This window comes from Antechinus flavipes, chromosome X (genome assembly GCF_016432865.1).
Source record: "Antechinus flavipes isolate AdamAnt ecotype Samford, QLD, Australia chromosome X, AdamAnt_v2, whole genome shotgun sequence".
In the NCBI taxonomy this organism is placed as follows: domain Eukaryota; kingdom Metazoa; phylum Chordata; class Mammalia; order Dasyuromorphia; family Dasyuridae; genus Antechinus; species Antechinus flavipes.
Window position 1 is genome coordinate 59,079,094 of NC_067404.1, and position 144,179 is coordinate 59,223,272.

The 144,179-nt window shown below is 41.3% G+C and overlaps 2 protein-coding genes across 6 annotated transcripts; both read right to left on the reverse strand.

The window, feature by feature from the left end:
- Positions 1–1,194: 1,194 nt before the first annotated feature.
- LOC127542403 (fibronectin type-III domain-containing protein 3A-like) lies at positions 1,195–78,941 on the reverse strand. Of its 5 annotated transcripts, none has more exons than XM_051967959.1 (26): positions 78,736–78,941; positions 51,777–51,904; positions 48,206–48,281; positions 46,458–46,534; positions 43,172–43,433; positions 42,340–42,624; positions 33,594–33,649; positions 30,715–30,866; positions 29,624–29,683; positions 29,125–29,263; positions 26,096–26,149; positions 24,945–25,066; positions 24,681–24,858; positions 24,357–24,443; positions 23,262–23,400; positions 22,380–22,448; positions 22,066–22,184; positions 21,836–21,941; positions 20,321–20,496; positions 20,118–20,231; positions 13,293–13,442; positions 11,860–12,134; positions 9,106–9,318; positions 5,468–5,634; positions 3,986–4,107; positions 1,195–3,603 (listed from the first exon to the last, which is right to left on the reverse strand). In XM_051967959.1, the coding sequence occupies exons 2-26, from the start codon at positions 51,867–51,869 to the stop codon at positions 3,289–3,291; spliced, it is 3,606 nt and encodes a 1,201-aa protein (XP_051823919.1). In that variant the 5' UTR covers positions 51,870–51,904; positions 78,736–78,941; the 3' UTR covers positions 1,195–3,288. The 5 variants fall into 5 exon arrangements, with proteins under 5 accessions (XP_051823919.1, XP_051823921.1, XP_051823920.1 ...); XM_051967961.1 differs by lacking the exon at positions 78,736–78,941 and adding an exon at positions 78,253–78,401; XM_051967960.1 differs by lacking the exon at positions 78,736–78,941 and adding an exon at positions 77,726–78,014.
- A 28,818-nt stretch (positions 78,942–107,759) lies between these two features.
- On the reverse strand, positions 107,760–137,035 carry CYSLTR1 (cysteinyl leukotriene receptor 1). The gene is made up of 2 exons (XM_051968361.1): positions 136,545–137,035; positions 107,760–108,930 (listed from the first exon to the last, which is right to left on the reverse strand). The coding sequence occupies exon 2, from the start codon at positions 108,901–108,903 to the stop codon at positions 107,884–107,886; it is 1,020 nt and encodes a 339-aa protein (XP_051824321.1). The 5' UTR covers positions 108,904–108,930; positions 136,545–137,035; the 3' UTR covers positions 107,760–107,883.
- Positions 137,036–144,179: the final 7,144 nt, after the last annotated feature.

Genomic DNA, 144,179 nt, shown 5'->3' on the forward strand with positions numbered 1-144,179 from the left:
ATTGCCAAACATCTGTCATATCTAACTTTCCTAAAATTTTCTTAAGGTCCTTGACTTCTTTCTTATTTCTGGGTTAGGTTTATTTCTACAAGGGGTACACTGAGGTCCCCTACAATTATAATCTTATCTATTTCTCCCTGTAACTTTTTCCTTTTTATTTAGGATTTTAAATAGCACTTGGTGCATATATGGTTGAATACTGATATTAATCCATGGTGTGTGTGTGTGTCTGTCTCTCTCTCTCTTTCTCTCCCTCTCTTCCCCAGCTTCTCTCCTCTCTTCTCAACCTCCCCAGTTCTGTCAGAGGCACCACCATGCTTCCAGTGTCTCCATCTCGGTTTTATCCCGGCCTCTCTCCTCTCCCCTAACCCACACAGTCAGTTGTCAGCTCTTGCCATTTCTATCCTCACCACATCTCTGGCAACCCCCCCAGGCTCCCCTGGCCTCCAGTCTGTCTTATCAGAACAGTCTCCTCATTGGTGCGGTCCCCCCTACACACTGTGCCTGAGAAATTTCCCTTAAGTGCACATGTGACCATGTGAGTCCCCTGTGTGATCAGCTTCCTGTTGCCTCGAGGATAAAATACACACTCCTCTGTTCAGCACTTAAAGTTCTCCACAAGCGGCTCCAATCTTTCTTTCCCGTCTCCTCACTGGCCCTCCTGGACTGTGTGGTCTGGCCAACCCCAGGTTCTCCCCCGCGGGCCTTTGTGTCGGCTGTCCCCTCTGCCTGGGATCCCCTCCCTCCTTACCTCTGGCTCCTATAGACGCGGCTCAGTACCATGTTCTTCCTGGAGCCTTTTCCGACTCCCTCTCCCTGCCCTGTCTCCAGCTGCTAATGCCCCATCCCTCCCAGACCAGTTTCCACTGAAGACCGTATGGTAGAGGCTTGATTTTTTATTAACTTTATGCTCATTCTGAATTTCTTTTTATATGTACTTGCTGTATCCCCCGTTAGAATGTAAGCTAAAGGAGAAGTTGGGATTGTTTTCTTCTTTGTATTCATATCCCCAGAGACCTGATACCTGGGACATAGTAGGGACTTAATACTTGTGGACTGAAAGGGAGGGAAGGTCATGTATGATTCAATGTATTGAGTTGGGTAGACTTGAGGAGAGCAAGTTCAGAACAGCCGCTCCAAGGATTTAAAAGAAGATCAGTCTTCAGCATAAAAGGCGTCACAAACACACCCGGATCATTTTTATAATTTTTATTGGCCATTTAAAATATATTATCTATTTCATAGTTACAATTTACTTCACGCGTTTGGCAGTGTTGACATAAGTTTGAGATACTTTAAACCAATTACAATATGAGGGGAATTAAAGACAAGCAGGAGAGATCTCATGTGTCAATTTGGAACGTCTGTCATTGCAAAATCTACTCAACTTTTTTTCTGCAGTTCTGAGAGATGTACTTCTAGAGACAATTCTAAAACATCTCAGTTTTCTAGGAAGTGAGAATTTTGCTTAGGATGTACTCAGCCAAATTTCGAATCTATAAAATCTCTTCCTTCTGCCCCCCCCCCCTGCCATTTCTCTAAGCAGGTTCTTGTTTTCATTGCAGTTTTTTTTTTTCATTTTTCTTTTAGGGCAATTTAGATACTTGCTGAAGGCAGATCATTGTATAATTTTTAAGGAAAAAAAAAGGTAGGACAAATTCTTCAAATATCCTAAATAGCTGTGTAAAACTGAGTATGGGGAAAAGGCCGTCGATGGTATAATAAACGGTTCGGTTCTGTTGCTAATACACTCAAACGTTCATTTTCCAGGACTTAAAAATAAATACAATACACAATGAATGTATTTTGGAAAATGTTAATTCGGGCGGCACCATACTCTCTTTTCACAGGAAACTTTAGGCATGTTTTCCACACTTTGCTTATAATCTCAAACCTTAATTGTTTTGAACAGCTGCCATCTTAGCAACATTCTGAAAATGTTGAATTCTATCTTTTAAAAGATTTAAAGTTCTGCACACTACTTCTATAAAACATGCTACAAACCAGTGCGATTCTCGATGCACACAGAAAGATACAAAATGTCACAGAATATGGAAATATTTGCAACATGTAATCTCGTTGTCAAGTTAATTGAAACATAAAACATTCAAAATTTGTGGCTTTCGGCTTTCAGATTCACAAACTAATCCTTGAAGTAGACAATTTAAAAACATTTGCGTTAAAAGGCTTGAAAAGGACCAGTCAGTCATATGAAGTACATAGTGTCTTCTCTGCAGACTCCTCAAAGTAATTTAATAATGACAAACTGTAACAGATTAAGATGCAAATCTATTTATTTTGAAGAGCAGATCTTTAAAAAATTCTTTATAAATGCTAGCTAAAAACATAAGTTATTCCACGAAAACCATTTGATCATTCTAATTACCTTCGAGGGGCATACACAGATGGTGAATTCTGTTCAGGCCAAGACCGGTACGAAATCATTTGCTCAACTTTTGAGTCAAAAGGGTGAATTTATCATTAATATACTCCTAAAAAGACTGCACCCATTCTCTTACCCGCCCCCCCACCCCCCCCAGCCCCCAAAGGAGAAGGCGCTGCAGACATTTTGTCAGAAGCACTGGGCCAAGGCCGATTAGCAAATGCCGCAAACGTTACTCTGAAAAATCACAGTACTGAGGGTTATAAGACACATGTGACAATATTTCAGAAGAATACAAGTAGTCTGAGGTGTACAGTACATTTCTGTCTGTCTCATGAAGAAAGTTTGAAAATGATTGGTACCCTCGCATAGTACTTTAAATGGTATTAATTTCCACATTAAAACAAAATTGTAAAGTTTTTCATTTCACAAAACCACAAATCAAAGCAGGCAATATTTTCAGTAAAAGATTTAGAAGTGTTCTGTGTAACAATACTATGCTCAAAAGAAACACTTGTCATTGAAAAGTCACAAATTCTAAACTATATCAAATCTTTTTTAAGAAACCAAAAACTCCTACCACTTTCTCCAATGTACTTAAAAGGACTCCGACATAAATCTATTTGTCTAGCACGTTGGATGTTCCGGGCCTAGCAGTTACAGATCAAGGCAGTACTTCTTCTGCTTTTCTCGTACTATAAAATCTGGTTAAAAGATCCAGGACTACTTTAAAGCCAATTACGTAGCCAAGACAAGGCTTCGGCCATATAACCTCTAGCTTTTAAGTGACATTTGAGAAAGAGATCTACACATGAATCTCACACAACCATCTCCAGCTATGATCTGAGGCAGAATTTGCCAAATAACCAGAAATGTACAGACTCTACTACCTATTTTTACCTAATTTATTTGATGAGAAAGTACTGAATGGCAACGGCACACAAAACGGCGATGACCGCAAAAGCCACGACCAGGATGAAAGCAAACTGGTCGTCGGTTAAACACCTTTTGTTGTTTTTAATTTCGGCTGTCGTGTCATCCTGGGGCGGGTCTATCTCTTTCTTCTCGGATGCGAATACCGTACTGGGACTGTAAGCTCCCAGTAGTTCCTGGAGCGCTCCGTTTTGTTGATATTGTCGGCCGGCACATACCCGGAATCGATATTCACAGTTGGTTTGGAAATTTGTGAAACAGAAGGAGGTGTCTGGCCCCTTGTATACCTAAAAAAAAAAAGGAGTTTGGAGATAAGAAGGGTCCATTTTCCCAGGGAAGAACCACAATCTCTAATGTCCAGAGTGTATTTACTGTATTTACAGTAAGCAATTCTGCTTACTGACCCAAATATATCTGTGAAAAACTTAATTTCCATTTGTTTGGAGAACGAGCTTTCATAGAGAGGCATATTGTAAACGACAGACCAGAGAGTTAGGAGACGGATTCCCCGGAAGCCTGGGTAACTCTGTGAGGGCTTGATCTCTTGGGGAAAGGAAGAGCTGAGATAAAATTAGGCAAGATGAATTTCCCAGCAGAGTATGTCATATACCAACAAACCCCTTCACCGGGACAAATCTCCCAAATGAGATTTGGCCCAAAGTCAGTTACCTGATCGGCTCCTCTCCCACTGAGGAGCTGGAGAATGTAAACGATGCTGTCTCCTTTTATAGGGGGTAGAGGATCCCACGTAACCTCGCAAAGATTCTCACCCAGCTGAGATATTTTGGGTGCTGGAAAAAAAGGGAGATTCTGTCTAAATTTAAAGGTTCCGCTTTTCTTTCTCTGTTGGAGGGAATCTTCTCGCTAACGAGAACAGGGCTCTCCTATATTCCATTTCCATCCTTTCCAAAGCATTCACATAGAGTTTGTAAGGATCAAAGGAGATCGTATTTGCCATTATTATTCCCGAGAACTACTAGATTTTAAACCAAGGACCTATAGCTTTGAGTCCTGCCTCTGACACACAATGCTTGTGTGACCCTATGTAAGGCATTCATCCCCTAGTGCTCTAGGCAACTTGATAAAACTATGTTGCAGAGAAGGTGCTAATCTGTATTGGGGGAGGAAGGGTTCATACCTGGTATCTTAGAGAACACCAATGAGGCTGCAGGTCCAGCCTGCACGTATTTTCTTCCTATTAGTATCTATATATCTGTTGGGCATTAGAATTACTGCCTAGTTAGAGCCAGGAGCCGACACGAGCAGGGGCTGCTACTGGCATGAAGCACTTGGCTTTGGCTAGCAGAACTCAGGACCAATTTAATACCCTGGTCAGAAATTGGGACAGCACTGGGACGAGCGGGAAAACTGTGTCTAAAGCAATTCGACTAAATTCGTGACTGGGAAAAACCCTTCAAAGCTCATATCCTGCTGGTATTTTCATCTGTTAAGGAATAGTACATTCTGAAAGAAAATATCTTCAAATACTTTGGTGATTTGTGATCTTGTCAATGCGGGTGCTCCCTCCAACAACGCAGAGAGGAACGCCACCCTCTGTGGTTAACAGATTGGCGTTAGCCAAGTTTTTGACCTTTTAGATACCGCGGGCATTTGTTCGGAAAGGATCTGTCTGTTTTCTATACTCCAAAGGGAGCTTTGAAGAAGTCTTACAGATTTAAGCCACTGATACTGACTGACAGCGAGATGACCCTCTGAACCCCAAATCATATGGCACCTTGACACTTACTTGGGGCTGTGCCATCATTGGTGTGGGTACCCTCGCCAGTGACACACAATGTAACCTTTCTATTATTTATAAATGGTGTTCAAGAATCGGACAACAGACTGCCGTTGCACCCATATTTGAAGCCATTTCCTCGTGATAAGCGAGCTCTCCTGGAGCTTGCTGCTGGCTGAGCTTCGGAAAACCCAATCACTTTTCACATCCCTGGTAGTCTCTGGAAGAGGCCTTTTGTCCCACTAGATACATGCCTATTTGAAGGCGCCACATAGAATTATGCTACTCAGTCTTACTGGTGGTTACATTGCCTTGATATCGTTCAAGATTTAAATCTCGGCTGCTAATTTGTATATATTAGGTATGGAAGAACAAACGAAGGTAAGGTTTAAGTCCAAAGTTAAAATACTTACCTTTGAGCGGGGCTGGTGGAGATTTGGTTGTAGTGAAGGTATAGATTTCAGAAAATGGTCCTTCACCAGATTCATTATATGCCTGTATTTTAAAGTTATAAGTAGTACATTCACTCAGTCTTTGAACTTTGTATGTATGACAAGGCCCGTTGAGAAGTGTAACAAATCTGAGAGAAAAACAAAGCAGCGTTATTGAACATTTTAAACTCATCCAGTTCTGCTCACACAAACTCATGGAGATCAATTATTGGGGTAGTTTTCGTCGAAAGGTTTGTATAGTAGAATTCTGTCTTGAAATACATAACTTTGTGTTTCAACTTCTCACACAAATGACATTTTCCCAGAAACTCAGTCACGGTATTTAGCAAGTCGACATCATTTTTGACTCGTTAGCTTTTCAGGTGTTTTGGTTAGCTTTCATTCAAACAGAAGGCAGGGTTTACTCGGTAGAGATATCAACCGACTTAGTTTAGTTTTAAGGTCACATGATACATAAACAGGCCTATAAGTGGTTCTGGCTGTAAATGTCAAGGTATCGGACTTGGTGGTGGAAAAGGATATTTGATATTTATTTGAACCCTGATTACACACTGGACTAATCACCACTAAAGAGAAATTCACAGACTGGGAGGAAAGGAGAGAACAGAACCACAGGGGAGCATTTGTTAGATTTCTCTGGAGTATAAACTTGGAACCTTTCACCTGCTCCTTCTCAGCTGGTGACTTCAGCTCCATCTCCTGAGAGCTCCCTCAAGACTGATCTTTTTCCTCATCTCCAGCTATGTCCTCACCTAGCTGGGGTTCTTTCCCGGTGTCCTGCTGGAAGATGAGGTGGTCCTTCTTGTCAAAGCTAATGCCCCTTCCACCTGTGCCTTTGAATCGCCTCCCCCTTTCTGTTATATCCAGGCCCATCTTCTACCACATCCTCCCTTTGTCTTTGAATCTCCCTCTCTCCTAGTTCCTTCCCCTCTGCCTACAAACAGATTGTCCAAAACCCCATCTCAAGGAAAACTTTCTCTGGAATCCATCTCCTTAGGCCATTATTCTTTCTTCCCCTTCCTAGACCAGTTTTCTGAAAGAGTAGTTTGCACCTCCACCCTAAATCCTTGCTTTCCTTACATTGTTTTTCTCCAAGTTTGCTTAGGAACGCGCCTTTGCAAGTTCTAGTTTTCCTGGTCCCTCCCGGAGCGTTTGACCCCACTTGCTGTTCCCTTCCCTTTCCCGGCTTAATGGGGCTCTCCTAGCTCTTGGAGTTGTCCTCTGCCTCCTCCAATGTGGGTGTCTCTCCCATCTCCTGCCTCCCATCCTTTTCAATGCAAAGTCTTCTCTTCCTCAGTTTGCCAAGAGGACGGAAAAAGAGATGCGAAAGCCAGAGACTTGGTGGTGGGTGGAGATGAGGGTTGTCTTCAAGTGTAGGTGAGGAAACAAGCTGAATGAAACGTCTTCCTCGTGGCCCAGAAGGACAAAACTAGGGGCACTGGGGGGATGTTGAAAAGAGGCAGATTTGGGCTTGATTTGGGGGTGGGGAAACCTGCCAACAGTTCGAGCCATCCCACAGTGCAGCAGGCTGGGTGAGTACCTGTCAGGTTTGGCAGAGGGACAAGATCTCTTTGAGGTCTCACCTTTGAAACCCAGGTAGATGGGAAGTTCTTGAAAGGCAGTTCTAGCACTCCATCCTCTTCCATCTTTGTACTCTCAAGTTCTGAATGCAAAGCAGGAGCTTAAAAGCTGGTTTGAGGTGGGGGGAGGCTTGAGCTTAGAATTTATGAGCTTTTTACTGCTCTCTAACATAATTCATTTAACAGCCAGCCCCCTTCAAGACTCAGCTCAAATGTCACCTCCTCCAAGGAGCTTTTCTGATTCTATCTGTTGTTCATTTGGGGGTAGGGGGATGGGAGAATAGATGTTTATATTTCTAGGCTACTTGGTCTACTATTCGCTCCATTCACATATCACCTTCCTACTTCTAGTGGTTTCTCACATTCACTCAGACTTACACTTTCCCTTTCCTATCCACTTCCTAATTTCCTTGACCTCCTTCAAGTCATAGCTTAAGTCTAAGAATCCTTTCCCAGGTCTCCTTAATCTTAGTACTTCCTTTGGGTGACTAGCCCGAATTTATTCTGTCTCTGCCTCCTTTGTTCATACATGTTTTCAGGTTTTCTCCTCTTTGGACTCCCTTTTTCTCTGTATCCCCAACACCTGCTATACTGCAGGTTTTTAATACATGCTTGTTATTTAGCAACTCACTCCACATTGTATCCATTTGGCCCCCAATGGAATCTCAACTCTGGGTAGGGATGGTTTGGGGGGTGTGTGTGCTTGTAACAGCTATCTCTTGATGCCCTTTCACATGCAGAGCACTACAGGAAATAGGTAAAGAAACATCACAAAATGTCCTTCAAGAGCTTCTACGGTTGAGTGCCAAATTGGGTAATAGAGAACGTATGTAATAGAAGCTCAGAAAATGATGAAATCTTTGTAGGCTGCAATGATCCGAGGGGAAGATTTCAGAGAAGAGATGGGACATGAAGTGGTCTTAAATGATGGGCAGGATTTGTGTGTGTGAGGTGGGGTACAGATAGGCGGTAAAAAGGGTAGGTAAGGTACAGCATATCTGAGGGACAATATGGGATATGAGGGGGAGGATAATGGTTGAGGAGGACTTGAAATTCTAAGCTGAAGAATCCAGACCCTGTCCTATGGCCAATCCAGAACCCTTCAAGGTTCTTCTAATGGCAGTGGGATGATACGATGACAGAGATAAATATGGTTATGAGGCATCGTAGAGGAAAGAAGCCAGGCACAAAGTCATAACAGGGGGAGGCGGGGGATGGAAACACAACAATGGAGGAAACAGACATGATTGTGAAGAATGAATGGGACCAGAGGACTGACTGGTATGAGGGGGTGAGGGGAGCACTCAGATGATTCCAGGTTTTCCAGATTCCGTGACTGGAGCAACGAGATGGCAGGTACGTGAGCTGGGAGCTCTCCCCGTCGTTGTGGAGGCGGTACGATGGCAACACGAGCCGCCCCGTGACATACGAAGGCGGCCCGTGTTGCCTCTCGGTGTTTGTCTCATCGAGGGTCTGCTTCCACTCTAGTCCACCTCAGCTTCGTCTATGCTTACAGGGAGTTAGCTTCACATTCCCTCTTCAGCCTCCCCATACCTCGCTTTCATGCAGTTCTCCTTACGATGACGTTAATGTTCAGTTTCTTTATAAAACTAGTGTCCGGTAGAGCACCGCCTACTATTTGTCTGGAAGCAGGCAGTGAGGTTTCCTTGTGAACTGAAGATGAAACCCCCGGAACACAGGTGGCTCAGAAATGAACACTAAGGACCGATTTACTTATTTTGTTTTACTTCCTGTTCTTCCCCAAGGGACCCCATCCCCATGGCATCACTGATACCAAAAGGGAACTCGGGTTGGAAACCCTAAGGGGGAAAGGATGGAAGTATATATAGGCGGTGGCTAGAAGCCATTGCAAAAAGTAGAAGAATATCAAAGCCCGTACATCTACAAGAAAAATGAACTGAGGGGGTGACAGAACCAACCCCGGGAGCCAGAAAAGCAACGAGGAAACTTTAATCTAGGAATAGCTTTTTCACATATATTAAATAACAAAGGGCTCACCTGCCAGTCTTATCTTCCATTTGCAAGTTGAAGTGTATGGTGTTGGAGAGTGAAATTCTGTTGGGCCCATCACCCCATTTCAGTTTGAGACTCTGGTAGCTGAAGCACACGCATTCAAGGACTGGAGGATCTGGAGGTAGTGGCTTTGTTTTGGCTTTAATCGATTGGCTAAAAGGACTCTGTCCCAAACTATTGAAAGCTTGAATTCTAATTCTAGGTAGGGAAGGAGAGAGAAAATGTTAGTGTATCTTTCTAGGAAGAGAATTACTTTCTCTGTGTGAATGTGACAATTCTGCTGGATATACACCAGTCCCAAAGATTTATAATCCACTTATCTTTCTGAAATTGAGGTCAATTTTTATGAAGGAAAATATGAAGTTTATCATCCTTGGTGAACATACTCAGCCTATATTTCTTTTCCTATCTTCTCAAGATAATTTTGTATCTCAATTCCAGAGTCATTTTCTATGCTCTATCATTAAGCTAGACTTAAATTTGTTTATATGAATTCCGATTCATAAAAAACATAGAAATATAAGAATTTCTTTCATTTGGCTAATATCTAGTCCACTCTCCGTGGACTCAGAAACATATGTTGTGGAGAAAAGAGGCCCTGGTAGGTTCAAATTTCTCTAAAGAAGAATCATTTTTGCTGCTATCATGGACAACAGAGGTGTAAGTCAAAGTGCGGAGAGGAAAAAAAAAACAGCTCAGATTGTGCCTTCACTTCTTCCAATTCTGACCGAAACCAGTCCCACCTACCTTTGGAAGTAAAAATGAGGATTTCCCCCATGTTTCTAAAATTAACACCTAGGTACTGGTTTTTATGATCCTCAAATCTCTGTCAGGATAAATGTGTATAATGACTAAAGGGGCTTTTTGTGGTAGTCACTTACACACGTTACAATTAAAACTCTGTCATAATTTAGGTGATAATGTTCTATAGAATTAACCACCTCCTGAAATATCTACCCTGAAATCATGCCTTTTCAGGACCAATGAATGACATAGGTAGGGTATGCTTGTGTTGGTTTTGTGATCACAGGGTGACACTGGCACAGGACTGGCACAGGGCCGGCCTGGTGTGTGGGCCCTCATCAGAGAGGGAGCTGTGCTCTAAGAGCAAAGAGGAACTGCATTAGCTTTGAAGAAACACGAGATGCACAAAGGTAGAGGGCAAACCAGAGGTTCACAGGGACTCTTTGTGTCCAAACTGTGACAGAGTATTCCGAGCTCGGATTGGTCCGATCAGCCACGGTCGGACACACCGTGACTCGACTGTAACGTAACGGTGTCATTTTGGTCCTCTTCCACTAAGAAGGACAATAACCAACCAATGTGGTATCTAGGGCTTTGAGAAAGCAAGCGAAATAAAACAGGCGAGACCGGTCCTCTCTTTTCTTCAGAGGTATACATGGCAAGTGGACCGAATCTTGGCCAAATGAAAGAAATTCTTGTATTTCTGTGTTTGTTATGAATCTAAATTCATATCAACAGATTTATAGTTGAATGAGAGAGAGTAGAAAGTGACTCTCCAGAATTGAGATACAAAATTATCTTGAGGAGATAGGAAAATAGGACCGAGGGAAAGAAGAATATGCTGGGTAGGGAGAGAGGCCGCGGGGTACGTGGGAAAGGGCATCGGACCAGGATTCAAATCCTGCCCCTGCCCACGTGACATTGGGGAATCTTTTCACTGTTTTGGACATTGTATATAAAATGAAATGGGAGGGGGCCGAGGTTCTTTTCGGCTTGGAATCCATTATCCTGCGATCAATGGAAAATCCTCAGCTTAGCTATATCAATTTCTTAAGTATAAAATGGGGGAGTGGCAGTCAGAAGTATCTTTGAAAAAGACCTGGTGTCAACCCCAAAGCAGCTTAGGAATTGTGAATATGGTTTGTGTTCAAAAGCAAGGGAGATATCGGGAAGGTAGAATGAATGAAATTGAGTAACCGACTGGGGGAAGAGAGAGGGAAGGGTTGAAGGAAGGTTAGTGGTGCCCTTAGTTCCAAGTGCCACATTTTAAGGAAGGTCATAAATAAAGGGGTTACATTCAGAAGACAACCGGTAGGGTCACGGAGCTGGAAAGGGTCATAGAAGTCATCTGGTTGAGGCCCAAGGAAATCACGTGATTTTTCTAAGGTCTCCAAATCATGGTACGTGAGGGTTGGCCATAGGACTGCTAGGGTTAAGGTGACTGTGGATAGCCGAGGTAACTGCTGCACGGTTGTAGTGTGGCCACTGTGAGCTCATCTTCTACATCTGAACAGTTGACACCAGGTTTAGTACTTGACCGTTTGCCACGTTTTACATACATTATCTCATTCGACCTTCCCAGTGCTCCAATGAGGTGGGTGGTATATTCTCCTCATTTTCCAGATGAGGAAACCGAGCTCCGAGATGTGAAATGAGGGGCCCGGAGTCACGGAGTTAGGAAGTGACAAGCCCGGGCCTCTCTGGACTCCAAGTCCTCTTTCTACCATTCAGTGCCGCAGTCACATAATGAGTCTAGCCCCCCTCGCCCCCTGCTGTGAACTTCCTTTTCCCTCAATAGATGCTAAATGGGGAGAAGAAAACAAAGAATACAGAAGCCCAGCCAGATGGCGTTCCACAATAGAGGGGACTAATAAGTTGTTCGTGACAGCAGGTGTCCAATGTACTTCACATTATTGAAATACAAATGTACAACAGAACCAGGCAGTCCCGAGGCATCTGTAAATAGAAAGGCCCCAAGTAACACGAGAGACTTACCTATACACAGTGTCTGGCTGCAGGTTTTCTAAGGTATAGCTGGTGACTCTATCAACAGTTACAATCTGTCTGTCTCCATATTCTATGTTATATCCGGTGATCTCTGATCCGTGGCAGTTGGGTTCATCCCACTGCAGAGCAAGGCAAGTGGATGCCAAAGGAAGCGGGATCTTGCCTTCCAGTAGTCGCGGCAGTGCCATTGCTCCTGGCACTGAGGCCGGTGTTGTTACTATGCCCGTTCCCCCAAACATGCCAATTCCAGCCATATTCACAGCCTGAAAAGGAGTTGCTTTTTAAAATCCACCAGGAGCTTACTGGGTTTTGTTCCTAAATCTTCCAACGTTAAAAAAAAATTATCTCGCTGTGAACCCAAACTCTTAATCCCCAGTGCTCAATAGAATACATAAGAGAGCTGACAAGCTGTTTACAGATTGAATAGCTCGATCAGTGAAGCACATACACATGGGTAATTAAGGCTGAAAAACTTCCTTTTCAGTCTTATTTTGGAACTTCTGATCTATTCTCCAGCCACCATCATATTCCCAAGCTAAGCATAATAAGCTAAGCTCTTCTTTCCTATAAAATCCTCCCCATTATGAAATGATGGGTGGCTGTTTCGATGTCTGACAGAGAGAAGAATGCCCAGGAAATGGTTTTTCTCTTAATTAGGGTCCCAGGGCCCTAGCAGACCTCCTGAGAAACGTAGACATGTGGGAGCAGGAATGAAGGAGTAATGAGTTGGCCTTTGGGACCTTTGATCTTCCAATCAAGTAGAAAAAAATCTTTCTGTGTTTATACTCTTAATGCATTCATGTCTTACACATATAGGAAATGCCCCAACTGAAACGACTACCTAATCTCACATGGCTTTCTTCACTTCTGAGGTTGGAACGGCGTGGCTTCGTGCCTTCTAGGGGAAGCCCTGCTCTGCTTTATTTCCCGGTGCTTCGAGTCGCGAGGCACCTCTGGGCCGCAGTTTGGCTGGAATGGAGGAGTGTGTGTAGGAGACAGAGCTGGAACGGCAGGCTGGGGCCAGCTGGTGGAGGCCAGACTCAGGAAGAGCTTAGACGAAACTAATGAGGGATTCTGAACACGGGAGGGATCTTTATCTCCTTACTTCCTGAGCAGCTACTTGGGAAAGACACTAAGGGGAATATAATGATTAGTTCAAGGCCCACTGGGAAAAATTCTGCTGTGGAACCTGAGAAGGGAGACTAAAGGGCAGGAACAAACATCTCTAGTGCCTTGAGGTTATTGGGGATGGGTCCTCAGCTCTCTCTTCTCTGCTTCTCCATACCTCAGCAAGTCTGCTGCCCTCAATGGTAATTCCAGTAGATCACTCTAGCAGTGGGCAGAGGAGGGCTATAGACAGGTTAGCACTGGGATCAAGTGAATTCTAATTCTGGAGGGAAACGTCACTTGGTTGTAGTTACCTGTACTCTGCAAAAATAGGTAGTTGCCGGAGTAAGACCTTTTACTTCATAGTTCAAACAAGGGCCGGTGTAGATTACGTGCATCGCTCCTTCTAGTTTGCCCCACTCCAGTCTGTAATCACAGATTTCGGCACCATTGCACATAGGAACCTGAAAGACAGACCAAACACAAAACGTGAGAGCCTCAGCAGGGTGCTAGAGAGATGCTTCCCTCTAGAGACTTACTACGGCCTTATAATCACCAGAAATGCAAATCGACCCAAGGGGCCAGACCGACTGGTGGGCCTATAAGATGGCAGCCTGGCCCTTGTACTCAGAGCTTATACTCGGCAGGAATGGGAGAGATGAGAAAATGAGGGTAGGAGTTTGGAGGTTTTAGATTCTATGAAAGCCTTTAGAATTAAGTCTTAAAGGAAAGGAGAAAGAGATGTGGTTTGCGAGGCAGGAGACAGCATTTTAGCCCAAGGAAAAACACCCTGGCTGATGGCTGAGGCACAAAGCTGCGGAGCATTTCAAGGAAGAGCCTGCCTGAGGACGGGTAGGCCAAGGCAAAGGCCAGCAGAGAAACATTGGGGAATAGGGCCAGGATTCTTCCCTAAGTTGGGAAATGAGGGGGGGTAGGGTGCTGCACTAATCTTTGCTCATTTTCTATAAGCTGCTCCAAGAATCTCAAAGTGATGCCTGAACTTGGAGGAAGCAGGGCACTAGTAGGAACAGTCTTAGAATCAGACTCCGAAAAGTCTGGTACTCTGGGTCTTTACTCAGTCGCTGTCTGGGTGATGGTGGCCAAGTCATTTTGTTCTTCCCAGTCTCAATTTTCTCATCTCTATATGGATGGAGGAGATGGGGGTAATAAGATTTTTTTCTGTTGCCCACTCCTTTTTCAGTTGTGTGGTCAATTCTTCGCAATCCCATTTGGGATTTTCTGGGCAGAGACCCTGGAGTGGTTTGCTATTTCCTCTTCCAACTCATTTTATAGAGGAGGAAACTGAGGCAAACTGGGTGAAGTGATTTGCCCACCAGAGTCACAGAGATAGGAAGTGTCTGAGGCTGGATTTGAAACTCCGGAAGAAGAGGCTTCCCATCTCCAGACCGGGCAGTCTATCCCCTGTACCCCCTAGCTGCCCTTTTGTAATAAACCAAAACTATAATTCTGTTAGCCATACATCGCGAAGAAGCCAGTGACCAAAAACGGGGCACTTGGTGGAGTAGCAAAGAATTGGAAATAAGAGTCTCACTGTTTGGGAAATGGATAAACTAATTGTGGTACATGATGATATTGAAGTATTACTGTGCAGTCAGAAAGCTAAAGACAAAGATTTCAGACACACAGGGCAAGACAAATGAAGTGATGCAGAGGGAAGAAAGCAGAACTAGTGGTCAGCACCCACCAGGGTCCGAACGATACAAACAGAAGGTCACTGCTGAAAAAGCTGTTACTGCATGCTCTGTCACTTGCACGACCAACCTGGGACCCAAAGAAGGGCTGAGCAAATGCTTTTGAGACCATGGGTGGGGGGGTTATATCCTGCTCTATCCCTGACTATGGGCACACTTACTTGCTGTGTTGGTTAATTTAACCTGAATTTTTGAGCTCAAAAGTTTTTTTCAACTTCTTTTTTCGTTTCCAAGGGAAGCTTCCTAGAAGGCCATGTTGAGCAATAAAGGTGACATAAAAACAACCAAAAAACTATCTATCAAGAGAAATGAAAACGAGGAGCTCCCTAGCAGAGCAAAATCTCATGATCTCATGAAGCTTGGGCACATTGTTGCATAGAGAACCAAAGAGAGTTAAAATATTTTGATGTAGCAACTCGGGAATCTCTTCTGGTCTCGATTTTGCCAAAGGCAAGAGCCTTCTTTGGGTCTCAGTTTCTCTTTCTGAAGAAGGAAGGGCCTTTCCAGCTCTCACCTGCTCTGGGAGGGACACAGAGGCCATTCTAGCAGTAATAAGGAGAGGTGCTTAGAGTGTGTTAAAAGAAGGGTGAGAATGAAGAAAGAGGTGATGCTTGAGAAATAACATGCAGACAGAACCGGGACCGGCTGTTAATCAGCCAGAGACATGGGGAGCCAAGAGGGGCAGGGGGCAAAGACTGACTTAAGTTGCCTGATTATTCTATCGGCTGACATGAACTGTCATCACCGAATTCAGGGCCACTATCCCTATTGATTCCCTGACCCTAATTGAAGAGCAGTCATTTGGCACAAATCATTCTCTTAAAGTAACGGGCTAATCAAGTCCTGGGAGACAGAAAGCTTTCCATTTAAAAAGAAACCCGACTCTAGGAAGTACAGTTAATGAGTTAATTAGTGAACCTTTGGAAATCTTCCGAGTATAGATAAGTCACTTTGTGTTCTCTAAATAGGGTTGAAAATTGATTTACAGAATTATTTTCTCCTTTAGACCCAAGAAATCATTTTGTCTAATTTCCGCAAACCTGGGAGGATTAAATGATTTGGTCCAAGTCTCACAGTTCTAAAGGTGGGCCTCACACCCAGGTGGCAACTTCCAGGCCCTGCTTCTTTCTATTCACCACATCACTACCTGTCTATAATTAGTCTGGCCCCAGGATTACACCAAATCCCCACCTTGACAATCAGGCAGGAGCCAAGCAGTGAACACCAAGCTTGCCTCGTGTGGCTTTTTTTTTTTTGTTTTTTTAATCAAATCAGTATTACCTTGGCTGCTGCGAAAGGTGGGGCCGATTCACTACCCTACTCCCCACAGGCCACTAGATGGCGCTGCAGTGGACAGAAGAGGGGCTTGCAGTTTCAACCTGGCCTCAAACACTTACTGGCTTGTGGGATCCTGGCCTTAAGCTCTGTTTGCTGCTGTTTCTTAACCATGAAGTAGGGGTGATGATAAGGTCTGATTTAAAAGATAGTTGGGAGAATTGTAGGAGAGATTTTGTAAAAGTGCTTGATGTGGAGCCTAGTACACAGTAGGCACTCAATCAATGTTGGTTTCCTCCCTGAGGCTCCCAGAGTCCTGGAGCTTCCGAGTTGGAGGCTGCTCCCCTGTGCCCATTAGTTTCAGGGCCCATCCTTCCAGCCCCTCTTGACTGTTCCTCCTTCCCGTCACATTACGCCATCAGCAATTTCTAGTTTATTGTTGAGTCTTTCAAATGAAAGCCACCCCCCCCCCCCACTCCTGCTGGAAGTGACTTTGGCTCTATTTTCTATCTGTATGTGTACATGCTATTTCTCCCCGATGGAACACAGGCTTCTTGAGCAGAGGGAATGTTTCATTTTGTCTTTGTATCTCCTAGCATGGTGCCTGGCAACTAATAAATGCTCGTTAAATTGGATTGTTAAGCTTGGAGCAGAGGGGATTTAATTTTTTCCCTGCTATTCAGTAAAGCCTCCATTAACGTCCTACTTAAAGGTAACCCTGGGGTCTTTTTAAAGGGCTACATAAATGTCAGTTATTCCTCCTCTCGGAGGCTGTACCAAGTTCAAATCGGGGCCTGGTGTCGGACCGTACGAAGGTCATCTGGGAAGTAGACCAGCTAAGTCCGACCGAGTCGGCTGCAGCACAGTGTATTTTGCACCCATGACATCTTTTTGAAGTCATCACCTAAAATGCGAAGGGGGTGCTCTAACCAAATTCACGAACTGGGAAGTAATTATTGCAGCAAGAAAGCAGGCTGTGAGTCACAAAGGGACACTGGAGCCCATCGAATCCAATCTTTATCTCAACAAGGATCTCTTCTAGAAAATCCTGGGTCTTAGGGCAGCCCATTCTTTTTTGGGCTACCTCAAATCATCAGGCCCCTTTTTTGTTGTTGAACCTTAAGCCTCAATTGGGATTTTTACATTTTCTACCTCTTACTCTTACTTTAGTCCCTTGGGGCCAAGAAGACCCAGTCTAGTCTTTTTCAGGTGACATCCCTTCAAATACCTGAGGACATCTATCAGTTCTCCTGACTTTTTTCCTCAGGTGGCATGGCCCAGGCTTTTTCTACTGTAGATCCCCTCCCAGAGTCCTTCCTAAAATATGGCTCAGAGAAGGGGGCCCATTACCTCCTCATCCCTGGAAGCAGCCCGATGTCACCGTCGCATTCTGAGGCAGCCGTGTCCCACGGCTGCCTCCTGTGGAGCTCTCGCACCATCAGAGTTCCTAGATCTTGTCGTCTGTTCCTCTCCTTTCCCTTCCCACCCGGTGGTACCTGTGAGTCTGAGTTTTTGAACTCATCGATTGGCCTCTATTATACTTATCTTTCTGAAGTATCATCTTAACAGACAGGACTTATTGTTCTAACTTGCCCAGACCTTTTTGCAGCCCATCAGCATCAGTGTCTTAACCAGCCCGCCGAGCTGCATAACCAGCAGATGAGGCCCGCGTACGTGCAATGCTTGTGAGGGTTGAATTAAAGAATGCTACCTTTCCTCATCCCTATAAGAAGCATTCGAGAAACCTAATGAATTCTTAGGAGGATCAACTCCGCAGTGGAACCCCTGAACAATTCATTTGGAGGGTATTTCCTTTCTCCGGTTTGAGGGCTGACTTAGCTGCAGCTAAAGTCCTTCTTCATGATTTTTCTTTTGGTCCAGATCAGTGATTGGCTAGCAGTCTCCTCCACATTCAACTTGAAAACTCCTGTGTGATCTCTTCTGGAAGAGAAGTGCTCACAGGCACTGGGAGCTTAAAGGGGCTTGGCCCTGGTCAGGTCCAATCAGAGATAGAACTTGAATTCGGCTCTTCTTGACTGCAAGACTGGCTCTAACCAGGGTGCCCCTAAAGTCTCTATACTTTTAAGTTTTAATGACTAGAGCAGTAGAAATGCTACCAACTGACAAAAAGTTTGAAAAGTTATTTGCATTTGGAAAATGTTGCCATTTCTTATGAAAAGTCAACACATTCGCCATCTGGGGCTATCCCTTTCTTTCTCAGTCAGTTTTCACACGCTTTTGTCAGCTGCTGCTCAGTGATTGCATTTCTAATCCTAGCCTTAAGGTCACCTGAAGAACAAGGATTTGATGGATAGGTGAGAGTTTTGACATGACTCCACAAGAAAAAGACTAATCAAGCCGGGATTAGGAGAGGATGTCCTCTCACCCGGCTACCTCAATCACCTGATGGAGCGACATTGGACTCAGGAGAGGACATCCTCTCCTAATCCCGGGTTTATTAAAGTGTCAGAACATATCCCACACATAATGCATAATGACAGCACATCCTGAAAAATGGAGCATCCAGATTTCCCCAAACTAAATCACCCAAAGTAAAAGACATCTAAATGATTAAACTTTCCCATTTTGGAAAGTGTAGCATTTATACTTTGGAAACTATTAAAGTTGAAAACTGCACTAAGAGTGGGCATAACCTAAGTAAACAAATACATGTTAATGTTTTGGTTGAGATCTTCATTCGACACACACTTATTCAGTGCCTAATAGGTACCAAGCAGTATGTGCTGGTAGCTGTGGGGCATATAATAATGGCCAAGTCATTCTCTACCTTCCAGGTGTGAGAGAGGACAATCCTCGAGGGTTTTTTTTTTGGCTTTAAATCCTACCATCTTACAAGTGCTTTAAGAAAGTTAGGAACAGAGCGAGAGGGGACTAGCATGATTTTTTTTTAAACAAAAGGGTTATCGGTCCCAAACATCTCCTGAAGTTCTATTCTCTGTCATAACGAATGAATAAAAAAAGCACTTGTGGAGGGCTTATGATGGACAAAGCACTGGGGATGCACAGGACTTTCAAATAAGCCAAGAGGACAAAACTCTCCAATCCAAACATCCTTTCATGGATCTGTGACCTGGTATTCTGCCCACTGCTGTAATAGAGCATGACCCTTTAATGCCTCGCTCTCCTTTGTGATTCTTGTCCGTAGCCTACACGAGGGATCCACCTAAAATGCCTCTCTCTAGCTCTCTTGCCAAGGAATGGCCGCCAGAGGGGCGATGAATTTTCTCCTTGGTTTTCCCTTGTTCTCTCTAGGTTCCTGACTCAGCTTTTTCTAAGCATAAGCTTTTCAAGATTACCGGTCATCATCAGCTAATACTTGCCATTTACTATTAAATTAAGGTACTCTGTCTTTGCTGTGAACCCTCCGCTAAAGTCTGGAGAGAAAGAATCACATCTAATTTAGTTGAACAAAAACCCCCCAAAGCCAAACAACTGCTCCCTAATCTGATTACTTCCACAGTCTTCCCCTGGCTGTTGCTAGCCAGCCACATTCTTCCTACAAAATTAAATAGCTTTGAAGGCAACTCCAAGAGAGGAATTTAAAGAATGTTTTGAGTATTGTTAGAATAAGTATCCAGGATGCATTCTGGTATGTTTGTTAGAAACAACAAAACAAATGCCACCCAAACAAAACAAAACAAAAAGCAAATAAATTCCCCCCCCCCCAAGACCCGAAGACAAAAACACACACAAATCTCATTACTTTATAACCCATCCCTTAGTCATCTTAGGTCGAAATTAGAATTACGTGTCTTTTGGGGACAATGCTAATTCTTCCCACCGTGAGATTCTGCAGCGATCTGGCTTTGGCATCTCAGCTGGAGGACTCGAATATTTTAATCGGTTTATTTACTGATACAACCGAGTCCATTTCCCAAATTTATTACCCAGCTCAAACCTGAACTGGAAGGCGGGGTGAGTGCCAAGGCTTTGGCATCCTTAATTCCATGGCTTCCTTGTCTGGCGGGGGGTGGGGCGGGGGAGAAGTTCGAGGAAGAAGAGTCTGGACCCTGAAATCCAAACCTTGACTTTTGGGCCTTAGAGAAAGCCCCAGACCTCAAGGGGATCTTCTAAGAGGACCACTTGGCTCTTCCTGGAGCCACACACAGAGAAGAAAGCTCGACAACCTACCTCCCAGCTGACGGCCACACTGGTAGCAGTCTTACAGGTTAACAGAGGGATGCCGCACTGATCGGGAGGTCCTGGGGCTGTGGAGATCTGAGATTTGGCCGAGTAGGGTCCAAACTACAAAAAGGAGGAAGAGCGGCATAAAAGAAAGTTCATGCCACTTAAAGGAGAAATCCAAATGGGTCGGAATGGAGCGGAGCACTTACCCCTGTCTTGTTGGCTGCTTTAATCCAGAAATTGTAGGTCCTCCCAGGAAGCAGATTGCTCACTGTGCACCTCAAGCCTGGGCCTTGGTAGACCCTTCTGCACTCTGCTTGGTCAGACTCGGCCATGTCTACTACATAGTCAATTATTTCAGCTCCCCCATTCACAACGGGAGGAGCTAGGAAATGACAGAGTAAGTATTTAAAAAACACTTTTAATACTTTGTTTTTTAAAATAGTTTTTAGGGCTCTCTGAGAAATCATGATGAAGAATTCTAAGTGATTCTAGCTCATTAAAAGGTCAGCTAATGCCATGGGAAATTTCAGATTGGGTTCAGTTGAATTTCACAGAGAGGCAGCTTGATGTATCTGCAGGAAGACCTGGCTCCCTCGATGCCTGCCTGCTGTGGAGAAATGGCCAAACCTCTCTCTGGGACCCAGGCAACTCTCAAAGACTATGGATCTCAAGAATGGGTATGCATGCATTGCCAGAGTCACTTTTTCAATGGAGAGGGAGCTTCCAACAACTGATGAAATGGATTACCACAAAGCTGCACATATTTTTATACCCTTTCCAGGCATTCTCCCTCCCTCCCCCCCGCCCCCCCACAAGAACAATTGCTGAAGACATGAGAGCTTTTTAAAAAAATCTATAGAAAAGGCCTCTCATTTAAGAAAATGAAGATACTTTGGCCTAAGTTGACATCACTGGATCACCGGTTAGTAGGCCAGCTGGGCTCAAGAGCTCCATCCCCCTAACTCCTGGCTGAGGTTGCCAGCACTGTCCACTATAAGTCGCCTAACTCATAATTCTTAGCAACAGAACTATTTGCTAAGGTCATATAAAGTATATTCATTACTGCAAAAGGGCAGGCGATGAGCCCTTTCCTTAGTGCTTAAGGACAGACCTGCTATTATAATTGAAAGTACAATCACCCAGGTATGCTTTTATTTTGAACAAATCCCATAGACAAACATCAGCATTTACCAAGTGGATAAAGCGGGAGCGGTGGTTCACATCACAAAAGGAACCCTCTCTTTCAGTTTAACCCTAGTTAACTGAAGTGCTCGCTTTTAGATTAGAAGGGCAGAAGAGAAAAATGGCCGAGTGAATACCACAAGAAAGCTCCGGTGTTATGATGGGACTCGGTTCAAAGAATACGATTGAGTTTACATAAAACTTTTTGGTAGGAAAAGGTACACCTCTCAAAGGAAAGAAATCCAAGGAAATCCTCAAAATATTACTGCTTTCGTTACCCGACAAAAATGGGAATCACAGAAACGATCACTGGGTCAAAAAACTTGTTCGTTTCCTAAATACCACAATATGTAACTATACTATGGTTTGCATTTGTATTTTAACTATACTCAGTTTACCTCTCTATCCAAAGTTGTAGCCTAATGCAGTGATTCATGTTTTTCTGTACAGCTCTGAGATAATTTTCTTTTCTCCCTCTTTTCTCCCACTTACTTTCTCATTTAAATTAAAAAATACTGGGTCACAAAATGGTATCTTACCCCAATGCAGGCTGATTTCTCTGGGCTTAGCCCTGTTAGCCAAGTATGGAGACCGGCAAGGTCCAGGAGGGACAGCGGATGTGTGAATGGATAGGATATCTGAGGCCTGACAGAAGGACACAATACATTATATTTACAATGAAATGCAAGTCCAGTTTCTTTCAGGATTGTATCATTATGCAGTTTACTCTAATACTTGAATTTGAAAATATTTGCATTTTTCTCCTCACCTGGCTTTGTCCTGCGATTCCAACGCAATATACTCTCAACTTATATGAAGTTCCAGGTCTGAGATGGTCACATACATGTTCTCTCAAAGTGCCATCATATATTACATTCCATATACTTCCTAGGGGAAAGATGGAAAACATCCAATTCACTTACAAATTACTTAATAAAATTCTGGGACTCTATGATTTGTGGGTGTTATTTAGAAATGATCCCTTAGACAATGAATGGAACACATATTCCAAGTGTGTGGAACAGAATAACTCCAGAGCAGAACGGAGCTTACAATCAAAACCAGATTGTAAAGAATCCTTACCATTAGGTGCTTCAGAAAGTTCTAAAACGTACTTAGAAATTTCTGCTCCCCCATTATCTTTAGGTGGATCTGAAATGACATTTTTCATGTAAGTTATTCTTAAATAAACAGGAAAGTCTTTATCATTTCACTATATTAGTTAATGCCATACATTTTTGGTCAAATGCCAGTGTGGAATTCTGTTCAGGACCTTCACTACTTAGAAATGACTAGTGATTATCCAACACAGTATTAGGCCTTCCCTCTGCTGAGAGAGCCCAGTGGAGAGGAAGGAGCTAGGTTAGGGAGCAGAGCAACTGGGTTCAAACCCTAGAAAATGAGGAGGGGGTTGGACTAGCACAAGATCTAGAATTCTATCAGATTATCTAGAGGCACAGAGAGTTGAAGCGACTTGTCCGCAGAACCAAAGGCAGAACTCAAACTCGACTTTCTCTGACTCCGAAGCCAGCCATTCCCTACCTCTCCCCCCTCCAGAACATTTCCAATAAAATATTTAAATAACACCTTTAAGCTCTCTCAAAAGGGCGATATATGACCAGGAATACACACTGAAAATGCTGAGCTGATTTGATCCCATGTATAGAAAGAAACCAGTCTGGATGATGGCAGCCTGAGAATCGCCACTCACTAAATGTCCCTTCTTGCTCGTGCCTTTTCTACGGTCCACCATGAAGGCCAACAATTTCATGATTTGAATTAGACAACTAACTGCCACTTCTGTTGCCTCCATATAAGAGAGAATGGCAATGCCATTTAAACTGCAGGAACCATTTTACATAAGAGAAGCAAATCTAAAACAAACAATTCCACTAAGCATTTCTCAATACATTCATGTTACTGTTTAGGGAAATGAGGGTAGATTTTTAAATACAGAAATATTACCCCATGCGACTTTCACATTGTATGCTCGGATCTTCCCCTTTGTGTATGGTTTACTTGGGGGCCCTGGCTTATCAGGGTATGTGGTATATTCTACTTCTTCACTTGGGTTACTTTTTCCTTCACTGTTGTGGGCAAAGAGCTGTTTGAGTAGAGAGAATACATTGGTTGATCACTGGAAACATTCATCATATGCCTCAAATACCTGAATAGATTCTGTAAAATTTACAAAGCAGGTTACTTTGGAAAACTGGATGTAATTAGAAATGTGAATTTTCATCACTATAGAAAATAATGAAAACAACATACTTAAAATAGGAAGCACAAGAATTATTAATCATTTGAAAAGGTTTGACCTCATTAATAAAGAGATACAAATTAAAACAACTTTGGAAATACCACTTCACATCCATCAAATTGCCAGGCACAATTAAAAACAATAAAACTCAATACTGGAGGGGCTACAGAGAAATAGGAGGTCTATTAGGCCACTGCTGGCAGAATTGGGGATTAGTAGAATTTTTTGGGGAAAGTGAAATCTGGCTGTACAGAGTAAAGGTCACATAATAGTTCCCTATGGCCCAGCAATTCTACCCAGTAATTATCAAGACTCAACCTCCCCCCTTCCCCCCCCCCCAAAAAAAATGTGCCTTCATAGGTTTTTATAAAAGCAGTGCCTCCTGTGAGGCTAAAATGGGAGGCAGCTAGAATGTCTAATACTATAGTAATTGTGAAACCACTTGTGTTACTTTAAAGCAATACAATCATAACAAATCATATTCCCTTCAAGTCTGACAAATATAAAGAGCCGTGGCCAGAGCTTTATGAAATGATACAAAGCAAAACAAAACAAACAAAAAAGAACACGCAAAAGTGAGTGGGAGTCAATGGGCAAACCGATTCCTGATAAAGACATTAGAGAAAGTGACAGAAAACTTAGGACATTTTATGCATTTGTTTAAATGCAGATCTTCAGAAAAAAACCATTTAATTGGCTATTGTTGATGTTCATAATATTTTTTGGTAAACGCTTTAAAATATACTTAGGTTAAAAGGAATGATCCCAAAACACAGAAACCTACAACTGCAGACACATACCCTAAATTTATAGGAAGTGCTCCTCCGAAGATTTTTTAAAGTGCATGAGGGATCTTCTCCATTATATTTAGCCTTGAAACCATGACCCTAGAAAGGAGAAAAATGGGTACTATCAGTAACTAACCAGTTCCAGCTGATCATTAAAAATGGATTTAAAGTTCATACTAGAATGAAGGGGAGCTCCCTCGTGCTTTATGGGCAGGTGAAGAGGCTGACATCTCAGAGTTCTAGTGACTAGCTTAGGGTAGGTCCAGAGCGTCTCTCACATTTGTCAGCGTGTCAATCTTATTGAGCAAAATCATGTCATATAGAAAGGTGACTCACAGATCCTTCTTCCTCCATCTCCAGTGTGTAAGTCAAGTGAGATTCCCCAGTAGCTGCTGCAGCAGGAGGACTCCATTCTAGTGACAGAGTAGTAATTCCTGCTTGATTTAGCTGAGGGGGAGGAGGTGCTGGAGGGACACTTCCTGTTGTGTTGAAGGCAACAGTTTCACTAAATTCACTGAAAAAAGATAGATGGATGAATATAATTAGTCTTCCCCCCCCCAGTATGAACTTGAAATTTTTTTTCAAAGTAATAAAATTTACCTTATTCCCAAGTTATTTTTAGCAGCTAATCTAAATGAATATCTTGTGGAAGGGGACAGCTTGGTTAGCTTGTACTGTTTAAGATGACCAAAATAGCATTCTTTGAAGGTACCAGGCTTCCCCTAAAACACACAAACATGATAGATGAGTTGCTACGTTAAAGCATCCCGTTAAGGACAATGTTTCCCAATTTCAATTGTTCTGTGGGCTATTTACTTGAAGAAAAGTAAGAGTGAATACTGGAAGATATTGGAGAAAGAAAGGTGGGGCCTAAAGAAAAAGAAACAGAAGAGAAAGAGGTTAAGTGAGGAGGAAGAATTGGTTAAAATGTACAAGTCTTACCAAATAAGGACCTTGGGTAGTAAAAGTTTCATGGGTCAGTGAAAATTTGCCATCCATTCATAGTTGGGCAATAGTCATCCAGGTTACAAGGCAAAATACTTTATGCTACTGAAACTGGGGTGGTTTTTTTTTTTTTGAGTCAAAATAATAAAGAAACCAAAGGAAAATAGGAAATAAAAACTGTTAGGGAATGTTAACTGAAAAGTCTATTTTACCTCTATTAGTTAACATACTCTAATAATCAAATTTCCCAGCAGTGAATGATCGATTTTCTGTGCTGGTGGGGATGAGGGTGGCAGAGGGCAATGACGATGCCTAAATTTAAGTGAAGTCAAACAACCCAGCACATTGGAGTATTTGGATTTTTACGAGTGCTCGGGTATCTGTGCTGTGCTAAAATTTAGATAGTGGATCAGTCACTTGTAAGTTATCTGATGCTCTATCAGTCATAAGAATCCCAAGAGATTCTTTACCAAGGATCTCAAATCGATGATCAGAAGTCCAGTCGTGGGAATTCTTGCCAATTGTATCAAGGACTTCAGAATAGCGCTCGGTCCAAAGGATCACGCGCTCTACCAGGATTGAGGGCCAGAATTTAAACAGTACAGGCTCACTTCTCTGTTCTTGACTGGGAGCTGAAGGCATGTATCATCATCCTTTTAGTTCATATGCTGAACGCAGAACTGTTTGCTTTGACTAAACTTTAACTGCACTTGGCTACAGCTTTATTTTTCTCTGATATTCCATTGAACCTTGTAAAATTTTAGTGACATTTTATCATTTATAAAACACATGCAGGAAATGCTTACCTCATCCCATTCTAAAAGAAAGCTGATTATTTTGGAGCCATTGTCATTAGTTCCCTAAAATAATACATAAAAGTAAAATTAGAGTTATGGCTTTCTTCTTTCACTATACCAACATAGACCGTAATGAATATTTTATATACTAAACCAAAGAATCCTTCACATAGAGCTACAGGCTGTGCCGAGGAATGCCCGTCAAGCCCTTCTCTGCAGTTTACTGTCTCGGAGTGTTGAGAGGTTAAGGGACTTGCCCGGCCAGTACCTGGCTGGGATGAGACTTGAACGACCCACATTTCCCTGGCTCTGAGGCTAGCTCTCTATGCAGTAGGCCAAAAGAGATGGAATAGTTCATCTCTTTAAAGCTGTGTTCTTTTTTTTAAAAGCAAAATTCTATAAAGGTAAAATACCTTCTCTACTTTTGTTTACTGTCATTCTAATTAGAGGATCTTTCTGTCCATCACCCCAAAAGTGATGTCAAAATTACTAGTTAGGCTGAAGAAAAAGCGGCAAGCTGGTGGCCTTCCCTGATCTTCCTACTTAGTAATCACTCTCATTTTCAGTTGTCATAGAGCACATTGAGTGTTTTTTAATTCTTATTTAATGTTTTCGTATGTAAGATTATAGGTAATAGTGCCTACTGGATTGTTGGAGTTCATGGGTCGTATTTCGTATGTAAGATTATAGGTAATAGTGCCTACTGGATTGTAAAAGCCAGGAGGGGCAGGGTTATATCTCATCTAAGTTTTGCAATTCTTCTAGCACTTAGCACAATGCTCTCATTATTATTATACTTAATAAATAAATTAGGCAGATATATTAATTTATTTAAACAATTCAGTTGAGAGCAAGAAGGAAAGGTTGTTATCCCATCCTGAGGTGATGTGAACTTACGGTTTTCCTTGAATAGATTTGAAAGGGAACAAGTGTTTGTTTTATACCAGCCTGTAGTTTTTCCAATGTTAACATCTCTCAGCCCACTCACATCCATTTTAAAAAGCCCACTGCTGCTGTCTTTGAGAAGGTGAATAGGGAAAGATGGTGATATTGTTTCCCCTCCTATTTTGTTTTTCAAGAGGGAAAAATGATAGAAAAGCAAAATGCAGGGCGACAGGTGAGCGAGAAGAATAAGCAGTTCACATCCCAGCTAATGAGCCCTTAATAACTTCCTTCTTCCTCCAACATCTCTTTATTGTGTCAGCACATGGCAGCACTTAACTAAAGTCGGAGAAATGAGCCTTTGACATAGCACAGAATTTTTCAAAAAGGGTCAGTCATCCAATAAATTTAATTTTATCATCTGTTAAAGACGAAGATTAACATTTTAGCTTGAGCTACTGGTAAAACCCATGTTGTATAAAACTTGTGTAACTGAAAATAATCAAATTAGGTAGAAAGCCTTCAGTAAATTGAATTCATTGAAAGGGCTCTTGTGATTGATTAGTCTGCTGAGACAAGGCAGCTTAAACATTCCAAAGGCAAACAAGGTGGATTTGGGCTAAGAATTGGAACAATGGGATGCTTTGCCATTACTGTGGTTAGCAAGAATGCACTAGTCTTCCAGATGGTTCTGTTTGTGGATAATATTATGCTGACTGCATCAAGCTCCAGAATATTTGTAGGGTTTCCACAATGAAATCTAGTAGAGGACGGGCCTAACAATCTATAAGGGAAAAAATATTGTATGACAAATTTCTGTAGTCTAATCTGTGACAGAAAATTAGACTAACTCAGTGGAATGGGCATCCATCGGCACATTTATTTGGGATAGGCGATAAGCCGACACTGGAGCCGATTTGGGGGAGAGGAATCCAAGTAGAGAGCAACCCAAAAAGGATTGGGAAGAGATGCATGGTGGGGAGAAATAGGCCGTGGCACATTTCCAATCTGACCTATGCCCAAGAAGTTGCATGAGGGATATTAGGAGGAAAAGTGGGATCAGAAAAAGAAAAAAGCTACACACATTTCCTCATATGGCACAATATCAAAGGGCCCGAGTGCTCCACTGCTCCCCATAAAGTATAAAAAACAAAACTACCACAACTTAGAGGGGGAGGTCTGGCACACGGGATGCTCATATGTGTTATATGAGCATAGACCAAAGTCTCACAGGGATGGCTAGGTTGTGATCTGCACTGATGGAGGAGACACCCATATTACTGAATTTGGAGATGCATTGAAAGATCCACAAAGTACAATAACATGTGAATAAAGATTCAGATATTTGTACATTTCATCAAGAAACAGACATGGTTTTATACACTGGTAAGGCTTTCACTTCATGTCTTAGTTTATATAACCCATACTGGGGGATGGAAGACACAGAGAAGTGGGAAATGGTAAGGAGGAAGAGGAAAGAGAGAATGATTATAGAGACTGGAACTTCCCAGAAGAGCTAGAGAAAAGCATTTCTTTGCATATGAAGGCATATGAAAAGTGAGCTTCCATGATTGAAACTTGTACCTGGCATATATCTACCAGTATTTCTGAACCATCTTCATAACATATGTTACTCATTTTATCATAAAATAAATTAAAGTGACTTATAAATTGTGAAGATCTATAGAAATGCCATTTATTCTTACTTTTATGAAAAGGATGTTATAAAGGCTTTCTTGTGCCTCTCGCATGTCTACTTTGTCTCCATATATATATATATATACACACAAAATTCTATCGGCTACATTTAAAATACTTTTTAATTTTGAATTTAAATACCAAATAAAGTGCTATTTCCAAACACATACTATAACAAGGTTATACGTGAAATGGTTGGTCTCTATAAACCACGCACACAGACAGCTTGCTTTTCTTTTAAATATATAATAAATTCAATGTGTAACTTTCAAAGCCATCCAACTTGTCTGTGATTTTCTAAAAGTCTTCCATTCTCTTTTTTATTGCATTAAAAAATTCTTAACTGACCTAGAAAGAGGCTTCAGTAACCAGCCCCTAAATTTCAAATTCAAGCTACATTGAGGTCATTTTTAGTTCAACAAAATATTGAAACCTCTTTCATGATGCATGTATCTTACCTTCCATTGCAGAATCAGGCTGTTCTTAGTTCGGTTGACTAGCTTAGGTACAGCAGGACGGTCTGGTTCACAACTCTCTGTTGTAAAACTAATCACTTCAGAAGTAGATTCTTCTATAGAGCTGTATGTTGCTGAAACTCTGAAATATATATAAAATAAACTTTTAAAACATTTTAATTTTCATTATTGAATTTCAGACCTATCCAAATCCAGAGCTTGAAAGGAATTGTAAAAAACAAACAAAAACCAAACACTCATGTTTTCAGACAGAATTTTTAAGAATTAACTTTAGGAAGTTGGCACTAATACAGCCATCTGGTTTCACCAGATGAAAGTTCCTCCTCTTCCCCTTCATATGTCTACCCCAGATGAAACTAGTCATCATGCCATAGCATTACTTGGAGCAAGAGTATGGCTGAGCTTAGAGAAAATGTCCAGTACTCATCTATGGCGGCCAAAGAAGCAAAGTTTATCAGGCCGGGAAGGAACATATACCTACCTCACATGATAATCAGTCGCTGGCTGGAGATCAGGCAGGCTGACTGTGACTTCATCCCCACTGTGAAAATGAAAATTATTTATGAGACTGCCAATAGATTCCAAAAAGCCAAACAGCAGATCCTAACTGTTTATATTAACCTCATTCCTAGAAAGTACACCTCCCCATGATGTTATTTAGAGCAATTAACCCAAACTGTAAATTTACATGTGAAGAAAATAATTTTAGCAATAATGCAAAATACCTCATTTACATAATACAGCTTTACAAAACTAAAATTTTATACTTTTGGGTTGAAATGTGAAACCTTCTCAAAACATTACATTTATATTTACTTAGTTTATTAAAAATAACTTGGAAATGGAACTTCAAAAAATAAATATAGTTTAAAGAAGTAACACAATTCCTTGAATATAGCCCAGAATGGTTTTTCTGGGGAATAGGCTTCTCTATTACAGTCAATGCAATGGCTCTTGCAGTTGAGCCTCTTTTCCAATAGAATCAGGTGCCCAGAGGTGCCTATCATTGTGCTCTGATCCAGTCCCTGATCTTGGTGCCCACAGCCTGCTCAGCACATTGTTTTCTAGGTAGGAAGGGGAATGAGAAGATTGCTCCAATTGCTCTTGCTTCCACTGAGCTGAATTAGGAGGGCAATTAGAAGTAGTTAAATACTGCTTAAACTATAAGTCTGCTGTGGTCGTGAATCAGTATATTTGGATAAGTTTGGTTTTATAAAAAAGTATCATGGGGAAAAAAATCATGGGACTTAAAAAATATACTATATAAATGTGTAAGATTTATTTTCTAAAAATAAATCTAATTTTAAATTTTCTCACCTCCTTTCCCCTCAGAAATCTCTATTTGTGATTTTTTGAAGTTCTAAAATGTCAGCCACTAATTATAAGATAATAGACCAACTAAATGCAGAACTCTATTCAAATGTTCTTGTTCAGTCAGTTTGAGTCTCAGACTAGACGTGACAAATTTGACTCAATTTTTAGATGGCCTCATGAAATCGTTAACTGCTTTAATGGCTGTGTAAAATTTTTGTGCCCTTGGAATGAGACAAATTTCAAAAAGAACAGACTTACATGTAAATGGTTTTAAATTTTCCACTTTTACCACAGTTGGATAGTGCCACTTCAAATGTAAACGATACTGGCCGATTAGCATTTTCTTCATTCTGGGAATTTACCAGATGACTCCACGAGAGGACAGCTGATCTTGCTTGAATATTAGAAACCTAAGAGAAATCATGATAATTGGGAATGAAAATTCAGGGTTCTGTTTCTTAAATAAAAATATGAGAAACCTTTCTTCTTCAGTTTTCCTCTATTTTCCAACCTATTTCTTCAGCGCTTTGTATGTACCATCTGTGGTGCTGGGCTAAATGCTAGGGATTAAAAGAGCAGAAGAAATACAACTCCTGCCCTCAAGGACCCTCCACTGGGGAAGAGAAGAGAGAGAGGGACAATATGAAAAAAAGAAAGAAGTTCATTTAGTCCCATGTCCTCCATCTGTGAGATTATTAGAAAGTCAAAGCCCTTATCTCCAGTTGAAGCGAGCAGAGAGAGAGCCTCATACCGTATTATTCATTTTTCCTAATTGCATGGGCAGTTCCGCCGAGGGGCCGGAAGGCTGGGGATACACCCAGCAGCCCAGCCTTGTGGGGAGATGCCAGGGACTCGCACCATCTATTCCAACTGACCTGAACCCTTCCTTCAAATCCCAAGATTTCTAAACTGCCTCGACTCTAACATGCTTCCTCGAGACAACCAAGAAATCGTGTTGGCTGTACTATTTAGAAAAGTCTTGAGCATATATGAGAATATGAAATCCTCATTTGTGTTCTTCACACTGGTGTTCTTACAAAGTCTACTGTTGTATAAATTTCAAAGTTAACTTGATTAAAAAAAAAACAAACAACTGCCCACTTCCCTGTCTGGCCAGTCCTTCTTGGCCTTCTTTGCTGGCTCATCATCTACCCTCCATCACCAATTGTGGATGCTCTCTCAAGTTCTCTCCTTTCCCTCTGTACTCCTCTAGTCTCTCCCTTGAGCTTCATAACCGTATCTCCAGTTGCCCATTGGCAACTGGAAACCCCAGAGCCCTGCCTAATATGTCTGCAACCAAGCACGCTCTCTCTCTTACCTCTCTACTTCTGTCAGAGGCACTACCATGCTTCCAGTGTCTCCATCTCGGTTTTATCCCGGCCTCTCTCCTCTCCCCTAACCCACACAGTCAGTTGTCAGCTCTTGCCATTTCTATCCTCACCACATCTCTGGCAACCCCCCCCCCCTCCCAAGCTCCCCTGGCCTCCAGTCTGTCTTATCAGAACAGTCTCCTCATTGGTGCGGTCCCCCCTACACACTGTGCCCGAGGAATTTCCCTCAAGTGCACATGTGACCAGGTGAGTCCCCTGTGTGATCAGCTTCCTGTTGCCTCGAGGATAAAACGCACACTCCTTTGTTCAGCACTTAAAGTTCTCCACAAGCGGCTCCAATCTTTCTTTCCCGTCTCCTCACTGGCCCTCCTGGACTGTGTGGTCCGGCCAACCCCGGGTTCTCCCCCGTGACACGGGCCTTTGTGTAGGCTGTCCCCTCCGCCTGGGATCCCCTCCCTCCTTACCTCTGGCTCCTACAGATGCGGCTCAGTACCTTGTTCTTCCTGGAGCCTTTTCCGACTCCCTCTCCCTGCCCTGTCTCCAGCTGCTAATGCCCCATCCCTCCCAGACCAGTTTCCACTGAAGACCGTGTGGTAGAAGCTTGTTTTTTTTATTCACTTTATGCTCATTCTGAATATATATGGATTTGTTTTTAAACGTACTTGTTTGTGCTCCTATTAGAATCTAAGTTAAAGGAACAGGGACTGTTTCCTCCTTTGTATTCACATCCCCAGCATCAAGGAGAGACGACTAGAAAACTCTCCTACTATATAATTAAAGGAAGAAGCAAAATACTCTAGTCAAAAGCAAAGCATGCATCCCTGCTGACAAGAAAAGATGTTTTTTCCTAGATTAATTTGGGCACTAATTTAAAGACATTATCCATTTAATTTGGAGCATTGTACTTCATCACTTTAGATAATTTTTACCAAGGCATTAGTATGATTACTATTTAGCATTTAAATAGTGCTTTGAAAATTGTTCACAGAATACTTTAAGTGTAGTTTTTTTTTTTTTTTAAGGAAAGTAGGTCATTAGGAGTAAATTAAGGCAATTTCAAGTGATTGGTTCTAAGTTGCAATAAATATACAATGTCTGGTTCCAATATAGCCACACATTTGGGGATCTGTTAGGATTGGGGCAGCTCCTTCCCATAGGTGGAAAGTCAATCCTCTTCTAATGCATGCAACCCATAGCATAAAATATGAGGGAAAATATTTAAAATTCAATTGTCTGGTCAGGAAAACCTCAGTGTTGTTTTTTTTTTAAATCGATAATTAACATTAATTCGCAACAATTTTTGTTTTCTCACTCTTGATCCAAGTCAATTTTTTCCCCTGTCTATTCTTTGAAATGCAGAGAGGCAGTGAGATGATTAGGGGCAGAAGCTCTGTGTTATCCAGTTCTTGGTGTTAACATTTCATTTCTAATGTACAAATACCATAAACCTGCGAGGGAGATATGGCAATTTTTGACATTTGAGGAATTGAAGTTTGGGGAAGGTGCATGACTTGGGGAAGGGCCAAAGTAGAGCATCAAAGCCGGAAGCTTCTGTCCCCAAGGCAGAATTTTTTATACTATAGCAATGCTGACTCTCTATATGGTAGACGCAAAACATTTTCATTAAATAAGAAACAACTGTCCCTTTCTTTAACACATGCTGACTTTATAGCTTTATGTATTTCACTGACGAAGAAAAAGCACGATCAGATTTCATGTTTGTCACTCTGCTCCCGGAAAAAAGAAACTAATTATTTAAAAAACCAAGAAAAAGTAAGTCTGGAGAGACTGTTTAGCATTACTTACTATAGGTTTTCCCGTGCTAAAGAGGTCCTGTAATTCTTTAATTTCTTTTTGAGGTTCTAGGGGAAAAAAAAAACACAGAGAAACAGAAACAGATCATTAGAAGGAAAAAAGCAGCAGATGGTAGTGTATTACCTAATTATAACCACAAGATGGAATCAGATTCATTAGGAACTCCTCTTCACCAAAGGGCTTTTATTAATCATCTCATTGTTAGTCACACTGCTAGCCCGAAGTATAGTAGCACAAAGTTTAAGAACTAAAAACAACCCTAAAGGAATAATAGTATGGAAATCATTTTTAGTACAGAGGGACATGGTTTTCCTAATATGAGCATCTCTTCTAATTAAGTTCAGCTAAGCAAAAAACTTTACATGAAGATAAAGTGTCAAATTAAAACACGTCTGTTTCTTATTACCCTTCATTATGCCTGGTTCATTTCCAATAGTGAGTGGAGTGGGATTAGTATTGGTAGTGTACTCAACCCAGGTTCACTTTTAAGAGAGATCGTATAAAAATAAATGTAAATCAGAGGATTTGAGGTTTATGGATTGTAAACACCCCAAACAAAATCCAGAAGAAAAAAACCCTTAAGTCTCTAAAGTTCCTTTTTTAGGCTCCGTGAATGTCGCCATTCAGTTCTCCAATAGCACTTTCTTTCACATAAAACTAACCAAGCACATACCAAACCCACCATGTTGGAGATAAAAATCCTGAAACGTAGAAGCCGTACGCAACAGGGGCAGGTTTGTTTTTGTGGGTGGCATTGGTGGTTTGCTTTTTAAAGCCAAGGCAACACACCTGTATCCTCCTAATTACCTGTTTCTATTAGGATTATTTCAGGAGGGACTTCTTACACTATCAAAATAGTCATCCAATTTGCACATATGAAATTAAAGGCCCCGACTGGTTAAGAGCAAATGAAAATTGACACCAATGAGGTTAATTCCCCCCCACCCCAATTTCAGAAAGCACTGGAAAACCTCCAGTGTAGACCATGTTGAAAAAGTTTGATGAACTTTTCAAAGGGTTACCAAGGGAGTCTTCATGTTCTCTATAATAAGACAACAGAGGAATGAAATTGAAATGAAAAGTACTTCTCCATGGAACCCTCTGAGCCGCTTAGGTGCAACGCATGCTATTCCAAAAGGGGCAGAGGGGCTGAAAAATGGTCCTCTGATTTGATATGAGGATTTGTATTTTCTGTCTCCTAAATGAAACGTTTCCACTTTTATCATGAGAAGACAGAGATACAGTTGTAGAGGATGTAAAATGTTTTGACACTGACTCTGTAAATGAATATTTTGGACTCCTATCTGGAAGCTAAAGAAAATTTCCACGCAGACCACAGGTTATCCTTTTGGCTCGGTAACAATGGACAAAACAGATCTTAGTAGTGTGTTACACTTATGGTGGCTGTGCTGGTGTTCTCTTTATCACATCAACTTTCTTTTCTCCCCTCCCCAAACAAACCCCAACAAGAAAAAGAAAATACTCCACATACTGGTCAATAGTGGCAACTTTTTGCTGTCAAAGTATTAAAACTGGACATCCAACATCTTTTGTGATGCATACCAAACTAGCAAAGCACTAAGATGGATTCCTAGGCTGAGCCAGAGGAATGCAGAGGTTAGAGGCTACAGGGGGCACCACCTCTATGTCATTGTGCCTCTTGCTCCTGAAAATCCCTTCTGGGCCTGCATGCCATGACTTGAAGTCCTGATCTGACAAGTATGGCATGTTGCTTGCTGACATGACACTTTCTCTATGATCCCAATCTTAGGCCTGCCGCCTCTACAACACACTGCACCTTAGTTCCTGCTTTCTGTAGTTAATACTGGCCGAGTGGCCTGAAAGGTCAGGTGCTCCATTTTCAAAGTATTGGCGATGGCAATGAACTCTGTTCTTTGCTTCCCACTGTACCATTATTAGAAAAGCACCCCTGCCCTATATTTTAAGAGCACCTTGTCTAACTCTTGTAGGGCTAGAGTAGCTGCAAGGGAGGAGCTGCTGCTCACTGGGTTTCTGCAATGTGAAGGCTGCTCCTCTACCACTTTTCAGCTGAACTAGGAGGCCACTTTTTCTAGTGTTAGCTCTTCTACCTGAAAGCAGCATCTGTCTGCTCCTCCATCAGGAGTTAGCAAAGGACACCGATCTCTGAGGAATTCATTGTTTTATTGGACTTCTATTTTTCATTTCTCCTTTCAGCAATCATTTGTCCTTCGGAGCAAGAATAAGCTTTAGGCAAATAACACTTTGCTTTTGTGTAACATAATATTAGCATATCCACTATGTTATGTCATTTCAAACATTAGAATTTTTTTACAGCAAGCTTTATAATAACATTGCTTCTAAAATAACAGTTCTATCTCTTCTATTAGACCCTTCCTGCTTTGACCTTTTCCACATTCTGCAATTAAATCCAGGCTTCCTCACTCCTCAGTCATAACTCTCCAATGTTTACATTTTGCCAAGGCCTCTGCTGAGAATGTTTCTATCCCAAGACCCTTCCTCTCTCTGCTCCTTATAAGATGGTCTTGAGCATCACTGGAGTGCAGGGAGCTGAGGATTCACAGCCCACTAACACGCTCTCCCAAAAGAAGGCTTGAGCACCACTGCATTACTCTTAAGTCAAATAAGCAGGAGTGACAAACACAGTGCAGAGAGCAGATTTGAACAGCAGCTGCTGTGCAATCCTTGCCACCAGTATTCCTACCACCAGCCTCATCCCCTCAACGTGAGAGAAAAGCGCAGCAAGTTCACATCACAACGATAGCATGAGCTTTTAGTGACCGCAAAGAGACTTCAAGTTCTCTTACTTTACCTATGACCAACTTCTACCCCAAAGAGGGTCAATCACTGGTATAACATTACTCAAACCAAATTAAAATTGAGCTCTCTGTACTCAGAGGCGAGTAATGACCTCTTCAATAAATGATACTAGATTGCTCACTGAGGCTATTTATCAAACATTTTCAACAAAATACCAAAGATATAGAAAAGGATCACCTGCACTGTCTGAGGTACACAGCAATAAATACATTATGTGTTTTGGGCGAGGCTGTCTCATTCACACACACACACACACCTTTTTTTTTCTTTTTTAATATTTTGTTTCTTCTGTTGTTGAAAATAGAGTGTTTGAACCTTGCCACACCAGTCTGTGGTTCTCAGGTGCTGGAATGGGCTTATCAGTTCTACTGAAAGCAGGAGGAAGGCAGGGCTCTTCTAGGATGATATCATTAAACCTATATTCTCTGAGAGCTTTTAGAGGGACGTTCTTGAGGAGGGACATGACATTAGTCACCACGGGTTACCATCCTAGTCTAGTCTCCAAACAATGCAAAAATCTTTCAAGAAGTGTTGGAAGTATAGTCCTATGTGGCCCTAAGTATCCCCTTACAAAATGAGATCTGCTTCCCTACATTGCTTTGCCTTTTGAAAAAGAACACTTGTAAGATTAGTAGTAAATTTTCCTATCTGATTATATAGTAAAACTTTAATTAACTAGGATGCTTAGGGGAGAAGGTTAACCAAGTTAAACAGAAAATCGTTTCTCTTTGAATTCTAGTTAAAACTATTTCACAGCTTTAGTAATAAGCTTTCTTCTCCTTTCTTATTGTGTGTGTATGTATGTGTGTATTAATGTACCTTAAAATACTGTCCTGGGAACAGCAGTAATAATCTACAATATGGTAGAAAGGTATAAAATTAGACTGAATGTAGATGAATCCTAGAAAATGGCTTTTCTGAAACAATTCTTTGCAACTAGTTTCTCTTAGAATCATTCCAATCTTTTAAACATTGGGTAGATAAGAAGAGTCACTTAACATTCCTCTTAATGAAAAATTATTGTACTATAATAAATCTAATGACTATTAATGACACTTCTGGAAGCAAGCTATAACAAGATTCAGGGAGTCTCTATGTAAAGAAAGTCTGTTTATTTTGTAGCGAAGGATCCTTTTATAAAATGAATTGCCACATCCTCATTTGTTTTGCAAATTCATACTTCTACAGATACATATGTATGTTTATACATATATAATGAATTTTTGATCTCATCAACATGAGCAGTTTCTTTTATTTGGGCACAGAACAACCACACCTTCTTTCCCTGTGACATTCCCATTCATCTGCTCCATATTTACCTATTGTGCTGAGGGCCTTCTTTTGGTTCTATGAATATTTGGTGGCTTTCTGGGAAGCACCTGCTTTCCTTATGTTATCTCATTTGATCCTTACAATAACCTGGGATGTAGGCGTTATTTAAGTCCATTGAACAAATGAGAAAACTGAGACAGAGAGGTTATGATTTTCACAGGCCATACAGCTGGCTAAGATGTTTGATGTGGGATTTGAATATGGGTTTTCTGACCTCAGGTCTAGCATTCTCTAGACTGTACCAAATAGCAGTCTCATCTCCTTGGGTAGCCTGTCCAATCTGGTTGGGTTTTTCCTATCTAGATTACTAGGCTAACCTCTTAAGTAACTATGAAGCTCACTTGTCATTTTCCAGATTTGATCCCGTGACTAATTTATCAACCCTAAAGGACACTGGACGAATGTCACCATCTAAAGAGAAATCTTTTAGTTTTTGCACGTGACATTGTCAGTGACAACCAAGAACACTGTTGTTGAAATACATCTGTCTTCTCATTTTAAACTTTGCTTAAGGGTGACACCTTTTTTGGAGTCAAATCCTTGCTGTGAGTGCTATAAATGGATAGAATCCTCTAGTCAGAAGACTACTGTTCAAGTCTGGTCTCTAATGCATACTAGCTTTCTGACCCTAGGAAGTCATTTACCTCTCTCTGCCTCAGTTTCTTTTAGAAAATTAGGAACTTGCATTCAATGGCCTCCTAATGTCCATTCCAGGGTAAGAAAAATATGAATTGGTGTCAGGCAATGGAAGAGCTCAAAATGATTTTGAAAATCAAGTATGAGAGGTAAAGGAAAAGTTGGGAAGAGAAATAAGAGCAATGCAAGAAAAACATTTTTAAAAAAATCAACAGCTTGATATAGGAGACACAAAAAATACTGAAGAAAATAACACCTTAAAAAAACCAGAATAGGCCAAATGTTAAAAGAGGCCAAAAGAAAGTCAATGAGAAGAATGACTTGAAAATGACAAAGGGAAAAGGAGATACAAAAGCTCATTGAAGAAATCCTTGAAAATTAGAATCGAGGAAATGGAAGCTAATGTTTTTATGAAAAATCAAGAAACAATAAAACAAAACCAAAAGGATGAAAAAATAGAAGACAATGTAAAATATCTCATTAGAGAAACAATTGACCTGGAAAATACATTCAAGAAAGATAATTTAAAAATTACTAGCCTACCTGAAAGCACTTATCAAAAAAAAAAATCACCTTTCAAGAAAATTAAATGACTTGCCCAGAGGCTATAGAGCCAGTGTGGAAGAGGGGCAGGGCTTGAATCCAAGTCTTCATGGACCTAAGGCCAGCTCTCTGTCCATTGTCTAGCCACGTACTAAGGCCAGGTCAAAACTGCTTCCTTATGACCCTTTTGTTATCCACTCTTGACCTGAAAGTCTTGTCTAGCAAATTCTACCTAAGTTGGTTTTTAAAAAAATAAATGGTTTATATGCTCTATCGGAACATCTCGTTTCTGACATTTTTTTTCTCTGCCCTTTTCTAAATTGCTCTGATACACAATTTTACAGACAAGGCCATTAACCTATGTGTCTGTACAAATTCTCAGTCCAACCAGCCTAATTATGGTCTTCTACTATCATATATTAAGTGGAAGCTGTGACCTGTTTCCAGCTGCCTGTTTGAAATGGAAAATTTTCAAACCACTTAGTGGAAATGGTTAGGTTGTCAATTTAAAAAGAACACAAAAGGAGAAGGGGACCATTTAATTATGGTGATGTACATTAAGTGCCTCTCATGTACTGTATGTCACAGCTTGTCCATTCTGGCTATGTGCAATATTCCTCATTTGTGTAATGAAGACAGATTTTTACTAAGGACAAAAAGGGTGTTCACTGTAGAAAATATACCCACAAATACTGAGCTGAAGGCTAAAAGTCTAACAGATCTTTGCCCTAGATGAATCGAGAATTCAAAACACATAAGATCATCTCTTTTCCTCATTCATTATTTTCTTCTCCCCAGAACAATTATGTACATCCTAGCTTGTGATGTCCTGGAAACATATTCCCACAATTTGCCTTTGGTTTAGACTTTATTGGATGAGCTCTATAAGACACAAGACTTTTTACAAGGCTACAAAACTTGGCACTAGCACTTCCCACAGTTACCAGTGTTGTGGCAATAATGCATAATGAATTACTGGGGTTTCTTTCAGGCACTAAGCCTCTGGGTCTATGCTAATTGGTGAGAGTTGCCTTAATGTGGAAAAGGTTAAAAAGATGAAAAAAAAGAAAATGATGGAACTAGACATGGTTTGGGTGCAAAGAATAATAAATAGGACCATAGTTCATCCTCAGAAGGAAAGATGCAGCTGACTCCAAATAGCATGATTTAAATATCTATGCTACAATATATAAAGAGTATAACAAAAAATAATAACACTGTGGGGACTGACATGGGGGATGATGCTACTGACCCACTGGCAGCACTAATGATAGATTTATACTGACTGCCTGTTGCCCTTTGTACACATTTGTGAGACAGCTGGCATTGTTAGGTTAGACCGTGGCTGTGGAAAATCACAACTGGTGTGTACACAAATCCAGCTTCTGAGCAGGCCTCCTAACACCACACGCTAACTAAACAGGCCAACTAGTCATAGCCGATGAGAAACATAGTTCTTACCAACATCAAAATGAGATGCTTATTTGGGCTTCTTATTCCTCAGAGAACCATTGGTTTCAATAAAAAACATTTGATTCAACAAGCACTCAGAAGACTCTGAATAGTTTGCTTAGAGAAAGTGATAGAAGTTCTTTTATCTGGCCTAATCAATCTTGCTCACTACGGAAGGGGAACTTTGAAATGGAGAATGGAAAACCACTGATTGTTTGTCCACCTGTATCAGGGTCATAGCCCTTATCTCTAAAAGAGAGTCCCCTTTCATGGACTTGGGCTGAATAGCTCCTGAGGAGGACGGAACTGTGAGAGAACAGGAAAAGAGTAGGTGGCTCGAGGTTGGAAACAAAATGTCATTACAAAGAATACTCCAAACTCACCTCAGACTGGGAAAGCAATGAAGTGAAAGCAGTGGTGATTACCAAAGCATCTCATTTGGGAGGTTCCTGGGAGTCAGAGACTTGGTTGGGAAGACGCAAAAATAGTTGGGCTGCTGCCCAATCCTACCATGAGAAGCTTTTATGCTAGATGGAGAATTCATGCCAATGGTACATAATGAAATAGGTTTTCTGTTTGTGTGTGTTATTTAGACCAGGCTGAGTGGGGCAGGGAGACAGTGAGGGGAAGGGTCCATGATTTTGCACGAGGCATTCTCCTGGCCCCCTATTTTCTATAAAACCATAGCAGATCCTGGGATAGTGACTAGGGATCCTGTAGCAGATACATGTTCCCTTTCCCTGACAATCTCTCTCTCTCTCTCTTTCCCTCCCTCCCCTTCTCCCCCTCTCCTCCTCTCCCCTCTCTCTCTTCTTCTTGCCCCCCCTCTATGTCTCTCTGTCTCTCTGTCTCTCTCTCTCTCAGACACACACACACACACACACACACACACCATCTACAATTATAACCATAAACCTTAATGCTGGAGAGCAGTTTTCCCTTTGCAATATAAATTCAGCATGTGGGCAGTAAACAGCAAATTGTTTATTTTTCAAACTCATAAGGTCTTTTTTCTCTTTTTCTTAAAAGTTCATTTTCCATACAGTTTGTCTTTGTTGTGTTTGGAGAACATTCTTAGGTTTTAAAATTCTCCTTGGAAAACTAAGTGGCTTCTATTTGTACCACCTGGGTGTGACATTCCAATCCTGCTGACTATCATTACACAGCTTTTGTCCTTCCCTGGAGCACGAAGCACTCTAGCACTGACAACTTGCTGAACTGGATAATGTGTTAAGGCTTTGGGAAAGGGTAGTTATAAATCAAAAATCAAATCATTAGCAAATCTACAAAAGCTTAGGCCTAACACTAGCAAATTAATGGAAATTCCTAAATGAACTAGATCGTTTTATGGATTGGTTAGGATCTCGGATTAAATAGGAACTGATTTTATTGGATGACATTTTTTTAAAAAGAACAACTTGCTGAAGGACATTTGGCAAAATTTTACATGGAGATACAATAAATTTTCGATATTTTCCAAACACCTTTTCAACGAAAGGAAAAGCCAAGTGTCACGTAGATCTCAGTTTTGCAAAATGACCCTATTTCTTTCTTCCTTGCCAGTGTGAGATTAAATAGTAATCACGTAATGAATGTATTCCCATAACAAACTAGCTTTGGGTCTTCCATTAAGCCAAACCTATTTGTATTATCATATGGCTCTACTTCAGTAAATCAATAACAGAAGACAAGCAGCAGAAACCATGTGTACTCATTGCTGGCATTTGCTGCCACATCAAGTTGGGGCTAATTAGTGTGAAACAGTAAGTTCCCCATGCTTTTTAAAAAGCAGGTGAATTGTGGCTCTGTGTTTCTAATACAGCTCAAATGGTTCATCTCAGAAAAACCATTTAGAATCAGAGTAAAAAGGACTGAAAGGAAAATGTTTTAAGATGCATTGTGGTTTTCAGTTTGTTTTTTTTCCTTTGAAATAAGGAAAAAAGGCTGATCTTACCTTCAGCTTTTGCACCTTCTGCTGGGCTGTCCTTTGCTTTCCCACTTTGTTTCTGCTTAACAGGTTCTTCTACAACATAATGTCCCTTTCCATATCCATTCTCAACATTAGCATTGTAAGAACTGTGAACTTTAGATAGCGAAGAAGGCGGGATGCCAGATTTGTTGTTGTTATTGTTATGTCCAATAGCATGTCTGTCTTTTATTCTCTTCTTCAAGTGCTCTTGCATTTTACCCGTTCTTTCATCACGAGGAATATAATGCGTTCTTCCATGGGAACGGGATTCTAAAACAGAGCAGGGTCATACTGTTCAATCAGTGTTTGAGACCCCTTGTTTACATAACCAAATAAGGACCAAGGCTGATAGAAGGGACACTTTAACTTCTAGAATGGTTCTCACTGTTTCAATTTTGATCCCATGCTGGGATTACAGAGGGGAAGGAAAAATGTCTACAGGAACATCAAGATGTGACCTCACTTGTGAAAAGAAAGGCCTAATGATGACAGGGAATATGGCTTCCGAGAGCTTTTATCACTATACATCCCTAAGAAATACATTTTTTTTTTTTGTGATTGTCCATCATGGTTTTGTAGAGCCATAAAGTCAAAAAAAGTAGTACCAAGTAGAACTTTCAGTGAGGTACATAATCAATGGGAATCCTCACTCAAGACACATACAGCAGCATATAAACATTTTTTCATTTATGTACAACACAATAATTATTTGTTGAAGTCTTACCTCTCTCTTTACTTTTTGGAACAAGTATCCAAGCTAAAAGGGACCGATTGCAACAAATCGAAACTATTTCATACTAAGAACAAACAATCTTACCATATTCATGGTAAATGCGTGGTTGTGGCAGTGGTGGTGGTGGTGGTGGCGGTGGTGGCATTGCATGTTGGTGCATATACTGGGGTGGATGCAATTCTGATCCTGGAACTGGGGGATACATTGGATGAGGAGGATGGGCAAGCATAGGAGGAGGATGTGGATGCATGTAATGTTGCAGATGTGGAGGAGGATGCATGGAAGGGTGGTATTCGGTAGAATGTGGCAAAATTACAATTTTTCGAACTCCATTTTCTTCCACCACCTGAGACAAAACACAAGATTATATTGTTACAAGAGAATAACAAAACATGCTTTCACATTATTTTTCTTATTAATCTTTAGATTTATCATTATATATAATTATATATAATGATACTAAAGACTATATATATAGCCTTTACTTCTGAGAAAACTTGCTTAATGAGAAGTTCACATACAGGAACTTGTTTTCTTCCCTTTGAGAGTTCAGGTATTAAAGAAGTAGATCTCAGGCCCACACCACAATTCAGTGCTTGACAAAAGGGAATTCTTTAATGAAAGCAAAATATACTACACAGTGACTTAATTGGAGATATTCCTAATTCACTAGGCAGAAGGTATGACTAGGTCATTAAGGCAGAATCAGGATGCTGGGAAGCAGAGCCAATTCAGTCAAATGAGCAATGCCCATTCAAGCAACCACAAAGCTTCCCTACTAGATGCCAGAGTCCTTGAGGGAAGGGGCTTCTTGTCTAGCTCTGCATTCCTCCTTCCACAGGACCTAGGGACAATACTGCTTTATTAAGGAAAGAATAAGATAAAAATAATGCTCTCTAATTAGTCTGACAGCAAAGGAACACAGCTTTTTGATTGAGTTGTCTGCTTTAAAAAATACAGCAGTCGTTTCTGGTGGCCATTAAAAATGGATTAAATTTCCTTTGGTTCCCTAAAATTACACAGAATTAAAATGAATTAAAGTACTTTCCATTTCTGACAAATTAAATTTACTAGTGGAAAAAAATAAGGAAAATGGTGTTTATATTTCCAGACATCAAAAGTAATGGTTATATTATTGCCAATAAACCTGTTGAATCTGAAGAACTGGCTAGAAATGATTTTATAAATAAGTCACTGAACCTCATAGTGATCTAGGCCAAGGCTGCTGGGATTGGGGAAGGGGGAGAGAGGGAGAAGGAAAGAAAGAGATGGGAGGGGAGGTAGGGGAAAAAAAGGAAATCTGGATATAAGGATTCTTGTGTGTCTGCATAGCAACTAATGTAGTCTATGTCTTATTAGATATTTTACTGTGTTAAATCCTTCCCAATGACATTTTAATCGATTCTAACTGACTTTGGGCTCACACTAGGGCCTGTATTTAATGCCTCAGCTTTAGGCATCTCTTACTGTAAGATTCTAAGTGGCATAGAAGGAGTACTAAGGTACTCATTTGCCTTGGTAAAAGGACTTTCCTTACCTGTCTGTTTCCTGGGCTGCAGATCTAGCCCTACTACTGTGACCATTTTACAGTATTTTTTCTCAGCCTCATCAAATTAGGCTTTTCTGATTAACTAGAAACGAAGCATACTACCCTCAGGGAAATGTTCTTTTATTATTAAGCTATGAATATGACTATATCGTGATTTATAAATAAATTTCCAACAGTCACATATAGAAATACCATTTGTTCGGTTTTCCAAGTTGCTGTAAGATCCTCTGCTACAAGCATATTTAGTCTGTCTTTAGTAAAGTAAAACAAGATTCACAGCATTTCCTGTTCAACTAAACAGCAATTACAGATGTGGAAACTGTAGTTACACCAAAATGAAGTCTCACATTTTTTGTGACAACGATAAAGTGACGATCCCAGAGAAAGTTTAGTAAAAAGAAATGTCTCTGACCATTTTATGTGAAAATGGTTAGAGATCTTCCAGACACTTCATATTTATTAATATACTTTTGTGCCATCGCACGTGCACATACACATACACACACACACAAAATTTCTATACACATTTGAAAAAAAACTTTCAACCTGTTTGTTCTAGATGTTTCAAGAAACTAATTTCCTCCAGCCATATGGTGACATGGCTCAGAGTTCAACAGTACTGCCCTGATTTCTGAATGCAAAGGCCAGGCTAAATTCTTGGAGGACTCCCCCCCCCCCTTCCCCTGGCCCCACTGGCTCACACAGCACACATTGGCACACTCTCCCCTCCTCACTTCTAACAAGACTTTCCGCAGGAATATTCTCTCTACAAATAAGAAGCACAGGCCTTCCTTTAAGACACATGCAGCTTCTGACTGCTCTGCAAAGCTTACTGCAAGGAGCAAACTTGTGGAAACATTTGTCTCCAATTTGAGAGGTTTTTAATCTGAACTCGGATTTCTCACTTTACTTGGATTTCTTCTTCCTGGAAGATCGCATAAATGTCTGCCTCCAACAGTCTTAGTGGCAATCTAAGCCCCATTGCTCACTGAGGCAGCCACTATGAACCCTATTCTTCCACCTGCTTGTGCTTTCCTGGGAATCTCCCCAATCTCTTTAGACATCTTCCTCTCTCTGGCTAATGTTAAAACTTGGAAAAGGCATTTAATATATGAAAAAATAGTTATCATCATAGAGCGATAAGACCATGTATCCAGTAATACCTTAAATCAAGGATGGGGAAGCTTTTTTCTTCCAAGGGCCATTTGGATATTTCTAATATCATTCTCGGGCCATACAAAATTATCAACTTAGAGAACTCAAGCAGTAGGAGGTGGTTGTTTTGAGCTTTCAGCTCATCACCATCTGCAGTTGCCTTAGCAAACTCTTTCACAGGCCTTACATGGCCCTGGGATCAGATGGTCCCCATCCCTACTTTAAATGAAGACTCCAAGTATAAAATAAAATCTGACTTCAGATAGGAAACCTTTCACTGGGCAGATGGGAAAAAAACAAAACGTGATCTTTAAGCATAATAAAAATATTAGCATATCGAGTATTAGAGAGCTTGGACCACTACCCTCAAGGGCATATTGAGATTATCTTTCCTTTTTTTTCTCCCATGGTTAGCTATTTAATAGAATAGAATAGAATATTAGAATATAGACTAGAGTAGAAAGAATATTAAATATTTTACATAATTGGTCTTTTAAAAAATTAAATTGAGATGATAAATTCCCCTTGGGGGCAAGGTCTGATTTTCATTACTGTATACTCCACAAAGGCCTACCACAGTGTCTTAGCAATCAGTATTTTTCGAATGAATGAATAATCAACCCTAATTTCTTGACACAAAGTACCAAATAAAATCTTATGACATACCTGAGACATATAACCAGGAGGAACAAATATGGGTGGCATAGAGCCATTTAGTGACATCATTGGGACATGAGCTGGTCCTAAAACAGGATGATTAAAACTGTCAATATCAACTCAACACAGGATCATATCATTATAACATCCTTACACATTATTTTTTCTAATTAAACTACAAATATATTCCCTAACTAAAGGCCAGGATTGTGCTAACAGAAAATAGGGTGCTGTTTAGTTCCAAAATCTTAAAGGACTTTAAATTCTAGGTCATTTCATTGCTAGCACCAGAGTCCTCTTTATAACTTAATATGTAATTATTTATAAATAGCATATTAATAAATAAAAGATCCAATGCTAGTCATGGAACAAGTGCCAGAATTCAACTGTACTTAGCCTTCCTTTATGAGTGGTAGTGAAATGGAAAGAACACTGTGCTTGGAAGTCAGAACACTTGGTTGGGAGTCCAGAATCGGGACCTATTTCTTTAATTAGCCATTTGAGCATGGACAAGTCACTTAAAGTTCTTTAAGTCTCACTCTCACCTTTACAACAGGGATGGTAATACTTGTATTGTCTACACACAGGGTTGGTGGGAAGAGAGCATTTTGTAAACTATAAAGCTCTTTGAATAATAAAAGATCCAATTTTCAATGATGAAAAATACACATATTCCTATAACATCTAGGAGAAAATGACTGAAAATGTTACAAAACACGGAGACTTAAACATACCATTAGCCTCATCTTCAACAAAAATAGTGCGTAAACTAGTGGTTAAGTATAAGAATATGAACTCTATCTTTGTTTGGAAATGCTAAAATGGTAACATATCCATAACCATTTTTTAAAATTACCTAGAGTACTTATAATCAAAATCAAAAACTTATATACACATAGGAACACTATATGAGGTTTTTAGTGGAGTCACTGTAGTGACATGGTATCCAAGAAAGCAAATGTGATCTTAGGTTCCATTAAGAGAGGCCAAGCATCTGGGGATACGAAGGAAAGAGTTCCAATGTCCTGCTCTGAGCACACCCCAGCTACAATGATGGGTTCAGTGGAGGGCACCAATAAGCTGAAAGATTTTCAAAAGAAAAGGGTGTGGGATCAAGAAAGACCTCCAATTCCTTCTATATGGGGATCACTTGAGGGAAATGAAGAGGTTACCCTGAGGGGTGGGGAAGAACATGAATATGAGGCTGTCTTCAAATATCTGAAATGAAAAGGAAATACTCTCCTTTAGAAGAGAGAGTAGATTTGATCCGATTGCCACCAAAGGACAGGAATAAGCAATAAGCAGAGGTTATGGAGAGACCACTTCCTAACAATGAGAGTTGTTTCAATGTGGAGAATGGACTGCTTGTGGAAGGAGTGAGATCCCCATCATGGAGGTCTTCAAACAAAGATGGATGATTACTTATGGAGGGGTAGCAGAGGAAAAACATTTGAATTTGACCTTGGAAATAATGACTTCTGAATTCGTTTATTTCAACTGTCTTAAGTGCTTGGCACATGGGGGCTAAGTAAAAAACACTTGCTGACTAACTGACCTTAAGTACCTTAATCTATCAGGGCCATAAACCCTGGATATTCTGCTACTGCTAATAAACCTCTAACTAAGGTATATATGTTAACCCCATATTGATTCAACAGGTCTGAGAACAGTTACTGAAAACATAAATGTTTCTAAAATCTTTTTGAGCTATTAGATTCACTACATTTGGTTTCATTCAAATACCCCACTTCATTTACCTTGAATACACTGAACGTGTCCATCCTCAGTTCTGATGGTGAAGGTTTCTCCAGGATTGACCTGTACCAATATAACCTACAAAAAAAGAGCTACATAGTTAAATGCATTGTCCTTAATGACTGGAAAAGAGTTGATCTTTATTTTTTTGAGGTTCTCAGGAATGTCGAGGAGGTCCACTGGAAGCAATCCAGATCTCTAGGGAAGAAGTCAGGCAAGTCAAATTAGCCTGAAGAAGAAATTAAATAGATCAATTCCTTTCAATACATACAGTTTCTCCCCCTTCCTCATCCCACCCTTGTTGACTGTACCTCTCCAGCTCAAACCTGGAATCATAATAATTCAGGATACACGCATAAGAATTTCTCATCAAAAAACAAGTGCTGAAAGATGTAAAGGCCAAATGTCAATCCATTTTGGGCTACAGAGCCCCCAGAATACTTAATGACCAGTATACTGAAGACTATACCGTCACCTTGTATATTTCCTGTACTGGGTCAGCAGCTGTGACGAATGACTAACAAAATGGACACTTATCAGCACCCTCCATATGTAAATTGGTACAGCTGGTGACCAAAGAAAATGCAGTTGGATGATGATTTTAACAGTCATTTTTTCTATTGCCTTCTCCTTAATGAGCTGATATCAAAATTAAAATCTTGAATGGACCCTTTCTAGATTTCACTGAAGTTTCAGTTGTTAAAACACATTTTATTGGTGCCTTTTGTCTGTAACAACAGAGTCCCTTCTCACTCATTTCATTCTCATTCCAATGGCAACTTCCCTTGTGCCAATGAAAAATCAGTTCAACAAAAGCATTCAATACAGAAAATTTGAGCTGGAAATGTATCCAATATCTTGTCCTAGTAGGCCCCCCCCCCCAATCTTTCTGCTGTGAGTAGATTTCATTTCATTGTAGATAAGAAGTAAGGGCCTTTCAATCTATGTATGAAGTTGGATTTTACTTGAATGGTTTCAAACTCAAATAGAAATAGGGGCCATTCATTTGTGTATGAGGAATCCTGCAGGCTGATACTGACTTTGTTTTAAATGTAGTATTACTGTGTTTTTATTTATTTTGTTAAATGTTATTTTTATTGTGTTTTTTTTTTTTTGTTTTGTTTTGTTTTGTTAAATATTTCCCAACAACATTTGCATCTGGTTCGGGCAGCACTGGAGGCATGTTTGAGACTTCTGATGAGCTTCATGGTGGGTCACTACAATCATCAGTTAATCAAACCAACAAAAGTAAAGTCTAAGGTATTTTGGTTTTGTAAAATTATTACAATTGGAAAGTACCAGTTGCTAAAATCACTGTAGTTGAAAATGGCACTTTAAACATAAAAACTTTCAATTTAATAACTATGAAATTGTCTGAAGAAGAAAGTCAGCTATGTTTCTACACAGGTACTTTGGTGGCATAGCAGACAGAGTCTTGAATGTAAACTGAAGACCTGGGTTCAAATCCCATATCACATACTTCCAAGCTTCATGACTCCAGGCGAGTCAGTTAATCTCTCTGAATCTCAGTTTGTCGTCTGTAAAATGAGGAAAAGAGCACTTACCTTCCAGAAGGGTTGTGTTGCAGGGATCTAATGAGATAACATACAAAATACACTTTGTAAACCTTAAAGTGCTAAAGAAATGTTTACTATCATTTTTATATCCATGATATCAGAAGAAAGTTAAGGTGACTTAAAATTTCAAGAATGAAGATGATCATTTTTGATCTGATCATGGAAGTCTATGATATCATCAATTCTGATAACACTTTAATCTCAGATGATGACAGAAGTAATCGTCCAGCCTGGAAGGATCGATTTTTCACACCAAGTCAGACTGCTTCACCTATGAATAAAACTCAAAAGGACTAATCAAGTACAATGGAAGGAACTGAGGATTATCAATTGTGGGTTCTGCTCTTAGGTACCTCATTGGCAAGGACACTTCACTCCTCTGGGCTCCAGCTTTCTCATCGATAAAATAAAAAGACTAGGATTCCTTGATTTCCGATGTTCCTTTCACCTACAAATTCTGGGAGTTTGATCTTTAGCCTACTCATCTTATCAATCAACATAGTTGATTTTATTACTATTTGGGGGATAAAGGACATTGGGATAAGAGAGGAAGTTATCCCGTTATCTTTTAAATAAGGAAATTTTTTTCTAGGCAAGCAAAAGTTGGTTTAGAAGTCAACTTGACACAAAGTACTGTTTTAAATAAACATTTAGCCTTCAGAAGACTGCGCTACTGTTCCATGAATGAACCTATTATTTAGGTAACAAAAAACTTCCCTGGTAAATGGTTCTCTTACTGCATATCTTTGTTTTATGAGTATAAATTTTATTTTCAGTAAAATTATCTAGTTTGTCAGCTGTTTGAAATACTATGATATTCAGCCAGTGCTATAGAAGAGGAATTATAAAATAGTGGAGAATGTTTTGAACTTAGAGTTTACTTATTTATGAAGTGAAAGGACTGAATCATGTGATTTATGAGGCCCCTTTCAGCTTTAAATCTATGAATAGTCCATGCTGAGTCAAAAACCATTTAGATAACATAGAAAACATCGCTCAAGCACATCTCTTTCTCTAAAGGCTTTTGGTCACCTTATTACAAATAATACGGTTTTAAAATCTTCTTATTTAACTGATGTCTTTTATGGCATAGTGATATTCCATGATATCCACGAACCACCGATCATCTAGCCATTCCCTAATTGACAGGCTTTGTTTTTTAGTTCTTTGCTACATCAAAAATATAATCCTACAAATACTGGGGTAGAGATGAAGCCTTTTTTTCTGTCATTGACTTCCTTATATGAAGCTTAGTGGTGGCATCTCTGGGTCAAAAGGTATGGGCATTCCAATCACTTTTTTTTATTGCATAATTCCAAACTGCTTTCTAGAATGGCTGGATCAATTCAGAGTTCCACCAAGAATGTGTCTGTCTTTTCACAGACTCTGCAACACTGATCATTTGCACATTTAATAATCTTTGCTCGTTTGCCGAGCGTGAGGTGAGATTTCGAGAGTTGTTTTAATTTATATTTATTTGTGATCTGAAGCAGTTTTTCATATGGTTAATAGTTTGGGATTCTTCTTTTGTGAAGTTTGTTCCTATTTTCTGACCACTTATCCAATAAGTAATAGCTTTCGGCATATTAATTTCCTATATGTTGAATATTAGACCCTTATTAGTGTCAGTAAAATGTTAAAAACAAATACACATATATGTAAATATCACATATACATACACACATTTCCTATGTATATTTTTGAATCACTATTTTTGACATTTAGGGCCACCAAAGCTTTTTATATATTTTGACAAGGTTAAAACATGAGTAGATGGAACCAAAGAGAGGTCTTTGAAAATTAGTGTGACTAATAAGCAACAATGATAAAGAAATGATGACTTAAGAAACACCAAAGACATGAGCTAATTGTTGGGACACACAGTGCCAAAGAAAGGGTTTTGATTTCATGTGTCTCCATATAGAGTAACAGTTATACTAGGCTTCAAAATAACCAAGTGGTTATTTTAATTAAAAAACAATACCTATTCTCTCACCTGTTGCATGCTATCCCCATTTACCATATGAGGTGGAAGAGGCATGTCATTCATTACGGGTGTAGGTTCTAAAGCAGGAACCTGTTCAGCCATAATATATAAAGGGACTGTTTATTACATGGATTAGCCTGTAAGAAGAAATGAAGTTTTACGTTAATGAAATGAAGTTCATATTTCTTTATCAACAAATCACTTTTCAAAGTACTCTAGAAAGGAGTAGTCATCTTGAAGCAATTTGGTTTTCATACAAGTTTTACGAAAATTGCTTGTATAAGTAATAACAACACTTTATAGAGGGTTTTAAAAGGTCACACGTTACAATAAGTATACACATACATTTATACATACATATGTATATCAGTATGTACATACACACATATGGGAAGGTAGGTGGCATAGTGGATAGAGTTCTGGACCTGAAATGAAGACTTATCTTCCCGAGTTCAAATCCAGCCTCAGACACTTCCTAGCTGTGTGACTCAGAGCAAGTCACTTCATCCTGTTTGCCTCAGTTTCCTCATTTGTAAAATGAGCTGGAGAAGGAAATGGCAAACTATTCCAGTATTTTTGCCAAGGAAATGCCCGAGAGGGTCACAAAGAATTGGACGCAACTGAAAGACAGTATAAAATTTGAGGCTTGTAATCTGTGAGCTAGGTACAAATGTCATCATTGGCGGCCAATTACTCAAACATTAAAGCACGTTCTGTGTATGAAGAGGCACTGTGCTAAGTGCTAGAGATAAAAAGACAGAAATGAAACATTCTCATTTCCAAAAAGCTTACATTCTAGTACATTCAACATGTACACATGCATATATACACAATACATACAAAAGGGATACAAGATTATTTTGGGGGAGGAGGGGCCTGGAAACATTAGAAATCAGGAAAATTTCATTAAGAAGATCACACTTAAACTGTGTCTTGAAAGAAATCAGAGATTCTAGAGGAGTAAAGAGGAGGACTACATTCCAAGCATGGGGGACAATGATTGCAAAGGCAAGGAGACAGAATAGGCTGGTACAACTGGAATGTAAAATGTGAAGGGGTAAGTAAAGTATAATAAGACTGGAAAGGTAGGAAAGGGCCAAGTTGCAAAGATCTTTAAATGTCAAGAATAGGACTTTTTTTTTTTTTTTGGCTGAGGTAATTGGGGTTAAGTGACTTGTCCAGGGTCATACAGCCAGGAAGTATTAAGTGACTGAGGCCAGGTTTGAACTTGGGTCCTCTTGACTTCAGGAATGGTGCTCTCTCCACTACACCAACTAGCTGCTCCTCAAGCAGAAGACTTTATAGGTGATGCTAGAGGTAACAGAGAGCTACTGGAGTCTTGTTGCACAGGGAGGTAAAAATGTCAAACTTGCGTGTTAGAAAAATCACTTTAGTAACTGAGTACAGGATAAAGTGAAATGGGTCAAAACTTAAGGCAGAAACCCCAACCAAAAGGCTACTGCAATGGGCAAGGTAAGAGAGTAGATGAGGGCTTGAACTAAGGTAAGTAGCAGCTATGTAAATGAAGAGGAAGAGAAATGTATGAGGGATAATTTGGAGAAAGAAATGAGTAGATTTGGACTGATTGGGTACATGGGGTTAAGAAGAGCAAGAGTCAAGAGCGAGAGGTTGCCAGGTTCCCTCTATTTTACTGTCTTAGAGAGGATCTGTGACTTGCCCACTCAATGACGAAATATATCATCTCAGCTTTCCTCACCCCAAATCCAACAAACTAGTGATGATCCCACACTCCCTAAATGAAAGGCAGTACTGAAATTGGGATCACAGATTTTGGTTCTTCTCATATACTTGGGAGAAGAAGATGGAGCAAGCATGGCTCCATTTCTGAGTGACGAATGGTTGAACAGCAAACTAAAGTTAAATAAGACAGATAGAGGTAGGAACAGTACATTTATGAATCCACAGGGTAAGATCAATGTGAACTTCTATAGTGTGTGAAGAACCTACTGATTTTGGTAAGTGTTTAACAGTGGCACTGCCAGAAGAAGCCAGATTTCTAAGTCTAAGGCTATTCATTAAATCCACGAAACTAGAATTTAAATCAGGGTACTAGAAATGTCCTCAGCTACCCAATGGGGAAAATAAAATATGTTTTGCTCACCACAGGATTGGTATAAAAACATAATGAAATAAGTCAAATGGAAAATATAATGAGCCATGCAAATACAGAACAATCCTCATTAATGTGAGAAACATTAAATCTTTCCCCGTTCACGCCAGAAAAATGCAATTGTCCCACGTTAGGTACACCATATAAAAAACTACCACCCTCGTTCCTGAAAAAAGTACCAACTTAGACCAACCAACATTTCTCTCTCGGTTCTCCAAATTACTTAAGACACAACTGAAAACTATCTGGAAATTCAGCATGTATACTCTTAGACAGCTAAGAGAAGAGAAGCCACAAATAAATATGTTATTGCTTACACTACAGCAGGATGACATCGATTCCTTACCAAGCAGAATCCTATGACAGAATATAACAGCAAAAATATTGCGCGTAACTGTTGCCTTTCCCCGTCAACACCTAAAAATCTTCCCTCTTTACCGTTTAAATAAGTTGATGACAGCATGAACTTTCCATTTGTCGCATTCATTGTCAAGCACTGTTTAGCGGATCAGAGATTTGCTGTCTAGTATAACCCATAAAGGGCTTAGAGCTTTGTTATAACTATGATGCAATAATGTACCTCGGGGTGTCTCCTGGCAACCGCTCCATGCCCAAAGCTGCCGACGCCATACAAAATGAAGATTTCAAATGGCTAAGGCGGCTATTGTAATAACCACAACGATCTGGGACCCAGTTGAATTTGGATATTAAGCTTATTGACAATAGAAGCTAAAATACATTACAATTAAAAGACTTAATATAGTTGTGGAGATCAGGTCCAAAATCCTATCATTTTGCATACAGATGAGATTTTCGGCAGTGCCATCAATCTCAGCGGTTACATTATGTTTACTGCCATCAACTGTGATACATGATCTGTAAAAGCATGAGACTAACAGTCACAAACGTGGGCTCTCCTCCCTACCATAGTACCCACGGCCATCTGGCCAGGTGCATACTGTATGCAGCCTTGCTTTATCATCTGTGTTTCTTCCAGCCCAGGCTCTGCCAGCTCCCCAGCTACAAAACAGCTAAATGGCTACTGGTCTTAGTCCAAGTGTTAGACAGTAGTTCATTACACATTGCAGCTTCCTACTCAAAGCATCCAAGCTTATTTAACAGGGTCTTTCCTTCTTAGGCTCAGCTGCAAAACAGGTCCAAAGAGACAATGAATGGTCTTTGCGGCACTCGACAAATGGTATAAAGGCCTAGCTCTGCAGATGTAAGCGACCTATCTAGTTTACTGTCTTAACACATTCTACTCATTGACTCACAGAATGTTAGAGCTGAAATTCCTTCTGACCCTCTCAGTTGCTCACTATACCACCTCTCTTGATCTCCACAGCATTCAGGGAAAATGGTCATTAAAAACAATTTATAGCCTAGGAGAGGAGCAACTAAAACATCTAAGCCTGCTACCGTGTTTTTTTTTACTCACCACAGGCAAAGATCAACTTATATACATGCCTCGTGATAGTAGCTTTATCACATTAGACTGTGGATACTAGCTTAAAAATACTATCACCAACATTGCTATATCATTCTTATATTATTCAGTGACTTTTGCATTTGAATCCCCAGGATCTGGCATATAAGTGGGTCCTTAGCTGCTTGTTGACTGACTGAATCTCTCTAAAAACATTCCCTAAGAATATATAGATAAAAGTTAGAGTTAATATCCTGTCAGTCAAGTTTTCATATAAAAGGTAAACACTGTACTTGCCCAAACTGCACACTAAGTCAGAAAACCATGTACCTCATATAAAATATTAGTTATTATTTATTTGCTGTTTGTTAACAGACAAAACTGCATAAATTATTTAATCATTCTTGATTACCTCGGTAACTTATTTGCATTTCAATGTCAGACCATGTCATCCAATTTACCATTCTCTGAATTACCACAGCATATAAAATATATTCATATCAGATGACATATAATTATCCCTACTAAAAATACCTGTACTATAGTGCTGCCAGTCGCAATGCTAAAATTAAATGATGCTGGAAGTGATGAGTCTAAACCCCCTATTTTTAGTGACTTATAGCTAGGCCTTAAAAATCTTCTCTTCCAGGAATGTGACATACCACACCTCAGTTCAGGAACCTAAACTTTGGTCTTACTGAAGTGTTTTAAGGCAAAAATTCAGTGTATTATAGAGGGGGGGAAACCCCTCCTGGAATTTTAACTATGTTTAGTCGAAGGCATTCATATGTATTGGGCTTGGGTATCAGTGTCACGGCACCTACAGTTCTAATCATGAAAACATCTTACATACTTTTTCATCTCTGATAACTTTAGGTTTTCTCTATTGCTCTTGTAAATTATGTGAAGTTCAAGATCGTTATTTTTATTGCACGTAAAACAAGTGCTATTCACACATACATGCCTTTCGTGAAGGCTCGTAGCTATGCTCACAGCAGTACCTTAAAAGGTGCCCCTAAGAAACCTGGACATAAAGAATTTTTGGTGTAGATAGACAAAGACGACAGCTCATTTGTTTTACTTAACCCAAATCCTCACTCGTGAATTACTTCGTGTAGGCAGCACCTATAGGCAGAATAGGGTAGTGCAGTTGAGCCCTAGCAGCATGAATTCCTAGAGAGCCGAGAGTTAGTGTTTCCCCAACGTGAGAGAAAATTATATTTTGGGGGGACTGGGAAGTCATCATGGTGGCCAGTGACAGAGGAAACATCATCGAGTTATCAAGATGCTGCAGAGGACAAGCAAATTATCGGGCAGATTCTACAACTGCCAATGGGCTCTCAGCGCTGAGATACTCTGATCTCCAGGTCCGCCCAAGTCCAGCTTCCTCCACGTTTCCGCTTTCTTGTTCTCCTTTGGCCCTCATCACTTCATCTGTGAAATGGGGGAGTTGGACTCATTGACCTCTGGGATCTCTTCTAGCTCTAAAACAACAAAATTATGAAATCCAAGAGTTCTTCCTTCACAACTCTTTTATGGTAGTTACTACACTCACTCTCTTTTATCATGGTTATTTTTATAGCGATGTCTATATGTAAAATTATGTAAAAAGTGCAGACTTGGTCTTATTCATCTTTGGTCAGACCACAGATAAAAAAAGTATGGATGGATCGTGATCTGTACAATGGGAAAAGGGCCAATATAAGTAAAATCCACTGACATATTAAAGGGTTGCCTGTACTGAAATCTAATCGAACATATTTCTGGATTTCTTAAATATGTAAGGGTACAATAACTGATCACCTGATAAAATGCTGATACAGAGATTCTTAACTTGGAAATATATATATGCATATATCTATGTACATACACATACACACGCATAAATGCATCAGGAGATTGAAATTCCAAGTTAAATCCCGAGAAAGCCCTGTCACAGGCTCAGCTCCATCTGATTCTAGAGCTAAAAACTGAAATAAAAGCCCAACTTTACATGTCACACTTACATACTTCTAGTTGCCAAGATTCAGATTACTCGCTCTAGGAATTCCATAAGTGATTCATGAGCCACATATAGAAACTCCTTAATATAGTACAACATTTCTGGGATGGAAAGTGTCAGCCAAATTATTCACATAACATTACACAAGAAAATGTTGGCCCAGAGTTGCAGAGCTAATCTCATTTTTTGAGAAGGTAGAAATATGAACCACCAACATAGGAGAAATGAATACTTTTGAGAGTTTTCTGAAACAAGAAATTACTTGGAACCTAGAAGTAGATCTAAACATTTTGAAAAAATCAGAATGAGAAGGCTATCTTTACCTTGCACTGAGGATCTCCAAAAGTAATAAGTATCATCTGTTAATTATAACATTAAGTCATTTGCATAATCCTTAAAAGGCTAAGCATGTTTTTTAAAGTTATTTTCAATCTGTCCCAAAACGAGATTTTATTTTCTATGTATGACAGCTCACATGAATGTGTTATTTTCTTTCTTTCTTTCTTTTTTTGGCAAGGCTACATAATTCTCGTATAACTAAAGATTCCACAACTGTTAGTCTACAAAAAAAATCAGGAAATGATTTGACATGCACTTTATGCTGGATTATCACTGAACAGATGCTAGCCATTTCTTATGGAGGGGTTTTCATATTTTCCATTTGTACTGTTTCACATTCCCCATCTATTAAACATTATCAATACTTTCTCATTTTGCTCCATACATGACTCTGGCTTTTTTTTTTGGTTGCTTTAACCTGCTAAAATCTGGTGAGATGGCATCGTATTTAAGGTCCTATGTGGCTGTGGACTTGGCGCTACTAGGTAGCAAGTGTGATTTTGTTTAAAAGCAGCAAGAGGTCTTGAGGCAATTCATGCTGATCACGATTGATAAATTGTCTAATTGGTAAATAAATAAGGGCTACCCAAAACATTACAGGTACACACTGAGCATTGTTTTACAATGCTATTAACAATAAAAAACCAAGCCAAATGTTACCCAGCACGCCCCTGTTGTAATCTCATTTGGCCCATTATGCTTTTTTGATACTATTCCTGTGAAGCTGTCCTCAAATCATGTCACCCAATGTCATGTTTTCAAGGAATCAATTTGCCGTTAGAAGAGCACACCAATAGCGCACAGCCTAGGCAAGGCTAGCTCCAACAGTAAGTAAGGCTAGCTCCATCACTAAGAAATGGTATAAGAGGATGCTGGTACTCTTGGCATACTGGTTCAGGAATAAGACCATCTTGAAAAGTGCCTAGAATGCCTCTGCCTTGAAGCTGTCCCGTAAACATATCTCCAAGGAACATACTCCCTTTCTGCTCCATATGACAATTCACATTTATTTAACACTTTGAAAACCTGAAACTCCTTTTCTTCCAATAATCCTATGAAGCAGATGGTACAAACATTAGCCTCATTTTACAGATGAAGAAACCGAAGCTCTGAGAAGCGAAATGCCTCGTTCCTCGTGCACAGAGAGTCAGTGTCTGAGTCAGGAGTAAAGCTCTCATCTCTTCTAAGGCCAGGCCCAGCTGCTCCTTCCCTCCACACCAGGCAGCCCCAGACAGGAATCCAGCCATTTTTCTTTGTCATCTTCCTAACCCCTTTAGAACTCCACATACCAGTGGCTCTTGAAGAAGAGCACATTCTTGCTTAAAAGGAGGGCAGGCGGGTTGTAATGAGTATCGGGTAGCAAACAGAGGAGTGGAAGATTGAGAGCTGGAAGGCTCTTCTAGTCCAAGCCCTAATTTAAACCCGAGTCTCCTGACTCAAAGCCTAGCACTGTCTGACCCCTTTTCCTTAGTCTCCCTTGTTGGATCCTTAGCCAAGTCCCTCCTGCTAACTGTGGCTTTTCCATAAGGTTTTCTTGCCGGGTCCTCTTCCCTTCTCCCTCTGTACAACATTTCCCAAGGATTTACCTCTCATTCCTAGGCAGATTATACTCAGCCCTAACCTCTGTCTTGATCTTCAGCCTCACATTTCCAACTGGATGCCCCATAGGCATCTTAAACTCAACATATCTAAAATTGAACTCATTCTCTTCCAAACCCCCTTCCCCCAAATCTTCCCTTCTTCCTAATTTTCCTTTTACTGAAAGAGGTAGATGGAGCAGTGGCTTCAGCACCAGAACTGGAGTCAAGCAGATTTGGTTAAATCCAGACATTTGCTAGAGGCAAGTCATTTAAACCATTTTTGGTCCCCCATTGGTAAAATGGGGGTAATAATAGGGCCTGCTTTCCAGGATTGTTGTGAAGATCAGATGAGAATATTTGTAAAGTGCTCTGAAAATTTTGAAATACTATATAAATGGTAAATGATAGTTGTTTATTATTATGGTGAAGGGCACCATCATCCTCCCAATCACCCAACCAGCATGTCTGTCATCTATGACTTCTCACTCTCTCATATCTGATCTGTCATCAAGTTCTACAATTTCTCTTTCATAATATCTCTTGTATATGCCTTCTCTCCTCTGATCAAGCTACCACCTTGGTCCAGCCCCTCATCACCTCATGTTGGGCCACCATACCAACTTTCTGACTGATATCCCTGCCACAAGTCTCTCCCTATTCCAATCTATCCTCCACTTTGCTATCAAAGTGATCTTCCTAAAGTGAAGGTCTGACCACATCACCTCCCATCATTTAAACTCCAGTGGCTCCCTATCACTCCCAGAATCAAATATAAAATCCTCTTTTTAGCTTTTAGAGTTACTAATTGGCTGCTTTCTCTTTTTCTACCTTACTCCTTTCCACGTACTGTGATCCAGGGACACTGTGTCTTTTCATTACCTGGACTCGAAGCTTGGATTTCTCTCCATCTTTCACTCTGCCATGTGGCTTCCTTTAAGACTCAGCTAAAATTCTATCCTTTGTAAGAAGCCTTTCCCCATTTTCCTTAATGCTGGCACCTTCACTCTAGGATTATCTCGTGTATCCGTATGTTTACCTTGTTTGTACACAGTTATTTGCATGTTATAACCCCCAAAGACCATGTGCTCTTTGAGGGCAGGGACTGCTTTTGCCATTCTTTCTATCCCCAGCCCATAGCACAGTGCCTGGCATGTACTAGGTGCTTAATGAATGTTTCTTGACTTGACAGTCTACTAAACTAAGTTGTCTTAGGAAAAAACAACTTAACTAAGTAATCACTACATTTTAGTAGTTTTAAAAGGAACATTAATGATAAATCCTAAATACCCTATTCTACTCCTACACATTCTGAAACCTACCAGAGCTTACTGTATTTTATAGCAGAAATTTTAAGAAGACCATGCCTACAAAATGTGCTTAAATAGTATTTTCATAATAATCATACAATAAGGTCTTTGAGGGAGGTATATTTATATTCTCTCAAGTATTGGTTTTCAAAGAGAAATCTAGCTTCCTACCTCATCACTCAACTGAAACAGCTGTCTTCAAAACTCTGAATGATCTAATTGCCAAGTGTGATGGCCCTTTTCCTGTCTTCATCCTTCCTGACTTGTCTCCATCATCTGCCACTGCTGACTAGCTGCCTTTTTCTTCCTGATTCCTCTCTCCTCTATTGATTCTCTTTAGTGGGTGTCTACTACTCACGCCTCTTTTCTGTATCATCATCCACATTCCCCCTTCTCATTTCTTTCTTTTGGTGACTTCTTCAGCTACTATAGGTTTAATTGTCATCTAGGCAAATAACTCCCAAATCAGTACATCGAACCCGAGGATTTCTTTTGAGCCTTAGTCTCTCGTCATCAATTGCTTATTGGACATTTAAAACCATTATGTCTCATAGGCATCTTAAATATGTCCACAACAGAATTCTCTTTCCCCTCAAACATATCCCTTTACTACCATTCTTCTAGTCAGTCAGATTTATAACTTCACTATCAGATTCCTCAATCACCTCCTGCCCCATTCAGTTAGGTGCCAAATCTTATCATTTCTATCTGGATGCCATCTTTTACATGGCTGCTTCTTGCATTGCCACAGCCACTAGTTCCTCACTGATCTAATGAAATAGCCTTGGAATTGGTCCTTAGTACCTCTACGATCAAATAGAAACTCCTCTCTTGGACATTTAACACTCTTCACAAGCTGGTCCCGCCTTACCATTCCAGTCTTACTAAACATCATTCCCTTCCAAGCACTCTATAGATCAGCCAACTTGTCATTTCTCCTACTTGGAATGACTGTCCTTCTCACCTCTGTCTCACGGATGGCAGTGAATAAAATTTGGTACTTGGATTCAGAAGACCTGAGTGCAGATCCTGCTTTAGACATTGGCTAGTTATGTGACATCAAGTCACTTAACTTTTTTCAGTCTCAATTGTTTCATCTGTAAAATGGAGTTAATAATAGCACCTACCTTATAGCTTATCGTGAGGATCAAATGAGATATGCTTTGCAATTCTTAAAGCCCTATGCAACATCTTAGCTATTATTATTAAAGAAGCACTTCAACTTCTACATGAAGCTATTACTGACACCCTCCTCCCACTGTTGGCATTGTCCTTATCTACTTTATAGCCTCCCTCCCTTTTCTCTGTATAGTTATTCTTTATAACTGAGCCATCACAGGGGGGAAATTGCACATGGAATCGGAAGACATAAAATCATATCCTACCTTGGACACTTACCAAATCCCAGGGCAGGTCACTTTAACCTTTCTGACTCAGATTCTTCATCTGTGAGATGGGGATTATAATAGCACCTACCTGCCAGTGTTGTTTTGAAGATCAAATGAGACCAGAGACAATGCTCTGCAAACTTTGAAGCATTAGCAAACTCTAGCTATCATTACTTATTTATGTACTTGTCTCCCTGATTAAAATCTAAGTTCCTTTTGAATAAGAATTATTTAATTCTTTGTACTTCATTTTCCAGCACCTAGAACAGTGCCTGGGCACACAATATGTGATTAATAATGATCATTGATTGGCAGTGCTTAGTAGATTGGTGTTGCTTCCTTGATTGATACATAGGCTGATAACATTCAGAATTCTAAACATTTCTGGCAAAAAATTCCCCGACTTCATTATTGTTAAATATAGTATGAATGTTCCGTAAGCTAGAATGAGAACAGGTAATAAGCAAAATATCAGATTTAAAATTTCTTGAGAATAGGGAACATGTCTTATTAATTTAACATATAGTAACTGCTTATTAAATGGACAATTAAATTTAAAAGAAAAATTTTAATTACAATAAGCTTCATTCCATAACCTCACAAACCTGAAATTCTTCATATATAAGAATCTCTAAAACTGCTGCATGCAGGAGTTAAAGATACACTGAAGTCCTCCTTAATTTCTTGAATCTTTGGTTTAAGAAAACTATTATTTCTAGACTGAACTTTGCTTACTCACTAGAAAGACCTTAAAAATTTAAATAGAGAAATGATTTCAAATTTCATTATGGTGGTTCACTCTGAAACCATGATAAATTGATCTCAGGTATTACTATACTATACTTTTTAGATTTCCATGGTAAAAACACACTTATAAATTTGAAGAGTAACAATCAAATGTCCCAAACCCAATTTTGATATCAATACTCTTTGTTTTTTTTGGTTTCAAATTCTAGAAAGACATTTCCTTTTGAAATGAGACACTCATGGATAAGCAGTAAGGCAAAAAATGTTTTTTTTTTTTCATTTCAAATGGAGATTACAGAAAATAGGCTATATGTTTAAGGTTGTTGGCATGAATGTGAACCTATTCGAAAGTTGTTCAGGGATTGGTGACTTTAGGGCAAAGTAAATATGCCTAAACACACTTTTCTGTTTTTTTTAGTGACCAAATTCCATAATGATGATCATCTCTGACAAGCCTATTACATCCAGGCATGTAAATGAGCACATGTTGATGTGCTCTGAGGCTGAAAGAAATCGAGGAAAAACTCTGCCTCTTTTTATTAGACTTTCATGAAAAATCTATGGGGGAAGGAGGGAAAGCACATGAATATAGTTGTTCTAAGACGATGCTAAAGATTTCTTTGGCCTAATGATATGGCAAACCAGCAAAATCACTGGGAATTCCACAGGATGACAGATCTAGTGCTAGCTAGAAGGGCCCTCCTGGGCCCTCTATTTTCACTCCCTCATTTTACTGAAAAGGAAACTGAGGCCTTACAGAGCGAGGTGACTTGCTCAGGCTGCCATAGGCAGCTTCCATCAGACAAAGAATTTGAAGCCAGGTCTTCTGACTCCAGAATCTGTGTTCTTTCCATTGTACTATCCTACCTCCCTAGCACACTCAGGGGGGAAAGCTCTCTAGCACTTTGTCAGTGTTTATGTTCTAGCAGACAGAATGCTGGAGTCAGAGTCCTTCGTGACCCTAAGCGAATCACATTGCCTCACTTTTCAGTTCTTCTATCTGTAAAGTGAGGATCATATTTATATGATTTACCTCAGGATTGTCATAAGCCAAGTGCTTTGGAAATTTTAAAGCACTTGATAAATGTGAGCAATTACAGGTCTCTTTCTGCCAATGTAGCTGCCAAACAGCACCTATTCACTAGTGACAAGAGCTACAGCTCTTTGAAGAAATTTTTCCCCACCTACGGCAAAAGTCACTGACACATGGCTCTTCACACCGTTCTGACTACTCCTCAAAAGCTCAATAAGGCTGGAGCTTGCTGGTCTGTTTTTTTTTTCCTTTTAAATAGCCTACAAGGCTGGGCCACCACTCAAAAGCATTTTAAAATGCAAAGTGGCTCACAGCAGCAAAACCGAGTTTTGTTGTATTTTTTTTTCAATGTACTTAATGTAGACCTTAGAAGAGTCAAACTTACCAAAGATCATTTGAAGTTAAGAATTCTAATGAACTCATCTATAAGTAACTTTATTTTCTAAAAAGTTACAAGTGAGCTTGGTTTAACAGAAGGGACAGCTGAGTTGTAACATCTGAAAACACCATCTGGTGAAAATACACTGCATTGTCAGTAATATTTTTTTTAGCCAGCTGCTTTGTAAGTACTTGAGCTCGGAGCCAGAATTTTCTTGGCCCCATGAAGATCCCTTTCACATGCATTCTACAAACAAATACCCACTTTTCATTGATAATATAGCACCAGAGTTTATGAGCTGAAATAAGATGGCATGGCAATAAAGATATACCTTACTGAAGGATTGTCAGAGGGAAGGATAAGGGAGAAAGAAGGAATGATTTTAGCCAGAAAGGGTCCTTAGGTAAGTTGGGGTAACCAAAGAAGGTTGCTTTAAAGGCTTAGATAATTATACAACTCATTGTCCCCCTTTTGTGGAGAGGTAGAGACTACTCCTCCGAAATGCATTCCCTCCAACCTTTAGAGGAGGGATTCTTAACTTGGGTTCTGTGAATTTGGCCTTTTTTTTTTTTTTAAACATCTTAATTTAACTGGTGTCCTTTTCAGCCCTACATGTTTTCTTTTGTACATTTTAAGACATTATTTTGGGAAGAGGTCCAAAGACTTCATCAGAGTTTCATAAAGGTGGGTCCATGACACAAAAATGTTGAGTCCTGATTTTGTGGAACTTGAGAAACTTCAATTCCCAAGAGACTCACCAGGAGATGTAGGGATTAACTGCAGACTTGTTTTCACTTCAGGGAGGATTTCTGTTGCTTATAGCCCTTCACCCCACTCACTTTTTCACTTGCATGTCCCTGAATTTTCTATAGGGCTGATCAAGACTCTGCAGGGATTTCCTGGTTCTTAAGTTGTTCAGGAATGGGATCAAATATTCCAATAGAAGTCTCCTTTAGTCACAATTCAGAAGACTGGAAAAGTGGACTGAGATCCCCCTGGAGAATCACTGAGGCTGTGCATTAATAATTTGGAGACATGGTAAAAACAAACAAACTAGTTTTTAACATCTTTCAAGAGTTGGATTCAGGAAAACTCAGTTCCATTGGTTATCATCTGACAACAGTTACGGAGACATTGATAATTCAACTGCAGAATAACTTGAGGGGCTGCCATTTTCCTTAGGAACCATTTTTCTTGTACTGGAGTGGAGCACTATTAAGTATTCTAAGATGACATTTTGCTTATTGTAAGATCCTCAAGGTGTCAGAGGTACAACAAACTTAAAACAATCCGTGAATAGATCATTTCTGTTGAGGATAAAACTCCCAGTATTATCAAAATCATACTCTTTACAATGAATAAATTCATTTCAGTGGAAGTCCCTATAATTCACATTACAAAGAAACCAGTCACATCAAGAATCTCAATCCAATTTCTTAGATTTAATACAGTTGAGAGGTCGTTGTTTTCAGGCTCAGTTGAAATCAGCTGTCTCACATGTTTCCTACAACAAACACTTCTGATTGCAGACACTGCCACAAGTTAAAGAAAACTATACTCGCTCTCTTTGCACTAATTAGGAGAGACAGAAAAGGCGGGGTGTAGTAGAATACTAACTTGCTTTAATGATGGAACTGAATAGAAATATATTTAAAAGGATTGTACATGTATAATCCATATCAAATTGCTTGCTTTCTTGGGGAGGGAGATGGGAAAGGAAGGAGGAAGAAAAAAATTGCAATACAAAAATCAATGTTGAAAACTATCTTTATATGTATTTGGAAAAACAAAATATTAGTGAGAAAAAAGGAAAGAATTGAAGAAATGTATCTAGAAAGTTAAACTGAATTAGCAAATTACTATAAAGTCAAGATAACTGGAACTTGCAGGTTGCATTATCATTTTCAAGGCCAGAAAGATGTATTTTGGAACATTCAAATCTTTGAGAAAAGTACAAATAATCAGGGAAGGACGCACAATGAAAGAGAGACTGCTTCTCTGTCCACTGAAGATACTGCAAGGAATGAGAGATTAACAGGCTAAGAGAAGAGCAATCTAGGCAAAGTAGAACAGATACTGTCTATACATCACTGTCTGTACCACCCCAACATACTGAGAAAGTTGAGAAATATTGTCACTTTATATTTACTTAGTAATTAGCTGTTTAGAATCAGAAAACAAAATCCCCTTGTTGATGGAGCAAACCACACTATTATAAACTTTCCCCATTACGATGGGTTTGGAGGAATACAGTAAACATAGATGGCCCCATGATACAACCAGGGGATGATGTCATCTCACCCACCACCTTGATTTCTGGTGGTGCAGTGGATAGAGTGTCAGGCCTGGAGTCAGAAGAGCCAAGTTCAAATCTGGTCTCAGACCCTTACTGGCTATGTGACCCTGGGCAAGTCATTTAAGCCTGTTTGCCTCAGTTTCCTAATTTGGAAAAGGGGCTAGAGAAGGAAATGGTTGACAACTCCAGTATCTTTGCTAAGAAAACCCTAAATGGGGTAACGAAGTGTCAGAATGAACCTCAACAGAGGAACTATGGAATTTAGCTAAGTGAAATCTATAATCAGTTTAATGAATTGGTTTAACTTGGTATGACAATTAAACTTACTTAATCAGTTTCAAAAGTCTCAAGCTTCAGAGAAATCTGGCTAGAAAAATCGGTAATGGTAACACTTATTGCCCAAATAATTGCCAGGCATCACTTAAGAAAACTCGCCTGACTTAAACTGAGGATGATCTGCTCCTTCCTCTTCCGAGAAGCATAGCCGGAGACAGAGATCAAGAAAGGGGGGGGGGGGGCAAAGGTTTTAAACTCCAAACCTGAATGACCTAGTAACACTGTGCAGATCTAGTAAGAGTTCATCTCTAAGCACTTGTGAAAGTTACTTAAGGGTAGAAATCCAGTAAAAAGATGCCTGAAGCCTTGTTTTGCTTTTCAAAATCAATGTTCTAGCTTTAGTATGTGGTAAAATAGACACTTGAGGATTTGAGAATATTTACCTTTGGGGTAGCATCTGTCCTTCTTTTTATTCAGAAATTATGTATTATATTTGGAGGAGGGAACAAAGCATTGATGGTCAGGGCTTAAAAAGATAATCAATTTAAGGGTGAGCAAATGCGTGGATAACCTGACCACAAGGATAAGTATATCTTCATGATGTGAAGCAAAAATACTGATATCAGATCAGAAATGTGGCCCAAATATAGGAACCAATAAGCTTTAGAGCCATCTTCATTGATGACATGTTAGTCGTAAAGTGGGGATCCAAATAAAAAGCCCATATAGTAGGTTATTTTATTTCTCAGACTTGATGGTTTAACATTTGTTTTAACTGATGCTTTCATTCCCCACATATAGTAAGATAAATAACTACATAATGAGGGACAGTTTGACAAAGGCTTGGTTGCCAAGGCTTTTTTTCAGTGTAGAGAATCTCTCAGGCTGTTTCAAGAAGCGCCCCTCCCCCAACATAATCTATTTTCCATCTCATTAGGTAGGTCAATTAACTATTCTCTCTACTAAAGTACCTTTCTCAATGCGGCTTTTTAATTTTGCTTTCCATTCTCTTGAAATCTCCTAATAAATTCCTCTAGAAGCTACCAGTCTGCTGCTTTTTTTCCTCCCCACAACTCTGTCATTATTCTCTCTACTTTATACTATAGCTGTGATGCTTCAATATGAAGCAGTCCTTAAAGAAATTATCACAAAATGCTGAGAGGCATTTTCTCAAAAGGAAAAAAAAACCCTTAAGAATTCATCTAGGGAAGTTCTGTGTATATTAACCTTACACTAAAACAAAGAATTAGGCAGAAAATTCTGGCAGCCACTTTAGAAGCAGGGAGGTGGAAGGAAAAAAACCCAAACTAAAACAGATATTCAGGCATCTCTGCAAGATTTACAATTCGGACTTCTGCCTAAGTAAAAGGAAAATGCCTTCATGCTTTCCAAACTGTTTAGAAATTTGCAACAAAGAGAGGTTTAAATACACATAGCAATAAAAAGTAATTTTTGTGTCCTAGTACATACCACACAAAGAAAACAGACAGCTTAGCCACTGGACTTACATGCATTTAAACGCTAATTCTGATGTAGAAAAAGGAAGGAAAGGAAGCATGCTACTTTATGGATTTTTAAAAAGTTGAAACTCCTCTATTCCCTTATTGGTTAGATCATCATCACTGCTCTAGGCTACCTTAGAAAAAAATAAAAACAGATACACTACATCAGATCGGGATACTAAAAATAATTTGGAAAAACGTTCAAAACAATGGAAGTACTATTTTAAAACTAACCACATTTTACCTTGTGACAAATCTTTTCATTTCAAAGAGTATTGTTCAATTTAGTATTCTAGGTATCAGTAGCAATCTTTCTTTAAAAATGGAACTTCCTTTTAAAAGAATTCAACCTGATTAAAGTTCCTAACAGCCAACCTGAATTCTCTCTCCCCCAAAGTTTTACAGGATCCAAATTCTACATTTTGACTCCCCATAATTTCAGCATTTTAAATTACCTTTTTTCATTTCCAACAGCCAAGTGTGTGCTTCAATTCAGAATGCAGAGTTCACTGTGTAGCTCATGTTCCCTACTCCATTCCAAAAATAGTATTCATCAGACTTGAAATTCTCCATGACAACCACTTACTCAGATCTTTTATTTATTTTTTTTAAATGGAAATATGAAGTTACATACAGGTGCATTAAAAAGTCAATCCTGAAATATCACAAAAGTCATTTCTGGAATATACTATGGTCAAGTGTTTGGAGATTTAAGCCTTCTGGCAAATTTCCAAGTTGAAAGCAGATTGATATGTTCTGTGACTCCTTTGAATTTATAGTAACTATCAATGCTAATTAAGTAAAACTTTGATAAGATGTGATCTTACATTATTTTTGTTTCAGTCACTAAAAATATAAAACTTCATTATTCTTTGATTAAACCATGTTGCCCACTTTATAAATATAATACTGATAAAAATTTTAATTTGATAGAACAATTATTCATTATAATAGACTGAAGTGTAGCAGGAATTGAGTTAACAGCATATATTATATATTACATATATGCATATTACATATATACATATTACATTTATAATTTCTTTAAGGAGTTTCAATTTTAAAAATCTAGTTAAAGCTACTAAAATCATCAAGTGTATCTAACATTATTTTTTTCTTTATGTTCGATATATTTCAGAAGTATCTACATTTATATCAAAAAGCCAATAGATATTACATACAACGACAAATTTTTAATCGTAGCATTTTCCCAAAGATACAAGGAACGGATGAGAAGTAGGCTATGAGGAAAGTGGTGAAAAAATGATCAATGTTTCCGATAAGTAGATCAACAGATGCTCAAAGTCAAGAAACATCAATATAAAGAAGTTAAATGACAAAGAATGGTACCTCCACCCCCAACCCTGAACTCAAGGACACTCTCGTTCCAGGCCTTGTTCCAAAAGGCAACCAGTTTGTATCTGAGCCCAGGTCCAATGCAAGACAATTTTCACTGCATACTAATTAGGATAGCTAGAAAAAATTGGGGAAGCTTTTCTCTTATTGAAAAATGGATTTAGTTCCTCCTAAGCAAAAATCCAACACTTTGGCCTATTTATCACAGGGAAAAAAAACCCTATGACTATAGAATGCTTATTGTCTAGACTAACACAGTTCTATGGACAAGCCATAAAACTGGGTCATCAGTACATATATCTTGAAAAGACACTGTGTGTGGAAAAGGAGCTGGGTCCAGAATTAAACAGGAAGAAAAGAATGAGCTGGATTGCCTTTAGGAAACTGTGCAGTACTTCTAATGACCCCAAGCTTCATCTTGAAACAAAGACCCATCTTTTTGATGAACATTATTATTCTGATGCTGCTATATTGCAGAGTCATGGAAGGGGGAAGACCCCCCAATTAGTATTCGAGGTTACCCCCAAAGGCTTTGGAGAGATTATATGGTAGGTAGGTACAAGTAGACTGTAACTGGTTACACACCCAGGACTGAAATGTCATCGGAGAGATGACTGGAAAAGGTAAACAGGTCATGTAGGAAGAGCAAGAAATAACTGATGTGTATTTCACTGCTGTCCATGGAACATTAAGAGAAGTAAAGAAAGGCCCCTGACACACTAGTAGGATCCCCTGTAGTAGATTTATGGGAGGGTATGAAAAAAGTCACCCAGGATGAAAGAACACGAATGAGTTGTGCGCAATACCACGAAATCAAATGATTTGGATGACTACAATCAGAAAAACAAGGCAAAATCTATACTTATAAAATGACAATTCCATAATACTAGGAAGTGCAGTGGCTAGAGAGCTGAATTTGAGATTAAGACCCGAGTTTAAATCTTGCCTCAGTCACTTAGTAGCTGTGAGCTAGTCTCACTTGCATACTTGCTCACTGAGCAAGTTTCAACTTCTCAGACCCTCAGTTTCTTCATCTATAAAAGGGGAATAACAATAGCATCAACCTCCCAGATTTTTTATAAGGACCAAATAACATATATATGTAAGTAAAAGTACTTTGCAAACATGAAAACATTCTATAAATACTAGCTAGTATTAAATACAATATGCCCAGCATTGCACTACATACTATCGGGGATACAAAGTAATATATGGCATGATTTCTGCCTTCAAAGAGTTTCCAATATAGTTGATATGGGGCTTAAACCAATGAAATATTTTATACACGGGATTAAGTGACACAAGAGGTGCTCCCTTATTTGTCAATGCCTCCTTCATACAAATATCCAGCCAAACATTCAAGACCAAAACTCTCTTCACAGTTTCTACTCCTCTAGCTAGAACCAAGCTGTTCTGGGTCAATGGTACCACCTGGTGGTCAACACAGGGACTATCAAACCCAACATTGCTTTTTTTTTTTTTTTTTTTTTTAAACTCCTCTCCCTTTTTCTTCCTCTCTCTCCTTTCACCCCCTTTTGCCTCTTTCCTTTCCCCCTTTCTTGTCTCTCTCCCCATATTTTCTCCCTCTCCCCTCCACCCAAAGGAACGAGCATCCCTTCAACTTGCCTCTTTTGCCACTAACATTCAGTCTTTTACTTAAATGTATAAATAGTCTTTTAAGAAAACCATGAGTTTCAATGGGAACTCTTTTCTGCCTTTGATCCCCGTTACAGGTAAGATTCTGGGCAACAGGTCTTTTCATCTATAAAATGAAGAGCTTGAACAAGGTGGTCTTTGGAATCCCTTCCAGCTGTGCCATCGGTGATCCTACAAAACCCCATTCTTCTTCTAGTTCTAGCCTAGGTACCTCAGAAAATTCTGAATTAGAAAAAAAGAAGAGGAGACCTAATCATGATTGATAACTCTTAAAAAATACTACTAAGACACTTGTATTAAAACCAAAGTTACAGTTTAAGAACTGAAATGAGACATGATAAGAAATAAATGCTATCAGCCTCTCAAGTCTTTGAAAAAGCCTTGAATATTCCCTTCAGACACTTTTCAAAAGTCTACCCTTGTTGACTACCCTTTTTTCAGATTCTAGCAATTCATTAAGTTGTTTAAATTATAATCATATAGCATTCTTTTTTTAAAATTTAAAATACTATATACAGTATTTCACCTGCATTGTATGTTAAATGTGTGTAGCCTAGAAGCATAACCATTATTAATATATGTTTTTCTAGAGGACAATGTTTCACAGTTCCAAATAACTTAGCTAGCAACTTTTTAAAAAAAAAAACCGTTTGGAAACTGAATACTTTCTGCATATAATAAAGAGTTCCACTTAATGGAATACAAGCAAAGAAATGTATAATCTAGAGCAGTGGTTCACAAAGTATGGTTCAGAGAATCTTTGGAGGTCTCTGAAACCCTTTTAGAGAATCTATAAATTCAAAATTAGTTTTTATTTCTAATGTGGTAAATATCTATAAATATAACTCACACAAACAAAAACTCTTTGGACATATCTTCAATAATTTTGACTAGCATAAAGATTCTAAGAACTAAAGTTTGAGAACCACTGATCTAGAGCAACAATAAAGCAATGGTGTCATAGATGGTACTGGTGGAGGTGCAAAGGAAATAAAGGACAAAATCTCTGGCCTAAGGGCTTCTTGTTCCATAGGGAAAATGTACACAAACTCCAGCGTTTCAAATTCCATTCTAAGTGCAAAGGAGAGACTCAAGAGATCAGTAGTTTGAAGAGGCAGGCAGGTGGTTGTGAGAATTTTTGTATTTTATAAACCATAAAGTACGGTAAAATGCAAGTCGTTATGAACTGTAAATGCTGTGTGTGATCAAAAGAGGGGAGAAATCAATTTTGGCTGCAAAAGGCTTCATGGAACATGCAGGACCTGAGATGACTGCACTTACAGTGCACTTACAGACCTTGAAGGTCTGTGTACATCATTTTACCTCAAACTCTTTCTTTGTCCCTATGTTACTTTACAAGTATTTAAGTTTTGATGATATCACATATGGGAAAATTAAAACAATAATTTAAATACTGAAGCCAAAACGGAATGTAAATTTTTCCAATGTCTGAGCTCCTTTCTTTGTCATATACAGTGACTATTATAAAATGTATTTATTTGTAAAATTGAAGAACTGATTACTCCTATCTCCTTGCCTCACTATTGCTGCAGCATACTAAGTAAGCATGGATGAAGACAGAAAGATATTGCTCTACAAATACCCACCATCTTCCTACTGGAATTTATACAAGTCCAGTGGGAAAGAGGATGATCAGGGTAGACATATTGAACAAGACAAATTATATGCATATAAATGTTAGGAAATGATTAAGTCTCTACTATTTCTATTCATGTAAAGAGTGTATCCAGAACTCTGGAATCATCACAAGCAAAAGCTTTAACCTATGAAGGTTTGTGAAGGAAGAAAAACTATAGCTTATTTACCAGATCCTAAGAAAAGTAAATGACTAATTTGGACAAGAACACATTTTTAGTGCACCTTCAAACCACTATGTAGCCACTTTGTCCGAGACAAAGACCATTAAGAATAACTATCACTAAATATCACTAAATCATCTTCAAAATGGTTCTAAATGGGAGAAAGAGGAAGCATTGAAAACAGCACATACAAGATTAGCTTAAATACTAAAGGCACAACTTTCAAGTTGCCCTAACAGATAGACATAATAAATAAGGACGATTTCGGAAAACAAGGATTTTAGGAAATTACTATTTTAAATGGTGATTTGGTAGAAAACAATTTCAATCACAAAGCTTTTAGAATTCTAAGTCGATATTATGCATATAGCAAAAAAAAAAAAACAAAACCCCATGAAAGATGCTGGGTAAACTTAAAAAAAGAAAAACGGCCAGACAATATTTTTAAGATATGTAGATTCCCATACTGCAAACCACAACATTTTCATGCCAAAATTAACATTCCATACACATGCAATTTTTGAGAAGATTATATTACAGTTTTTTGAAACAAGAATACAATATGCTTGCTGAAATAACAGATCATTTGGAGTTGGGAGTATAGAATTATCAAGGGTCTCAAGAAAGTCAAAGTCCTCGAAGATTGGCAAAAAAATAACACTGCAATTGGGGGGGACTGAGAGAAAAGTCGATGGAGATAAGTCATAACTAGTATGGCTTGGGCAAACATGGCCTTGGCTCACCAAATCCTGCAATTCTAGAACTAGTTCTAGGTGGCATGCCTTGACACAATCTTAGGATAATATAGGAAGCCTTACTTTGAACAGTAGAGTGCTGATTTCTAGGACTAATTATCCCCCAGAGCTGATAGAGGCTAAAAATATAAATAGCTTGAAAAATGATTTACACAATAAATTCATGGGAGATAAATCCAGACTGGGTTATTAGGGAAAGATAGCAACGTCTATCTAATCTTGTGGAGTTCAAGTCATAGAGGGCAATCATACACTCATTCCAAATCTCCTTTGTTGGTACTATCAGATGGAGAAAACAAGGTAGTATGGACCACTGGTCTGACCCCCAATGGCATTTCTTATGTAAGATTTTCTCCTTAAAGTACCACTATATTTAAGTTACACCTACTTTCTAAGTAAGGCCAAAAAAGGAAAGTCTGAGCTACAGACAGCAGTCACCTTCTAACTCATAAAATTATGTTTAGCTCTGGCAAAGATCCATAGGCTCATAGGGAGCATGTGTTATATTATAATTCCTAGACAGACTCTCAAGCCTCAATTTCAGGGTTGTGGCCCCTTACTCTTTGATGAAGTGAGTGATACTTCATGATCTGAAAAACAGTGGCTCAGGCATGGAAATGTGAAGGGCTACTGAATTAGATTAGTATCTATAAATGTATCGCTTTCATTGGCTTAATGTAACCACAACTACCTAAAATATATCTTAATCTGCAAGGTACAATTTCCCATTCCAAATAGTATGGTATTACTCTAATATTAGAATAACATTTTAGCACTACAGGGTGTGCAAAAGAAAGTATAGTCTAATTTTTAAAAACGCATCAATTTACTCTTAGAAGGACATAAGACAGCCAACAATGTCTCAATTTTTAGAATTCCAAATTACATTAAATATAAGTATACATACTGTCTTAGAAAGGCTATTGATTTTTAGAGGCCACCATTATAAATTAATCTTCTCTGAATATCATGATATTCACTGATATAAACTAGTGCTACTCAAGAGATTTTTATCTATTTATTTATATTAAAATTTTAAATTCTGTCCAGTGAGTTTCTCCTCCCCCCAATTTTAAAGGCTATATGCATAAAGAGGATATTTCAATTTGCCTTTAAACAATACAAAACCGAACATTTCATTTCATAAGTTTAAAATAATCTTCGTGGCCATTCTGTGTTTCAATAAACAATCATGCAGTTGGCTTCAAATTAATATTTTGTTTTTACCTGGAATGAAAGCCCTAGAGACAGTCTCAAAGTCCAATCCTTAAAAAAAAAAACCCAAACTTCTCTTTGCACTTTTGAGGGAATAAACTTGCCTGCTTTCAAGGTCTCAAAACGCCAGATGACTTCTCACTTAATTCTGAGCCACATTTGAGACACAGCCAGAGCAAATTGTCTTATGAACTGCAACTCCAATTTATATCACAGATTCGAAGCATAATAAAAATGAAACTGGGATCAGATTTTCCTTATTAAGAGAATTTTAGTGGAGTTACATAAAAAGTATGTGGGAGTTTAGAATACCCTGTCTGTACTGACCAACATAAGCAATCTGAATTAAGAGAAGTGAAAGAATTACTTACTTATTTTACAGTAAGCTCTTCAAAGATATAATAAAGAGGTCAGTGTGTACTGTACTTACTCTTCTGCTAAACTCTGGCTTGCAGAAACGATAACTGCTGAAAGTAACTACCTTGACCTTGGCTAATTTAACCACAGCTTGTTATAAGACTGATACAAAAGCAGGTGAAATCAGCATTAGAAAAAAATACTGTACTTTGATATTTTAGGCATAAATCAAGTAGTACTCATATCCTGATGAAAATCAGAAAGAACATTTTAGGGTATTTTGAACACTTTGGTGACTATTAAAAACAAATTTTGAATCTTATCTTCATATTTATCTCAAAAGTAGATTCAAGTAAAGCTCCCTAGAACACTGTGAATGAAAAGCTATTTCCAGGATATATTTGCTAACATTTCAAAGTTTCTCAACTTAAAGATCTGTCTTCTGATAGAAATTAATCTCTCACTTATCTTGTCAATAGACTTTCGGGAGAACATAACTTGCAAGTATTAGTTTAAATGTTCAGAATTAGCAAAGATAAAGGAATGCAAGCACACAAAAGTGTAACAGCTTATGCTGGTACTCCCAAAGGAAAAAAAAAAAGGCAAGAAGACAAAGCTTTTTAGCTATTTGTCACAGACACTTGTAGGAGACAAGTCACAGTATTTCAAAAATTCCCGTTTTTTTCAGGTATTGAAAAGTGTTTCATTTGTGGCAACCAGAATTAAGTGAGGCAAGCACTCACGTTTTGCAGGGTGGAGTGAAGGAAAGAGGGAAGAAAAGTTTGATTTCTTTCCTCTAAAGGTGTGCATGTTATGAAATAATGTAGTATGGCACCTAATTTGTTTGGAAATCTGACCCAATCCTTGCGAAATAAGCACTCGATTCTTAAATAAAATCCACATCAGAACATTTACCCAGGTTTAAATTTAATTCTTTTTTTTTTTTTTTTAAGGAAAAAGTTCTAGACATGTGTTATTTTGCCTCATTGCCAAAGTGCTGCCTGTTTCAGGCCAACTCTTGGAAAAGAAAAACTTGTTGCAACAGTACCACTTAAGAGTTCCCCAAATAGCTTGTTTCGGAGAACTACACAAGGCACCCATTCAAGTAATTCTCATAATAAAAAGTATAAGGGAGAAAAAGCAAGTCCATTTCTACTTAGTTTTGAAGCTCTCAAGAAAAAGGTCCTAAAATATTAGCAACTTGGCTTTAGAATCGTCAGTGATGAAGACAAGTGGCCAAAGAGACCATAATGGGGTCAGAAAGAGAACTCTCTTGGCAAAAAAAAAAAAAAAAAAAAAAAAAGTTCCTGTCAGAACCGTCTCAATCCCAAAGATTTCTAACGAAAAAGCACCAGTGCTACAAAGCAGCGTTCATTCGCACAACTTCGCGAATGACATCCTGAAAACCAAGTCGTTTGCCCTTACTTCAAACACACTTCTCTTGACTTACCAGTCACCTTTTGTTTAGCCCACGTATCTTGGCGCAGCTATATATGAATACAGAGACACAACAGCCAAAGAGATTGATTGAAAACTACTACGGTAAAGGCTGAATTCAAGGCACTGGATTCTGCATCACCCAAGAGCTTGTCACCGTGACCCACTTAAGCAGGAAAGTTGAAGCTGGAAAGAGCAGCGACTAGTTGGGCAACAGGCAGTTTCAAGCATTAGTAGGGCTAGATAACGGTCCTTCCAGCCCGGGGAGCAGGCACTTAGCAGACTAAAGCAAGCAACAATGCTCGGCTCGCCTTTCCCGAGCCCGCAGGTCTCGGCTGGAAAAAGGACAAAAACGCATCCACCTACAGAACGGCCCACCTCGCCGAGCCGGCCCCCACCCCCGGCCCCCCCTCCGCCCAAACGGTGCGTTCCCAGGCAGGAAACAGCCCGTTGGCCGGTTACCGATTATCCGGGGACCCGAGAGCAACCTAGCGCCGCTCGACTCTAATTCGCTCGCGAGCCGGGGTGCAGCGCGTTGAGGAGCCCCTCGGCCAAGGGAGCCGTCCGGAGCCGCAGCCGATCTCCGAGAAGAAGCCTCCGAAGACTACGTGGCATTAGCAGGCGACAGCACAAGTGCCCGAGTGCTGGTGGCTGCAGGGGAGGTGGCTGAGGGTGCGGGGGGTGGGAGAGAAGTCCCTCCACTCACTCCCGACAGCGCCGGGACAGAGGCACTTTTTAAGCAGCAAATCCAAATACGGCTCCAAGATGTAAAAGGAGCCCTCAGGCTGAGCTCCCCCTCCCACATATTCGGAAACTTTTCCCTCCAGCAGCCCTCCCAAAATATCCCCCACCTCCCCCTCCCCCGCTCCGTCCGGCCCCCGCCCCCTGCCTCCCCCTCCTTCCCTCCCTCCCCGCCTGCCTGCCTGCTCGCTCCCCCTCCCTCCCTGCTCCCTCACCTCGGCCAGGCTCTCACGCTCAGAGCCCGACTGCGCTGCTGAGCCTCTGGGCTGGGCTGGGCTGGGCGACTCTCCCCTCGCCTCGCCGCGCCGCTCCGTAACTCTATCCCCTCCGCATCCTTCCCACTCCCCGAGGGCTTCCAGCCGCGGCTCCGCTCTCGGCGGCCGGCTCCTGGCCTCGCCTCCTAGCTCCCACCCGTGCGCCCTCCCTCCCCCCCACTCCTCTCCCTCTTCGCTCGGCTCGGCCCAGGCCGGCCAGCGCGCCCCGCATGTGTGCGCCTAACTGGAACAGCCGGCCGGCCGCCGCCGCCGCCGCCGCCGCCGCCGAGGCGAGAGGGAAGGAGGCACGGCGGCGATGTACAGCAGCAGCTGCTGCCCTGCCCTGCCCCTCCCCCGCCGCCTAGGGGCCGGGGGCGGGGGGCGCGGGGGAAAGGCGCGGGGAGCTGTCTGCTCCCTCAGCACGCGCGGCCGACGCCGCCTCAGCCCAGCTGCCCGGGGTAGGGGGGACACGGGGCACGGCCACTTACTGCATGCCACACACACGGGGCGACAGACGGGGGTGGGAGGGCTGAGGGGCAAACGCGACACTGTCCCGCCCTCCCCCACCCGGCTACGAGCCGTCGCGGTCGTCGTCGCCCCAGCGCCCCAGCCGGCAAGGTGCCGTTTCAATCTCAGCGCGGAGCCGCCCGCCCGCCGCCGGACGGCCCCGCCATGATGGAATGTGGCCACTGCGCATGCGCCGCGCTGGGGGTGGGGTGAGGGGGTGCGAGCGGGGGAAAGCGCAGGACCCTCGAGGCTGGGGGTCGGCGACCGGGCCGTGGCTTCTAGACGGTCCCTACGGGAACGGACCGGGGCGAGGCCGGTCGGTCCGGCCAGCGGGCATTTGGGGCAGCCCATCGGGGGATCTGGGCACGGGACATTAGCTGTCCTGCTCTGCCCGCCGATTTGCCGGCCGGAGGCTGCCCCACGCTGGTTCCCAGGCTCTGGGCGAGCCGGGCCGTGCAACTTACCCAGGTGTCATGCAAAGCTGGGGCCGGCCTGGTGGGCTTTCCCACCGATGGCTTTGAGAAGTCCCCAGCGAAGGAGAAGCGGGCTGGGCTCGAGGGCCCGGGGGCTCCCTTCCTTCCCCCTCTAAGGATCTGCAGGCTGTGATGGACTGACTCGAGATTCCAGGCTGTCACTTAGACCACGCTCCGTCTCCTAGTCTATGGCCCAGTGTGGCCGAGGAACGCTTTCTCCCTCCCCCGTATCCCCTTGCAGGGGAGGCTAGAGTTCCCAATTTGCAAACAAAACCACGTGGGAGTTGAAGCGGGGAGGGGGGGGGATTCTGTTTCTCTGGGGTTAGCAACAGCCCACAAGTGCAAGGGTTGGGGGAGAGGGGAAAAAAAAAAAACCACCAGGAGCTTGCTGAATCCGAGGGTTCCGCTAGGATCAGCTAACAAAGGAACGGCCAGGGGGAAAGGTCAGGGCCACTGAAGAAATACAGTAAATAACTCTGAAAACCTCCCCAAATCATAAGTGACTTTGGGACAATCTCCAGTCAACAAACTGGAATGAAAAGTTCTAGAAATGGTAACATTTATCAGGAGAGAAACAAAAAATCAAGCAAAAAACCCAAATCCCAGCAAACATCCCCTTCCCACCATGTCCAGAGCCAGAATCCTGGGACCACAGGGGTGGGAAGGGAGAAATCGAGAATTGATTAAGTGATTACTGTCTGGTAGGCATCGAGGTACTGCTGCTGGGGGGCCCTGGGAGAGAGCAGGAGCTTTCACCTTAAGAAGGAGCTGAGGGAGAATATACTATGTCCCCTGGGAGTAACTGGGAACAGTTCTTATTTTTTCGGACATCCTACCCACATTTGCCTCCTTGCAGCTTACACGAGTTACTTCTTTGGGGCAGAGCAGAATTGGACTGATCCCTCTTCTAAGGGCAGAAAGGTGTGAAGAAAGAGAGGGTAGACAGTTGAGCAGACTGCTGGAAAGGGGCAAACCTAATGCAGTGGTCCAGGAACACCTCTCGGAAGTGACCAATTTGGCCCTGAAATGGAGGGCAGCTTCCAAAACATAGGAGCCTGACCCCCAGCTCTGCCACCCACCCCCTCCTCAGAATCCAAGAAGCAGAGGTAAATCACTAAGTCACCCTAGTGTTTGGACCTGTGGGTGGAAGGACAGAGCAACCCAAAGGACAGAACTCAGCAGCAGCCAGTTCAGATTGAAACGAGGGTAGACCTGCAAAGAGACTCTGCAGTCCTCTGTCTAGCAGAACTGGACCTGATCCTGATCCTGATCCTGATCCTGATCCTACTGTAACTTCCCTAGAGAGAATTTACTCCTGTCTGGAGCTTTCCTCACATTACAGGACAGAAGTTGTGTACTTTAAACACCCAACTCGTTGTCAGCTACATTGCTCTGGATGCAGTTAGAGAGTGGAAGGGTTGACTGTCTTGTTTCTTTTGGCAGAGCCTCACCTTTCCCTTCAAGGGCATAGGGTCTTCCTTATGCAGTAGACATTTAATCCAAGTTGGGTGAAAATTGCTTTCATCTTTGATGAATGATGGTGATGGTAGTAAGATACAGTTCGAGATACTGAGTAACACGCCCCACTTCCAGTCTCATGGGCAGGGACCAGTACGGTAACAAAATATGCCAAATACAAGGACGAGCCAAAGGCAAGCAGAGAAGGCAGATCACAAAGGAAGAGGACAGATTTAGGCCAAGTGTTCTCTTAGAGAAAGAGAGGTCCCTTTCATCTGAGAGACTGAGAGAAGCCTTCTCACAGGTGACAAACATGCTCTCTGAGGACCCTTCCACTTCTAGATTCTTTGATCCAATTATTCATCATGAAAAGGAATCTAGGACCTTTAGGAAGACCGAAGCAGCCAAGACATTGAGAAATAAGGCTCTGTCTCCAAAAGATGTGCCACAGAACTGGCCCTTTTATGTAGCAAGGAAATTAAGTCTGAAGAAGGTAACTGTCCAGACCTTTTGAGGGGTTCAGACTTTAAAACATTCCCAAAGGAAGCATCATCACTAACCTTTAACCTTTTCACAGTGCCCACCATTACTTCAGACTCTCTCAGATTTAAAAGTGCCACCGGCTTCTTCAGCCTCCTCTCTATTAAACCTACTTTTCTCCAAGTGTTGGCAATCAAGATAGAGTAAATCTTCCTTTTTAGTTTGATTGGATTTCGTCTTCTCTTTCCAGAAATCTTTTTGGCTACCCTCAATTGTTGGTGCCTTCCACATTACTTGTATATGTAGATCCTTTATTCTGGGCTATATTTCCCTCTCCCCTCAATTTTAATATAAGCTCCTGGTGAGCACATCTCTCAGTATAATATTCATTTCTCCAGCTAAGCACATTGCCTGAGCAGATGCTTAATAAATTGCTTGTTGATTGCTTGAATCCTATCTTTGCGACCAGTATGAGCTTCAGGGAAGTCCCTTCCCCCTATCTGCATCTGAGTTTCCTCCTCTCTAAATGAGGCCGTTGAACTGGGTCAGGGGCTCCCACCTAGGGTTTGAGAGGTTGTTTCTCAAATATTTTAACTCCAATATTTCAGTGTAACCATTTTCCTTTGCAACCCTCTGTATTTCATTTTGCGCATTTAAACGAAAACATGATTCTGAGAAGGGGTTTGCTACACATAAAAAGGGTAGGAACCTCTGGAGATGAGCTTCCAGTTCTAAATCTAACGAAATAAATGATTTTTGAAGGTTGGTTAAATTCTAAAAGAATAACTTCATTACATCCAGTATCCTGCTTTTATTTCATTCTTTCTTTTCTACAGTGAAAATCTCAGATTTTGCAACAAAAGCCATTGGCAAAATACTACTTGCTTCACAGAAACTTCCTTAGGGATACACTTGGCCAGATGAATTCTATTCTCTTAGGTAAGAGTGACTTTATGCTCTTATCTTACTCGTATAGCTATACAGAAAAACAATTTTGGCTATCCCATGGAGCTTATTCAAATGAGAGGTATCTTTATTTCCAAGTCTTTTTTGATTATTGTACTCAATAATAGTTCAGCTCAACTATTTTCAAGTAACTTTAAATTAAAAAATATTATTGGTCTGTGTAGTCTTTTTAAAGATGTCTGTAACTTTTACTTAAAAGCTGGTGTATTTTTAAAGGTAATAGAAATATTCAATCACAATAAATTCCTTCTATTTGAAGCCAAAGTCGTACGGCCCCGTAAATTCGAAGCAAGCGCTTTGTTCATGTTTTGATTCACTTGTCTTGGACGAGGAAAACTGGTTAATGATGCCATGTTATATAGTGGATTTATTTTTCATCTCGAGTACTAGAACTCTCTCATCCAGAGCACAAAAGTTCTTAAGGAGTGAATGCTTCACATTCTTGACGTTGAGAATATATGCTTTCTAAAGCTTGGCATGAAGGATTCCCTGGAGATAATAATCCAGTGTTTGATCACCATGGAAAGACTTCTTGAAACTCCTGTTCCTTTTCCTTTTATCTCATTCACTTGAAAGGATATTTGGGGGTTTGTGGGCTGTTATAGTAAACCATTGTTCCAAGTGGATCTTTTTAAAAAAAAGATGTCACTACCATATCCCACCTCCTGCCCTGCACTCTGCCTGCTCCCCCTCCCAGAAAACCTGGTGATTTAGGACTCTTTTCAAAGCTTAGCCTCAAACCTGCCATCATACTCTAAAGCTATAGCCATCTCTCAGATTTGAATCTACTCCAAAGGCAGAAAGAAAGTTGGCTAAGTCCTCGCTTAAAGTGAGATACAAATATTCCAACATTAATCATAATTACAATGAAATCTTTTTTCTAATGCTAGTTTTGGAAGATAAGTACACCACCTGTGTTATGGAGAGAAAGGTCCCTTTCCCAAGCATGTTGATGGGACTGTGGCTTGGCCCTCAGTGTGATACAGATCATGGAATAGCAAAGTGCTTTCTAGATAAGTTAGTGTATATTTTATTGACCAGTGCTAAAGATACAATTTGCAAAAAGGTTTGGAAGATGCCACTTATGCTTGTCAAGAAGAATTCAGATCAGAACCAGTAATGGCTCTGTAACCGGATCTGACTTGGTGGCCATGACATTGCTGAAGTGGCTTCAGCAGTTGAATCGGGTTGTTCTCCCTCCTCCTCCCCCCCAGTCTATATCCATGGCCAAATTCCACAAAATCAGTTGGTTTATTCTGGAGAGCAATTGGGAACTATGCCCAAAGGTTATCAAACTGTGCATACCCTTTGATCCAGAAGTGTCTCTATTGGGCCTGTCTCCCAAAGAGATCATGAAAAAGGAAAAAGGACCCACGTGTCCAAAAATGCTTGTAGCGGCCCTTTTTGTAGTGGCAAGAAACTGGAAACTGAGGGGATGTCTGTCAGCTGGAAAAAGTTATGGTACATGAATGTGATGGAATATTATTGTTCTATAAGAAACGACCAGCAGGATGATTTCAGAGAGGCCTGTGGAGAGACTTTTATGAACTGATGCTGAGTGAAGTGAGTAGAACCAAGAGAACATGGTACACAACAACAACAAGATTATGTGATGATCAATTCTGATGTTCCTGGCTCTTTTAAACAGTGATGTGATTCAGGCCAGTTCCAACAGATTTGTGATGAAGAGAGCTGTCTGCATCCAGGGAGAGGACTATGGGGAAGAAATGTGGATCCCAACATACTATTTTCACCTTTTTTGTTGTTGTTTGCTTGTTGGTTTTTTTGGGACATTTTTTTCCTTTTTGATCTGATTTTTCTTGGGCAGCATGATAAATGTGGAAATATGTATAAAAGAATTGCACCTGTTTAACATATATTGTATTATTTGCTGTCTAGGAGAACTGGGAGGAAAGGAAGGAGAAAAATTTGGAACACAGGATTTTGTAAGGGTGAATGCTGAAAACTATCTTTGCATGTATTTTGAAAATAAAAAGCAATTTAAAAAATCAGTTGGTTTGACTTCATGGCAATCTGTTGGCAGCTGTTGAAACAGCTGAGAACATTGAATTGGTCTAGTGTTTTTCAGTTGGCTAGTAGGCCTTCGTTATTCCTGAATAATCTGCATATTGTTACTATATATATATGTGTGTGTGTGTGTGTGTGTGTGTGTGTGTGTGTATCTCTATATCTATCATCTAGTTATCAGGAGATGTGCATGCCCAGAATAAAAAAAACATGACATGTTTGAATAGACAGAAGTACAAAATAAGATATTTTTATGTAAAGAACAATTGCTAAAGGAATTGGAAATTGAGTGGATGCCCATCATTGGGAAATGGCTGAATAAGTATGGTGTATGAATGTAATGGAATATTATTGTTCTGTGAGAAATAATGAGCAGCAGGCTAATTGCAGAAAACCCTGAAATTATTTACACAAACTGATGCTGAGTGAAGTGAGCAGAACCAGGAGAACACTGTACACAGTAACAGAAAGCTTTTGTGATGATCATTTTGATAGACTTAGCTTTTCTCAGCAATACAGGGATCCTAGAATGTTCCAATAGTCTCAAGATGGAGTCAGAATGCAGACTGAAGCATGTTATTTTCACCTTTTAGTTTTTTCTCTCAGTTTTTTTCCTGATTCTACTTTCATATGACTAATATGGAAATATGTTTAATAGGACTGTACATTTAATAGGATCACCTATATCAGATTGCTTGCTGTCTTGGGGAAGAGGGAGAACAATTTTGGAACACAGGATCTTATAAAAATGAATCTTGGAAACTATCTTTACATGTATTTGGAAAAATAAAATACTTTTGAGAAATTTTAAAAAATGAATGAAAAATTGCTAAAGCAGGTGGAGTTGTAGAATCAAAAGCCACAGAAAGTCCTAAAATTAAGTTTTAATGAGATTTTTGCTTCTCTGCACTCTAGGGAACATACATTTTCCAAGTGCATAGAAGAAAAGGGTCTTATCCACACCATTGTGAGGATAGCCTAATTGCTATCCCTGGAGCTAGTGCCTTTTTTGTGTTATTGCTGAGTATAACTAATTGGCAGGAAGCATCTCAGAGTGGGATGGATAGGAGTTCCCAAAGATGTGGGCCAGCCCTGTCCTTGATACCCAAGAGGCCAACAGGTCAAGGCATGGAGCTGTGGCATCCAAATGAGGATGCAAAGGCCTCCAATGTGGTCACAGACAACAGGCAACGGCCATGTTTGTGGTGCAACAACCCTTGTACACCTCGTCCCCCCCTTCCCCCCCGCCTCCTAAAACAGCATCTGTGTGGCTGATGCAAGAGGGAGGATTTGATTTAGATCATGTGTTCTTTAGCTAAAAATGTTTCTTGCTTCATTTTATCACGTCACATAGACAGGTTCTTTGAAGCATGAGGAACAATGTTTAAAGCCAAATGGTCCGGTTGGAAAAAAAAAAGGCTTAGCTCGTCACTCCCCTGCTAGACCATGGAAGACATTTGGACTGGTGGCTTGGGTTTTTGCTTCAGCTTAGGAACCATTTTTGAGGGACACAGTCGAAAACTACAGTGAGCAATCCTCTAGCTGATAGCTTGTTTAAGCCTTTGTAGAGGGGTTCCCTGAAATAAACAAATTAAAGCTTAAAATAATCTACAGCCAATTACACTAAAGCCTTAGTTTTCTGAAGCATGAATAACTTTCCTCTAATTAAAATCTTTTAAGCTAAATCGAATCGTAAATGAATCTAAATGGAATATCTCTACTTAGATAATTTAGTAATGAAAAGAATAGCATCTGTTTGAATTGATAGTCATAATATAGAACCCCTTGTAAGTTATCTAAATATAGCAAATAAAACTTTCATGCTTTAAAAAAAATTACACTTTCTCTTCAGATTCTTTCTTTACTAATGTTTTCTTTGGCCTCAGTTCAACTTCGGCCAACATAGGCTGCCTTCTCTTGAGCCCTGACTGTTGGAAACATCAACCATCATTTATTCAACAAATCAGTCATCTGACCCACTGGGAGAAGTCTCAGTTCCCTTCTAAATGTAGGGAGCTCTAACAAACAGACTGATTTCTTTCCCTCTATTTGTTTGACTTCAGTACAAGGTCGGGCATTGCCCTGGGATCAGAAAAAGTGTTGTTAACATATTGGGGGATTTTCATCCTATGATAGAGAAAAAGTAAAAGAAAAAGTTGGGCAATATTAAGTCATCATGACTTACATGACTTACATGAGCCCTAATTTTCCTTAAGCATAAGATAGATAAGAAAAATATATTCAGTAAATAATAAATTCCCAGGAGGCATTGTGATCTTTTGGAAAGATTACTTGCTTTGTAGTCAGAGATTCTGAGTCCAAATCCTAGCTCTAACAGGCACTTCATCTTTGAATCTCATTTCCTCATGTAAAATATGAGAATTAGACTATATGACTTCAGAGGCCCCCCTTGACCCTCTGAGTTATAGTAAAGGATAGGTATGATATACATGTCCCTTTCCTTCAACAACTCATAAATGTTCCCAAAGCACACTGCCTATCTGGATTGTTCTGCTTCCCCTCCACTGCCTCTGAGCTTCTCTTATTCCTTATGCTGAGCCTTAACAAGCCAATGACTGATGAGAAGCGAACTGAGAATTAAGGTTCTCCTTAAGTCAAGATGAGGAAGTGAGATTGGGCCAGGTTTGGAGGTAGTGGCCAAATTAACTCAATAGAAATTTAGGGGCTCAGAGCTATAAATTGTTCACTTGCTGCCTCAACAGCATCAGGCTAGCCAGTGAAGAAAGGGTCTGCTAAAAGAGACTCATAAGGAAAGGGGGATCCATAGAGAGGGAGACCAGAAAAATTGGCAAAAGGGAAATGGATCAAGTTGGGGGGAGGAGCTCAGAGATATTAGTTAAATATCCTCCCTGCCTCTCTCTCCCCCTCCCTCCATCCTTCTCTCTTTCTCTCTCTCCCCTCCCCCACACACATATAAATATCCACTATAAATTACAAGATTCTTTTTAGTTTGGGCAGAATAAAATCAATGTTGTGGAATTTATTCTTTTAGGAGAGAACACGGGAATTTTAAATGGGTGCCTAGAATGACTAGTACATTGTACAAACAGAATGTTCAAAATGAGCTATCAGAGATAATCCTATTTCATTTGTTACAGGCAATGTAGTATTGTAGGAAGAATGCTCGCAAAAGTAGGGATTAGAAGACCCAAGTTCAAGTTCTGGTTCATCTACTTACCAAGGTTTTTTTTTTTTTTTTGACCCCAAGCAAACCTCTAATGCCTCTGAACCTCAGCTTTATCTCCTGGGCTCAATAGCATTTGTGCTGCTCACCTCACAGGATTGTGAAAACGAAGAGTGGGAAGAGACCCGGGTAGACATCTGGCCTAATCCTCGAAGGACTGTGAATCAATCTTCTCTATAACATTCTCTCAACAAGTGGTCATCCAGCCTCTGTTTGAGGACTTTCAGCAATGGAGAACCACTACCTCCTGGGCCAGCTCAGTCCACTTCTGGATAATCCTAATTAGGAAAAAATAAATCTATTATTAATACAATAAATTAATTTACAACAAGTACTACTTAGCTTGCATTCAAACTAAGAATTGGGTATATTGCCAACCCAAACTCCCAAATTTCAGCTATTTACATCTAAATCAGAGAGGCTTCTTCTTCTTTTGATCATTACTCAATGATCTCCATCATTCTGTTTCAAACAATAAGCAATTAAGTTTTATTTTGTCCTTTCTGGTTCCTAAATTATACTGAATGTAGCTTATATAGAACATCATTCAAATATATTTCTATATCTTGGTTATTTCTCTTTTTCTATTTTCTGTTGCTAATTTTCTTTGCTAATTTTTTGAGTTTTAAAAAAGTGCACATTCTGAGTATCTCTCGCTTTTACTGAAATAAACATTTCGATGCTATAAATTTCGTTCTGTGTAATGCTCTGGCTGCATTCCATATATGTTGATATGTACTATCTGCTGTATTGTTATCATTGATATATTCCACTAGTGTCTACAATTTTCTCTTTCATCTACATGCTATTTGTTAAATAACTCTTTTTTGTCTTTTTGGATCTAGTCTTTTAAAATTCAAAGTATCATTTTTTTTACTACTAACTTCATTGTATTGAGATCCTTAAGTGTGGTGAGTAAATGTTTTTCTATATTTACCTTTATCTTTTTTGTGTCTAGTGCATGATCGATCTCAGTGTACATTCTATGTTTGCTCAGAAAAAATATATATGTAGATCCATATCCATATGTATATGTGTATGTGTGTTCATATATATATGTGTATGTCCTTTGCTTCTTCCATTGAGATCTCCCTTTGTCTTTTTTAATGGTTTCTGGCTTGAATTTCACCTTATCTCCTATCATCAGGGCCATTCCTGCTTTGTGTTGGCAGTAGCACAGTAAATTTCAAACTAATCTTTTCGGTGTAAATCCTCACAAATCATTCTATCTGAAATTCCTTTCCAGTAAAGAACACAATGTTGATTATTACTTCTTAATCCTCTATGTAACTTTTATTTTTTCTTGAATAATTTCATTGCTTTATATTTGATTATTTGTATTTTCCACACCATTCTTTGTTAAATTATTATTCAGTTTAGAAGATGGAGATAGAATCTTTTTGGTTCTTAGAGCAATAACTAGACAAAATTCCACTATCTTCTACTGATAATTACAAAGGATTCTTTAACCAGGGACTTCCCCTTTATTTCATGTGATTGATGTTTTACTGTGGGATTTCCTTCCTCTCTCCTCCTTCTATGCTCTGATTTTAAAATTTTCTCTATTTGAAACAGGCTTCTGGAACATCTAGCTATTTAGCCAACAGAGTGCAAAGATTCTCACACTATTTAACAACTAATTTTTATTGTTTGGAGAAGTGTGATTTATTTTAAATACTAATCTTTTTAAAGTACTTACTTGTTGGCTTGGTTCTTATTCCAAAACTTTTTGGAAATGCTTATGTTTCTTTGCAAACTTTTCAAAGTTCATATGCTTTGCAAATGGTCATCTCTTACCTTCAAACAACTAATTTACTTTGACGTTGCTCTAATTGTTAGGAAATCTTTCCTTGAATTTGTGACTTTCACCTATTGCTTCTCATTCTGCCTTCTGGCAGCCCTTTTCCATAGGACAGTTTTTCAAATATTCTGATTGTTCCAGTTATTTTCTTCAGACTTCCCATCATATACTCTATATTGACCTATCCCCCCATGATTTCATTATGATTTTTTTTTCAACCTTTCAATTCTAGTTTCAGTTGGTAAGATTGAAGGATCATTGTTAGAGGTAGACAGGAGCTTTAAGACATTCACTTAATATCAAGAATTAAAGGCAAGATTATAGAGGGATTCCTCTGGATCATGTTGTTCTTGAGACATATATAAAGGACAGAATGATGAGGTTGAAGTCAGGAAGATCTGGATTCAGAATGATTAGCTACAAGACTTCCACAGGTCCCATTACCCTCTGTGTGTCTCAGGGAATTTTTTTTCCTATGCTTCAGGTGGCTTGCTAATTCAATGCCCTCTGAATGTTCAGTTCCTCCCTGATTTTTAAGTTTCTATAAGTTCTTCTTTTATTTGTTCTTGTGATTAAAAACAAACAAACAAAAACTAGGGTTAATTCTTGCTTATATTCTTTAACTCCATTTCAGGGAGGGCCTCTTTTTTGAGCAGGGCAGCCAGGTGGCACAGTGGATAGAGTGCCAAGTCTCAGACACTTTACTGGCTGTATGAGCAAGTCACTTAACCCTGCCTGCCTCAGTTTCCTCATCTGCAAAATGAATTGGACAAGAAAATGTCAAACCACTCTGGTATCTTTGTCAAGAAAAGTCCACATAGACATAGCTGAAATGACTGAACAATGACACAGACAACAACAACAAACAACAACAATAATAAGCCTCTTTCAAGACCTATCCAGTTGTTTTTTTTTTTTTTCATATTGCTAAAGGTACATTAGCCACTTCATTTCCTCTGTGCGCCTTTTTTTTCTTTTTTGAGGAGTATGTGAGAAGGCTGGCTCCCTTGTAACCTTGACTGGAGAGTCCTGGCAGCTAGCTCTAATTGTTAAGAATTTTTTTGTTCTTTTTTTTTGAGATATAGTCTATATTTTCTCTTCTGCAATTCCACCTCCTTACCCTCCCTCAGTTCTGTTTTTTTGGGGCCAAGGAGAACAAAGCAAAATACTCCTCTATATGACAGTCCTTCAGATATTTGAAGACAACTTGCGTATTCCTCTTGCCCTCCCTTCTTCCTTGTTTTCTTTCCCAGGCTAAATATCACTAGTTTTATCATTTGCTTGAAATTCTATGTGTGTGTGTTGTAACACACACACACACACACAATATGTAATTATATGCAACATATTATATATGTAATGTGTAATTACACCTGTAATATCTATCTATCTATATACTTATATATAATGTGTATATACTAATATATCTATATTGATAATAGGAAGCTTTGTTTATATATATATAAAGTTTGTGTATATGTCTCTGTCTCTATCTTTCTCCCTCTCCTCTTTCTCTCTGTGTCTCTGTGTCTTGGTCAGTCTCCTTGCTTTTTCTCTCTTTTTCTGTCTTCTTTTTGTCTCTCTGTCTCTATTTCTCTCTTTCTCCTTTCTGTCTGTCTCTCCTCTCCTCTCTGTCTTTCTGTCGCTGACTCTTGTCTTTTCTCTCTGTGTGTCTTTCTTCCCTCTCTGTCTCTCTCTGCCTTTCTCTCTGTGTATTTCTGTCTTTCTGAATTTCTGTGTCTCCTCTTTCTATGTCTTTCTCTTTATCTCCCTCTCTCTATCTCTCTCTGCTTCTGCCTTTGCCTGTCTCTCTTTCTCTCTCCTCTCCTTTTCTTTCTGTCTCCCTCCCTCTCTCTGTCTCTTTCTCTTTTTCTATGTCTCTCTCTGTATTTCTCTCTGTATCTCTCTTTTTCTCTAACTCTGTCTCTGTCTCTCTGTCTTTGCCTTTCTCTCTCTCTGTCACTGTCTCTGAATTTCCATATTTCTGTCTTTTTCTTTCATTCTCTATGACTCTGTCTCCCTCTCTCTGTCTCTATTTCTGTCTCTCTCTGTATTTCTGTAGCTCTGTCTCTATCTTCTCTCTCTTTCTGTCTCTATCTCTTTCTCTGATTCTCTCTGTCTCTCTAACACAGTCTCCGATTCTATCTTTTCTCTGTCTCTGTCTCTCTCCAATTCTGTCTGTCTTTCTCTCTGTCCTTCTCCCTCCTACCTTCCCCCATCTCTCTCTAATTCCCGAACTTCTAGGAAAGTTGTTCACAAAGGCTGATTACTTGTAGCTCAGACTGGTGCAAATTCTTGAGTCCAAATGAGAAAATTTAATTTAACCTGGGCAGATGAAGAGTAGTGACAGCTCACATTTATATAGTACTTTGCCTCTGGAAAAATACAATTCTTGCACCAAGTCTGTGAGAAGTACAGCCTTAGCCTCAGCCCCGTTTTATGAGTGCAGAAGCCCAACGTCTACAGCCACAGTTAGTAAATGGAGGCTGTGACACGGAGCCCTAGAAATTAATTGAATCTTGAGGTTCCAAATCCAGGATGCTTTGGAGTATGCTATACTTCCTGGTCCTCCATCCCCAGATTTCTTCCCAGAAGCCCTTCACTGGGAGGATAAAGCTCCCAAGGTGGGCCCTTTTCTGGGATACTTTGGCTCCTTAGGAAGTTTTTTTCTGAACAATGAGCTGAAATCTGCCTCTCTAGATCTACACTTCCTCCCCAATTGCTCCTACTTCTGCCTCTGGGAACTAAGCAGAACCAGGATAATTCTTCTAGCAAGGCCCTTCCTGTTTCTTCCTTGGTTTTCTCCAGTCAAGTCTGACTTCCATTTCCCAAAACAGAGCAAGAGGTGAACAATCAAAATGGGCATCTGCCAAAGACTGAAGAGAAGTCCTAAAAAAAGATGAATGTAGCAAGAAAGGGGCAGAGAGAAGTGATTTTGAGGCCTTCTTCTGAAAAGAGTCCCCAAATTACTGTGTAACCAAATACCTGAGATAAGGGAGGGGACTTTTCTAATGAACTTTAATGCCTAAAGTTTGGCTTAGCAACTTCTTCAGGGATCAGAGTAGCTCGGGAAACTACTATTTTATGAGGAAATTAACAACCATCAACAAACAAAATAATTTAGAAGATAGAGAACAAAAAGAGGATTGTATAAGAAACCGTAAACTTCTGTTAGGTACAATTTTTAAAGGTGTATATTACATTCACCAAGGTAGTATGAAAACTGCCTTGTTCACAGTAAAGAATCACAGTATATCTGGAGTTATTCTCTCTGCCCCTCCTTCTGCTGGCCCTCCCCGCTTTTTTGAGTTATATAAGATCTGGGGGCAGTAGATGGTAATTCTTTTGTAAAGAAATCGCTATTATTTATCAAAAGAGAGTATATATATTATTTTAGAGTTCCTAAGTTGGAGTCTTTGAGGAGCTATGGAATTCTAGGTTCAGAGCTTTAAGAGATGGAAGAGAAGGAAATGGAGAGGTCATTTACTTCAACTCCGCTCTGAGACCCAAAGAAGGGAGCCAAGGTCACATAGATGTAGGACTGGAAGAGATGATAGGGTATCAAGTCAAACCCCTTCTTTGGATGAATGCGGAAACCGAAGCTCAAAGCAATCAAATAACTGTCCAAGAGCACCCATATCATGACAGAGACATGATGTGGCTCCATATCTTCTCACTCTAAAGCTAGCTCACACATGGGGAAGAAGGAGCAGAGTTGGGATCCAAACTGAAGTCCTAAGCCTCCCCATTTTTGACACAGTTGCTCATGAGTTCCTAGACTTGGGTCTTATCATTTCCCTGGAGCTGATTGGAACAAAAGCAACTGGGGAAAAAAGAAGACATTTTGGGCATCAGTCTACTGATAACTTTTGTAGAGAATGCATATCATTTTCCTCCCAGCTGTATGCTGGGAAGGGAAGCATTTGGCCTTCACTTGTTTTAAAGACTTAAGAATTTGAACTGTAAAGATAGGATTTTGCCAGTTTATTGGAAGCCCATGTCCAAAGTGGCTTGAGGCTGAGTAGGTTTTGATACTGTTATCTCTCAAAAATGTGAAATGGCCTCCATGCCTTAAAATGGACCCAAACAAATGGTTGATGATAACCCTCAGGAAAGCTGGCACAATTGGACCCTTTTCTTCTTTGTTGCAAGTGTTTGAAGCTGAAAGAGATAACGACTTTGTCCTCATACTTTGTTGCTGCCTTGCATTCTCCATGAAAAGAAAGCAGAGATAGTTGGGGGCGGTGGGGAAGGAGAGTGGAGAGTGTTGGGCATTAGCCCAGCTGGCCAGCAAAACCTGATTTGAATTCTGGCCTCATCACTGAGACTCAACCTCCCCACTTTGTCAAGGTGGCGATAATAATTACCTTCCCTGTCTACTTTGCCAGATGATTGTGAGGAACGGACTTTGAGAGCCTTGAAAGGCCATAAAAATATAAATGATTATCATTCCACCGAGTAAGGCAAAATGCTGGGTTTGGAATGAGTTGAATCGAGGTTCAAATTGCAGCTTCGCCACTTATTCCCCAGACACGGCTCAACCTCACTCGTTTCACTGGTAGAATGAGGGGGCTGGACTACATGAACTTGACTGTTGTACAGTCAAGCAGTGGAAATAGCAAATGCACAAATAAATACAACGGCGTGATCATAGGGCAACATCATTAACAAAAATCAATATAACTACATGACCAGAGGGCAATATCATTAACAAAAATCAATTAAAATGTTTCAATACAGTCCTGGCAGAGTAGAAGGAAATTAGAGCCTGAGAAGTACCGAGAAAATGCTTTCAGACTTTAGAGAGAAGGAGATGACTACTGGGGAGGGGGGAGCAGAGAAGGCGGTAGCAGTGATGTCTATTTTTGGAGGGGGAGAAGGGCCTATTTCCCTTGAAATCTTTCTTGCCGTGTTTTCATGGAGTGAGTGGCATTTGAGCTGGGCTTTAAAGGATGGGTAGGGTTTCGACAGGTGGAGAGATGTTGGGGGAGGGCATGCTAGATGCTGTGAGCCTTCAAGATGCCTGAGCTCCAAGTGAGCAAAGGCACACTTAACATCTTGGAAGCTGCCCTTCTCATGTGTAAGGTCATGCAACAGCTCGTCTTCAAAGCTAAAAGTGAAGTGGAAATTTGACATCGATCCAGTTTCTGAGATCAATACACACCAGGACATATGTTGGGGGACATCACAGAGTCCAGCTTGACCAGCGTATTCGGGACATGGGGAGGGGTAGGAGGCGATAACACTGGAGAGGGAGAAGGGGGTTGGGGGCCAGATTGTGGACTACTTGTAATGCAGGCTCTGTATTCAGTAGGCAGCTGAAGTTTTCTGTGCAAATAATGTCCTACTGTGCTCTTATACTGGCCCTCATCCCCAGGAGCTCAGGCTCAGGGCCTTTTTCCTTTATCTCCCTCGCTACTAGAAAAGGATAGAGACTTGGGCTGAGATTTTATTGGTATGAGGACTTCCCAAGTGTGGAAATTCCTTCTCCCGGTGCAAGTCGATGTCTTGTCTGTGACTTCCAGTCTTAGAGGTTCAGTACTTGCTATGAGTCACACAGCTAGGCTGTTTCAGAAGGGGGCCTGGAATCCAAGTCTTCCTGTCTCTCTCAACGACTCCAGGTTGCTTCTCACCTGGTACTGCTATAGCAGGGGGCCGAGAGATGTTTGTTTAACTGAATTGGCTTGTCCAGGATGAATCCTGTCAGCACATCTTAAATATCCCCTCTGTAGCTGCTGCCCTCCCGCAGCCTTCCGAGGCTTCACACAGCCATCTTCACCCGGGTACTGTACAGGACCCGAGAGAAGGCTGACCCTCCCACCCAGGCGGCTGCTGAAGAAGCCACCGCAGCTGGCTCTGGCCAGGAGACCGAGAGGTGGAAATGAATACTCCTTGTTCAGAGTGCAGAAAAGACGATTGTGCTAATAAAAACAGTTCTTCGTGCCATTTTGGGGAGAGCCCTCTTTAAATGGGATTTGTTTTTTCTTGGGCTTTGGGGCAGGATATATTCACAGACGGCCAGGCTTTCACCTCCCCTCCCGACGAGGGGGAAGGGGGGCAAGTGTCTTAGCCTGAATCCTCCCACTCAACAACCAGCAAGAGATCTTTCCCTACAGCTGACTGGCCTCTGCTCAGAGACTAATCCAGCAGGGCTGCACCAGGACAGATTTAGCACTTCTTTAAATATACATATGTCACATATATGCCATCTTTTCAAAAGAGCAAGGGGTTATTGCTGCCATAACATTTTTTCTACTGTAACATGTTACCCAGATTATTTTTACTAGGGGCTACTGTTACTGTGTGGTGATGAGAAAGTTGACTGCCAGGAAGAAGTTTCTTTATGCCAGGTGTTACTTTTAGTCAGCTGACAGTGGAAGGCTGTTCACCAATTTAGGGCATTTCATTTCTTGAGTCAGTTTCCCGGATAGACTTGATCACATGCTTAAAAAGAAGTACGTCGAAAGCCGTTGATTAAAAAATGGCCAAATCTCTGTTACTTTTCCAACTAGCTGCAGAGTTTGGTTAGAAATAGGACAGTGAAAATGGAGGCAAGGGTATCAGTCATGACTTGGTCGGGGTTCATTTTGGGTTGTCTGACAAGCTTGTTAAGAATCCTTGCACCATGCGTGGAGGGTGATGAAAGTTCACGAGTAGCAGCATCTCACAACATGGGGAAAAGTAGTGCTGGTAAACCAGCATTTTAAAAACAATAAATTTATCATTGATTTTTTTTTTACATCTCCTGAATTTTCTATATCTCCTATGTCTCCCGCTTCTCCTCTCAGAAAATGTTTTTTTGGGAAAACAGCTTTATAGAAAATTTGGGGAGAGACCCAACTAAAAAATCTTGAGGGGGTTTTAGAACAAAAGTGGAAGGAAAACAGATGAGGAAAGATGTTTATGACAAACTCTTTTCTCCCCTTCCTCTTCAACTAGACCAAATATAAATAAATAAATATACACACACAAACACCTACAACATGTATGTACATAAAGATATAGATAAATAAACATATGTATTCCACGACAGAGGGGACACAATTGTGAGGTCATTGAAAGACTGGTTCTTAAGGTACCCGAAAAAAGGGAGACTACTAACGTTTTGAGAACAATCTCAGACTTTATCATCACCCAGAGAGGACTAACAACTATTAATCCATAATGCCTATTTTCCAATCATGTTTACAAAATTTTAAAGAACACAACCTCCACATATATTAAGGGTATTATGATGAGAAGAGAAAAGGCAGGATTCTGTAAATGAGATACCATAACAGACTATAGGCAGCTAGGTGGCACAGTGATAGAGTACCAGGTCTAAAGTCAGGAAGACTCGTCCTGTATTCAAATCTGGTCTCAGATACTTACTACCTATATGACCCTGGGCAAACCACTTAAACCTGTTTGCCTCAGTTTCCTCATCTATAGAATGAGCTGGAGAACAAATTGGCCAACCACTCTGGTATCTTTGCCAAGAAAACCCCAAATGGGGTCATGAAGAGTGGGACATGACTGAAACAAGTGGACAACAACAATAGTAGAACACATCTTTATGGTCACACATTTGGCCGAAAGGCGAAGAAAATAGAAGTCCTCAGTGTGCTTCTTGTCTGTTGATCACAAAGGAATTATTTACTACAGAATGTAGTGATATATACCTATAATCCTGGTTACCGGGGAGGCCAAGGCTGGAAGATTCCTTGAGTTCTGAGCTATAGGGGATTAAAGCAATGGGGTGATTGCACAAAGTTCATCTTTAATAGGGAGACCCCAGGAGTAGGTAGGGGGCATTTTACTTCCATGTTGAGCAATTATGGAGGGGCAAGGTAGGCCAGATAAGAAGTAGAACAGGTCAAAACTCCCATGCCAATCAGACTGAAACTGAGTCCATGAGTAGCCCTGGTACTTACAGCCTTGGCAAAACAGGGATAGCTATACTTTAAAACAAACAAACAAAACATTTGATTCAGTAGAGGAAAATACCACCTTAAAAGATTTTTTCATGTATATGCCAAAAATACACAAGATTCTTTGAAAGATATGCAAGAAAGATAAAGTTGGTAGACAACCCTTTGAATAATACCTTTTTTTATTTACATTGTCTGGGATGTTTGAAAAGCAAATAATTTGTTTAGGTCTGGTTTTCTTTGTAGGAACAATAACTCTTTTATTGAACGTACATCTGCTTTCATCAATAAGTTAGGGTTGTTTTCAGGGTATGTCACCTTGGATTGTATCATGTCCTTCTTTGCTCTCTGGAAGACAATATTCCATTCCCTTCTGCTGTTTCTGGTAGACATAGAACAGTCTTGTGTTATTTGAATTTCTTTTCCTTTATGTTTAAAGGTCTTTCTCCTGTTGTTTGTCATTGAATTTTAAAGTTTAACCACTATGTGACCTGTAATCTTCAGCCTGTTTTTTTTTCTCTCTGGAGACAAATTGCAGATTCTTTCAACTAGCAATTTGTTGTCTGTTAAGTGAGAAGTTTGAGGAAGCTTTTTTGTATTATTTCTTGTAGTTCTGAGAGACGAATAATACTCAGGTTGTCCCTATACAGTCTGTCTTCAAATATACTTCAAATTCAAATATACTTTTGGTATATTTTGCTTGTATGGGGATCTTGTTTTTTGCCTCTCTTTTCCCAGATTGTTCTTTATTCATTTACGGTTTCAATCCATTTCTCTCTCTCTTTTTTTTTTTTTTTTTGTTTCTTTGGCGAGACTTGCCACGAGGATTCAAATTTTTCTTTTCTGCCAACAATTTCTTCTATGTAAGTCATTTATTTTGTTTGATTTAACAATTCTTATTTCTTTTTTAAATCATTGAGTAATATCATACTGTGGTCCCATGCTCTTTTGGGGGTATACAGGATCTTCTCCCCATCAAGTGTTGATTCATTTTCCTTTATCCTGAAATATTTATTCATAATGTCTGGATTTGTTTAGTTGATCTGGAGGGCATATTCCCTTCTATTTTTTCCTCTTCTGTTATTAATATCTTCCCTATTGGTTTATCTGCTAATGTTCAAGTTTTTTCCCTCTTGAGATCTTTGGTAATTTCAGTCTGTTTTTCCCCCTTTTATTCCGCTGTTGCTCACCTTCTGACCGATCCCCATTTGATTTTGGTTCCCCTGAAGGCTGGACCTCAAAACCGTCTCATTTTACTTCCATGCTGAGCAATTCACATTTTGCTGGCTAGACAGAGATCTCTATCCCAAGTGACTTTTTGGGGGTACTAAATAAGCTTCAGCTGGATGCCAGACCTTTTGACTCAGGTAGGCCTGGTTAATCCACATCAGAATGTACTCTCTGATCCTCACTTATCTAGCTGAGTATACCTGCAGTGTAGAGCTATAACATAGTCCCAACCAGAGCAAGCTGTTGCCTTTTGGTTTTCTGTGGCATTGAGAGAAAGAGACATGAGGGAACAGAGTTCTGTGGTAAGTCAGCTTGTACAGCCTTGAGAGAGCATAATGTGTGGTGGGGTGCTAAGTGATCAAATTCAGGGTTATGGATTAGCCTTCTCAGCTGTTATTTCAATGGATTTTTATATCCTCAGGATGCTTGGTGTCTTAAATTGAGGAGGTAGGTAAAAGTCCTTTATTTTCTTGTGCATAATTCTTCTTCTATAGAGATTTGAGAGGTAAGGATCAGAGAAAATGTACAATCCTCAATCTTGTCAGTTATTAGAGATGATCTCTAATAATATCGAACAAATCATAAAACTGGGAGAAACATATTCCTCAAAGGTGTTTGTTAGTTTCATGAAGGATGTCTTCAGTGATCCCCACTGAAAAACAATTCTCTGTCAATGGTGAGGTACTCCAGAAGCTCTACTTTGTAGATGATAGTGTTAGTATCATGCCCCTGAACATTGCAGAGCTTCTTATGTGAGATCCATAATCATTCAAAGGAATTCAACTTGACTATTCACATAAGAAAAACTAAATGGATGAAGAATGCCTATTGTTTAGAGGAAGAAACTATGGTTCTCTGTAAAATGAGAGGATAAAAATAGATGATTTCCAAAGTCTCTTTAGTCCTAATACCTATAATACACATATTGTTAATAGCATCTGTCCAAAATGGGAGAGAAAGATCGTCAGTTATGTTTAATCACTACAAACCATGCCCCAGAGACAATGAGGAAATAAGATTAGGAGGCAGCATGGTACAAAGAGATCTTGAGCAAGTCACTTGCTACTCGTGAGCTGGGACAGATTACTTGTGAGGCCCCGGACAGCTCTATGTCTCAAAGATAATGAGAAAAGGGCTGAAATGGCATCGTTTTAACAATAAAAAATGCCCTATGCAGAGAAAGAGCCTTCTTATCTGTTAAGCTTTTGATCTAGATCTAATTGCATAATGAAGACCTCTCACACCAACCACACAAGACTCCAATCCCCAACACTTTATAAGAAAGTTTCATGTGTTGCTGTGTTTCCTCCCCGCTTCCCCCCCCCCCCCCAGAAGAGAAAGACAAATTGAAGGGAGTTGTTAATCTTCCAGCAATAAGTCTCTCCTACTTTAGCTGTGATAGCATACTGCCTGGACTGGAAGCTTTTCCAGTTTGGGAGAACCTGACAGAACTTGTTTTGACCAAACCCAAGGCTCATCCCCATGCCATAATGAGGCCCTGATTGGAGAGGGCTCCAATGGAGATGAAGATCTTATCACAAATAAAAATGGGTAGTTATATGGAAAAGTGAGAACTTTCTTGGCTTCCTTTGCTAATTATTTAGATTTTTTTAATATTTAAGAAAGACTTAAATTAAGTACTGATTTTAATAACTATTTTCCAGAGAAGAAGCAGATCCTGAAGTCTACCTTTTTAAGAAAATAGAGGACACATTTTTTAACCCTATGACATTTCTGCTTGTTAGTGAGACACCATTGGACATTCAATTTATTAAAACAAAAATGATATGAAGGCACCGAAATGGGTCATTTTGGTGATCTAAGGATCTGGAATATTTTAAAAGTCCCACTTTACTTTTGATTTTTGGAGACACAGCCATTGTGTGACCTTCCACATGAGAAGGGCAGCTTCCAAGATGATAAGTTAGTTGTGCTGAATTTCTAAGATAGCACTAGCAACATACATAACATTTCCCAGATCAAGTGACCAACTATCAAGAAGGATTGTAGAGGTCAGATTCATGGTAATCCCTGCGGATACAAATTTAAATGCCATATGGACGGGTGTTCTAAGAAAGTCTGCTCAGCAAAATTAAAGTTATGCCTTTGTAATTTAGAATGGAAAGTCTAGCTCTGTAACTTAGTAAAGTTACAGGCTATCGACCCTGGGGATTAGATGAAGTGTAAGGAAATAGACATGGTGCACAAATGTTCAGCGAAATTAGCAGTTATATAAAAGGGTTTTTTTAAAATATTGACACCCCCTCTGCCCTGGAGAAACAGGGTTCTAGGGCTGAACAAAGAGCTTTTTTCAGGATTTGAGATTCTCCGGAGTGCTTTTTTTGGTATTTTATGGTAGACAACATCCTAAGATATTTCTCCTCGTGATCCTCTCCTGACCACTTTCAATCTGGAATGGCTCTGGCTATCCTGACTATACTGGACTTCACACCATCTGAGTGTTGCCTTGAACCCTGATCAGTCCCTCAAGTAACTCAGATTATGAACTAGTCTGCATTAATATTGGGAACTTACTTAATGGGAGCTCCCTATATCCATGAAATCACACTACTGGTCCCCCCAAAGCCAAGCCAACCCAAAAATGGCCTCTTTCCCTATATCTCATTCTGATTCCTCCTCATGGCATGGAGATGAGGGACCTCGATTCCTGGAAGACTCTATTAGTGAAGTACAAACTTTGGTCAGTCTCACCAAATTTTGGTCACTCCAAGTAGAGTCCCCCAAATTAATTAAGTCTATTGCTCAAGGGTCAGCCTTTAGGTGATGCTAATTACTAATAGGTTGGATGTTCTTTGATCACGGCAGCCCATGAAACAAATGGCTACTGGATTGGAAAACAAAGGTTGAGTGGAAAAAGGGGTACTTTTTTCCTCCTGGAAAGAATGAATCAAACAAAATCCAGGTGCTGGGGGGAGAAACCAGTGGATTTTGACACGCACGATGCCAGAGGTTGATATTCTTTTTTAAATATGCAGAAATTGACCTGACTATTAGAGAATTAAATGAAGATGTTTCTGTAGGATAAAAAAAAAACTTTCTTGAAATGCAGAAACCAGTTTGACAAGATTAAAAATCTAGTGTGCTATGAGAGATAGGCTAATTTAGATGTTGATGAGAAGGTTTGAAATGGCATTTGGAAGGTTAGCCTATAAAGAGAATGTTGTCTATACTAGATCCTAGGAGTGGGAGCTATTTTTTCTACATGGGCCATTGCCCTACAGTTAAAAAAACCACACATACAGACACCCCCCCTCCAAGAATTGAGGACTCCACCCAAATAAAAAGCAACTTAATTTAGCTTTTATGAAAGAAATGTAAACTCTTTCACTTATCTGATGTTTAAATTAAGAACAAAGAATATGACACACAATAAACATACATTTTGATTTGATATTACATCTCATTAAAAAGAGGTGATTGGGCAATGGAAAAGAGGGAACGTGTGAAATCAAAAGAAAAAAAGATTCTAAAAAAAGACATTCCAAGGAAAAATATGTAACAAGAGAGACAGAGAAATTGAGATCTTGGGGCTCAGATGGAGCCTAAGACCATTGCTGGAGAAACCATCATTAGGGATCCTGCCTATGCTATGTGATGTCTATTCCAGCTCAAGTGAAAATGTAGGATATCATGGGCAGGAACACTTGTGCTAGATACCACGGGGCACAGAGAAGACCTTTGCAGTGTGACGAAAAAGTGAGCCCGCTGGATGCTGGTGTCCTGGGCCAAATACCCACTGGCCCAGTTCTCCCTCTGCTTTCAAAAAGAAAAAGGAAAGTGAGGGAGAGTGTAGGAGTTGCTAGAGTGTCACTCACATTAATGAAGCCCTTATTGCTTTAGGGGCCAATATTTGAATTGAACCATATACCCTACCTAATGGTTACCCTCCCCCCTCTGAAAAGCTTTCCTTTTGTGGGCCATCCATGGTTGGAGAATTGATGCTTTGATGGCATTCATTTGAATGGTTCCAGGTTAGCCAAAGAGAAATGATGATTCTGTATAATATGGTTCCTTGTTTCCATGTTCTATATTGCTCATGCCCACAAAATGGGGGGACAGAGAACACTTCACGCACTGTCGCTGGACATACCTAGATCATCGCATAGCATTTGAATGTGATGAAATCCGAGTTTTCCATGTAGCTTTGTGATTTCTATAGCTCTTAAATCATGTATTTACATTAGTACTCAGTTGATTAAAGAATGAAGTTAACTGAACTTTTCATGTTGCTGCTCAGTTGAGATGCTTCCCCACTCAAGGCCCCAGTTTTCTCAGCTATAAAATGGGGGAGGGGGAAGAGGGATTCCTTCCAACTTGGAATCTTCTAACTTCACTCTCTGGCAGCCATGGAATCTCTTTCTGCTTTAGAAACATGCCGACTTTTTTTTTTTTTTTTTTTTTTTTTTGGTCAGGACTTGCGACCAGCTGCTAGGGCTTTCACCTCCCTCTAAGGTTACTTTCTATCTACTTTGCAAATCTCCTGTATATTCCTATATATGTACATGTTGTTTCCCTCATTATAATGTATGATCTATTGAGGGCTGAGATAGTTATTGCCTTTAAAAAATGATTCCTCAGTCTGTGGCATATAATAAGCACTTAGTAACTTCTCCATGGATTTCTTTCGTCTTTAAGTATAGAAGGATGGCAGTTGGTTAGACACACAGTCTTAGAGACTTGCCTGGGCCACTGAGGTGCCGGGATTCCCGGTGGCAATAGTGCTCAAATTCAGGTCTTTCTGTCTCAAAGGATGGCCCCCTAGTTATTTCACCATACTGTTTCCGTCAGACAGATAGATGGGGTAAGGAGAGTAGGAGATCATCTCTACAATAACATAAGTGAAAATGGCAAAAGGAGAAAGCAGACTTTAAAGCTTAAAGAAGTGGGACTAGGAATCAGGGAAGCGAGGTCAGAGGTACTCCATTTTTAATTCGTCAGCTTTCAGGATTTTTGAGAATAGTTGTCTGGAATTGTCTTTTATTTGAAAAGTCTGTCATGTATGAATTTCTTAAGATTGAAGAACAATTATTCTAAATTTTGTGTTAACTTTGCTTTTTGATAATCACCCTTTGGAAATTTACCAGTGTGTATGTTTTAAGAGGTTGTCCTGTGTTGTCACTGGCTCTTCATCTTTAACAACATGGCTCACTGGGTATTTATAAGTCTCTTTCAGCTCTGCTTTCTTTTCTCCATGGCCCTTAATGCAAGCCTTAGGTTCTAAGTGATCATTTTTTGGGTGTATTAATAAATGTTGACACAGCACAATTTGTTCATGCTGAAGATGGTTTTTTCCCTACTAAACTTCTGACCTTTAAGTAAGAAGTCAACAGTTCAAGCATTTCAAAATGTTAAGCACCCAGTTAAAGGAAAAAAATCTGTTTCCAAGGTCAAGTATCAACAAAATTGTGAAGACTCAAAGGCGAACCTCCAGCCTGCTAGAGAGAACGTTGGTGGAGGGTTCTGGAAGATCTGAGCAGCATAAGATGGAAGGACTGATCTCTGTGCGATCCCAGGGGCACCGAGGCATCACAGTAAGGGAGCACAGAGTTTACCTGCGTGGGAGTTTCAAATGAATGTTTATTTTCTATCCAAAGGACATAAGCTGACCTTTATATTTGAAAGAGGAAAATCTGGTCAAACACTCTCCCCCCTACTCACCTTCATGTACTGTGTACCTAAATTTGAGCCAAACTAGATTATTTGTTGTCTACAAACAAGTTCCATGGCCCACATCAGAAGCTGGACTAAGGTACAGGTAGTTGTCTAGGATAGAACACCGTTCAGAGTGGAGTAAGGAGATGGCATTTGAAATATTTTTCTTATAACGCTCCTAATTTTAAGTCCAGAAAACCCATTTTTGCCAGTGTGTATTTTTGTTGCGTACATAAGATAAGCAAAGCACTATGTATCATAGTGAAGGCTAAAATCCACTGGTGGACAGTAACACACTCAGTAAATACACAGGATGCCTCGTTCCCTCTGGGCCCCATTCAGCTCCAAGTCCATTCCTTTGCTCATGGTGTTTCCTGTCTCCGAGATGCCCTCTTTTCAGGTCTCTTGACTGAAATGTCTTTTTTTTCTCAAAGCCCAGCTTAAATGTGACTTTTTCCATCAATCCTCACGTAGTTCCCCTGGTAGGAAGTTATTTTTCCTACTGCTGAACTCTCATAGCACTTTGATGAAAATGCTTATTTTCTTCCCTTACTTTGGGTTATATTTAGTTGGAGACTTATTGTCAGCTCCTTGTTGGCAAGGATAATGTCTTTTTCATTTTTCTAGCTATACATATACATACACACACATACACACACTCATACACATACACACATACATACATACACATACATACACGTACACACACACATACAGACACACACAGACACACACAGCAGAGGGCCCCGCATACAATAGGCATTCCATAAATAAATGGAGTCTAGTAATAATCATCGACCCCCTCTATGTCAATCTTGTTGTCTGCTAAGTTGTCAGGCATTAAATATTAAGCTCTTTGGAATATGGTATTATTCTATTAGCCAATCATCTAATGTGTTTTAGGTGCTGTGGAGTGAAACCAAGTGATCACTCTCTTGGAGCTAGCCATTACTTGGGAAACTTTGCACTCGTCCCCGAGGCCTGCAATGCACTTTATCCTCTCCTCCAATCTCTTGTTGCCTTCAGAAGCCGTCACCCAGTTCATGAGGTCTTTTCTGATGTCCTGTTTCATTTCTGTTTTTGTATTCGCAGTGCCTAGCACAATGCTCTGCCAGGTACCAGCTGCCGTTTGGGAATTGGGAAGATATTGTTCATGTACATCAAAGAAATATAGGGCAATTATGGGCTAATCCTGGGCTAGGGACTCGAAGTAAAAAGAGATATGTAGCAAAGAGAGCCTTCAGTACAGATCGGTGTGGCCCACAGAACGCTTCTTGGAGGGGGCAAGACTTTGTTTTGGCCTCGAAGGGTAGGGTGGATTTGGACGGATTGAGAAAGGGATCAAATTAGACGATATTCTCAAAGGGTTTAGCACAGTGCCTGGAACCCAATTGGTACTTCATAAATGCCTATTCCATTCCATTCTGAAGGAGACATACATCACATGTGGCCAGAACAGCAGAGGGTGAAAAGAATTTATGAAAGAGACAGAGACAGAGAGAGACAGAAAGAAACAGAGACAGAAAGACAGACGGAGACAGAGACACGGAGAGCCAGAGAGAAACAGAGAGACACACTGAGATAGAGTGAGATAGAGACAGAGAAGAAGAACAAAAACAAGAAGAGGAGGATGAGGAAGAAGAGAAGGAGGAAAGAAAAAAGAGGATAAGAGGAAAGAAAAGAGAAGCGAGTGGGGAAAAAGGAGAGGGAGGGACAGGAAGGAAGGAGGAGAAGAGAGAGACACAGCGACACAGAGACACACAGAGAGAGATGGTTGGTGAGGAGAACAGCCCAACTAGAATGGAGGATTTGTGCTGGCAGTGGTACTAAGGCAGATTGGATGAGCTGGAGTATGGAAGGCTCTTTGGGCTCACATTCTCCAAGCAGCAATTCCCTACCTTTAGGCAGTATGTTATATTGTAATGACCACTAGGCTTACAGCGAGGAGACTTTGTTTCAATCTTGGTTTCTGATAGCTACTGTGGAATTCAGGGCAAGTCGTGATTTCTGTGAGACTCATTTTGCTCTTTTATATACAATGAGGATAAAAATACTTGGCTTACATAGCTCATAAGGTCATTATGGAGAAAGGCACATTGTAGATCTTAAATCACCATAGAAACAGAAGTAATTAATCATCATATCAAGCTCGATTTCAGAGCCTGTAAAATCCTGAAGGATCTCCTGAATCATCCCAGCAAGAGGATAAGCCTAATTAGTCTTTATGTGACGTCTATTACAGCTCATCTCTGAAAATTGGGAATCTATGTGTGAAATATGTGAATTCCTGATTACTAGAATATCAGATCAACTTGTTACTCCCATTCCTCAGCCTTACTGCTTGGCAATTTTCTGCGCCATCACTGGGGATCCACGCATATTGTGACAGGTCAGGAGGTCGGACTGTGACCTCCTAGGTCCTTGGCAACTCTGCGAAATGCTACAGTTGGCTTGATGGTATGCTGAAGGTCTGGGCAATACGATTTCTACTTGACTAATGCTAAGCGGCAATAAATTGGGGGCAGCTTTGATTATTTCTCTAACTTAGAACTTAGCCTGACATCAAATGTTAGAGCTGCGATACCCTTTAGAACATAGATTGTCAGAGCTGGATGAGACTTTAGGACACAGACTATTAGGATGGCAAGGAAATGTCCCAGCAAATGTCAAAGCTAGAGATGATGTGAGTACATACAATAATAAAACCGAAAGGGATCTTAGGACAGAGAAAATCAGAACTAAAAGAGACTTTAGGAAACAGAACGCCAGCTCTGGGAGGAACCACAGAAGAGATTGTCAGAATGGCTGGCAACCTTAGAACATAGAATAGCAGAGTGGCAAGGACCGTAGCACATAGAGTGTCAGCTAGAAAGGGTTTTAGGATAGAATGTCAGAGATGAGATGGATTTCAGACAAATAATTTCAAACCTGGAAGAGATAGCACAATGTCAGTCAAAATGTGGAATGTCACCCCTAACAGGGACCTGAGAACAATGAATGTCTGAGATAGGAGGGAACTTAGGCCCTAGACAATCAAGGGAGGAAGGAACCTTAGTGCCTTGAAGGGACCCCAGAGCTTGTCCGGTAGGCTTTTCAGGGTATTGTACCATTGGAAATGACACTGAAATAAATGCATTCAGTGTACGTAGTTAGAACTTCTTTCATAACGTTTCCCACTGTTATCAGTTCACTTTTGGGGGAAGGGTCACGTGACAGGATTTTTTTTTGAATCGCAGAATGGAGGAACAGACAAAATTTTAGCATGAGTTGACCCATAAGGATTATATTTTTCACACATGACCGAGCTATTTTTTTTAAGTACAAAGTTTTTACTGTAACATAAAAACCAATGTAAACATTTCCTTAATATTCCTGTCAACATGCTACTAAAAAGGAAAATATACAAAACAATATTATAGCTTATAGTGGCTTTTCACCCAAATGTATTTAATAGAACATATTCTCTCCCATGAGTACATACACACTGACATATATATATTTATACACTTATTTATATACAATTAAAAACAAAATGAACAAAAAGATCAAAATTTTCTTTGAAAATGTCTAGTATTAAATTTTAATCTCAGTAATAAAGCACATACAGCTATCACAAAATCTATTCCTCAGCAAATCAGTCTTGATTCTTCTCTGTCCATCCATTATTAACTATGGATGGCCTTATTCTTTGCAAAAAGAAACTCCACTAACATTTCATTATGCCAAGGATGGTGCAGAGAGATAGAGAAAAGGGAGTAGAATATACTTTGCCCAAATGAGATTTGCGATTTGACCAAGAGATCTTCCTCAGGCTGTAACTGTCTCCCTGTAAGGGGCCACGTATCTTACACAACTCTGGCTCTTGGCACATTGCTTCTTTGTGCCATGGAGGAATTCTGTGCGCCGCTCAATGTCCCCTGAAAGTGCTCTTAGCACTGAAAAAAAATGTTCACGAGGTCCTTTCTGCTAGGTTTGCAAAGATGAACATTAGGGAAAGTCAAATCACTGCCTTATGCTAGGCCATCACTGAAGTGGAATTGTTTATTATACTTTTTAGACTAAGACTCATTTGTAAAGTCCAGGTATAGAAGGTAACCATACTATATAGAATGTGGTTTTTGGTTGTGAGCTTAATTTTGGTACTTCAGGCCTGACAACATAGATGTAGAAATTAAGCAAATTTTGCAGGCGAAGATATCCAAATGCAGGCTGTTTATATTTTGTGACATTTAAATATTTATATATATATGTATATATATGTATGTATGTATTTATATATATATATATACACACACACATCTATCTATCTATCTATCTGATTATAGCAAGTAACTATTTGGTTAACTTTTCTCCTTGACATAAGAGAGATTTCACTTGGCAGGATGACCCTACTCTTTGCTCAAGTCATCCACCTTTTCTTGGAAGGAGATCTTTTTTTTGGGTACATAGGTCATGCTAGAAAGAGAATGCTTTCTAAAAGTGGACAGCCTTTGCCTGAAATTACCCCCTGAAAAGAAATAGAGGAGTGGGTCAAAACAGCAATTTGATGCTGCCAGAGATAAGGTTATGACCACCGACTTCTGCATGGCCAGGAGAGACTCACAGGTTCTATTTTCACTGTTCAAAAAGTGAAGGTGGATCGTGCGTTGAATGTGATAAGGCATGAAACTGATCAGGAAGGCAGCTGTTACAACAATGATCATTCCTACCGCCTTTTTACGACTTGGCAGATTTTTCTTCATTGAATTCTTTAATAAGGTCAAGATGATCATCGTGTAACAGACAATTATGGTAACAAATGGAATGATGAAGCCAAAGAATAATGAGACATAGTGTAAGGCCATCACCGTTTTCTTACTTTTTGGGTCCTGGGGGGGCTCAAAGCACTTGGTGATATTCCCATCTTTATAGGTTTTGCTCATCAGAAAAAAGGGCGAACTGGTCAGGATAACAAAAATCCAAATGGCCGCACTCACGACCCTGGCTTTTCTCTGGGTCACCAGATTGATGTTTTGGACTGGGAATACTATGGCCACACAACGGAAAAAGCTCATGGCGGTCATAAAGAAGATGCTACAATAGAGGTTGACATACAAAGCATAGGTACTGAGTCGACACAAGAAGTCCCCTAAAGACCAGATACCTCGTTGGACGTAATAAACTACCCGAAAAGGCAGCGTACACACACAGAGCAGATCGGCCACGGCTAGGTTCACCATGTATACTTGGAAGGCTGATTTCTCGTGGTACGTCCTGATGAGTACATAAAGCACAAAGCCGTTGCCGAAGAAGCCGATGACAGAGACCATTGAGTACACGGTGGAGTATACTTGGTTGCGGAAGTCATCGATAGTGGAGAGGCAGCTGATGTTGACCTCAGGTCTTGTCATATTTCCTACACCGTTCATGGTTCTCTGGGAATGTCCGCTTGGCACCTAGCATATAAAGATGAAACCATCATGTCCATTTTTATGAGGCCATCAATTACAGGAAGTTCTCATGTTCCACTTCATAACTTCATCATGTATCATGTTAAAGCCAGGATAGGGAGTCTTTTTTTCCGACCGAGGGATACTTCACTCACAGGGGAAAAAAAAAATCGAGCAAGGGCCACATGCAAGGAAAAAGGAGCTTAATTTAGAATCCCAGAAGATGAGAGCTGGAAGGACCTTTGAGGTCACCTAGCCCAACTCTCATTTGATAGAAGAGAAAGTTCAAGTCAGTGTTTGTCTGGTAAGTTTTTTTTTTGTTTTGTTTTTTTTCTGAGAGAGACATATACGTTAAAGGTTTAACTCTCTGATTTTAAAATTGACAACACAGAATGGAATTCCTAACAATCCACTGAATATCTCTCTCCGTCTGGAAATCTCACCATACTTCCAACTCCAAACATCCCAAACTGAAATCCCATTTTCCCCTTGACTCCTGCTTTTCCTCCTGAACTTCCCTGCCTCTGTTAATGGAAAGACCTCCTGGACTCCTGGGTTCTCAGACTACACACTTTGGCATCTTTTTAGACATCTTCTTCCTTGCATCCCATGTATAACAAGTTACTCAGTAATCCTGGATCTGCTCGCTTCCCACTGTTTGTTAGGTCCTCAGACCTCCTAACTAGTCCCCTAGCCTCTAACAGCCCTCTTCTCCAATCCATACCAATATGCTGCCAGATTAATTTTCCTAATTCAAGACTCAGACTACAGTGTTCCCCGGCTCCCGAAAGAAAACCCAAACAGCAGCCTTGAGTCTCTCTCCCCCGGCCGTCCCCCATACTGACTGAATCAGATCCCAAATCCTCAGGCAGGTAGGCACTGAAAGCCTTCCACATTCTGCTCCACCGGAAGCCTGGCCTACCTCAATGTTTTGGCTCGTGCTCTTTTTCTGCTGGGATTCTCTTGCCCTTATCTCTGCTTATCAACGTTTTCCTCATCTTCAAGGATAAATGGCACTCTGTCCATGCGCTTGCCCTAATGGGCCTGGCCAAAAGTATTGTCTTCCTCCCGACTCCTGCTGCCCTTTTTTCTCCCTTTCTTGCCGCACCTAACACATTCTACCTTGGGGGATCATCCTTGGGCTAATTTTGCTCTCGTACTGTCGGTACGCCACGCAGCACAGGAGCAGGGTCCACACCTTCTTCTCTGTAGCCTCCTTCATATCCCAGGGCCTGGCTCAGAGTTTTGCTCATAGTAGGGGCTCGATAGACTTTTGCTGACATTCTTATTCAATGATTACGTAAGGGGGCTGCACCCACTCAGCGTTTGCCCCATCGGACAACACCCATGTTGGGAGAGGTACAGCACGCAAACATTTTACTAAATACTCTTCTTTCTGATTATCATCAAGTAGGTGGAAAGGAGGGAAAGAGGAGAAACAACTGCTCTTGGGCAGAAGAGGTAAAGATAGCTCTCAAGAATCCCACAGATGCTCCAAAAAGCAAACTGGTAATAGCTTATAAACTGGAAGTGGGGTGGGCATTAGACAAAAAGAAATTTACCATTAACTTTCTTTCATGAATATACACACATGGAGAGAGGGAGAGATAGGAAGGGAGAGGAAGAAAGATGAGGGGAAGAGAGAAAGAGAAAGACAGAGAAAGAAATGGAGAGAGAGATGAAAGGAATGAAGGAGGGAGAGGGAGAGAGACACACACAGGAAGACAGAGAGAGACGGGGAACGGAGAAAAGGGGAGGGAAGGAAGGGTAGGTAGAGGGAGAGACAGAGAGACAGAGACAAAGAGAGAGAGACAGAGAGCCACACATAGACAGAGACACACATACAGAAAGACAGAGACAGAGAGAGAGAGAGAGAGAGAGAGAGAGAGAAAGAGAGAGAGAGAGAGAAAGAGAGAGAGAGAAAGAGAGAGAGAGAAAGAGAGAGAAAGAAAGAGAGTGCACTCTGGTTTGTTTTTCAGAGGCTTTCTCCATGACAGGGTCAGTCTGCTGCTCCTGGCTCGTCCTTAGAGAAAGCCAGCATTCAGCATTGACAATCCGCCCCCTGGTGGGCATCAGGTTCCCAGAGCAAATAGGCAAACAGGCCCAGGACTGAATGGGGCTCCAAGAGCCCCACTCAGGGCCTGCAGAATGTTAGAAATGGAAGGGGCCTTGCATCCTTCTGATGAGATAATTGCAGTCCAGAGAAACCGAGGTCACAGTCCCCTGGCTAGCAGGTAGCACTAAGGATTTGAATCAGGTTCCTTTTAGCTTTCAGCTATAGGGCCAGGGACTGGGAGGGTTCCTGTGGCTGTGGGCCTCTGGTCTTCCTGGATGACCAGTGGTTGCCCTATGGCTAATGGAATGGGGGTCTCTCCATCTCATCCCATTTCAGAACAGCCTGTTTCTCGGAGCATAACTGGGCTCAGTTGTTCTCAGACCTGGGGGCTGCCTTTTTGTTCTAGTACTGGTCCCACAGTGCCTGTTCTACTACAACTCTGCCCTCTGCCCTGTTCTGCAGCTTAATAAAGTTCCATTTGTTAGTCTCTTTGCCCCTCTACCATTCTGTCAGGCTGGCACGAAAGCTGTATCCATGGAACCTATCATTAGTCCAACCCCTCACTTTCTAGTTAAGAAATCTAAGGTTTGCTTGTAGAGTTAAAGTGACTGGTCCAAGGTCAAGCATGACCCAAGTGGTGGAGTCAGGATTTGAATCCAGGTCTGCCCTCTTCCAGGGCTGGTGGCGAGTTGAGGTGGGACGGGTGGGTGTAGAAGAAGACCACCAGCAGAATGTAATTGCTAAGATCGCCTATTTATTATGAGCTACACTACTTCGAGCAAATCACTGGTTCTTCATTTTCTCAGTAGTAAAGGAAGGGCATTGGATCAGGCGACTTCTAAGACTGATTTTTTTCTTCCTCTAAGCCCTGTGGTCCTCTGCAGGATGCCTGATGAAGACCAGCAAGGCACAAGGAAAAAAGCAATACCACTGGTCAGGTATCCCAGTGAAAGAAGGTGTAAACATCCTCATTTACCCCACGTTGGAGACTTTGTTCTGACATCTGATGCCTCCTGGATGGGTTGTGATCCCATTTCTTCCCAGGTCCTCAGATACTGAGGGTGATAATTGAATCTGCCCAAACCGGGCCTTGGGATCCACTAGGAAAGCTGAGCTCCGGGGACTCAGAGGCACAGACTCAAGCTCTTCAGAGGGGAAGCCTGTGAGGACACCACAGTCAAAGATATGGCAAGAGAGAAGTATGGGAGAATTCAAGTACTAAAGCCACTGGAGAAAAGGAAGGGAGCTCCAGCGGCCATGAAGAGCAGACTTTGCCTGAGCCTAGGAGCAGAGCAGTAAGAGACAGAGCCACTACAAGGAAAAACAAAGCAGGACTGGGCCCTCTGCTAGCAGTGTGCTTCCACGGACAAGACAAGGTGATCAAAGAGGCACCTGGGAAGGTGGGGGCTCACTGGAAGATGAGGGGTCAAGTTGCTCCAGACTCCAACTACTGCTCAGTGTTAGATGTCTGCAGCACTACAGAGGGATCTGATTTTAGGAACCCAGTTTTGTTCAGGACCCTCATTGCCACTCCAGACTGCTGTCTGGGGCTTTCTCAGCTTTGTCTGCTCTGATTCGTAGAGGCTTCTCCAAGGGTCTGACTCAGGCACAAGATCAGCCATGAGTCAATCCCACAATCCTAATCTCAATGGCTGCCTCATCACTCTCCCCAGAGCAAGGGAGGCCAGTTCCATGCCGGAAGAGAGGCTCCAATGTGATGCCGGTTGGGATGTTTAGATCCGAGAAAGAAGGCCTTGACCTTTAACATTATTGGCCTTGACCAGACAGACATCCTGGTCACACGCCCTGTAACTCTTAGGGACTTTGCCCTAATTTGCTGTCTGGAAATCAGTTCTGTCTGCTCTCCCAGGAACTTTACTTTTATGGCTAAATGATCTTTCATTCTTCAGTAGCCACTAGTATGAGACAAATGATTGAAAAGGGATCATCAGGGGAGAGCGTTTAAGATGCCTTCTACGTAGAAAACTGTAGTCAAAACCAAAAAGCTCTGGTCTTGGCATCTGGAGAGAGCTGAGTGGGAATCCCGCCCTGGACACATTCACTAATTGAATGCTCCTGCTCAAGTCATTCCACATTTCTAAGATGGGAATTTCTAGGAGGGAATCCCTCTAAAACGGGCCTAACGATCCTTGCCACCGGATTGTGGTGGCGAGGATGAACTGAAAGTGCACGTGCAGAAATCCACTGCAACCCAGTAGGCTCTGTAGATACTGGGGCTGTTGTTGCCTTTCCCCAGCTCCAGCCGCCAGTTCCTGGTTGTTTCCCAGTTCCCTGACATGTTTGCTCTCTTGCGTTTCCGGGCCGTAGGGCCAGCTATGGCAAGATGGAAGGCTTCAGGGGGACCAGTCACTCTCCCTTATTCCCTCATCATTTGCAAAGTTGATAGAAAGCTGACTGTATTCAAGGCCCCACCGTTGAAACAGCATCACCCTAGTTCCTCACTGGGCGTTTCCTCACTAGATGGCGCTATTGAGGTGGGTTTCCCCCCTGTGCTGCGTATCTGAGTGAAGACCCTCAATGGAAAGGTGTTACAGCATTAGCCGAACTGGACCGTCTCACTGATCATTCGAAAATCCCCAGGGAGGTTTTCTTCAAGTGTCTTTTTGAACTGTGCACAGAACTTTGGGCCAGAGGCAGCCAAAATGCTTGTTAGGGACTTGGATAAAGAAGCAGCCTAATTACTCAATCAAAAGCTCCCGGAGCTGCTGGGAGAACCTGGAGCCCACCGCACTGGGAGCCAGCTCCCACTGGGGAGGAGACCAAGTGGAGTGCAGCGCCCCAGCCCCTCTGCCCCATGCCAGCCCCTCCACTACTAGAAGAGAGCAATTACGTCCCTCCTAGCCTGCCCTTTTGCCGGCTAAATCTCCTCTTCCTTCAACAGTCCTCGTCCCATGGGGACGTAAGGCCCATCACTCTCCTGGTTGTCCAAGATGTTCCTCAGCTCACTGAAGTCTTTCTTAAAATGAGATTTCAGCTGTGGGATTCTTGGGCTACAACGAGAGAGGCCCACAGAGGCCGTGGACGGCCTCTCCGCTGCCCCGGCCTGAACACAGCTTCTCTGGGAGGGTGACCGGGGTAGTGAAGGGCCATTTGAGGATCTGTTGAAGCAACCTGGGAGAGCTGAGCCCGCCAAAAGACCTTCCCAATGGGAGCTATCTTCCAATGTTCCAAAGTCTCTATCCTATGACAAAGGAATCATCAGTCTTATCGTTTGGCCCTGGGGGGCAAAGTGAGGCACGATGGAGAGATGGTACGGAAAGGGCAGATTTAGGCTTGATGTTGTGCCGGAAAAAAAAAAACAAAACCAGGCCAAACTCATAACAATTGGAGCCGTCCCTGAGTAGGATGGATCATCTGGGGCCGCAGTGAGCTCCTCTCACAGGGGTTCTTTCAAGTGGCCCATGGCTGGCCATCTATCGGGCACAGTGCAGCAAGGATTCTTTTTCTTTTCTTTTTTTTTTAAGTGACTTGCCCAGGGTCACAGCTAGGATGTTAACATCAAGTTAACAGTGCACTTAACTTAGTGTTAAGTGTCTGAGGCCAGATTTGAACTCATGTCCTCCTGACTGCAAGACTGGTTCTCTAGCCACTGTACCACCTAGGATTATTTTTCTAGAATGAGCTGTGTGACACCAGAGGGTTACTTCAGGCCTTTCCTCCTTTGTAACCCTCAGATCTTTTTTTTTGTGGCAGCCAGGATTTGACAGCTGTCTGTCACTTCTTAGCTACGTCATCTTGGGACTCCAATTTCCTCTACGAACTAAAGGAGTCCGAATCTACTCTTTTGATGATCGCTAAGGTCCTTTCCAGCTCTGGAGCCTAGGATTCTTTGGCTGCACCATTGAGCCCTTACAACAACCCCATCGGGTTGCATTTATTATTATACTTACAGTGATTGTTCTCATTTTATAAATGGGGAAAACTGAAAATTGGAGAGGTTAAATGACAAATTACTTGCTCCTGTAGTCACACCATTAGTTAGTGTAAGAGGTAACATTTGAACCTGGATCTACTGGCAGTTCTTAGTCCAGTCCCCATCCTTCACCCCCACTTCCATCTCAAGCCTATGGTGTACTTATAGCCCAGAGAACCTCCGCATCTCAGCATACTTTATGCTATCTTCCTTATTGTTTGCTTCACGTTCAACTTTCCAAGTATCTGAAGTTTTCAGCTCTCTGGAGGACAGACACCAGAGAAAATGAGGAGCTTTTCCAAGTGTGATTACTTTGGGTACGATTCTTAACACAGCCGATCAGCTTCCAGGCCTAGAGAACTGCCTAGGGCCCTGACAGAGTAAGGGACTTGGCTAGGGTGTTGGAGTCCAAGGCTTCTTCCATGTCTGTCCTCTAGATACTCCATCATGCTGTCTCTCTTTTTATAGTTAGGAAAAGCCATCTTTCCCAGGGATGATAATGATAACAGCTCCCATTTTTTATGAAAGTCACAGGGTTAGGGCTTCTGAGTTCTTTATGTATATTGATGGGACTCGGTAACCTTTCAGATCTGTTCCAGCTTCAAATCTATGATCCTGTCAAGTGCTATGGGAATATCATCTCTCTGCCTTATATGTGAGGAAGCTGAGATTCACAGCCCTCTGAGTGGGCCAGTATCAGCCTAGCCTCACTTCACTTTCACCACCCACTTCCACCCCAACGTCTCTCTCAAAATCTATCTCATGGCACTCCAGTGGGAAAAAAAAGAGAAGGAACAAGCATCTGGGAAATTTTGAAGTGAGTCATTTGAAATGGAATGAAATTAGGAACCTAGAAAGATGAGAAAGCTGAGGGGGAGACTGTGAGGAAAGGGGCCCCAGTCTGGACTGCAGTCTCAGCCCCCCTCCTGTGACGTGCAATGACTTAGAACAAGTCCCTCAGGAATCACACAAAATCCTCGCCCCTAAAATGACGGAGCTGGGGAAGGTGTTCTTTGTGGACTTGACAAACTACAAATCTCTACACAGTGGATTATCTTCTAATGTTCCCCTCTCAACTATGCCAAGTGCAAAAGCGAAAACCAATGTGAAGGGTACGGGCACAGCCCAGGAGCAACAACTAATGCTGTGACCCGTTTGTTGCCCAAAGGAATCGGTGGGAGGGGGACGATCCGGGAAAGACCCCGTGTAACTGGGTCAAGGGAAAAACACTGTCTGAACTCAGTGAGCCATGAATTCCTCTTTGTGGGGTTTTAGCCTCAAGGTCAGAACATAGACTATATTGGCAGATGAACAACCTTTGGTACCAGCTATTAGAGAAAGCAGTATTTAGTTTCGAGATCACAGTTCCTCTAGGAAGGTCCAGAGGGTGGCCTCCCGGCTCCCTGAAAAAAGCTTTCCTTCCCACCACAGGCTGCTTCACGTTTGGGCTCAGATGTTTATCTATCACAGTCACTTAATTTGGGGATTTGGGTAGAAATGGAGAAGCCGGAAGGCCCATACACTATTGATGGCCTCCTAGCCTTCACTGGCAAGCCTCTGCAATCTCCCTTTATCAGAGAAGTACAACCACAGATCGGTAATGGTAAAGAAACAAGAAAATGACTAAGAACTCGCCATCCCTTAAGGTTTAAAAAAGTTCTTTCCTCACATGGCTCCTGAGAATTAAGGAGTACAAGCATTATTATGGCTAAGGGAGCTGAGGTTCAGAGAATTTAACAGACTTACCCAGGACCTTCCACACACCACACCACGACTTTTTCCACTAGACTCCAAGCAGGCTCTGGGAATTCATTTTCCCTCAGACAATGAGCAAAAGAGGAAAGAGAAGGGCTTTCCGAGGTTAAAAAAAAAAAAACGTTTGTCCGCAAAGTGGAGGGATCGCTTCTTGGGCCACCCGTTTTCCTTTCTCAATTGTGTTCTGCCCGTGGTCCGGTGCTCGTGGTCCAGTGCTCGTGGTCCGGTGCTCGTGGGCTGGCACGCGAACCAAGGCGACTCAAGCCGAAATCATACAATTTAAAAGGAAGTGAGTTTGCTTAAACTCCTCTGGGGGAGGTTATGGGAGCTTGGCAGGCCTAAATACAGACCCAGAAGGAGGGTGATGTGGAGATCAACGATCCACTACCATATTTAGGGCTCCCCAATAGGATTCTTGTCCTATTACTCTTCCCCCACCCCTTCCATTTTCCCACCCCCAGAAGGAAGCTGGAAATGGTGATTAGAAAACAAGCTGAGACTGATGACTTTTCAGCAATTGATTGTTTGAGTTTCCATCCAGATGTCTGGCCCTGTGCACATACAGCCTTCAGTCCTTGGACCTTCTGTCACTACACCAAGAAATTTCCCTTAACTGTCCAAAGTGTTTGGTTATAGTTTTCATCACTTTCTATTTTTGAAGTTCAAAAGAACAAGAATTCAACAGTTCACAGAAGCAGCCTCTGTGCTGGTGGAAGACACCCTGAATTCGGAGACTGGTGACCCTGGGTCTAGTCCCATGTTTGAAGAACTAGTTAAGTGAGGTAAAGTCTGTGCTAGTAATTAAAAAAAGGTGGACTTCCATTTCAAGAAAGCATGGAAAGCTTCATGGAGGAGTTAGCATTTCAGATAGGTCTCGAAGGGTGGCTAGGAATTGGAAAGGCAGCTTTGGGGTAGAGTGAAAGGGCATTCCAAATAGAATAGAAAGAGCAGTCATGAGCAAAGTTGGGAGGGGAGAGAAGTGCAAGGGCATTTTTGAGGGAAACAGCTAGGAGCCCCCCATTTGGAGACGAGTACTAAAAGAGAGCACCGTAAAGTCACGTTTCAATCAAATTGTGAAGAGGCATGAACACCAGGAAAAAATGTTTTGATTTCATTAGGCAATGAGGAGCTATGGAAGGGTTTTAAACAGATATGATGAGAACTGCACAGTAGAAAGATTCGTTTGTCAGCTGAGTATAGAGCAGATTGGAGGCAAGGAGTCTGGGAAGAAGGCTGCCGTAATAGTTTCGGTGACACACAATAAAGTCTTGAGCTAGATAACTAGATTATTGCAGAGAGGGGGAAGATGTACAAAATCGTGGTTTAGAGATCCAGTACTGGAAGGACCTCAGCTTTTTTACAAGTAGAAATGACAGGACTCTGACTTACAGGTAGGGTGTGAGGTTCAAGCTTTGTACTCAGATGACTGAGAGGATAGGGGGCTATTAGTAGAAAGAAGTGAGGAGGAGGAAGAGGTCTGGTGAAGGTAAATAATGAGCTCAGTTTCCTGCCCTGTTGAGGGTGAGAAACTGGTGAGCCCTCTAGGAAACAGCTAACAAGGCATGGATGAGTGGCAGCTTAGGAAAGAAATCAGATTTGGAGACAGGGACAAGAATTTTCAGCATGAGGGTGAGGGCTGGAACTGAGAGACTTGAGAGAACTGTCGAGGCAGGCATCATAGAGAGCAAAAACTTGACAAGGACTTGGGGTACCCCATCATCTGTTTGGAGGCAGCAGGAAGGCCTCCAATGGCCTCCTGGATTTTCTTCCTCGTGCCTGTTTGTTCTACTCTGTGACCTTTAGCATCCATATCCTTGTGCAATGGGATGAAGATGGGCTTCTGGGGCTGTTATCTCACAAATTCATACGTATTGTCTGAGCCCAAATCACCAGATCTTACATAGCTTGGTGTTCCAGGGTATGTCAGTAAATGTTTAACAACCGGCTCGCTGAAAAAATGCTCTGCAGGATACACTTTTAAGCTGAATCTCTAGCACTATAGAAATCAGTAAAATAATCCAGTCCTGCTCTGGAGCATTTGAGTGTAAACATTCACACTGACACCTGAATAACTGGCTCTCCCCCGGCTGGTTTAAACTTGGCTCCGGTACACCCCTGAACCTAGAACACTTGACATTGAGGGACTTTTGTACACAGGAGATTCTCAGGAAAAATCTGTTGAATATTTACTAAGTTCCTTTCTAACATGGAGATCATTAATCAAAGCTGGGTTGCTTATGTATTAAGAAAAAGAACTTCAGGGTTGGTACAGTTTTCCACATCAAGTAAATGCAGATGATATTGCCTTCCTTTCTCCGACGGCATGAGATGACATGAGAAAGAAAAGTTATAAAACTTTAGGATTCACCTACAATGTCTACCTAAGGAGCATAAGTCATTAGATTCCCAAGTTTCAGTAGCAAAGGGACTGCCCCGCCACACTCTGCTCCAACTTTGAATGGACAGAAGGGTAAGTGACCAGAGGATCCTTGGTCTAGAGTTGGAAGGGGCCCGATGCTACAGCTTCCAGTGGGATTCTGAACTGTTTCTGGAGTGGGCTGGGATGAAGTTGGAGATGAAGAGTGAATATCTCAGTCAGCTGGTCAACAAGCATTTATAAAGTACTAGGAGACAGGCGCTGTGCTCAGCTCCGGGGTTCCAAAGAAGAGCAAAAACAGTCCCTGCTCTCGAGGAAAGCTCTAATAGGAAAGACAACACACAAACAACTCTGGACAGGAAAGATGGATGGTTACCTCAAAGAGGAAGACACCAGCAACTGGGAGACTGGGAAGCTGAGTCTCAAAGGAAGCCAGGAGACAGAAGTGTGGAGGGAGAACATTCCAGTTATTGGGGAGCCAAAAAAGCAAGGCATCAGGAGATGAAGTATCTTGTTCAAAGAAAAGTAAGAGGGCCTTTGTGGTCATATCCTAGAACATGTGGACAGGTAAAAAGATTGCAAAAGGAGTTAGGAGTTAGGTTTGGAAGGGTTTTATATACCGAATACAAACAATTTCGATGTGATCCTGAAAGTAATTGGAACAATAGGAGCTTGTTGATTTGGGGAAGGGGTGACATGGTCAGACCTGCACTTCAGGAAAATCATTCTGACAGGATTTTGGGGAGTAGGGAGAGACCTGAGGCAGGAAAAGCAATAAGGTGGCTATTCCAATAGTTCAGTTAAGAGATGATGAGAGCCTAAATTAGGATAGCTACTATTTGAGTGGAGAGGAGATACTCGCAAGGAGTGGATCTGACAACAAATTGGACATGTAGGGTGAATGAGACTGAGGAGTCGAGGATGACATCAAAATTTGGAACCTGCAGAACAGTGAAGATGGTGGTGCCCTTAACAGTAACAGGGAAGTTGGAGGAGGGGAAGGTTTTGGCAGAAAGATGATGAGTTCTGTTTTAGACATGTTGACTCTGCAGTGCCTAGGAGACACAGAGTTTTAGATCCAAGAGGCAGTTGGGAATGCAGGATTGAGGTCAGAGGAAAGATGAGGACCTGATTCGGGAATCAGCTCTGAATAGAGATGATAAGTGAGCACACATATAAGATCACCGAGTGAAATTGTACAGACAGAAAGGAGACAGAGCCTTAAAGGACATCCATAGTTAGCGGACAATAGATGAAGAAGCAAGAAAGGAGATTGAAAAAGAGCAGTCAGACACATCGAACCCCAAATGAGCAGTGTCACAGCTACCCAGAGAGGTCGGGAAGTATAAGGATTGCCAAGAGGCCAAAAGTTTTGGCAAGCAAGAGATCATTAAAGAAATCTGTTTCAGTTGGCATTCAGTAAATGCTGCTGTGCTCTGTAGCAAAAAGATCTCTGGATTTGCAATGCCTGCAAGTTACGTTGCCTGGAGTTACGTTGTGAGTTTGACTAAATCGTTTTACTCCTCAGGGACTCAGTTTCCTGCACTGTCCAATGAGAGAGTCGGGACTGGAGATGATCTAGATCCTACAGCTCCATGCTTTCCTTGCCCACAGGATTCACTGCCCCAGACATGTGGTTCCCATTACAGTGGGAGTTTTGTACGAGTGGGAATGAGGAAGTCTAAGGGAGGAGATTCAGAGATGGGACTCCAAAAAGTTTGAGATATTGAACCCAGTCTTAAAGATGTCATGCTTGGGGCCTAAAAATGTCCCAAAGCTTGAGGCTGAACTCCCTTGGTCCCACTTGCAGTTTGTTCCTCGGTTCAGAGGATTATCTTTGGACCATTTGATCTGTTCTCAGCTCATATTCAACAGTCTTCTTGAGTTTCTGAGAATTCACTAGCATTCTAAGCAGATGACGACCAAATTACCAGTACATTGAACTTTGGGTATTCTGTTGGACGGGAATCAGTTTATTAGATTTCGCTAAAGCTTGCTCTGGGCTGACTTGGTGGTCTATGTGGGTTCCCAAGTGGCCTAAAGGACACAGGGTTTTAGTGCTATTGTTTAAAAAGGCATATAAGTTCCATAAACAAGGAATGATATGATTATAGTCTTAATCTCTGGAAAAGACTTTAGAAGGCATTAAGGTCAACTCCATTTTATAGATGAGGAAACTGAGGCAAGAAGGGTTAAGGGACTTGCTCAAGGTTCTCCCATGTATTCTGGTGAGTATGGGTTGATGGCAAAGACAGAGCAGGTACAATAGATTCTGGTCTATGGCTTACCCAGATGGAAAAAAAATCGTTCGAAGCCCAAGACTTTATTTAGACCATGAGGCTGAATTTTGCCCCAAGCTGCTTTTCTCTTAGATTAGCAAGTGAGAATTGAGTCAAATTACTTCTTTACAGAGTTTAGGTTCTAACAGAAGCCTTGTACTGCTGAAAGCCCAAGAGGCCTGCCTTTAGGCTGAACTTCCCCAAATAAGAGTCAGACATTTAAAATGATCTGTGGATAGAATGTTGACTTGAAATCAGGATGCGCTGGGTTTTGAATCCTGTCTTAGTTACTTGGTTATGTGATCTTGGGAAAATCACTTAGCTTCTCAGCCTCAGTTTCCTTACTTGTAAAATAGGAATAACGATAGCACCTTCTTCAAAGGATTACAAGAGGATCAAATGAGATCAAACGCATAAATTTCTTGTAAAGCTAAAGCTAGTGGGAGTTCTTAATAGCTAGAGGGACTCCTTATTCCCTGTGAATTCTTTGCTGAACATCCTCCACGACAGCAGCAAATACCTTTGGCTAGTACACATATCCCTGTTTTCTGCCTTGGTTGATATTAATAATCTGAAAGTTAATGAAAAAGTCATCTCTTTTGTTTTATATTTCAAGTGATTTTGGATGATTTGTCTACATGCAAAGGAGACATCTTATTGGAGGAGATTCTTGTGTTGATTATATCAAATGCAAGAAGTGAGGGGAAGGGAAGAGAATAAATCAGTGACTATGTCAGGCACATGCTTTGGGCTCTACAGAAATGATCTCATTTATGGGGATATCATGGAATCTCTTAAAGATTCTTAATCATTCAAAAGAACTTGACCTAAGTATCTTCTGCCTAGGAATAACCAACCTTGTGGTTGCTCTACCAACCCGTACCTTTACTTAACACATATACTTGGACATAAGCTAGGCCCAGAATGGAACAGGAGGGCAAAAACACGCTAGACTGCCTTTGGGAAATGACAGTGATTTTGGCGAGCCCCAATCTTGTCCCTGAAGCAAAGTCTCATCTTTCTTTTAGGATCAATATTTTTCTAATGATGCTTGAAGACTACGAGTAATGTAGGTACAGATCACTCAGAAGACAACAGTGAAGCACATGGGCACGAGCAGCTTGTAACACATCGCAACAAGGGAAGTCACAGAAGGGAGGATGTGAAAGCTGTCATTAGAGAGAAAGGGAAGAGAGACAAGTTATATTATAAGAACAAGGAATAAACAATGGCTAAGCTTGCATGTGATGTCTTGAGAGCTAAATTAGAGGAACCTCCCGTGGAGAATTTGTGGGAGGTCTTGGACAAGAGTTACACAGGATAAGAAGGTTGTGGTCTGCATCACTGAGGGGAATCCCCATTCTAAGATTTTAAAGACATTAAACTGTCTTCCGGAGACTCCCAGATTCCTTTTTTCCCCTGAGTTGATTGATTTTGGCTTTACAAATTGGAGCTTCCTTATTTCTGGCAGCTGGCAGTCTAGTATCCAAGGCTAGAACCCCAAATATCTTCTCTGGTCCTTCTGTCTCCTTGGTTCCTCATCTGCTGGCTCAGTTGTCCAACTGTGCTATGCTTATCTGCTTGGCTCTGCTTTAGCATTCATTATCTGATGGGCTCCTGTGAGCCACACTTTGTAAGCACTAAATCCACCCTTGTTGGTCTACTTTCTCTGGAGGTGTCCATTAATAGGTCAGCCTTACTACAGGAAACATTTCATTAATGGTGGAGTGTCAGCTTGGTTAGTGAGCCTGGGAGAAAGGAAGAAGCCAGAGAATACAGGAGACCTTGGAGAGTCCTTGGTTAGAAGCAGCATTGGATGCCCTTAGAGTGCTAGAAAAATGGGAATAGTCGTTGCTGTCATAATGATTAAGTGATTTATTCCCACTGGGCGTTGCTTCTGAAGAACTAAAGGAGCAGCTATGAGTGTTGGCAGGAGGCACTTAAGAGAAAAGGAAAGTCAGAGGGCCTCCGGTGTCATCTTAGGGACATGGCACCTAACTAGCTAACTCTGGACCCCTCGCCAGCCGGGTTGGCTAGAGAAAACGAGAATGCGCTCAAGGAACCCAACTGCCTTGCTCTGACTTCTGAGACTGTGCCCCTAGAGTCCAGAAACATTAGCATCTCTCCCCTGAGGCTCCTCTCTTCCATTATTCCTTTCATCATTACAATATACTGCACATCCTACTGTAGGATTCTGAAGTTTGAGCCATTGAAATCCTAGAATCTTAGTACTTTTCAGTCTTCTTTTTTTTTTTTAAACTATTGTGCACACTAATTTTTCTATTCTCTGAAAAGCCCTAAATGGAACTATTCTGCCTCAAGGTCCTCAGCCAGCCCCAAGAACCCAATTTAGGGCGAAAGGGTAGCTTTTGTTTAGGAGCCACAGAGTGTGAGCAGAATAGCCGAGCACCCTCGGACTTAGCTCTCTCTTAGAAAAAGTCACTTTGACTTGGGAATTTTATTCCCATAAGATTGGATGAGAAAGTGTCTTTTGAACGTTTCTCAGAATATCCATCTGTAACCAATTAGTCTAAATTTGGGGAGCTGACATTACTGCTGATCCTCTAGTGAAGAAAAGCAAATGAAACACACCCTCTTCTGGTGGAAAAAAGAGCCTCACCAATTTAGAGGGTATCAGTTGGTTCAAGGAATCAAAAGGTCTGTCTGAAAGAGTCAATATTGACACAACAAGGGGATATTTCTGACCAGGAGCAAGGAGATGAGTGAAAAACATACACTGAACTTACTGTGTTTTTAAGCTATGAGGAATTAGTGAAAAAATTAAGTGGAGAAGGGGGAACATAGAGTTTATTTTGAGGCCAGTTTTTCTGCTTTAAAAAACCATAATAGTCTTTTGAAAGCCAAGTCAGGGGGGTGGCCCAATGGAAAGAAGCTGCCGCTCTCCACCTAGATGACATCGAGTAAATTACTTGATCTCTCTGGGCTTCAGTTTGTCCTCATTTGTCAAATAAAGGGCTGAGAGAAATACAACGTCCACATGTCCCTAGTACCATCTTAGGGAGAGGATGTCCTGACCAGCTGACTCCAGGCTTGTAGCCTTCCTGCCAGGTCGCCTTGCTCTGATTCCACACTCGCCAGGCAGAGAGGCCTGAGGCAGGACAACCCCACTGGGACTTTTGAAATTGGTATATGGTTGACTTTTTTTGAAAAGGAGGCTGAAAAACACTCCTACACTAGGATCTCCTTGCCCTAAATGCAATCCTACAATGAGATTTCTGGATTATCCTAATGATGGGAAGGAGAATAGTTGGGAGAAACCTCAAGGGAAATGTTAACATTTTGGTGCTCCAGAGGGGCCAGTCATACCACAGGCCCAAGAGGCCACTTGATGAGCACGGAATCACGGCATGGAAATAAGGTCTTTGGAACGAGCCTCTAGTATCCATTCCAGCTCTTAGTATATGAATTGTCTAAGGCCTGCACAAATCACTAAGCTAATAAATAATTAATAACTGGAGAAACCAAGTCAACAAATGTTTATTAAATGCCTTTTATTAGCAAAGCGCTATGCTTGGGGAGAAAAAGACAGGAAGGAACCAAACAGGCCCAGACTTCAAGTTACTGACATTCTACTGGAAGGAGACAATATGTGTAGATAAGGTGAACTCAAGACGATATAGGTAGAGGTAAGGTAAACTCAAAACCCCTATCAACAGGGGTCAGCAGAAAGGGCTTCATGGAGGAGGTGGCAGCTGAGTTGGGTCCTTGAAGGAAGAAAAGAATTCTATAAGGCAGAGATGAAGAGAGAGAGAATTCCTGGCCTGGATGATTCGGCTTTGTATGCACGCATGGAGGCTAGAGATGCTGTGCTGAGAAACAGCTAGCAGTTAACTTTGTGGACTCCTCCCATTCAAGGCTCCTGGCCACAGTAAACATTTGAACATAGGAGGTTTTAGTTAAAAGCCAATAGATTAATTAATCTGGTATGAGATAGTGTACCTCACTGAACAAGTTATGTAAAGAGATTTGCAGCTCCTTTGATAAGACTGCCTTTTCTTCTTCTTCCTCTTCTTCTTTGGTTATTGTTGGATGACCAAACTTTGAAACCCAAAGAGGCCTCGTGGAGATGTGAAAAGCATAATGGGCTCGAAGCCAAAATACTAGGATTTGAGGCCGAGCCCTACCACTCATTTGTGACCCTGTACAAAGCAACTTTTCCAGGGCTGTGAAGTTGAATTAAGATCATGTGTGTAAAGTCTTCTAGAAACAGGCCTTGGGCAATTCATAAATCAGTGTATTCTAGGCAGTGTGGTATGGTGGCTAGAATGCTAGATTTGAAGCCAGAGAAACGTGGGTTCAAATTCCGCCTATGATGCTAGCTGTGTGATTCTGGGTAAATTCCTGCATCTCTGAGTGTGGTCTGTGTTGGCAGAGGTAGCATCCTGATCAAGAGGATTCGAGATCATTCACATACCCTCTGCAATCCAGGAAAGCTAGCAAGCTCCAGAAGGCCAAGGATGGCATCCTTTCTTACTCATTTTGCACCCCAGCAAAAAACATCAATCAATCTGATAGTGAGCTATGCTTTAGAATAGGGGAAACTAAGGGCACCAGCTGCATCTAAGCCATATGCTACTTGAGGAAGGGTTTATTCTGGGCTAGCGGTCAGAGGACCCAGCTGGCTTCAAGGCCTCTTTCTGTAATTCTCCAGCTTTGCGACACTGGAAAAGTGTCAGATTCTTTATCTATAAGATGAGGAGCTTGGACTATGTTCTTTCCAGCTTGAGAATTTCTTGTGGGTTTTTCTCCTCTTTCACACCTGTACCTCCCTCTCACCCCCAACTCATCTCTCCCCTACAGTGGGTAGAGTGGTGCTCTAGTCATTCACAATCAATGCTGCTGGATGACCTGTGGTTAATGGGAATGGTGCCAAAAGAGCTAGTGAGAGGAGGTCAAGTTGAAGCCGAGTATCGTAGGGCTGGAAGGCATCTTAATTGCCACAAATTCAACATGATCTCTTCCCCTGAGAAACTACCCACCTTCTGGTTAGATGGGAAAACAGGCCCAAGGAGAAGTGACTTTGCTCAAGTCAGGTAGTATGGTGGGAAATGGTAGAGCTGGGACTGGAACTCTTGCCTTCTGCCTCCTCGTCTGTTGTTCTTTACACTTTCCATCTCTGACCCCTATTAGCTTTTACATTTGTAACAACGGGAGCTGGTAATCCTGGCTCAATCAGACCTTACAGGATCACTGGGAGGAAAATGCTTTGCAAACTATAAAAGGCCACAATTTCAAGCAAGTTCTCGTTATGTATCATTTCACTCCTTCGTCTCAGGCTACACTTCCTCCACAGCCTCCTTACCAACTGATAATGGTCAATGGCCTTGACTACCTCTCTCTTCAGGGATGGAAGGGTAAACTTTGAATTAATTCTGCCCCTCTTCCTAGATGGGACGTGCCAATCTACTCCTCAATGACCTCACTCAGCCTTGCACTAACAAGGGGGCCCTCCCAAGAATGTGCCCTCTTAGAAAGGAAGAACTGTCTTTGTTTCTTTTTTTTTTGGGTCCCCAGCAACAGCACTGTGTTTGGCACACGGTTTCATTCGTTCAGTCGTTCGGCATAAAAATGCATACTATGGTGGTGATTTCTAACACGCTGCTTTCCATCCAGACACTTTTTCTTGGCCTGCCTTAAGATCCACAACAGATTTTGAAAAAGGTTTGCTGGGGTTACTGCTCCAGTTAGTTTTATGAAACCCCAATATTGGGTTCTTAGACCTCAACTTTTCCCTCTCCACAATCCCTTAGAGATCTTTTCTCCTATTCTGGCTTTAACTATAGTCTCTGTGTAGCTGCTTCTCCAAATCAACATCTGCAGTTCCAAATTTACATCTGCTGAGCTCCAGACCAATCATTTCCTGTTGTACATTTCCATACGGATGACCTGGTGTCATTTGAAACTCAACACGAAATGCTCTGTAAGCTGTAAGTTATACCCAGTAAAAAAACAACTAGAATGTGGAAAAGAAAGGAAGGGTGTAGGAGTCAATGCAGATATACTAGATACTATCATGTAGCAAGAGAACGGCAGAAAGCAGAGGTTCTTTATGTGGGCAGATAGATTTCAGGGAGCCTACGAACTTGGTTAGGCAATGCAATCTCTATTTCTACTACCTCTAACTGAAATTTAGCATTTCTTTCAGTGAGGAAATATAGATAACAAAACACAGTAGAATTAGCTATAGGTTAGTGAAAATAAAAATATAATTTTCTATCTGATTTCACAATCTCCCTGAAATTTACCAATAGAAACCACAGGTATCTTCATATTCTATTATAATTGTTATAGTTATCTTGAAAGAGTGTTTATGTTCACCACTATTTTGAAATCCCTATAGTTTTTAGACCTGATGCGAGTTGGGAGACGTTCAGCCTACAGAACTGCTGGGATATAGCTGCCCAGCAAGCTTCACCAGCCTCCACAAAGGGTCCGTGACTCCCCCCCCCCAAAAAAAAAAAAAAGGAAAAGCAGTCTTTATCTAAGGCATGCTTTTGTTCATTCGTTTAACAGAGATTTAAGAGTCCCCGTGAGCTAGGTGCTGGCCTGGCTGTCCCTCTCCTTCCCTCTGCCTTTTGGCTTCCTTCACGATTCAGCTCAAATTCCACTTTCTTCAAGAAGCCCTTCCAGACCTCTCTTCCCTCCCTCCTTCCTTCTTCCCAACCATTAGTGTCTGCCCCTTGGTACTGTCTAGGGCTGTGTGCATGCAGCTGTTAGTACATTGTCTCTCCTATTAAAATGGGAGCTCCTGGAGGGTATTTTTGCCTTTTTTGTCTCTTCAGCCACATTAAGTACTTAGTAAATGCTTTTTGACTGATTGATTGGCATCTTTAGGAGGGCAGAGTTATTCAGAATTCTGAAAATAGTTTAAAACAAAATTTAAAAAAAAGACAAAGGATATGGATCCTGAAAAGAATTAGGTGTCTGGGATATTTAGAAGACACCGGAGAATCATACCTAGAAGGAAGAGAGCAATGGAGACAGTCCTACTTTTAGGAAGGAAGAGGATAAGCCAGAGAGATCACGACAACTACAATGGTGGGCGCAGGCTACTAGGGCTGGAAACTGTTCAAAATCCACAGACCCAGGATGTGGCTGTCTGATAGCAGACCCTGGGTGAGCCTGATGACTATTTCTGGATCTGAGGCCATATATCTTGGTGGTAGAAGAAAGGCATGGTTCAACACGGCACTATGTTTCAACTTCACACCTCATTCGATCGCCCACTTAGGCCATCTCACCATCTTCCTATTCATAATGATGAAATGCTTTACCCTGCTTGGACCAGCACCCTCCATACCAGACATGAGCCACGCACCTCCATATGCAGCTCTTCCTAAATCTATGCTCTAGTGAAATGAGTCTACTCATTTTTGGAACTCTTGCCCTAGGATCCCAGGCCATGGGATTGGTCAGTCAAACCAGACCATTTAGCCAACTACATCTACTGAATGGCCCTAGGCACCAGATCATACTTCAGTTCTGCATTCATTCCCATTTAGTCAACTACCTTGGGCCTTGTCTCCATTTGCTTGTCCTCCTGATTATCATTCTGCTCTGTGTGTTGTCTTTCCTTATTAGAATGTAAGCTCCTTGAGAACAGGGGATGTCTCTTTTTTATATTTCTATTACATCTCCATCTTGCTTTGAATCCTGGTCCTGTTACTGAGGACCTTTGTTATCCTGAGCAAGTCGGTTAACTTCTCTAAACTCAGTTTCCTCTTCTATAAAGTAGGGGAGGGAGATTGCACCAAACGTTCTCTTCTCTCTCTAGTTTTGACTTATTTCCCCCTAGGTTTATTTCCTTTTCTGATTACATGGTCTACAGCACAGAAGAATGTCAGCTTCTTGAAGGCAGGGACGCCTTATTTCTTGTCTTTGGATCCCAAGCACCTCACACAATGATCGCCGTACAAGGAGGCCCTGGATAAATGCTTGTCAAATTGAATGAGATTTCTCACTTCTGCTCTGGGAGTTGGCAGCTTAATCATGAAACCCCTTTTTATTAGGGGTAAGATCAGAAGCATGGTGGAAGAAGAGCTGCCCTGAAGGTCTAGAACACCTGAAGCCAGTCTAGCCCGTGACACATGGTGGCTGTGTGACCTTGGACAAATCATTGAATCTCATGAAACTCTAGACAAATTATTAAGACTAAGCTGCAGAGAAGAAGATGCTGTCTGGCCTTTGCAGCAGGAGTTTCCTGACCAGGAAGTGCGACATATTAAGGAACTCATAGGTCCAGCCCCTATCCCTACAACATGAGGCCGGTTAGTTGTCGGATGCTTATTTAAGTGATTTGTCAAGGTCCTGCTTTCTTCTCCCACACAGAATGCCTCTCAGTCACTGGCATCGGAAACCTTCTGCCACCCTGGACAGCCACCCAACCCTTATTCCCCAACCCCAATGTTCTGGGTGGAACTGACTTTTTTTTTTTGGCTAACCTCTTGGTAACTTTCCATGAGGAAGAGAGTTTGAAAGCCCCACCAGGATCCCCATCAGAGGGCACTTACTTTTGAAATGTTTTAGTCTGGAATTTGTCCAAGAGTCTAAGCTCAGGAGAGGTACAAGGTAGAACCTGCCTTCATCCCAAGCAGCTGGCTCTTATGGGGCAGGGCTCTCTGAGCAGAGCTATCAGCAGCCAGCCCCATTTCAGTTAAAGTGGCAAACCAATTGCATTCACAAATCTAACTCGGTACTCAGCCCCCAGTAGGTACTTAAATATCGACTCGGGGAATTGCTCTGAAATTTGCTAAGGTCCCTCACGGCTTCGAATGGCATAAACCTAAGGGTGTGGAAAATAGAAATTAGCCTGAATGTTCAGCCCGAGGTCAGATTTGACCTCAGACACTTACTTGCAGTATGACGCCAGGCAAATCACTTAAGTTCTCTGGGCCTCGGTTTCCTCATTTGAAAAATGGGGCTAATAACAGCACTGTCCTCATAGGGTTATTGTGGGGATCAAATGAAATAATTTTCGTATAGTCCTTTGCCAGCTTTCCGTGGATGTAGAAATGCTAGCCAGGGCCACTGCTATTATGTCTCTCTTTCTTTTCCTTCCTCCTGAACTGTTGGCAAAGGAAACAGCAAATCTAGCCTTTGGGGAGGACTTTAAAAAAATTGTCACTAATCTCCACATGGAGCTTGGGATGCACGCACAACTCTGAGACTGATTATCTGATTATTGTTCCCTCTTACAGATGAGGGAAACTAGAGAGAACAATGGGGTAATTAGGCTAGATAGACCAGGAGATAGCAAGCTGCTGAAGGCCAACCCATCTTCACCAATGTTCTCAGGGTCAGCCCGGCTCCCGTTGTTGCTGTCAGCCAGGAAGGAGAGCAGAGATTTCCAGCAGGCCACAGCTTTTTCTGAACAGGTGCAGAATTCTGGGGAGCAGACACAAAGTCTCCCACTACTAAGTTGGCCTGACTTGAGGGCTTATTGTAGCGATCTCTAAACCTCAAGGGGAGGAGGCAAGAAGACATGGGTATATCTGTGGTCTACCTCAGCGCATCTGTCGGGTTCCCTTCTCTGTGTGGCCTGTGGAAATGAGGCTACCCATGTAGCCTCTGCTCTCGGAAGGCTGACTCGATCTAAGAAATAATAACTCGATCGCTCCAATGGTCTGCAGATCTTAGGGGCCGTAGGGATTTATACTGAGGTAGATATAGGTAGGGCACAAAGCCTCTCACCAATGGCCCCAATATGGAGCGTGTCACATAAGGCTAATAAACTAACAGAGAGTAGTCAGCATTCCTTTGGAGTCAGAGACTGGACTCGGGGATATAGCCCCCGTTTTCCTCTCTTCCTCTGAGTACACTGGGCTTATTTAACTAGTTTTTGTCAATGTCCTCTTCTCCAGGGCCTTCATTTTATAGATGAGGAAGGTAAGGTTGAAAGGTTAAGAGACTTCTCCAAGTGTGTGGCAGAGCTGCCATGGGAAGTCAAGGCTTTGGATCCTCTGTTGCCTTAAGGAGATGGGCTTAGGACGGCCCATTCGATCATTCTGAGTGAAAAGATGAAGGAGCAGGAAGGTGGCTCTTAAAAGAAACGAGACAAAGACCCTAGCTAATTCCTGATGAGACGGGAGAACTGGGCCTCTTCATATCCCAGGTTCCAATGTACATTAAGGCCAGAGCCTGAAATGAGGCGCGGAGAGAAGAGCCCAAATTCCTAGTGAAAAGAGGTGGAACTACGAAGGATGGGAATCCCCTGAGTCCTGTTCTCATTCCCTGAGGTGTCTCGGTGTTTGACATGGCCATAACCTGGGGTGACACATGCCAGAGACACTAAGACTGCCTGCCTAAGTCATCTCCCCTGACTCACTCGGGCTGTCAGCCAGCATGTAGAACACATGATGAAATGTGCCCCACTCCTTTTGGAAGAGAGGGATGCCGCACGTGGCACACCCTGGCAGAAAGTTACTATGATTGGGGCCTTACCTTGGTTTTCTCTGTTATAAGGGAGGGTTTTGTGGAACAGGAAGTACGTTGGAAAATATCTGTGGCATAAAAGATAAAAGCAATCGATAACAAATTGAAAAATGATACGAAGCAAGGAAGTGAGCTTATGACCAAAGGTGGGTTTCCTTAAGAGCAGGTGGGTCTGAGAAGCCCTGGGAAGGACCCTTTGCTGTCCAATTGCTCGCCCACCGGCATGTCTTTGTCTGAAATTGCTGAAATGGTCACCCAGCCCTTCCTTCCTTCTCAGGTACAGCATCACATTTAGAATTCTGATGTCTCAGCGGCCTCACCTCCCCTGGGCCTGTTAGGCCTCCTCTGAGGGTAGCTTTGAGCAGGGAGGGGAAGAAGGGTATAGACATCTCTGAAAGCTGAACTGGGAGTAGACTAGACTGGAGGGCAAGGATGGTACTCCTGGAGGCCTATCTACATTGGCTCTGGGCTAGGCCTATTTCCAAATAACACAGACCCTTAAGGAAAAGTTTGTTTTTGAGGTGATGAGGTGGTGGAAAAGAATCCTTGGGATTGGAATGAAAAGACCTGAATTCCAGTCACAGTCCTGTCCCTTAATAGCTAGATGATCTTGGCCAAGTCAATCTCTAAGCCATGCTTCTCCCACCTGTGAGGATTATAGTAACACTAATTCACTTGACATCCCACTTTGAGGCTGACAAAGTGCTTTACTATATACACGTTCTGATCTGATCCCCACTACAGCCCTGGGAGGTCAAAGCTGTTATTATCCCCACTTTATGGATGAGGAAATTGAGGCTCATAGAAGTCAAGTGACTTGCTCAGGGTCACACAGCTAGGAAGTGTTTTAAGGCCAGATTTGAACTCAGAGAATTCTACATTTAGATCTGGAAGGGACCTTGAAATTACACAGGTAGTGAGTGAGTAGCCCCGGGGGGATTGCAAACACGGTCCCCCTGAGACTTGCAATCTAATGCTTTTCCCAATGGATGATGCTATCTTCTCGACTTCAAATCAAGAAATGTCATCTGGGAGATGAGAATGAGAAGCCCTGCCCTGTATGTTAATTCTGTCTTCAGGTTCCATCACCTGACATTCAAGCAGCCCAGCCCCACTCTGGTTTCTCAACTTTACCTCCTCTGAGGACACTGGCCTGTTCTCTGCCCCATGAATCCCATCTTCCCTTTCTCTCTTCCAGGCCTTTGCTACTGTTATTTTCAACACTGAGATTCTCTTTTCCTTCCCTCCTCTGTTATTGTTGTCAAGTTGTCCTTTTGTTGTTATTGTTGTTCAGTTGTCTCGGTCCTGTCTAACTCTTCATGACCTCATCTGGGGTTTTCTTGGCAGAGATACTGGGGTGGTTTGCCATTTCCTTCTCCAATTTATTTGACAGATGAGAACACTGAGGCAAATAGGATGAAGCGCCTTGCCCAGGGTCCCACAGCTAGTGAGTGTCTGAGGCTGAAGTGGAACTTAGAAAATGAGTTTTCCCAACTCCAGGCCCAGTGCTCTATTCTCTACCTCATCTAGCCAGCCCTGTTGAATTCCTAGCTAGCCTTTGAAGCCCAACTCAAATGGCCCCTCTTCCACACGGTCTTCCTTGCTCAGGTCAGTAACAGCCTCCCCGATCACTTTATGTAGCATGTCCTTCAACCCTCTCTTGCCCAGTGACCAAGGGCTACTGTGAATTAGAGTTCTCTTTTAGTGGGTCTCATCCCCATGTTGGACTATGAGGCCAGAGGCCATATCCAGCTGTGTCTCCCCTGGGTTTCAGCAATGCAAATGCCACTGGAGAGTACCATCTCACTTTGAGGGGATTTTTTTTTTCTGTCCTGAATTTTTCTGTCCCATCGTTCGGGGAATTCTCTTCATTGTGGCTACATGTCTACAACATTTCCCAAACTTTGTGGCAGAGGGGGATGCTGATGCAGACACCCCAGCTCCATTTCCTCTTCTCTGCAAGAAGGGAGTTGGATTAGATGACTTCTAGGGTTCTTTCTATTTATTGTCTTCACTGAATTGGCTAATCTTCCTGTTCCTGGTCTAGATTTCTAGTCTTATCATTAGAGCTCAGAGCATGGTTATGCAAACCATAGTGATACAGGGGCCAGTAAAGGGACCACAGATTAAGATCACAGATTGAAAGCCAGAAGGGGCCTTCGAAAGCCATCTAATCCCAACCTCCTCATCTGGCAGATAAAGAAATCAAAGCCCAGAGAGATGAAGTGTCCCGACCACGTATATATATGTAGTAGGCGATGTAGCCAGGATTTGAACACACGTCTTCTGACTTAAAACTCAGCACCTCCTTACATCTGAGATGAAACACTAACTTCTCTGCCTGGTGTTTCAAGTTCTCCATCGATCTGGCTGTCACTTAATGGTCTGGCAGGATTCCTCTTGTCCCCCTTCTGCCCTCTCTGGTACAAACTTAACATCCCATCTCTCAATGCCATATCCTCCGCTGCTTCTTATGACACTCTCTCAAATCTGCCTCAGAGAATTCCTAGATTCTTTCCATAGGAGACCCTTCCCGAGCCCCTCCAATTGTTAGTATTCACCCCTTCTCAAATTACTTTGAATTTATTTATGTGGGGAAAAATTGCTGAGTACATAGTAGGGGCTTAATAAATGCATGTGGAGTGATTGATACTATATGGCACAGCCCCATAGAATGCCACCACCTTGAGAACAGGGACTGCTTTGATTTCTTTTCTCTTTGTGATCCCGGTTCCAAACATCTCATGGAAATTAACTTTGTGGAATCGTTTGCTGAACTGACTCTAATAGCTGGTTAGCTGTGCAGATAAAGTACTTCGTATTTGTCTGAGACAACTCGCAAAGGCAGAAGTCTCAAATTTGTCCATCACGTATAGTAACTTACATGGAAATGATTTAGGAGGGGTTGAAAACAGCTAGAAATTTTTTAAAACCCAAAGTGGTTCTAAACCAGGCTTATCTTACGCGTGGTGTTCATATGATACCTGCCTAATGTCCCCCCTCCCGTTTGCTCCAGCTTCCAGGGCCGAGTCTGAGGTTCAGAAGGTAGAATTAACAAATCAAACCAACTCCAGATGGCCTCTCTCCCCCCTCCCCCGGCAAAACTGTTCACTTGCTTCTGAAACCTATTTGTTGGTCATCGGACTTGGAATTAGACAACTTGGACTTGAGTCCCTGAGCCAACTATTTTATATATATATATATATATAGTATAGATACTATTAATGTGTTACTAAAGGTGAGTAGCTTCAACTCTACAAGCCTCAAGTGTCTTACCTGGAAAATGGGCATGCCTGTACTACGTACCACTTTGCAAACTGGAAAATGCAACAGAGAGGTACTCTGTCATCTTCCTCATCCTTATTCTTCTCATTCTCACTGCTGCCACAGAGTAGAAAGAGCTCCCTCCTCCCTAAAGTTTTTTGATTAGAATGTTAGAGCCAGTAAATTTTGTGAAGCCCAGACCATACATATATAGTAAGACCTCAGGAAGTCTTTGCTGTTGAATTGAATGTATGGCTTGGGAAGCCACCGACCATATCTGACATTTGGGTTTAGGCCCTTCGAAGACAAGAAGGTCAAAAGCTGGAAAATGGGCGAGATGGAGCAGATCGGGAAATGAAGTGTGAAGAATTAAAAGGGAGCTGAGCTGGGGCCTTGGAACATGCAACGTAAGACCCGAGAGGGAGCTTAGAGCATAAACTAAACTATCCAGGGGTCCTCCAGACTTTTTAAATAGGGGGCCAGTTCACTGTCCCTCAGACTGTTGGAGGGCTGGACTACAGTAAAAACAAAACCTTTGCTTTGTGGGTCTTTAAATAAAGAAGCTTCATAGCCCTGGGTGAGGGGGATAAACGTCCTCAGCTGCCACATCTGGCCCGCGGGCCGTAGTTTGAGGAACCCTGCGATATCAGCAGTCTGTCAGGCCTGGAAGGTTCTGGATTTGGGGCCAGAAGAAAATGGGCTCTCCTCTGGGCTGGACCACTTATGAGCTGGGGGATCAAGGGCAAATCCTCATCTCTAAAATGGGGATGCTGCTACTAGTGTTTGTGCTACATTACTCACAGTCAGCAAGCATTTATTAAGCCCCTATTATGTGGCCAGGCCTGGGGATAAGTGCTGGACAAAGAAAGGCAGAAAACACAGTACCTGCCCTCAAGGACCTTATGTTCGAATGGTGGAGACAGAATAGAAACTCAATCCACCCCAGATACCTGCAGACTAGACCCCCTCTCCCCTGACAGCTGCGGGGGCCAGGGAAGGGTCTCCTGAAGAGGGTGGTCTTTGAGCTGAATCTTGAAGGAAGCCAGGGCTTCTAAGAGGGGGAGGAGAGGAGGCATCAAGACCCTCAGTTTAAAGCGGAGGAGAAGCAAACGGTTGGCAAGGGGCAGTGCTCTAGGCTTCCAGTCTCTTTCTACTTTGTCTCAAGAAAGGAAACTCCAGCTCAACAAAGCAGAAGCAAAGCTCAGGAGGGAGGCGCCCCACAGCTCTTAAAGCAGCTTTTTTGCTAGTCAGGCTTCACCTGAGAAGTGCTGGGACTGTTGGGAAGGTGCAGGTGTCACCTGCTCAGCTTCCCGGCACCGCCCCTGCTAGCCAGCTGGGAAACACGGGGCTTCCTGACTTCCTTGGGGGATCCCAGTCTGGGACAGGAGGAGGAAGAGCCTTCCCGGAGTAGCCCCACTGGAAGCCCCCAAAGGCTCCTGGGGATTGAGAGAGGCTAGCAAATAGCCTTTTTCTAACACCTGCCCACTGAAGGAATCTCCTTACCTCAGGAAAGGCTGGAGGCTGCCCGTTGGCAAGTCACCCCCAGAAGCCGGTCCTGGGGATCCGGGCAATTCAAGCTGGCTGGCTCTGGGCTTCCCTCCCTAGGAGAGCTGGGCCGGATGCTGGCTGCTGCGAACTGTCCCGTCCTGCCTTGTGAGCAGCCACTGTTCACATGGTGCTGCCCTGAGTGTAAGGCAGCCTCTGCAGCCACATAGGTCGCTGCCGTTTGGAGAACGACCTCTTGCCTGGTAGGGAGAGGGCAGGGCACGCTGGCTAGTCAATATTCACGTCTCCTTCCTCTTTCACATTGGTCCCCCCCTCCTGACCCCACCCGCTCTGAGTTTGAAGAGGGGAGAAGGGAGGAAGGCAGAGAGGAAGGGGGCAGTAATAAAGGGCGGTAAAAGCTGGCAAGATGTGTGGGGGTGGGCTCCTCTGCCTCTTCTTCCGAACTCCCCAGGAAACTGCAGCTGCAGAGACTATTGGAAGCAGGGAGGATTTTTATGACTAGGGTTGGGGGGGGGAGCTGGATTATCTGTAGGCGGGGAAAAGTGGATCCTACCAGTATATGCTAATGTGATTGGCAAGATTGTGAAACTTGATTCTCAGGAAAGCTCACACTCACTTTTTCGGCCTTTCTTTTCTTTTGGGTTTCTGACAGATATAGACATAGACTTAGGGTGGGGAGGCCTTTGGGGGGACGTGATAGTTGGAAAACTACCATCCTGGTTTGAATTCAGCATGCTGTAACAGAAGGAATCTGCACTGTGGGTGGATATGTCTATGTGTATGTGTACACACAGGGTGTGTGTGTGTGTGTGTGTGTGTGTGTGTGTGTGTGTATGTGTGTGTATGCGTATGTATGTGACTGGGTACATGCACACAGACTTTGTACTTAGAGAAATAAGTTCAATGAGGTCAGGGACAGTTTTCTTTTTGCCTTTGTACTGCCACTGCCTGACACTTAGTAGGTGCTTGTGGAATGAATGGATGGATTACTGGATCTAGGATCTGCAGACTTGGTTAGAATTTTGATTCTGCTACTTTGGGGGGGGGAGGGGGATATGACCCTGGACAAGTCTCATTCCTTCTCGTGGCCTCTAGAGTGAGACTGAGTGAATTCTGAGGTCCGTTCTCTCTCAAACTTTTTAGTCTCTCATTCTTTATCAGTCACCTCCGCAACTTGTCCAATATCATTTCTGGTCCTGCCTTCTAGGGGCAAGCACAAGCAATGGAATCCTTCAGCAGCTCAAGTGTGGCTCAAGTCAACTGGAACCAGACAGGCCTTATTCCCCCATGCCTGGAGTATCCTCCTTATTTATATCCTCCTTATTTAACTCAACCTCCTAGACTCCTTAGCCTGCTTCAGAGGTCAACTCAAGTACTGCCTCCTACATGAGGCCTTTCCTGATTCCTCCCAGTAGCAGCTGGTTGCCCCCCCCCCAGTCTTATGTTGCTTCCCCCATAAAATGTAAGCAATGCAACTTAACTTCTCCCTAACACCTAGCAGAGTGCTTGCACATAGTAAGTGTTTAACAAATACCTGTTGATCATATTCCCTTCTTAACCCTTCCCGTATACAGGCTAAACATCTCCAGCTTGAGCAGACTTGGCTCCTCCTGATACTATTCTCATAGGATTATGCCACACTTTTGATTCATCTTTCTTTATCTGTCCTTGCTTCCGTCTTTTGCACATGTCTTTTAAAAGTCTTGCTTCCCTGTTCATCCATATTGATCTTTTTAGATCTTCCCTTTTTTGCCCACAAGAGATGTTTGTCTTTGTGGCTCTGGCATCTCACTTTCCATCCTTCCTGGGCTGACTTCTCCTATCAGTTTTGCTTATGAGATCTTACCTGTCTTTTCTCTAAACCCCTTGGCATCTGTTCTTTTTAAAATTATAGCTTTTTATTCACAACATATATCATGGGTAATTTTTCAGCACTGACAATTGCAAAACCTTTTGTTCCAATTTTTCCCTTCCTTCCCCCCCCTCCAGATGGCAGGTTGACCAATACATGTTAAATATGTTAAAGTATAAGTTAAATACAATATATGTATATACGTCCATACAGTTATTTTGATGCACAAGAAGAATTGGACTTTGAAATAGTGTACAATTAGCCTGTGAAGGAAATGAAAAATGCAGGTGGACAAAAATAGAGGGATCGGGAATTCTATGTGGTGGTTCCTAGTCATCTTCCAGAGTTCTTTCCCTGGATGTAGCTGGTTCAGTTCATTACTGCTCTTTGGAACTGATTTGGTTCATCTCGTTGTTGAAGAGGGCCACGTCCATCAGAATTGGTCATCATATAGTATTGTTGTTGAAGTGTATAATGATCTCCTGGTTCTGCTCATTTCACTTAGTATCAGTTCATGTAAGTCTCTCCAAGCCTCTCTGTATTCATCCTGCTGGTCATTTCTTACAGAACAATAATATTCCAAAAAATTCCAATAATACAGAACAATGTGATATATGAATATACCACAATTTATTCAGCCATTCTCCAATTGATGGGCATCCACTCACTTTCCAGTTTCTGGCTTGGCATCTATTCTTCACAAAACTAGGGAGTGTGTCAGACAACGCCTAGCTTTCACACATTTTTTCACAAGTCACGTACTCCCCTACCCATGAAATTCCCATTATTTCTACCCCAGAAACCAGTTCTATTTTGTGGGTATCAGGTCCAGAACAACAATTCCCCTCATTGGTTCCTCTATCTTTTGAAGAATTTATCTTTAAAGTAACCCGGTAAGTTATTAGATGTTCTATTTTTGGCAGGAAAATCTCTAGCAGATATCTGAAAGCTTACAGTGTCCACTGTGCTGGACTTCAGATTTGTTTCCTGACCTCATTATCTATTTCCTCTTTCTGTCTAGGAGGTCTATGGTATAATCTGATAACAGTATTGATTTTGGTTGTGCCTCCATTCATCCTCATCTCTGTATCATGGTGCCCTAGTGTCATCTCCAAGATTTCCTCATTTAAATATATCTTAATATACAAGGCTTCTTGACTTTGCCCTCCGTTTCTTAGCCTCTTCCATTTGAATAAGTTTTCCCTTTCAGAGCCATATCCCAATCATGAATAAGTACAGCACTATATCATTAATATCTTGAGATATAACCAAGATGGTGGAATAATTCAATTTAATTCTCCCAAATTTACCTTCAAAGAACTATAAAATAATTCTTCAAAATGAATTCTGGAGCAGAAATGAAGCAATGATGAAAACAATTCTTTAAAAACTAGAACTGTCCAAAGGGAAAAGGATATACAGAAGCTAACTGAGGAAAATGATTCCTTAAAAATTACAATTAGATAAGCACAAGCTAATGATTTCATGAGGCATCAAGAATTAAACAAAATCAAATGAATGAAAAAATGCAAACTATCTCATTGGAAAAATAGCTGACCTGGGAAAAAGACCCTGGAGAAATAATTTACAAATTATTGGACTACTTGGAAGCCAAAATAAAAAAAGATTTAATACTTCAAGAAATTATCAAGGAAAACTTCCCTGATAATCCTAGAATCAGAGAATCTACCTATCACCTCCTGAAAGAGATCTCAATATGAAAACTCCCAGGAATATTATATCCAAATTCCAGAACTCCCAGGTCAAGGAGAAAATATTTCAAATCACCAGAAAAAAACAATTCAAATTATTGTGAAGCCACAATCAGAATGACCCAGGATTTAACAGTTAAGGGATCAGAGGTGTGGAATATGATACTGAGAAAGGTAAAGGAATTAGGATTACAATTTCAGGAGGAAAAAAAAAGGATATTTAATGAAATAGAGGACATTCACGTACTCCTAATGAAAAGACCAGAGCTGAAGATAAAATTTGATTTTCAAATATAAGACTCAAGAGAAGCATAAAAAGGTAAACAGGAGAGAGGATTCATAAAGAATTTAATGAGTTAGAATGTTTACATTCCTACATGGGAAGATACTTGTAACTCTTAATAACTGTCATTAAGAGTTACTGATACAGTTAACTTGTAACAGTTAAGAGTTACAAGTATCTCTTAATAACTGTATCAATAACTCTTAATAACTGTATCACTAATAATTACATTTTATTTTACTTGTAAAAGCAATTTTAACATTCATTAAAAATTTTTGGAGCTCCAAATTCTCTCTCTCTTTTTTCCCCCCACCTCCTACTTGAGAAGGTAATATGCATACATACAATATACATATATATAAACACACATACATGCACACTCATAATAGGAATGATGTCGCAATTTCTGAACACTTCCCCTAAATGCTAATTGCTTCAAATTAAAATTAGCATCTAACTTTGTTGATCTAGTCTTTCCACATAGAGTCTCTTTTTCTCCTATAGGATTGCCTCTGCAGCAGACCAAAGGTCAGGGATTCTGTATCTCAAGATGCTATGAACCTGTGAGTTGTTCTTCGAAGAGGGAAGAACCACTGAACTCTTTTTCCTTGGTTGGGGCAGGATTCATTTGAATCCAAAGGTCAAACTATATAAGGGTGTCCAAGGAGTTGCCTGTTTGGTGCACAGGACACATTTGTGTCTTCTAGGAGCTAATATACTAGACTTTTCCAACTATGGGAGGCGTGGGAGAGTTGGTCCTGAGGAGACTGAAGAAGCTAGTGATGTGTTCCTTCCCAGGATAGAATGCTGGAGATGAATCATGACAAGACTTGAGGTCTCGGCCCTGTGGAAGGAGGAAGTGTGGGGAGCAATTGGTCATCGTTAGACCCCGGGTCAGTGCCAGGGTCCCTGTTGTAGTGCTTTTCTGCTGGGCTTTTCTGTGTGCTCCCAAGATGCCTTCCTTCATTGGTTGCTGGATGATGAAGATGAGGGCCCCTATGCCCCCCAAACTGGTGCCTTTGGCCAGTCATTTCCTTTCCCTCTGCTCCATTGCTTTGTAACCCCTGGTTTTCAATTGGTAGCAGTTCCACACTCTTGACTGTTGAAGCAACCATGGGTTTTCAGTAGCTTCACAGAGACAGCGTAGAATGGCCAAAACAGCACTTGGAGATGGAGAGCCTGGCTTCAAATTCCAGTTCTGCTACTTGAGAAATCTTGGGCAAATTACCTCCTTTGAGACTATGGTTACTTATCTATAAAGTGAAGGATTTGATCTCAGATGTCTTTTATTCTATGTTAAATGTCTTTTCTCTTCATCCTCCCAAAAGTTCTAACCACGTCTGTCCATGTGGTTAAGCTGGTGTCTGTGGGCATGGTTAAATCAGGCAATGTTCTCTCTTTCTAAAGTGCAAGTCTCATCATCTCATCCCCCTACTTGGCAAAATCTAGAGGCTCACTATTACCTCCAGGAATAAATATGAAATCCACTATTTAATAGCTTTTAAAGCCCTTTATAACCTGACCCCTTCCTACCATTCCTGATACTATTATTACCCTTGATAGTCTTTTTTTTTTTTTTTTGCTGAGGCAATTGGGGTTAAGTGACTTTGCCCAGGGTCCCACAGCTAGGAAGTGTTAAATGTCCGACACCAGATTTGAACTCAGGTCCTCCTGACTTCAAGGCTGGTGCTCTATCCACTGCTCCACCTAGCTGCCCCCCATCCATGATATATTCTACAGTGCAGTGGTGATGGCCTCTTTGCTGGTCCTTGCATAGACCATGCCATCTCCTGACTGTCCCTTTTCATTGACTGGCTCTTCTCCATGTCTTGAATTCTCTCCTTCTTTATTTCTACCTCCTCACTTCTTTCAAGCCTCAGGTCAAACCTGGCCTTCTGCAAGGAACCTTTCCTAGTTCTCCTAAATGCTAATGCCTCTTCTACATTTTGAACCTGGGTCACACAGGTAGGATGATGGTACCCTCAAAAATGTACGGAAAGTTTGCAAGAGGAGTCTAGGCCCAGTATTCTATCACTGTGCTACCTATCTGCCCAGGAGAGAGGTTAGAGCTGGATAAATAGATCTAAGAATCATCTGCATAGAGATGATAATTGAATCCATGGGAACTGAGGAGATCACTGAAATAGTATTGAAGGAAAACAAAGAGGGGCCCAGGACAGAGCCCTGGGGGCACCTATGATCAGCCATTGGAGGACTTGAAGGGAATGAAGATCCAGCAATGGAGACAGAGATGGATCAGCTAGGCAGAAGGAGAATCAGGAGCAAGCTATATCACAAAAACCTAGAGAGAAGAGCATATCAAGAAGAGGATAATCCCACGTCAAAGGGTGTAGAGAGAGTGAGAAGGTGGAAGGATGAGGAAAGACCACTAAGTTTGGCATTTAAGAGATCGCTGGGTGACTTTGGAGAAGTTAATTTCAATTGAATGAAGTCAGAAGCCAGACTATAGAGAATTAAACAGAGAGGAGAGGAAAGAGAGTAGAGGCGCTGATTATAGATGCTGCATACAAGGAGTTTAGCCACAAAAGGGAAGAGAAATGGGGCAGTGGGGTGAGTTGCTTACAAGGTAACCAAGCTTGATATCTTAGGTTAGGCATGGACACAACTCTTGAAGTCAATGGCCTGGAAGCCAAATGAAAAAGTGGTCCTGGGTCACTTGCTATGGATTGAACTTAGCCTTAACTTTAAGAGAGGGGACAAAAAGACAAGATCTTTGGAAGTACTTTAAATCTTCACTCAATTGAAAAACATTGCAGAAACTACCACAGGTGTCAAATCTAAAAAAAAAAACTCAACAGACTGTGACCTGTGGGGTAGAACTTCCAAGTGCAAGTGTTGGTGGGATAGGGGATCATCCCACTAGGAGATTTGGGCTTATTATCCTGTGAGAAAGAAGCAAGTCAGGTTCAAGGCTGAAGCGAGGCAGGAGGCAACACTGGGGCTAGAACCATTCACTATACTGAAGCTGCTTCTCCCCATCGTCTTTTGAAAATTGATTTCTTATTTTTTTATATAGAACTTTGCTTTTTTTGAGGGGAGGGATTTTTGACTTTAGCTTTCACAACACTGGTTTATTCCCAAACTCAGATGATCTATTAGACTATAAGGTCCTAGAGGGTCCTTCTGCTCTCCAGTGTTGCTATTCTATTCTCCGGATTTGCTGTTCCACGGGGGAGACAAGATGCCAACAACTAGGTACGCATAGAAATATAGATATATAGAAAGTAGATAGAAAGTAATCTCAAAGGAAAGGCACTAGCAGGGGAGGGGGACCAGGAAAGGCCTCCTGGAGAAGGCCCAATTGGAGTGGAGTCTTGAAAGAAGTCAGGAGGCGAAGGTGGGAAGGGAAAGCATTGGCAATATGGGGGACAGCCAATGCAAAGGCCTGGCAATGGGAGAAATCAGGGTGGCTGTATGGGAGAGTAGAAAAAGGGGAAGGAAGGAAGTGTAGGAAGACTGAAGAAGCAGGAAGGGCCCAGAGTGTGAAGGGCTTCAAAAGTGAAACTGAGGATTTTCTCTTTGACCCTGGTATTACCAGAAAGTCAACAGAATTTTCCTGAAAAGGAGGGTGACGGGGTCTTTACCCTGCTGAAGATGAGGCAGATTACCAACTACAAAGGCTTTAGAAATATTAATAGATGCCAAAAAACACATGAAGGAAGATGTGTTGGAAAATACAAGGATGGAGATGGAAATGGAAATGGAGATGGAAACCATCCTAGGGGATCAAATGTTCTAGTTGGGGAAGGATCATTGAACAGACA

Coding starts and splice junctions, on each gene's coding strand:
- LOC127542403 (XM_051967959.1), bottom strand. CDS start 51,869: ATGGCTGAACAGGTTCCTGCTTTAGAACCTACACCCGTAATGAATGAC. Junction 30,867..33,593: donor TTAGCACGGGAAAACCTATA/GTAAGTAATGCT, acceptor GATTTCTCTTAG/GTTTCTAATATTCAAGCAAG. Junction 22,449..23,261: donor CAATGTGAAAGTCGCATGGG/GTAATATTTCTG, acceptor ATGTCATTTCAG/ATCCACCTAAAGATAATGGG.
- CYSLTR1 (XM_051968361.1), bottom strand. CDS start 108,903: ATGAACGGTGTAGGAAATATGACAAGACCTGAGGTCAACATCAGCTGC.